This window comes from Schistocerca nitens, chromosome 1 (assembly GCF_023898315.1).
Source record: "Schistocerca nitens isolate TAMUIC-IGC-003100 chromosome 1, iqSchNite1.1, whole genome shotgun sequence".
Classification (NCBI taxonomy): domain Eukaryota; kingdom Metazoa; phylum Arthropoda; class Insecta; order Orthoptera; family Acrididae; genus Schistocerca; species Schistocerca nitens.
Genome location: NC_064614.1, coordinates 862,667,065 through 862,811,243, shown reverse-complemented (window position 1 = coordinate 862,811,243; position 144,179 = coordinate 862,667,065).

Here is a 144,179-nt window from a genome sequence, read left to right as displayed (position 1 = left end):
GCACCCGAGAGGAGCCCACAAAACTTCAGTGGACTGTTCTTCCTCATGCACCCTACAGCCCCGATCTCGCACCGTCGGATTTCCATATGTTTGGCCCAATGAAGGACGCAATCCGTGGGAGGCACTACGCGGATGATGAAGAAGTTATTGATGCAGTACGACGTTGGCTCCGACATCGACCAGTGGAATGGTACCGTGCAGGCATACAGGCCCTCATTTCAAGGTGGCGTAAGGCTGTAGCATTGAATGGAGATTACGTTGAAAAATAGTGTTGTGTAGCTAAAAGATTGGGGAATAACCTGGTGTATTTCAATGCTGAATAAAACAACACCTGTTTCAGAAAAAAAATGTGTTGCATTACTTATTGAACTGCCCTCGTATAAGCATATTAGCTAGGGCTCCTTGTGATTGCCAAACACATGGTACACAAAGTAAGCGTGTACCCCCCTGAGGATTAATGTAGTTATACCCTCAGGTATTACAGATTACACCAATCAAATGAAATGTATCACCGTGAACTTTCTTTGTATCTTTTTGATCCAAAAATCTTTAAAAATAAATGTTTTATGTACAAAATTAATCACTCAAATACGTGTACTGAAGGGCTAAACTGTGCGTCTTGTTGTAAGATAAACTCTGTCATTACTTAAGGGTAAAAAAAAATGTGCCAAGTGTCGTAATTATCGTCGTCCTTAAGCAAAATTCTGTAGAAGTCAATGTACTTACCTCGTAATAAACAAAAGTGAAATGCTTTGCGTACAGATATCGTAGTTACTACGTAAAGTACCGTGTTCAAGAAAGTACTATACTGTAATGTATTGTTGTGCTACGAAAAAGGCTGTCTCATTGTAGCTATACCAAAAAAGTTACTAATAAACATGTTTTACTTTCCAGAAGAATTCAGAAAAACTGTGCAGATATAAAACAGATACAGCGCAAGAGCAATAATGCAAATTGTGTCACACATTAGTAGCGTTGTGATATAATCGTGTAGCTGTCAAAGAAACCAGATACTAAGTCCTCTTTAATCTCACAGAAAGTACTTCAAATAAAGAACGTCTTTTCAAGTAAACCAAGATGTTGCATTAAAACCTCATTAGCAGTATATGTTCTAAGTATGTAAGCCTTATAGTCGTTACATAATCGTGCAACTAACAAGCAAGAATGTACACACACAGTAACAATGTGTCCTCTGTTCACTATAAAAATGCATTTGTAATTATTTCTCTAAATAACTTCCCTAGGTTCTTGACTGCATAGTTAACTTTAAAACATAGTTGCATGTTAACAGTTTCTAAGTGTCACAAAGAGTACTAGTAACGTGAAGTGAAAAATTTTATAGCAAAGACTAAGTTAAATAACAGATTATCTCTCAATAAACGGTTTTACATGTGAAATGTGGTGCAATCCTTTACTCTTCCTAGTACGTAGAGTTTCAACTTCATTGCAATTATCATGTGGTATACGTCAGATTCTGTAAGGTCCATTGTAAATCAGAAGGAATTTGTGACTCAATAGTTTCTTCTTATGTGACAGTGAATGAACTTTAATGAGAACTTTCTGAGCAATATATAATTTCTTTACATTTGCTTTACCGTGTAGTTTTCTCCTTTTGTCTGCTGCAGATTTTATATTTTTAATAGCGAAATCAATTATGTCTTTTACGTGTATTCGGAAAAGACACAATCTCTCTTATTCTGTTCGGTGGTTCTTCATTCTTCAGTACAAGAACAGGTGGTAAAGCAGTGGAGTCATGAGGCATTTTACTAACGTGTCCAACTTCACGTAAGAAATTTTTAACAAAGGCGTTGGATACATACTGTCCAGTGGTTTTACGTAACAGTGTGAAAGAAACAAATTTTGAAGTAAGTTCAACAGCGCCTAGAACATACGAATATCCACTCGACGTTCTGACAAGGGGTCCCAAGAGATCAACAGCAGCAAATTCTTATAATTTAGAGGGAATGATAGGAAACGACGGAGCACGATGTGAGATGGTAGATGGTTTAGCTTTTTGACAAAGTTTACAAATAGACAAGACCCTTCGAATTCTATTTTCGATATTGTTAAAATAACTTGTCGTCCGAAGAATATGATAACATTTTCTTGGACCAAAACATGCGTAGCTGAAATGAATGTACTAAATGAGCTTATCAACACAATCGACAGGATAGCAAAGTACCCATAGCTTGTCATCAACAGTGCAGCGTTTGAAGAGTATGTTGTATCTAACCAGATAGTAATGCCGAATCTGTGTGTGTGTCTTTTCATGCCATTTACTTTTGATGTCTTTCCAAATCGGATCTTTATCTTGTTCATGAGCAATGTCCTTTGAAGACGTGGTGAAGTTTTCGAAGGCGACTTTCTGAATGTAAAGAATACTGAAATTTTTCTCGAGGTTGCCTTCTGTGTTACTTTTCTCAAGCCCAGACGGTGCGCGTGACAGTGCGTCCGCAACAATGTTCTCCTTGCCGGGAATTTAGACTATTGTGAAGTGGAATTCTTGCAGAAACAATGCCCAACGTTTTAACCTGTCATGATTTAATTTTGAAGACATAAGAAATTGTAATGCACGATGATCACTGTATACTTTTACGTGCTTACCACCAAGAAAGAAACGGAATTTGTTAAATGCCCAAACGATAGCTAAAGCTTCTAATTCAATAACGGAATAATTTTTTTCAGATTTTGTTAGCACTCGGCTAGCAAAAGCAATGGTTTTCTGAACAGTAGTGTCATTTTCTATGGCTTCTTGAAATAAATGGGCACCAAGACCAACTTTAGAAGAATCCGTGCTAAGGCAGAATTCTTGTGACAGATCTGGATGAGCTAGTACTGGTGCGTTAAGTAGCGCTTCTTTCAAAGAATTGAATTCCAGCTGTGCCTGTTCGTCCCAGTCCCAATCAGTATTTTTCCCAGTGAGAGAACAAAGTTTTGGTGTAACTAGAATTTACATATACAGAAAACGACGGTGAAAATTTACGAGACCTAGAAAACTGCGGACTTGTTTTATTTGGATGGAACTGGAATGGCTCTGATTGCTTCTAACTTTTCGCGATCCGGCTGAGTGCCTTCAGAAGAAATAATATGTCCCGAAAACTTCACCTTTGTCCTACCGAATTCAGACTTTTCCAAGTTAACTGTAATTCCAGATTCTGCAAAAATATGTAACAAACTCTTGAGGATGCGATTATGTTGTTCCCATGAAGCTTCTGCTATTAGAATATAGCCCGCAAATGAATGCCGCCGAAGAAATGTTCAAACCAAAAGGAAGTTTTCGAAATTGATATCACACGCCGAAACAAAGAAAGGCTGTGTATTTTCTACATTCTGGATGAAGTTCGATCTGATAAAAGCTGGATCTGAGATCAATAGAAGACAACCCTTTTACACCATTAAAGTTTTGAAGAAGTTCATCCAAAGTTTGCAGCCTGTTGTTTCAGGAATGATGATAGTATTGATTTGTCTCGAATCTAAGACAAGCCTGATCGATCCATTTTTCGTCTCAACAACATGTAATGGATTGTTGTATGAGCTTACTGCAGGCTCAATAATGCCCTCGTCAAGCATAGATTGTATTTCTGTTCTAACACAGTCCGTATAATGTGCCGAAATTACGTATGGTCTAACACAAAATTTAGTATGCTCACGAACACTAAACTGGTATTGAAATCCCTTGATTGTTCCTGTTTTGTAAGAAAAAACTGTGGAATGTGCTTGTAAAATCTCAAAAAGGTCCTCCCTATCAGTGTCATTACAATTCTCAATTGTTTGAATTTTATTCTGAATTAACTCATTAGTATCAAATACGCCGTCGATATCGTCCCTGTCAGTACTTGCAGAGTGATTGTTAGTTTCAAGTTCTGTCGAAAATTCCGATCTGTTGTCTAACAGGAGGTAAAGCCGATTAATTTCCTCGTCATGGTTTGAGAGCCAATTTTCAAATTTCAAAGCTATTGACTTACCTTCTTTCTCTAAAATTATTTCAGCATTGTGAAAGTTTAAGATTGCTTTGTATTCATTCAAAAAGTCTACTCCCAATGTAATTTCCGTCGACAATAATGAAACAATAAGAAAGTACATAGAGAAGATGTGGCTTTGACAAAAGAATTCTAAGTTGGTTTGTTGGCGTACTTCTACACTTTTTCCAACGACTACATCTTGTAATTTAATCTTACGTAACGGAAGTGTGGGGCAATCGTTCGATTTGTTGCATTTGCTAAAGGCTGTTTCACTAATTACTGAAATCGGACTGCCAGAGTCAAGTACTGCCGTAAATTTTACGTCATTTTCTGTAATGTGAATTACAGGATATGCAATGTTGTTATGTTTTACGTCGTGTTCCTGGAGTAAGATGTCCCTAATGTCTTCCACTTTTACGTAATTACTAGCCACGGCAGCTTCATAAGTACGTTTTGTAGCTACCTGCGGTGTGAGTCATTGCCTATTGTCTCTTTGTTGGCGCGTGTCGTTATTGGGATTTGGAGATTTAACTTCTACATATTCACCTTGTCGAGAGGGCCCTGCCCTGTTTGAATCCCACCAGTTATCCTGAAATTCAGGTCTGTCGTTTTGTCGGTAGTTTACATAGTTTCTTTTTTGTCGGTCATGTGGTGGAGAATTTCTCCCGGAATCGTAACTGCACAGTGGACTGTTGCGACTGAAGTTATTCTGTCTCCCTTGATAATAATTATTTTGGTTCCCATATTGTCCGTTTCTCTGATTGTCTCTGTGATAGTCATTACCGTGGAGACGTGACCTTTCCCTGTAATTATTACTACTCTGCCGACGGTTGTCATACGGGTGGTGTCTGTTTTGGTCACGATTTACGTTGTAAGAACAGCCTTGTCGTGTCCAGTTATTATTTCTGTCATCGCGGAATTGAGACAGATGTGACCTGTAATTTTTGTGCTCCTGTTTTCGGGTTCCGCGATCGTCAGTGTCAATTTCCAATTCTTGTAACAGTCCCTGAGAAGCTTCAGTGTCGTCTTTGCAACGTCCTGCCGAAATAATATGTCGTAAATGTTCAGGCAATTTGATTAGGCAAATGCGGTTGAGTTCTGAGGGGCTGTGTGGGTTTGAAAGATACTGATTCTTATGTAACATGTCTTCGAAATATTTGACTAGACTGGAAAATTCAGATTGTTCGAAAAGTTTCATCATTATGATGCTATGTTTTACTCGGCCTTGTGTAGCTTGAGACCAATATGCTGAGAGGAAGGCATGATAAAATTCTCCTTCACTGTGACAATCGTGAATGGCCGATCGCATTCTTACAGCTGGTACAGTCTCTAAATAGCCACACATAAATTCTAATCTGTGCTCTAATGACCAGTTGGGAGGAAAACAATGAGAGAATTGATGGAGCCATGCTTGTGGATGAATGTCGTTGCCAGAATTCTTAAATGTTTTGAATTTACGTGTAGTAATGAACAGCTTATAGTCAAAATCATCATTTCGGCGAGTCGCATATCGGTCATTGTTACTTCTTTTCGGCGGTTGCATCTCAAAATTCGGTGTACCTTGCCAATTTGTTTCATAACTTCCGAAGTGACCTTTGTTATTATTTTGTGGCTGTTCCGTATTTTTATGTCCCTCTTCCCGTGTTGGAGCGCGAGTGTCCTCTGAAATATGTAATTCTTGTATTACCTGTGTCAACTGTACTTGTACTTCCTGGATTTCTCTTTTGTACTGTGTATTGATTTGATTTTGATTTTGTTTGAATTTTCTAATTTGTTCATTCTCTTCTGTGTCAGTGAAGGCTACAGGTCTTGTGTCTTTCCGTATTGGAGCGCGAGTGTCCTCTGAAATATGTAATTCTTGTATTACCTGTGTCAACTGATCTTGTACTTCCCGGATTTCTCTTTTGTACTGTGTATTGATTTGATTTTGATTTTGTTTGAATTTTCTAATTTGTTCGTACTCTTCTGTGTCAGTGAAGGCTATGGGTCTTGTGTCATTCAGATCATCATCTACCTTTGTAGATAAGTTAATGAACTGATCAGAAAGTTTGGCTACTTTTTCCGATAGTGAACTGATTTCCTCAGTGTGTTTTTCTGAACCAAGTTTCAGAGTGTCCATTTGTGTTGAAATGGTATCTACTGTGTCCTTTACGTTTTCCTTAGTTTTTGCAAGTTGCGTAACCGAATCGGTAGATGCAACTGAGTCAATTTTAGCTTGCAACGTGTCGTGATTTTCATGAACAATAGTTTGCAGTTCCTTTATGGCTGCTTTGTGATTCTGTAATGCATTATCACGACGCGAAAAAATAGGTTGGAAATGGTCACAAATTTGTGTTTTTACTTTTGACATTTCGATTCGATTTTAAGTAACTCAGCAGTTAAACCTTCACGTGTTTGTTCAGGCGTTTGTTCCATTGAGTCTAACTTTTGAAGCTGTTTCTGTGTTTGTCTCTGATTCTGTTCTATCGTGTCTAACTTTTGAAGATTTTGTTCCATTCTGTCTAACTTTTGCTGTGTTTGTCTCTGATTTTGTTCCATTGTGTCGAACTTTTGAAGATTTTGTTACATTGTGTCTAACTGTTGAAACTTTTGTCCCATTTGTTGCTTTAATTGTAATAACAATGCACTGGTGTCTGAAACATGTTCCTCGGTGCTATTCGGCAGTGCACTTGAACCGGCAATATTCACATTTTGAAAAGCAGAAAATGTGTTCAAAAATGGTTCAAATGGCTCTGAGCACTATGGGACTTAACATCTATGGTCATCAGTCCCCTAGAACTTAGAACTACTTAAACCTAACTAACCTAAGGACATCACACACATCCATGCCCGAGGCGGGATTCGAACCTGCGACCGTAGCAGTCGCGCGGCTTCGGACTGAGCGCCTAGAACCGCTAGACCACCGCGGCCGGCAGAAAATGTTTCTTGAGTTATTTGAGAAAACGGTGAGGACGCAAAACCTGAAACTACAGTATTTGCAACATTGTGTCCTCTAATTTCAGATTCCTGAGGCGAGCTGTTGCCGACCGATCGACCGATAATGCTTCTCAGTTCATCAATTTTTTCACTGTCTACACCATTATTTGACGCCCTCTCCATTTCCCTATGCACAATTACCAAATTACTGCTTTGAATGTCAGTTAATTCATTACACAGTGGTGCTGATAAGCTACGCTCGTCGTCACTATCATTTCTCAATTTACTTTGGAGCCCAGAGTTACGTTTTTCACACGCCATAATTATCACGTATTTCACACGATAACAAGAAAAGCACAATTTGAAGAGCAAAAATAAGAAAACACATTAACATAGCACTGAAAATAATATCCAGTTAATTGCAAGCGCAGCTGCGAAATACTTTGTGCAAATCTACATGCATGCCACAACTGTTTTACTGTACAACAGTGAAAAACTACAACTACAAGGAAATTCACCCAATAATTACGCGCTAGCAATAAACAACAGCTACACTCATTAAACAAACTACAAGAAAAATCAGAAGATTCCAGTTGAGGTATCCTCGGCTAAGGGTCTACATATGAAACGTCCGCTTAGAAAAGTTATAAACGACTGTACTTAAACTGATACACAATATTTTTAGCGCAACGCCATCTGACTTTCAAAAATCCCTACAAAAGAATGGCCCTGAGTAACAATAACCTATACGTTTCATGAATGACTTACCTCACAAAAATCTTCGTTACTCAAACTACTGCAATACAGCGTGCGCCAATACTGCCAGCTGAATAATAGATTCCAACTACTGATGGCACTAACCACTGATAGGCATAGTTAGCAAATGAAAGATCTTGATAGAGAACAAACAATGTATTTACCTTAATAGTGTTCAAAAGTCATAATATATATATCAGTTCATGACATCCAGTCTTACAAAATTACTCTCTCTTATGGACACAGGTCCAGATCATCCGCCTTCAGAACTCCGCCATCTCACTCCCCACTTCCACCACTGCTGGCGGCTCACCTCCAACTGCGCAACGCTACGCGCTGTTCACATCCAGGTGCCCAACACCACCGTAGCAAACAACAATGCAAACCAGCCACAGGCTGCACACAGCACAGCCAGTGATTTTCATACAGAGCGCTACGTGGCGTTACCAATATAAAAACATAAACAGCCTACTTACAGGATGACCTCACACTTTTCGTTATTTAGGGTCAACTGCTAATTTTCACAAAATTCAGACATCTTTTATAAATTGTTTTGCAATTTGTTTTGATCTTCTGATGACTTTATTAGTCGATAAATGACAGCGTCATCTGCAAACAACCTAAGACAGCTGCTCAGGTGTCTCCCAAATCATTTATATAGATAAGGAACAGAAAAGAGCCTATATCACTACCTTGGGGAGCGCCAGACATCACTTCTGTTTTATTCGATGACTTTCCGTCAATTGTTATGAAATGTGACGTCTCTGACAGGAAATCACAAATCTAGTCCCATAACTGAGACGATATTCCATAAGCAACAAATTTCACCACAAGCAGCTTGTGTGGAACAGAGTCAAAAGCCTTCCAAAAATTCATAAATACGGAATCGATCTGAAATGCCTTGTCAAAGGCACTCAATACTTCATCTGAATAAAGAGCTAGTTGTGTTTCTAAACCCATGTTGACTGTGTGTCGTTCCAAAATCCTGCTGCATATCGACGTTAACGATATGGGCCTGTAATTAAGTGGATTATTCCTACTAACTTTCTTGAATATTGGTGTGACCTGCACAATTTTCCCATCTTTGGGTACGGAGCTTTCGTCGAGCGAAAGGTTGTATATGATTGTTAAGTATGGAGCTAATGCTTCAGAATGCTCTGAAAGGAACCTAATTGGTACACAGTCTGGACTAGATGACTTGCTTTTATTGAGTGATTTAAGTTGCTTTACTACTCCGAGGATATTTACTTTGAGAGGCACCCACTTGCCTTTCTCATACTGTGGCATCAAGCAGTCAGGCCTGCAAGATGAGTGGTTTGCCAAGCGAGTGGATTCTTCCTTAATTTATCGAGCAACATGAATTCTCGTATCTTACTATTTAGTTACAAATTATCCTCCTGCATGAATAATACGCAACGGAAACACGCATCTGACTATCAGTGATTTATAGAACTCTGACTGCACACTACGCACTGGCAATACCACATTTACTTTTTGTCTTTGATTTAACGGCTTTTATATAAATTTGGGACATTATGATAACATACAATTTAATGAAAAAGGCCACCAATCTCTTTCTATTCACTATCTGATTTATTCCTAAACACACACATTCTACAACCTACAACAAAATCACATGAGAAATTCCGCCCAGTGGGCATGGCTTTACGTTAGTGAATCTCTATACTATGGTCTCGTAATCTATTTACCGCAACAGTGCACTCCCTGGATCGGATGGTGGATCTTTTATTATACCTCACACTTCGCCTCTCACAATCATCCTCACGAAACTTTCCTCCAGATCGAGCGATACAGAAGGAACAGGCATACCCACAAATCTTTCGAAACTACCTTGCTACCCCCATGCAAAACACACATACCCAAATTACATGACATATACAACACAACAATATGAAATGCAACACAAAGAACTGTTACAACATCATCACTTTCCGCTTTCCCACTTCAATCAATATCTATCCCAGTTTCACACGACACTGCCCCACTTTGTAATTCTACTTTCCTACTGTGAACTCTGGAGATAAACGCACGTCTTCCTGTGCAATGCAAGCCAAGTGGCGTTGCTGGAAAAACGGCCGACTCACCTTGATTCTCTCTCAGAGTTTAAATTTAGCGTCACACGGAATGATATTTCTTAAATACTTCAACTTATGATACACACGCTATTTCTTAAATATTTCAGCTTATTGTACACACGCTATTAATTCTTAAATATTTCAGCTTATTGTACACACGCTAGTGTCTCAACTTATAACTACACGTGGGCTCATTGTGACCGTTGGTTTACTACAATCCCCTTAAAATTACCTGCCTCACTTTGTAATTTTCCCCACAAAAGTTCCTGGGAAAGAGAAATGATTAGTTCTAACTACTCTTAAATATTCCACATCCATACCATGCCTCCACACTTTCATTACGGAGCACAACAAAAAAAAAAGGTCTTTACAGCAGAAGGTTCAGCGCCAGAGTGCCGAAACATGGCCGTATTCCGGTTCTCTCGCACCTCTGTCGAAGTGGGAGAAGCACCTTGCTACCTTATTGGTCAGCCACATTTCAGACGCTCAAAAGCTCTGGTAACTTCCATCTCTTTGATCTCACCAAAGGTAGCCAAAGGATCGACTCAAAGATGATCATATATTCCCATTCACTATCTGTGGTTAGCAGACGACCATACATTCATTCATTTCACAGATCTCACCAAACTGGATGTAGGGATTTATTTTGAGGGAGTGCACATGTGATCAATTAAATAAATAAATTGTCATTCTTTCCCACACTGGTATCCGGCTTCGCTGTATTAATTGAAATTGAGTTACTTTTACACAAAAAATGTGTTGTTCTGACAAGAATTTCGTACCTATTTTCAATGTTGGGCGGTACTGTACCCTTTCACCACCGGCTACCCATGCAGAAAAAAATGGCACGGTACTATCCTTGCAATGCGAGGGTAGTTCCGAACATTTTTTTAAGAAAACTGTATTAAAACAAACGTAGCAATTCATCAAAATAACCAGGAGGAGACCTTAGCCCCTGGTGACCTCAAATAGACGACCAAATTATTGACAGTTGTTGCATTATTGTACTCTCCACAATCCGGAGTAACGTACACATACAAATATATAACAATCCACATGACAAATAAAACATCACATCATAGAAATGAAAAAATAATATTGAGATAAAACTTTGCTTTAGTTACTGGGATCTTCGTTATTTTTATGAGTAATCCAAATTTCAATAATTCTAAAACAAATAAAAAAAATACTAATTGTACTCATGAAATTTTAAATAGCTCACCGTCCAAACACAGAGCAAGTAATCTGACATTCATAAATTGCGCTGTAAAAACCCTTACACAGCAAAGTCTAAATACAAAACAAAATCAACAAAAGAAAAAAAATTCGTACACTAGTTACACGTAGAATGTCAGGCTCCATACCATTACTCTAAAATATACGTCAAACCTACAGAGAAATAAAAACTGAGAAGAAAAACAGTGAAATATACCACAAGTTACATACTGGTTACGTAATATAGTTCGTCTAAGACATCATGTCATACCTCATTAACTATCATCACCTAAACAATTGCCACAGCTACTCGACAGTGAGTTTAACCTTATCCTATATCCATCAGTACAAATACCTGCTGCTGAGCTAGTCAGTCCATCAACTTTGATCAATACTCGCAATAAATAGTTAGCAATAAGTGCTTGAATCTACCAGTAGCTCTCTTATCTTACTCTACTGTTCATTTCTCTGTTGTCACACATATAGACGACAAGAACTTGCATTTCGACTAGCCTTCGTTACACTTTAATGTGAAATATCACCACTGTGATAATAAAAATAAGTGGCTTCAGTCAAAACACCAACAAGATTATTACTATGCACGACATCAAAATACATCAGTTAATTCCGATATTTGTTGTGCAATGCAAACTCTTGTCCCCTGTGACAATCTTACTGATCAATGCTACATGAACCGCTACGTTAGTATTACGCCACTGGCTTATAATTAAAGCATCATTGTACCAAATATTCTAATAAACATGCTACGTGAACTTGATAACCCAGAACAAACAAAAAAAACACTAACTATTCTAAACACAAATATTAATAAAATACAATTACGCTTGCTGTCCCTTCAGGAATGAAACATATAAAAAAAACATTTACACAATTACAAATACATTATTCCCTAACTTGCGAGTCACACGGAAACATTTCATTCTGTGATTTTCTTGGGGTCAAAAGGTTGCTGATAGTTTTCCTAGAACCACTGTCTCGGTGTCAAAGCTCTCCCATGGTTACCCGGACGAAAGTCTTTGAGTCACTCAATTCGGCATTTTGAACACTCACTGAACAGTAAACTGTATCTCTCATTAAACACAAATGTCATAGTCCCTCTCAGAGTACCATCCACACGAATCTGTTCGTCCAAAAAATGGCCCTACAACTACTATTACCCACGGTTCTGTCCTTTCAGTTCATGGTGTAATTAAAAGTCGTAAGTTTCAACAAACAGCACTTATTCCCGCGGCAATTCAAGAAATGTCTCCTACTACAGACGCAAATGTCAAAGTCCCACTCTAGTTTCTTGCCTTCTTACAATAATTGTTCACCATACGACAACTGTCCTCTAAGTATACCAAGTGTCCCACATGCAATTCACAAAGCACACTTAACAAGTCACTGTCAAAAGTTATGGATCCCACCATTCAGTGGTCAAGACAAAACAAAACAATCGTCCTGTCTGCTACAGACAAAATCTTTTCCCCCACTCACAACGTGGAAACACCAGTCCTTCACTTTCCACATTATGGAAAGTTGCAGTCATCTTGTTTCACGGCTCCACAGTCCAGTACTAGTTATTAGCTGCTGGTAAAAAAAATGCTCGCCGGGCTCTGCCGCGCCTCGTCCATTCTGCAGTAGCGCCGCTGCGCGCGCCGTTGAGCAGAAGAAACCACCCGCTGTTGCCTCCGCGGGATACCTTCCCCAGTCGTAAGGGTGGCGGAACTCATGAATGGCCAGTGATACGTGCGTGTCACCCCAGGCCGTTGACCTGCTGTAGCGGGCGCGTGGAGTGTACCTCGTCTGACAGTGGAGTGGGGAGTGCCGCGGCTGTGTCGCCTGTCGCCATGTCGACGTCAGCTCGGCCCGTTAGCGGTATGGGCGTTACGACACCCAATTAGCCAGATCTTCCGTGCATCTCGCAACATTACAGACAAAAGGAAATTCTTAAATTAAAATTATACACCCTAGTTTTCTACACATACAACATCAACATTTATCTCTTTTCTATAGACAGCCCACACTCGTGCTATTCATTGTACCTGTCGTCCCTCATACAAAACATGAAAGTGTAAAAAAAAAAAAAAAAAGGAATAATAAACAATCTATACTGCTCATAATTACAATATCAAATAGTAGGCTACTCTATCATCCTATCACAGTGAAAGTGTTCGAAACTGTTTATTCTAAAACTACAATATACAATGAACTTTTGTGCTTGTGACAGACTGAAATTAATACCCCTTGAAAGTGCTCTAACAAAAAATAAGAATAATCCACAAGGCTCACAATTACCTACCACATGTTATTAAATAGTAAACTACTTTAACATCCTAACACAACAAACATTTTAGAAACTGATGACTCTAAATCTACAACATACAATGCACCTTTGTGCTTGTGACTGACTGAAATTAGTGTCTTTCTATATATTTTACCTTTTTTTTATTATATATAAGAACATTTCTAGGACATGTATGAACCATCCACATGATGTCAGATCCTGACCTGCCATCGAGGTTCATCCCAATCAAACAATACATAATAATGTTTTAGTTACAGATCGGTAGCATCCCCTTTACAGGAGTGTGCGCATTGATCACACTACTCTACGACTCTCACTCACCAGACATCACATTTTCCCTCTCATTCAATCCATTAATACACTAACAGAATAGGTCTAGAAGTCAGCTAACCTTAACACCACCACACTCACGACAACATACCATACCTTTGCTCCCTTATACTCAACCACATAACACATGCAGCTGTTTCGGAGATAGCATTCCAGTCTCCGAATTCGTCCTTTCACTCTGGCATCTCTCTCCATCGGCTTACCTCTGCATTCACTTTATGCTAAATATCAACTTAGAATCGCGACATTTCATCTAAGAACAAAAATACACAAATTAATCAACCTGCAAAAAATAACTGCACACATTCTTGGTACCGTTTTGATTGGTTATACTGGTACCAGGCTTCAACAACAACAAAAAATATTATTTTTGCCCAATCGCAAATTTTATGCTAAGAATTAGATCTACACTTATATCACATCTTACGTCAGTATTCCACAACGTTCACCATCTGGGTCTCATACTCCCTTTACGTCCTTTCACATTGTGCAGTTGTCCTCGTCTCTTCATTCGTATTTCGGCTCTCCGTCCGTCCATTACTCCATCATTTCCTGGTCTTCCTTCATCATTGGCATCAATCTCTATTGCAGCATACACAGGCCTCTCTGTAACATACATCTAAGACATCTCCACATTATTCAATTCTACTCACCTTTATTTACCACTGTTTCATCACGTCGAATCTCTCTTTATTAATCACACTGCTTCACGTCGCTTTTCTCCTCATATACCACCTTTATCCACTACTATTTATCACGTCGCTTCTCTATCTACCATCTTTATTCACTCATTAATCATCACGTCGTTTCTGCTTGATCCTCATTCATATGACAAAAAATACGTACATACACCACTCTGTCGACTCCTGTTCATGACTCATTTGACCAGTCTATTCCGTCATACTTCCTGACATCCCGCCTGAAAATTCTTACGTTCGATTTGACCCTGCACAACGTTACACACCACAAATAAATACACTGACTATTTACCATAAATTGACTACTTTAGATCTATCCTTAACTTTTCCATAATTTGATGTTAGAAATGTGATGAAGCCCACGAGATTGTTTTCCTTTGATCGTCTCAATCAGTACAGCATTTTCATGGACAATCCGCCTCACTCTGAATGGTCCACTGTACACCGTAAAGAATTTGCTAGTTAGAAATCTGTGCTTCTTTGATAATCGATGAGTTTTTATTAGAACCTTGTCTCCTACTGCCAATTCGATCTTACGGATCTTTCCTTTCTGCTTCTCCTGCCTATCCTTAGCTGCTTTCTTAATTCGCTCTATCGCAACCTTAACAATTTCTGTGTGCCTCTGCTTTCCTGATCGCGGAAAATCTACCAGCTCCCTGACTCGATCTGGTGGTGGTTCATTCTTTAGCACCGTAATTGGTGATAAACCAGTTGCTCCATGTGGTAGCTCATTGAGGATGTCCTGAAAATCTTTGAGAAAAATACTCCAACTTCTGTGTTGCCTATGGCAATAGATCTTACACAACTTTCCCAGTTCTTTTACCACTCTTTCACTGGGGTTACTTGCAGCATGGTATCGGGATATGAACACCGGTTTTATCCTTCTTCTCTTCAGTGTGGTTAGCCATTGTCTGGATCTATATTGCGGTCCATTGTCAGCAATGAACTTTTCTACAGTCCCTACTTCTCGCAAAAAGTTTTTAACGATCGCTGCTGCTACTGTCCTTCCCGTCGCACGTTTCAATGCGGTAAAAGCCACATACTTTGACACCAATTCCACTGCTACTAAAACATATCTATATCCCTGCACTGACCTAGGTAGCGGGCCAAACAAATCTGTTGCTCCGAATTCCCTCAATCTACCTGGCACTATCGGAAAAAGCGGTGCTTTGCATGAGATAGTTAACGATTTTGCCTTCTGGCACAATTTGCAACTACCAAGCACATTCTTGATCCTCCTCTCCATACTAATGAAATAAACTGATTCCCTTAACTTCTTACAGCATTTCCTTGCCCCGTAATGCCCGTAACTTAGGTGCGTGTACCAGATCAACTTGTTGACTATTTCATTTGGTATACACAACACCCAGTCTTGTGTGTTCGGATTTCTACGGTAGAAAAGGACCCCGTTTTGAATTGTATAAAAGCGCGCTATATTGGCATCTAAGTTCGCTCTAACTCTGTCCTTCACCATTCTCCATGACGCGTCTTTATCCTGCTCTTTCGCGATATTTGTGAGTACCGCCCCTATGTATTTCTCGAACGGCACGCCCTGCATATACAATATATCATATCTGTTTTCGTTTACCTCCTCATCAAAGCATTGACCGTGACCTACTGGATTCCTTGACAACGCATCTGCCACTATATTCTGTGGCCCAGGAATATACATGACCGAAAACTGAAACTCCTGTAAATAGAGTGCCCACCTAGCGAGTCGTCTATGGTTAAGTTTGGCCGACATCAGAAACTGTAGTGACTTGTGGTCAGTATAGATTTTAGTATGCCTTCCATACAAATAGTATCTAAACTTACTAAAACCCCATACTATTGCCAAAGCTTCAAGCTCAGTTACCGTGTAATTTCTCTCAGCTTTGCTAAGCACTCGGCTCGCAAATGCAATAGGTTGTTGTATTACTTCTCCTCCTTGCTCTTGCTCTTGGAACAATGTTACCCCAAGTCCACTACGGGAACTGTCCGTGGCCATACAAAACTCTTTCCCTAGGTCTGGATGCCCGAGAAGAGGTGCCGATAGCAGTGCCTTCTTTAACGCCTCATACTCTTCCTGCGCGACAGGGTCCCAATTCCATACCGTTTTCTTTCCAGTCAGCTGACATAGTCTGGGTGTCGCTGCACCCCCAATCTTAATGAACCTCCTGTAAAAATTGATTAATCCTAAATAACCCCGTAGCTGACGTTTTGTTCTTGGCACCGGAAAATCTCTGATTGCTTCGAGTTTGTCTGGATTTGGTCTTATTCCCTCTGGTGTCACAATGTGACCTAGAAACTCGATTTATTTTCGTCCAAATTCTGACTTTCCCAAATTCACGGTCACCCCATGTCTCTCCAGTGCACCGAGCAATATGCCTAACGTTCTATTGTGGTCTTCCCAGTTTCTTTCGGCTATCAGGACATCATCCACGTACTGTGTTACCTTGTCTTTTATTTCATTAGGAATGACAGTATTTAGCGCTCTGATAAATGCCGCGGATGATACATTTAACCCAAATGGTAGTTTCCGGAACTGATACGATTTCCCGTAGCACAAGAAAGCAGTGTATTTTCTACACCCCCTGTCTAACTCCACCTGCCAGAAACTCATTCTCAAATCAACTGAGCTGAGAACTCTGATCCCGTGGAACTTTTGTAGCAATTCGTCAAGTGTCAGCGGCCGATCTGTCTCTGGCTCTATTATCTTATTAATCCTTCTTGCGTCCAAAACTAATCTAATTGACCCATCCTTTTTTTCAACACAAACTAAAGGACTGTTGTACGGACTGGATGCTGGTTCGATAATCCCTTGTTGTAGCATGCTTTCGATCTCGGCTTCCACTCTTTCTTTGTACACAATAGGTATCGGGTACACTTGGGCCCTAAACTGTTTATGTGGCTTGACCTTGAATCTATACACAAAATTTCTTATTGTACCCGCAGCATGTTTAAATACCTTTCTATTCTCGTATAAAATTTTCTGCAATTCCCCGTAGACCGTGGTCCCTCGTAAATGCCAGATTTTCTCCCTGATCTCCTCCTCCAAACATTTATGAATTTCCTTCTTCTCTTGTTCGAACCCCGTATTCTGTGCCTGTTTACCGGACTTTACCGCCAGACATAATGCTAAGTGTGCGTTATCTTTACCATGTAAGCAATCGCCGAATCTTAATGTAATTTCCTCCGAATCTCGTTTCAACTCCATCGAACCATTTCTCATGTTAACGACTGCTTTATATTGGTTCAAAAAATTAACGCCTAATATCCCTTCAACAGTTAGAGATGACACAATCATGAACACTGTACTAAACCTCTTCGCCTGGCACACGAAGTCTACCTGCGCTTGTAACTTCACCTCAATTCCCTTTCCTGTAATTGCCCCTCTCACAGTTGTCCTTTGCAATGGCAACGTTGGCCATGGTTTTGTAAGACTACAACACTTGAACACATCTTCCCTCAAAACACTCATTACACTGCCTGTGTCGATGACACAAGGTACGATTATATTATTTATTTCTACGCTAATTATTGGGTGGACTTCACTCCCCACATCTCCTACCTCCTCTAACAGATTCTCCCTTAGTTTTCCGTAATCGATATACCTAATATTTACATCATTAATAGTCCTGGTTTGTATCCGTCTATCAAGTAGTCACCTTCTTGTCCCTCCGTCATTGTGACAATGATTGTCCTGTCGTGAACCCAATAACTGCCTATCCTCTCTTCGCCCATCATTTTCATTTTCCCTTCTTCTTCCATCTCTGTCCCATCTTCTATTTTCCCGGTTTGCCGGTCGATATCCCCATGAATTCTGCCCCCTATTTCCTCGCCATCTTCCATTTCCGTCATTCCTCGGATTCCATGCTCTCCTGTCATTCTGATAGTTTCTACTGTTCCTATCCTCAACTCTGTCTGACCTATGAGTCATGTCGCCGTTCACAATGTTGCTCTCATTACCCAGTTCCTGTAAGAAGTGCTGAAATGACGCAGAATCGTTCAAGCCTCTGCCTGCTATCACTATATCTCTGCGCAATCTCACTGGCAACTTCGTTATACAGATCCTAATGAGCTCCCCAGTTTCGTATGGCACATCCAAATACCTGTTTCGTCTCAGCATTTCCTGATAGCACGACACTGGATCTCTTATACCACCTTCGTTACAATTTGGCATCATCAATATGCTTTGCTTAACCTGGTCCTGCTTACTTTTCGACCAGAATTCATTTAAAAATTTGTCACAAAACATCTTGTAGCTACTACAGTCTTTAATAACTTCCTGCATTTTCGCTCTAGCCTCGTCCCTCAAATGGTTACACACAAACTTCATTTTGAGGAGCGGTCCCCACGATGAAGGTAATGAATCTTGAAATTGAGACAGCCACAGGCATGGATGTTGGTAATTATCAGGATCCGGAAAACAAGTGTACGTTTGTACCGACACAAAGTGCCTCCTACATTCTTCTTCCGCACTTATGTTTTCCGACCTTGGACTATACCCAGTTGGGTTTGCCACCTGTTTTATCCGACACAATCGTTCTTCTAGCTCTCTGAGTTCGTCTTCCTCTTTCAGCCTATTTTCGTCTTTTGAATTTCTCTCACTCTCCCTCCTCAGTCTACCTGGTGGTGTTTCACCTTCGCTTCTGCACGCTAATTGCAACTGTGCTAGTTCTTCCCTATGTTTCCTATTTGTTTCTAATTGTGCCTCTTTAAACTGTAATAGTGATTGTATCTCCTCCTGGTCGGCATAAACCTCTCGCTGCGTACTGTCAGAGCCCGTTTCGCCTCTTATACTGATCTTTTCTACATCTGCGCTTATCGTATTCATTCTGACCACTACCTCCGCAACTTCATCCCTGTGTTTATTTAGCGCCATTTCCTGCCGTGTGACTTGAGCTTCCACGCTGTCTAATGCCCCTTGTTTATCTGCAAGTAAGTCCTCCACTATCTCTTTGATTCGCTCATCCGGCCACACGCCCCTATGTTCTGTAATATCGCTCTCTATTGCACTTATTCGTACCTCCAAATTATTGACTTTTCCTTTCACAGCATCACATTCTTGCTGCACCGCATCCAGATTCTTCTCCCCCTCATCTAACCGATTATTAACTGCGGACAGACGCTCATCGATAACTGTGTGTAGCTTCCTCATTGCCTCTTTATTTCCCCTATCCATTGTTTCCAATCTCTCCTTAGTCTCCCTATCTCTCTCCTTATTATCTCTATTGATTGCTTCTAATCTTTCGTTATTTGCTTCCAATCCTTTCTTAGTTGCTTCAAATCGTTCCTTATTCTCCCTATCTCTCTCCTCATTCTTCCTATCTCTCTCCTCATTATCTCTATCTAATCTTTCCTTATTCTCCCTATCTCTCTCCTCATTCTTCCTATCTCTCTCCTTATTATCTCTCACCAAACTCTGTAACAACTGTAGCATCATATCGTCATTTGCAACTTTCGACGCGCTCACCTCGTTCGCCTGTGAAACCGTAGCCTCGCTAAGAGTAGCTACACTTTCACTGCATACCTGTCCTAATCTCGGCTCGCCCGCGTCGTCGGAAAAGGCCCGCGTTTGTGGACAAAGCCCGCCGCATAAAGGATCACCCAGGAGCGGTCCAGTGAACAATTCAACCCCTTCCGAGTGTTTGTCTTTCTCGCTCGTTAACACATGGTCAACAGCTACTTCCTGCTGCACTGCTACGTTCACGCCAGAATCGCTATTCTCCATGGTGACTACACTTTTAGACTGCGACCTAGTTACTACGGACATTATGCAAAAAAAATTATACCACGATCTTCCAGCCTTGTACGATATAGCAATTAAAAAAAATAAAAGATCCTCACCAATCCAGAAAGAAATTGCAAACAAAAAAAATTTTACTTCTTAGCGCTATCACAATATATTCCATCAAAAAATAAAAAAAATCTTAACAGCAATAATCCTGGCAGGGTCGAAATTATGAGAGGCACCCACTTGCCTTTCTCATACTGTGGCATCAAGCAGTCAGGCCTGCAAGATGAGTGGTTTGCCAAGCGAGTGGATTCTTCCTTAATTTATCGAGCAACATGAATTCTCGTATCTTACTATTTAGTTACAAATTATCCTCCTGCATGAATAATACGCAACGGAAACACGCATCTGACTATCAGTGATTTATAGAACTCTGACTGCACACTACGCACTGGCAATACCACATTTACTTTTTGTCTTTGATTTAACGGCTTTTATATAAATTCGGGACATTATGACAACATGCAATTTAATGAAAAAGGCCACCAATCTCTTTCTATTCACTATCTGATTTATTCCTAAACACACAAATTCTACAACCTACAACAAAATCACATGAGAAATTCCGCCCAGTGGGCATGGCTTTACGTTAGTGAATCTCTATACTATGGTCTCGTAATCTATTTACCGCAACAGTGCACTCCCTGGATCGGATGGTGGATCTTTTATTATACCTCACACTTCGCCTCTCACAATCATCCTCACGAAACTTTCCTCCAGATCGAGCGATACAGAAGGAACAGGCATACCCACAAATCTTTCGAAACTACCTTGCTACCCCCATGCAAAACACACATACCCAAATTACATGACATACAACACAACAATATGAAATGCAACACAAAGAACTGTTACAACATCATCACTTTCCGCTTTCCCACTTCAATCAATATCTATCCCAGTTTCACACGACACTGCCCCACTTTGTAATTCTACTTTCCTACTGTGAACTCTGGAGATAAACGCACGTCTTCCTGTGCAATGCAAGCCAAGTGGCGTTGCTGGAAAAACGGCCGACTCACCTTGATTCTCTCTCAGAGTTTAAATTTAGCGTCACACGGAATGATATTTCTTAAATACTTCAACTTATGATACACACGCTATTTCTTAAATATTTCAGCTTATTGTACACACGCTATTAATTCTTAAATATTTCAGCTTATTGTACACACGCTAGTATCTCAACTTATAACTACACGTGGGCTCATTGTGACCATTGGTTTACTACAATCCCCTTAAAATTACCTGCCTCACTTTGTAATTTTCCCCACAAAAGTTCCTGGGAAAGAGAAATGATTAGTTCTAACTACTCTTAAATATTCCACATCCATACCATGCCTCCACACTTTCATTACGGAGCACAACAAAAAAACAGGTCTTTACAGCAGAAGGTTCAGCGCCAGAGTGCCGAAACATGGCCGTATTCCGGTTCTCTCGCACCTCTGTCGAAGTGGGAGAAGCACCTTGCTACCTTATTGGTCAGCCACATTTCAGACGCTCAAAAGCTCTGGTAACTTCCATCTCTTTGATCTCACCAAAGGTAGCCAAAGGATCGACTCAAAGATGATCATATATTCCCATTCACTATCTGTGGTTAGCAGACGACCATACATTCATTCATTTCACAGATCTCACCAAACTGGATGTAGGGATTTATTTTGAGGGAGTGCACATGTGATCAATTAAATAAATAAATTGTCATTCTTTCCCACACTGGTATCCGGCTTCGCTGTATTAATTGAAATTGAGTTACTTTTACACAAAAAATGTGTTGTTCTGACAAGAATTTCGTACCTATTTTCAATGTTGGGCGGTACTGTACCCTTTCAACTTTTATGTTACTCATGTTGGCAGCTGTTCTCGATTTGAATTCTGTAATATCGAGGATTTGGCATGTTAGTTTCGTTATTTCTGCAACAGTGTTCTGACCCGCTTTGTGTACCACGGAGGATCAGCTCCGTTGTTTGTTAATTTATTTGGTATAAATCTCTCAACTGCTCCCGATATTATTTCTTTGAATTCAAGCCAGATCTGGTCAGCATTTATACACTCCTGGAAATTGAAATAAGAACACCGTGAATTCATTGTCCCAGGAAGGGGAAACTTTATTGACACATTCCTGGGGTCAGATACATCACATGATCACACTGACAGAACCACAGGCACATAGACACAGGCAACAGAGCATGCACAATGTCGGCACTAGTACAGTGTATATCCACCTTTCGCAGCAATGCAGGCTGCTATTCTCCCATGGAGACGATCGTAGAGATGCTGGATGTAGTCCTGTGGAACGGCTTGCCATGCCATTTCCACCTGGCGCCTCGGTTGGACCAGCGTTCGTGCTGGACGTGCAGACCGCGTGAGACGACGCTTCATCCAGTCCCAAACATGCTCAATGGGGGACAGATCCGGAGATCTTGCTGGCCAGGGTAGTTGACTTACACCTTCTAGAGCACGTTGGGTGGCACGGGATACATGCGGACGTGCATTGTCCTGTGTCCTGTTGGAACAGCAAGTTCCCTTGCCGGTCTAGGAATGGTAGAACGATGGGTTCGATGACGGTTTGGATGTACCGTGCACTATTCAGTGTCCCCTCGACGATCACCAGTGGTGTACGGCCAGTGTAGGAGATCGCTCCCCACACCATGATGCCGGGTGTTGGCCCTGTGTGCCTCGGTCGTATGCAGTCCTGATTGTGGTGCTCACCTGCACGGCGCCAAACACGCATACGACCATCATTGGCACCAAGGCAGAAGCGACTCTCATCGCTGAAGACGACACGTCTCCATTCGTCCCTCCATTCACGCCTGTCGCGACACCACTGGAGGCGGGCTGCACGATGTTGGGGCGTGAGCGGAAGACGGCCTAACGGTGTGCAGGACCGTAGCCCAGCTTCATGGAGACGGTTGCGAATGGTCCTCGCCGATACCCCAGGAGCAACAGTGTCCCTAATTTGCTGGGAAGTGGCGGTGCGGTCCCCTACGGCACCACGTAGGATCCTACGGTCTTGGCGTGCATCCGTGCGTCGCTGCGGTCCGGTCCCAGGTCGACGGGCACGTGCACCTTCCGCCGACCACTGGCGACAACATCGATGTACTGTGGAGACCTCACGCCCCACGTGTTGAGCAATTCGGCGGTACGTCCACCCGGCCTCCCGCATGCCCACTATACGCCCTCGCTCAAAGTCCGTCAACTGCACATACGGTTCACGTCCACGCTGTCGCGGCATGCTACCAGTGTTAAAGACTGCGATGGAGCTCCGTATGCCACGGCAAACTGGCTGACACTGACGGCGGCGGTGCACAAATGCTGCGCAGCTAGCGCCATTCGACGGCCAACACCGCGGTTCCTGGTGTGTCCGCTGTGCCGTGCGTGTGATCATTGCTTGTACAGCCCTCTCGCAGTGTCCGGAGCAAGTATGGTGGGTCTGACACACCGGTGTCAATGTGTTCTTTTTTCCATTTCCAGGAGTGTATTATTAATTTGGAAGGAGTGGAGATTGTCTCTCAGGAAGGCCCAAGTGAATTTTTGTCTGCTTTATTGAATATGTATATTTTTTGTTTATTTTTGGACGATTTGGTGTTTACAATATTCAGTCTCGCTACGACAACCCTGTGTTAACTAATCCCTGTACCTGTTTCAATGCTCGTTATTAACTCAGGATTATTTGTTGCTAAGAGGTCAAATCAAACTCAAGTTTTGTTTGAACTTTTCAGCAACTGTAACATCTGAATTGGGAGGATCCAGTTATTATTACTAACTCACAAGAACTATCTACTCCAAATTAAATTTCGCGACCAGATAAACTGATTCTAACAGCAACAAACACGCCACCGCCAATCGTGTTTACCCTATCCTTCCGGAACACCGTTAGGTTCTTCGCAAAAAATCGGCTGAGCTTTCATTGCCTCTAACGATTTGAGCATCAGTGCTTTCTATTATCGCTTAGAGCTCTGGTACTTTCCCAACACAGCTACGACAATTTACAACTGCTTTACCGATGGTCCCTGTATCTACGTTCTTCCTGTGTTCGGCCTGCACCCTTTGTGACCGAAGCCCTTCTTGTGTTTTCCCGGGACCCTCTAACTTTAAAACCACCCAGTCCACGCCACAAAGCCCCTACTACCCGTGAAGCCGCTTCCTGCGTACAGTGGACACCTGACCTATTCAGCGGAACCAGAAAACCAACCACCCTTTGGCGCAAGTCGAGGAATCTGCAGCCTACACGGTGGCAGAACCATCTGAGCCTCTGATTCAGACCCTCCACTCGGCTCTGTACCAGAGGTCACCTATCGGTACTGTCGACTATGCTGCAAATGGTCAGCTCTGCTTTCAGCCTTTACCACTTCTGTTAGCTTCTCGAAACCGGAGACAATCTCTTCTGATCCAAAGTGACACACATAATTGGTACCGGCTTGAGCAACCACAAGCAGTTGGCTGCACCCTGTGCTCTTCATGGCATCGAGGAGGAACCGTTCCACATCTGGAATGACTGCACCCGGTATGCAAACGGAGTGCACATTGGTTTTCTTTCCCTTCTTGGAAGCCATGTCCATAAGGGATCTCATAACGCACCTAACGTTGGAGCTCCCAAATTTCAATAATCCCACCCTCTGTGATTGTCCGGATCTTGCAGCCTGAGACGTTTCCTCTAAAACAGGACCGTCGACAGCATGTGGCTAAGCGACAGTGTCAGCCACAGTCAGCACCTGGAGCCTGTTTGTCAGACAATCCGGAGAGGCCTTACATGCGGCCACCTGGGAAGTCTTTCACCTCCTTTTACGCCCTGGGGTGACCTCCCACTCGACCACAGGTGAGGGGTCAACCTCAGTGCGAGCAGTAACTGGGCAGGGCCCCGATGAGGGCCGATCGGAGGAGTCGGGCGTGCTGGACGTCCGTTTGATCCCCATGGCCAGCCCACAACAGTGGTGCCCATCCACTGAAGCCTCAAGCTGTGTAACCGAAGTCATGACAGCTTGAAGCTGAGAGAAAAGTGTCACCAACGCGGCTCGTATCCACGCACACCAATCGCAGTCCCTGTCCATACTGAAACCGTGGGAAGCTAAACTATCCATCATTTCTGGTTGTTGAGCCATATCACGGGCAATAGTCAGGTTGGTATTCCTCCGCCGCCCAGGACGACTCCCAACTGTCTTCGGCTGGAACTGAGCTCCAATGACCAGTGAAAGGAATTGGAAAACTTAGTGCAGTACAAGATATCGAAACATGGTTTTCTGCAAACCATGAGAGCAGCCCTTGACGGTGTTTGCACTGCAATGAGAGATTCCAGGCACCTTTCCAAACCTGAATATGTGTAATAAGATCTAAAACCATCAGAAACAGGTAATCGACTAAACTACACTGGCTCGATACGTCTCTTTACCAACGTTTCCGCAGAGTGTCACGATGGGGCTGAAGTGACAAATTATTCTGGCACCGTACGCTAAGTCCTCGCCGAGAAGAAGGTCTAGTCTGCAATTACTCAGGTTTTACGAGTCGCTGACTGGCTGCGCGTAGACTGCCGGTCGTAAAGCCGCAGCGTCGGACTCCCGCGCGCCCGCGCTGGCCGCAGACCGACCCGTCTTATTCGGATGCGGCGTCACGCTCGCGTTCCAGCTGCCGCCGGCGCTGCCGTTGTCGCCAAACCCCTGCGTAATTACGGAGTCTCCCCCAGCCGTCACCGCTGCCAAAACGCCGTGAGTAACGGACTACCGCCTTAATTAAAATCCCCGCGCATGGCGTGACGTCGCCGATTCCGCGATTCTGTGGCAAAGTTGGACCCGAATGAGCCACCCTTTGTCGTAACTGCATTTGGAACGATTACGTTCTGTCAACTCGAGCCGGACATTTACATTCCTCATTCTGGTGCCCACATTTGTTGTAACGTGGTATGTTCTAGCCACACACTAACGACACGTGGAGGTTATCTCTCATCTCATTTGTACCAAGTATATGATCACCTTCTGTGAGATGCTGAAGACGGTAAATTAGTTGTGAATGTCCTGTTGACATCGAGGTATAGAAAACACAATACCAGCTCAAACACACATAAATAAATGGAGGATTCACGTCATTCTTTAGCGAACCACTTCGCCATTCTTCAGAAAAGCTGCACGAATTTATGCATCTATATCTGCAAAAAACTGTAAAGGGTGTTGCAGAGTCAACTTCCCTTCGTACCAGTTAATAAATAAACCTTTTTCCTACTCCATTCACTTCTGGAACGGGAAAAGGTTGCTAAAACGCCTCTGCGCACGCTGCAATTCGCCTAACATTGTCTTCCGGATCTCTAAGGGAATTCTTGAAACAAACTTGCAAAGTCACATATGGTTCTCGAAACGTTGTAAGTAGACTTACTACGGTTTAGTAGTTTGGGTCCACTACATAAGTGACGTAGTAAACGGTAGGATTAGCGACAGGATAGTTTGCATGATGAATGTGTAACTGAATGTGCAAGAGAGAAACTGCGAGCCAATGATTTCTCTTTGTTATTTTGTTAGTTTGATGGTTCGTTTTGCACACAATTAGAGCCGCAGAACATTCAGTGTTAGTTCATTGCGTGTATTACACCATTATACAATATAAACTGCATTTTTTCAATAATAAAAATCAGTTGATCGCGTAACTTCTACGGTTTTATGTAAACAGAGCGATTACTTTTGATTCAAGTACAGTTTGCATACGCAAAAATAAAAAATATATATAATTCTTGTTGTTATTTTGTACACAATAGAGTGTTTTCCATCGTGTTCAAAGGCAAGGGTTTCTTGTTATTATCAATAAATGTAAAAGATGGTTGTGAATAAGAGATATTGAGTCGTGCGTGGCTTGTGTTCATGCCATCTCTTATTTAACATCTTTTTTTTTCTTTTTTTTACTATACTGTCACCTCGTTATGTTAATTTTCACTCAGTTGCTGCGTTGCCTCCCCGTGAGCGGCAGCAGCAGCGCTTATCGATATAGGCCCTGCTGTATTATCTTTGCTGGACTGCTGTTACTTCCGGGTCGTCGTGTGTTGTGAGTTAGTTCGGACCTGGCAGTGATGGAGTTGCCACGTGGCACAAGTTCAGTAAAGGCGTGGCAGCAGTGAGGTCCGCACCGCCATGACTCTCCCGATAGTTGCCGACACACATGATTTCAGTGGAAACGACTTCGGTTGGTCATCGGTCGGTCATCTTGTTGGACGATGTGTATTTGGCCGGCGATTGCTTATGGGTTGGCTGTGTGTGCCGACTCGTGATTCGTCCTTGTTATTGTACAGTCATTGCCGTTAGCATTGTCTAGTTCTTCGGGCAAGTGTTGGTTAAACTGTGTGTAGTTTGTGTGATTTTGACTGACAAGTTACTTTAAATGTTGTCTGCATACTGACTCTGAGTCGGTCGGTTGGCGTGGAGCAGCGAGGAATTCTTGGCAGGGCATAGTTTGGCTGGGCCCGCTGGCGGTCTCTACGTGGTGTCAGTGTGTGGCGCTATTCCCGTTGCTGTGAGGTCCGTACCTCACCGACTATGGACACGAAAGTTGAGTTTTGATTTAACCTACCAGCAAAAATGGTTCAAATGGCTTTGAGCACTATGGGACTTAACTTCCGAGGTCATCAGTCCCCTAGAACTTAGAACTACTTAAACCTAACTAACCTAAGGACGTAACACACATCCATGCCTACCAGCAAGACAGGACTGTTCACATTGTGTCATTTGGAGTTCGTTGTCGGTTGTTGGGATATTCCTGGGAACAACAATGTGGTTTTCAAGTTTGAAAATTCTAGCCACCCTCCGGTGGAGTTTCACTGTATTTGGTTATTTGAACTGAAGTGCACTGGCGGAATCTTCTGCCTTGTGGCCGTTAATGTTCCGGTTACCTGCCGTGGCCGTTGACGTAAATGTCAGGCAGTGTAGTTTCCTCATCGTGTTGCTGCTATCCAGCATGGTGTTTAGTTTGAAAGGTCCATGTATGATTGGTTGTGGGCGCCAATATCTTCCACATTGTTTCGTTGAACTCCCTGTTGTGGTCTGGTCGGGTGAAGTGGAAGTTATCTTGTCGGTGGGTCCGTTGACTGTCGGTCGCTTGGGTTGTCGGCGGATCGTGAATGGTTGGCCCGACTGCCTGTCTCACCTAAGCGAGCGTTAGTGTTTGAATTCCACCCCGACCCTCGAACATCTCAGCGCCCTTGGTTGTACTGCCCTATTTTTTTTAAATTTGTTCTTGTTGTTTGCACTTATGTGGCTTCTAACCGATTCTTTTAAATTAGATTTATTTTGCTCTTAAGGCCTTCAACCTAAATTAAAGAACTCTTTCACGTAAGGCTTTTGGCATTTAAAGAAAAATTTATGTTATGGAGTTTTAACTGTCATGTCTACGGCCGATTTGAATTTAACTTGTTCACTTCAGCCTAACTAAAGAACTGTTTTAAGATAAGGTTTGCCTTTTAAATTTCTGATTATGCTTGCGTTTTAAGTTATTGGCCTTCAGCCGTTTTTAAATTAAAGTGGCTTTCAGCTATTAATTAAGTCGCAAAGATTAACGCTGTGTCTTAAAAAAAATTTTTTTTTGGCCTTTGTAATGTTTGATTAAATAATAAAGTTTTGTGTTCGAGTGTAGCTACCAGCCCCTTATTTTGGCTCCTTCCCACAACTATCTGTCCTGTCCTGCAGGATTAGCAGAGCGTCTCAGATATATTATTTATATAAGTTCGACGAAGTACTGAAGTGATGTTCGATACAGTTTTGTTTTGAGGTTTTTCCTTTATTTTACCTTTATGTCAAAGAAATTTGTTTTTAGCACTGTATGATCAACCTGTATTGTTTTGTTTAGTTTTATACGACTTTCCTCTGTTTTACGTTACAAATCGACAATTTTCGAATGGAAACTGAAGTAAACATTAGCAAGTTCATTTAAGTAACAGCCCCTAGAGTAACTATATAACTAGAACACAAATGCTCTGTACCTTACGATGCCTTTTATATACAGTCACTCACTTTCTAGTCTGTTTACCGCTTCCGTTTTATAGTGAACACTAGTAAGACACTGCTCTCATACGTGAAGAAAGCAATCTTTAAGAGGTAACGACACAAGTACGCTTAAAATACAGGTAACGCCGGTAGGACCTTAACTTATCAAAGCGCTGTCCGCTTACTTATTGCGGTCTACGATAGCCTACGGTACTTTTACAAGTATAATTGTACGTTTCCATGATGTAGCTAACGTGTATTTGAAACTTCTGCTACTCCAGTTTTTGAGAATGCGAATTATTCCTCCCTCCCGTGCGTTAAGCAGAAGTGTGGCTATTTGTACTGTCCTTCTTTTACACATTCCATATCCCGTGTTAGTCCTACTTAGCACAGCTCCCACAACGTTTTTCACCAGCCTAGAACGACTCGCACGACTGTCAAGTGTGACGATTTATGCAACACGGATGTACCTGATTTTTCTTGGTACTCGCCACAAACAATATCTGTTCAAGACTCTCCTACTTAACATAATGAGTAAATTCCCAAGACAGTAGTCGCAGCACCGATCATTACACTTTGATATTCGGAGGCCAAAAGTCTGCTTTCCAAAGATCCCCTAGTAGTTATATCTTTTTGGACTTTCTGTAGATGATGAATTGAAGCTCCCTTGGAAATTTAAGTGAAAGCTTTGTCTTGAAACCGAAAGAGAAACGTTCGTTCGACGAGCGGCACATTCGTATATTAGAAGAAGGATCCAATAACACTCTGTCTCGATAGCTAATGTTTGACTAATATCTATTAAAACTCCGATCTGAGATAACAGATGTCAAAATGACAGAGTCTCGACTGACGTACTGTTGTCCGTTAAAAAGATGGTATTGGTTGGTTTGCTTGGAGAGTAAAGGGATCAAACTACAGGGTTGTCAGTACCAAGACAGTGCTCTGCAATAATTTGTACTTAAAGTGCAACCTGAATAAGCTGTTTGCAAAACTTGTGGAATTTTTATTTTTTTCTGTTAATTTGGAAGCAGTCGGAGTTGTATCAAGAGTTTCTAAATTCAGACTCGGAAGAAAATACGGTATCTTCAGTGCTTGTGCTACATAAGTATTGAATGAATTTCCTTATCTTCTAAGTTCTCTGTTTTTGAACACGTTTTCAGAAAGAAGTGTGCAGTTCAGGGATGCTAGTGTAGTGAGTAAGGGAAAAAATGAATGTGAAGCAAGAGGGAGAAATTGAGAGCTGGGTAGCAGGGCGAAAATTTCATCAGCAGCCAAACAAGTGTAATTGATTTAGTGCGAAGCGAAGCGGGTAAAATCGTTGATACCCACAAACGGAAAAATGCTATTAACGGAGCGATCGCTACTGTCGCTCATACCAGTTAGTCGTTAACAACTACCAGTCTGCAGCGCTTCGCAGACTGCTATGAGCACCATCCACGTCACTTGCGAAGTTTTAGCGGCTGCAGACAACCCGTAATCCTCTTTTTCCTAACTAATCTAACGTTGTATTACTCAAGCGCAGTGTTTCATATAGTTGAAGTATGAGATATTTTAAAACGTAGAACCCATAATTAGGTAATTAATTTCCAATCGTGTGACAGCCGATATGTCAATTAACTAATTTTTACTGCTGACACCACTCGTTTCTCGTTAATAAATTGTACATTGAACCATTTGTGTAGCTCTTACTGTGACACACTAAAGTTTTAATTTTCTCGGAAGGATGTTTCGTTTAACATAAGATAACATGCTCGTCACTTCGTGTAAATACAAGTCAGATCACCCTTAAGCCCTTCTTGTCAGTGTTTTCCACATATTTCGTTCCACTCTGATTCAGCAGAGAATCTCCTCATTCATTACCTAATCAATCCATCTTATTTTCAATATCCTTCTATAGCACCACATCTCAAACTCGTCGATTCTCTCCCTTTACCACTTGTAGTATAATCCGAATACTTTCGCTAAGCTGTAGCGCTCCAATAATGACAGACGCACAGACTGTCAGCTCCGCTACATCCAGTACCATTTCACATATAGACTCTTGCGGACATACAAAGCGGACTCTAACCGACGTTCCAAATACGTCACATGTTTTGCCCACTAGCAGAGTCGCCACAACGCAGTGAGCAAAGTGCGTTAAAGCGTTCTATGCAGGCCTTGTGAATCGGTACAAAAAGCCAGTAACAGCTGCAGTTACCTGCATTTAATTTGAGGAAGATTTCTATCCAATCGATTGCAGTGAATTCCACATACTCTGGTATAAGACCTTCATGATCGAGTAAATAGGGGGGAAATTGGAAGACTTTTGTGGGCCTAACCGAATAGGATCAATGTCTATCAGGGTTAGTCATTTCGTGCGATGAAGTGAAATTTCATTTCTCTGGAAGAAAGGACGAAGATTAGGGTGTAACATCTTACCGATGAGGAGGTCATTAGCGACGGAGCACAAACTCGATATGGGAAAAGGGTGCGGAAAGAAATCGGCCTTGTTCTTTTGAAAGAAACCAGCCTAGCTGTTGCCTCTGAAGTTTGAAAGACATTTTGGAGATCTCAATCTGGATGGCCAGATGGAGATTTGAACCGGCACCTTCCTAGAAGTCCATTGTGCTAACCAATGCCTCACCTCGATCGGTATTTCTCTGGAAAAATCAACAGGATTTTCAGGGTTTAGCATTCGTTCCCTTCCAAGATTTTCGTTCTACCCGTAAAATTCTTCTTAAGCCTGGTAGAACGGCTTGGTTAATCGTGTGATTCTTATTATACTGTTGTGGCAGAGAAAGCACATTATAATCTCTGGTGCTGTTGCAGATCTAGTCACGGGTCTCAATTTGTAAGTCACGTTACAATGTCCACACGTCAGTCCTGGAGTGTTGTATGGAATTTTTTCTTTATGGAAGATGTCCTTTGTACACCTAAGGCAGGCTATGTTTGCCAGTGAATATGAGTGAGCTGAAGGGACATTCAAGTTTGTCACCGAGCAAGGGGCACAACTGATGCATATCCAGGAGACTGGAACAATACCATTGTCGATACCCTCCTACAGATACGTAGACAGGGTGTTAGGTGTATGTGTGCGGATAATTTTACTGATTACTGAGGACAATAAATTGAACAACATTGCATCATTATTTAATCCGTTTACAGACTAATAATTACAGCTATTAAAAACAGTAGTTTTTTTCGGTTGGTTAGTACTTCCAAGAAAGCATGACTCAAACAAGCCATCAACGTTTATTTTTCCCTGGGTAGCGGGTCAGATATTGATGTGTAGACACACGGACGCGAAACAGATAATCTATACTGACAGGCTTAATCCACTTACCGGTTCATTTACGACCGTGCTGAAAACATGTAGTCGTAAATTATGTAATTTGTTTGCGGGAACACAGTTAGAATCAGAGAAAACACAACTAGCGCACTGAAGCGATTACTATGAAGGTACCAATATCAAAATATCTGGACCTATACCTCTACCACCCTGTATATACACACAACAAAAAACGTTTTGCATCACCTCGGTTCCGAGAGTTCCGGAACCTGTACAAGAAATTGGAATAGAGATCAACACAATCATCATTTCCGCCCTTTTTACTGCTCATGAGAAACTCACATTGCATGTTGTACCAGCGTACAGTGAGACCTTCAGAGGTGGTGATCCAGATTGCTGTACACACCGGTACCTGTAATATCCAGCAGCACGTCCTCGTGCATTGATGCATACCTGTATTCGTCGTGGAATGCTATCTACAAGTTCATCAAGGCACTGTGGGTCAAGATTGTCCCACTCCTCAACGGCGATTCGGAGTAGGTCCCTCAGAGTGGGTCACGTCCGCCATAAACTGCCCTTTTCAATCTATCCCAGGCTTGTTCGATAGGGTTCATGTCTGGAGAACATACTGACCACTCTAGTGGACCGTTGTCTTTATCCTGAATGAAGTCATTCATAAGATGTGCACGCTGGGAGCGCGAATTATCGTGCACGAAGACGAGTACCTCACCAACATGATACCGATAGGGTTGTACTGTCGGTCTGAGGTTGGCATTCACGTATCGTACAACCGCTATGGGGCCTTCCATGACCACCAGCGGCGTACTCGGCGCCACATAATCCCACCCAAAAACAGCAGGGAACCTCCACTTTGCTGCAGTCGCTGGACAGTGTGTCTAAAGCATTGAGCCTGACCGGTTTGCCTCCAAACACGCCTCTGACGATTGTCCGGTTGAAGGCATGTGCGACACTCATCGGTGAAGAGAACGTGATGTCAATCCTGAGCGGTCTATTCGGCATGTTGTTGGGCCCATCCGTACCGCGCTGCATGGTGTCGTGGTTGCAGAGATGGACCTCGCCATGGACGTCGGGAGTGAAGTTGCGCATCATGCAGCCTATTGCACACAGTTTGAGTCGTAACAGGACGTCCTGTGGCGGCACGAAAAGCATTATTCAACGTGGTTGAGTTGCTGTCAAGGTTCCTCTGAGCCATAATCCGTAGGTAGCGGTCATCCACTGCAGTAGTAGCCCTTGAGCGGCCTGAGCGAGGCATGTCACCGACAGTTCCTGTCTCTCTGTATCTCCTCCATGTCCCAACAACATCGCTTTGGTTCACTCCGAGACCACTGGACACTTCCCTTGTTGATAGCCCTTCCTGGCTCGAAGTACCTTGGTAGTGACCGTCGAGGCATGGTTGAGCTACAGACAACACGAGCCGTGTACCTTCTTCCTGGTGGAATGAGTGGAAATGATCGGCTGTCGGACTTTCTCGATCTAAGAGGCACTGTTCATGTATGGTTGTTTACATCTTTGTGCTGATTTAGTGACATCTCTGAACAGTCAAAGGGACTGTGTCTGTGATACAATATCCACAGTCAACATCTATGTTGAGTTCTGTGAACTGGGGTGATGCAAAACTTCTCTTGATGCGTGTATCATTGCAATACCGTTGGTGTTCTGCAAGCTTGGGAAGTTAGAAGTATGCATCGACGAAATGGGAAACCCCGGGGGGGGGGGGGGGGGGGGGCTGCGTACGTTTTTGTTCCGTTAGAGTGAGTCAGTGAATGGCGAGTTGCCATAGTGGTTGATTGAGCTGAGACCCTGAAGCGCGAATTAATGATTATCCCGAAGTAAATAGAGATTAAAAGTGAACATAGAATGTATAAATGTTGTTTCTGGGAAGATGAACATTCATGAAAGTAATTAGCTAAGTAAGAGTGATGTTGTGGGAGGTAACTGACATCTATGGCTAAGTATGCTGATTGTAATTCGAGAATCTGGAAGTATAAGGGTCAGTGAAATGGAAGCGAGACAGATGGAGGAAAGTTAATCATTTCAGTAGTAATAGCCATAATAGTGCCAGTGCGAGACATGACGGTCAATGTTCAAATGTGTGTGAAATATTATGGGACTTAACTGCTAAGGTCATCAGTCCCTAAGCTTACACACTACTTAACCTAAATTATCCTAAGGACAAACACACACACCCATGCCCGAGGGAGGACTCGAACCTCTGCCGGGACCAACCGCACAGTCCATGACTGCAGCGTCCTAGACCGCTCGGCTAGACGGTCAATGACTTCATAGAAAAATGTTTGCGGTTGAGTACGTACAATGATGATTGTACTCAGGTGTGCACCTCTTCGTCTGAAGCAAATCGACTGCCACGAAACTCTTTCCTGAGGACTCCACAAAAGGGAAAATAGATAAGGAGAAATCAGTACTGTATGGAGGATGTGTAACGGCTTCCCATCGAAACTTGTGAGTGTACTCGAAACAATCTTGAGACGTTTTCATTTTCAAAGAAGGAAAAGACAACTATAGTTTTCAAAACTGCTATTAATATACCGGTACCAATCACAGAAGTCGTCGAACGGCCTCTTTCCTCTTCAATGAAGTGTGTACACGTCATAACAACGTCACAACTGACATAAACAGGGTTCAAACAGGCGCACCCCGCATTCCACTCCTCTTTTATCAGCGGCCATTAGGCAGGGAAATGTTATGCTACCTGTGGTGGAGGTGCGGACATCGTCCGTAGCAGGTTTCCCCCATTGGCCTTTAACCAAAGAAAGATGAATGAGAACGATAACTGACCACATGTTTCTGCTGTAACTTCACACAAACCTCTTTTTTGCTTTCGGTCAATTTCAGCCACATTATTGGAGATCACTGTAGTCGAAAGTGTGTAGTGGAAACAGCAGTCTTGGTTGCAAAATTTATTTTATTGCATTATTTATTCATGACGGGCGTTTCGCCTGTTACAAGACATGTTCAGACTGACCAGTATAGTGTTGATAAGTGGGTTTTGGGTGCCACGATTACGGCACTGGCAAAAACAGACTGCCCTCGTCATATATAGTAAAATAGATCGTTACATGCATGTGCTCACGATACATGTTAAAAGCGTAACACTCGATAAATTGCAGATATGTGTAGCATAGACTAGTGTATTGAAGACGGGATCGGGCCCGTACATAGCCCGTCAGCTTTGGAGGCAACATTCTTCGTTCACCGGTCTGACTCACTATAGTGAATACAGTACATCAGACAGGTGAACAGAGAACGGTACCTCTAACAGTGACGGACTATGAACAGGCCTGATCCCACCTCTATCCACTGGTCTATGCTACTGTTTTAATATTTGATGTAAATACATACTTGCTTATTTATTTTACTATATACGATGAGAGCAGTCTATTTTTGATGATTCCATAATCATGACACCCAGAACACACTTACCGATACTGTACTGGTCAATATGAAGATGGCTTGTATTAGGCGAAACGTGCCTCATGGAGAAATAAAGCAATAAAACCAATTCTTCAAGCAAAACTGTTATTTTCACCCTGTTGCTATACCAACCATACCATGAAGTGGGTAACTTTTTGTAACCGAAAGAGTTATTTTCAAAGTAGATTTTAGCAAATTACGTTAAGTCGATGCCTTTATGGCTCATGTCACAAGATCACCACCATAATAGTCAAGCGAAACGTCTCTAAAGACCTCGATGTCAGAGAGATGTCAGTTTTGAACGTTCCGTCCTTTCCTTCAGACACTGATACAGTCTGCTAAGAATGTTCCCATCCACAGCGGTAGACGGTAGCGTCCCGCGCAAAATCTGAAATGCGCGTTATTAGCGTGGCCGCCGGGGCTGCTATTATTTTTGACGAAGTGTTCGCGTGAAGAAAGCAGGAAGCGCAGTGGATGCCGCCGGCACGCTCGTCTACACTGTAATTAAAAACGTAATCTGACCGTGAGGCGGCAGCCACCGCCAACGCTGCGTCTTTATGACTGGAGAAATGGAGATTGCTCGCCGGCCGGTCGCCGTCTAGCGACCGCGCTGAAGGTCTTAACGCCGGGGGTGGCCACCCGTGGCACAGCGCGACACCCTGCTGCCACTGACGGGCTGCCCGACGGACGAACAACACATTCGCTGCGAGGCGAGAGGCGTCCGCTGAGCTGCATAATCTTCCTCCGCGATAAATGAAAATGAGAACCGCTGAGGCAATTTCTTACGCAAAATTTTTTCCCGAGGAAGGAAGGAAGATTAGGGTTTAGTAACTAGTCTACATCGAGGTCTTGACAGACGGAACAAAGCTGAGAATGTCTGAAAGTTAGGGAAGGAGATCGGCTGTGTCTTATCAAAGAGGTCATCCCGACATTTGCCTGGAGCAGTTTTATAAAATCACGGTAAGACTAAATCTCAATGGCCGGACTCGGATTTTGATCCGTCGTCCTCCAAAACGCGAGTGCAGCGTGCTAACCACTGGACCACCTCCCTTGGTATGTATACATTTTTACTTCACGTCGCATCGGACGACATTAATAATGAATGCGTGATAAGTACACAGAAGGTTTAGTAATGTACTACAGATTAACACACAGAGTGCTCTAAGACTCCCTTTATAAACTTCTAGGACTTGTAGGCAGGACTGAGTAGGCAACATGTTGAATTGTAATCCGTGTCCAGAAACGTACATCTTCCAAGCTACAGACGACTGTAAACAAGTTTGCCAAGTAGGTATGCAACAGACAGTAATGGTGGAGGTGCGTTTACGTCGGATGGGCTGATGTGATTTGACGTCTATCCTACCTCTCCGACCTGGTTCGAGCCTCACTCACGTGTCTGTTAGTGTTAGATCAGTGGTTCCCAACAGGTGGTCCGCGGACCCCCAGGGGTCCGCGAGCTATCCCAGAGGGGTCCGCAAGATGCTGTTAGAATAAAAAATATATGAACTATATTTCGTATGATAACAGATTTTTTTTTGTTTCGGCCGCTTCCTGCATGAGCAGAGCTGCGTCTACCGTCTACCTAGAGCCAACTGACACTGGCACACTCTAGCGCAAAACTAGAATTACATAGAGGCAAATAGTTAATAACAATGATGACTAAATTGAAAAACTTTTAAGCTCAATATTTTTTCAATAATGAATATGTCAATGTTTTTTCTAAGTACCGAAAGTAGAAAAGGTATAAAAAGATTCTTCATTTGGTTGTTTTAGGTACTTGATACTGTGATATGAAGGTAACAATCATGCTCGATGAGGGGGTCTTCGAGAAAGTTTTGTTGGGAACCCCTGTCTTAGAGCAACATTGTTGTATTTACGTTTGCAGAATACACCAACATGATCCTTCTGTATGGTGAATGGTGGAAGAACTGCTCCCCTTCTTTAACAAGATCGTTACCCACAACGACCGACTCCATCGCATACCTTTTTCGCCACAATTATGCTATGGCATCGAGAAAGGGATATCTTCGCCGTCTGACTGCGTGACTGTGGTGCTCCAAGCAGACGACGCACAACGTGACTGGATGAGGCCGCACTACATAACGTCGTAAAGAACACCATCATTCGCAGGTACAATGTGTGCACCGAACTTTATGGTCGTCACATCGAAGCTTACTTGTTGTGTATCAGACGCTAAACTTCCTATGAAAAGGATATAAACGGTTTAAGTTTAACTGTAAATATCAGCGTTTGTGCCAACGGATTAAGTTTTCTTTTTGTTTCATTGGTTATTGATGAGAGGAATTATGAAACAAGGGATGTACTGAGCCAAACTTAATAAATTACTTGTAATTATCTACTCAGTCCTTTCCACAAGTTTTAGAAGTTTTTAAGGGGAACTTTAGATCACCCTGTGTGCACTTCATTGGAATGATAGCACTATTAACATAAGTTGCCAGACACGACTTCTTAACACGATTCTTGTAATGTTCTTTCATCTTGTGAACACCAAAACAGCTCTAATACTAGCTGTCCAGTCATTATTCACTGGCAGTGTCTCCATTTTCTTATGAGATCCCCTTATAATACAGTTGGTTTTTAACTAAATTGTTTGCTTTTCCTTAAAATGTTGCCTTTAAGGAATACAGAATTTAAGTCAGATAACGCAGATCAGACGTAAGGAAATATGGCGCGCAGTTGGAAATGTGCATAATCGACTCCATTTAGAACAACATGGAAAGAGTAAACATGGAAAATGAAGAACATGCACCAGCATATTATTTAGTTACACTGCGGAATATCGCACACTAGCATCGTGAATAAACTGCCAGTGCCCAGGCTTTGACCATTTAGCCGAAAAGTTACACAAACCAATGGTGCCAAAGTTGCTAACGTGTTGCATGCGTATTCTAAACTCTGTTAGAATCGTTCCCAACTCCACTGCCGGTCTCCTGAATTTATTTAACGTATGTTTAGAATCGATCTGCATTCATAATATGTGAGACCTGAGTTTTTCCTGGCGTATACAACTTTCAAATAACTTCCGGGAATTCAGCCAGGTAACGCCGATATTTCGGCGGGAGAACACCCCGCCATTTTCAAGGCAAACTGCAACGGACAGGCGGCGTACATGCAAATTTAATACCTCGGTTCTCCGACAGAAGCAGGAAAGATAACACACACACACATACACACACTGAACACTAGTGCCACCAAAGATGACTAAAGTCAGAGCTATCGATAGTGAGACTATGAATTCGCAGGTGAGGCAGCATTGACTCTGTTCCTCTGTTGTTTGACAAGGGAGAGAGCCGGATTCCAAATAGAGTTTAAACAGAAACCTCCATACCTGTTAACGAGGTTGCTCGCTAATTTAATCTCAACTGCCTCCCTAATGACACTGTCCCAATAGCTGGACGTACATGCCAATATCTCGGGGTTATTATATAACATGGGGTGACCAGTATCCAAGCAAGTGTCCCTCTTCATTCGTAAATTACTGGAGTGCCTCACTGTTTCCTTTCGTGCATCCTACTGCTCTCGACAAACCAGATCACTGAGTCTAATTCTACCCTGTTAAACTACCTATGCTCAAAACGTCTGGCCCCTGTTGTGGAAATGCAGGGGTAGAAAAGAATTAGAAACACGATAAACACAACCCATTACTTTGCCTAATTCGGTAAAGGGAAACTTCTATATTCAAACCAGCTTCCACTTGTAACTTCGGAGGCTTTCCTGGCGTAATAAGTCTTGAAAGTGTCTCCAGGTATGCTGCTGAACTCTAAAGTCATTGATTTTAGAATCCGGCAGCAAACCCGAAGAGCTTCTACTTGTCGTCGTCTCGTCAAGGTTAAAAAAAGGTCATGTGTGACTGTTAAGGGAATTTTGTACTAGTCTTCTTACAAAATAAGGGTAAGTTAAGGTAACGATGATGGACATGGATAGCAATCATGCGTCCTTCCCTCCAAAGTATACCACGAGCGCTCACTAATACCTATTGAGACCTGACGGCTATGGTGGTCAGGAGAGATGCGACGAGTTATTCTTGTGCTCACGAAACCGCCCTAGACATGCGAGCTTTTTGAACATGGACCTGTTTGCTTGGCAAACTCTGTCATGCACTTAAATGTGATTTCCAGAGTATCCATCACAACTGAGGAGCAGACGTTGTACCATAGGGAGGACGTGATCAGCTAAAATGATCTTACAATTGGTATTAATGTCACCTTGCAAAGTACACATGAAGCTCGCGGAGTACCATGATAAAGCCACCCAAATCATCACCGAACTCCTATCACGTGTCATTCTTGGGACGCAAACTCGGTTAGAAGTTAGAAAAAGTGTGATACAAGACTCTTTGGAAGAAATCACATCCTTCCATTATTCGAAAGTCCAGGTCCTATGGCTTGGGCACCAAGTTTTCCTGGTACGGGTATTTTCATCACTGATGATGGGTGTTTGAATACCAGCTCGCCCTGCATTTCCCTGTTTATAGAGCTCCCTTTGTGTTGCTTTGGTGCTGACAAGGTTGGCGAGTGTGACATTCAGATCTGCTGTGACTCCTGTAGCGATTGTTCTCTTATTTTTCGTCACAGTCCTCTTCAATGACCGATTCCCACGATCGATTAATATAGTTTCTTCCCCATTTTGTCTCAGCAGATGATGATGTTACGTTTTCCCTGTAGGCGGTATATTTCTTAGATACGGTGCCTCTTGAAACGTCAAATGCTTCGGCTATCTTAGTTCCAGGACATACTCACCATAAGAGCACCAACAATTTGTCCACGTCCGAAGTCGTTTAGCACCAACGTAACGCACTCACAACTGTACAGAACACTTCTGACCACGACTGACACTTGCAACGTACTGACAACATGGCATAGGTGCCGTTCGTAGGCAGTTACAACTGCGCAACTTGCAGACTAGACTGGCATATCTGCATTTACGTTGGTGGAAGCTTTTCTTGCAGTGTTTCCATATACCTGTACAACCTGTGTATATCGCTGTAAGCTTCGACGCGAAGTGGCACAGTGCTTAGCACACTGTAGTCGCATTCGTCGGGACGATGGTTCAAATACACGTCTGAATACCCAGATTTAGGTTTACTGTCATTTCCCTAAATCGCTCCAGGAAAATGCCGGATGGTTCGTTTGAAAGAGAACGGCTGATATCCTCTCCCATCCTTAAACAACATCCGGAGCATCTGGTCCGGCTGTAATGAACTCGATTTCGAAGGGACTTTTAACCCTAATCTTCCTTTTTCTATCTCCCTTGTCTTCCCATTAATACACTGAAGGCATGCGTATTCAAGTACAGAGATATGTTAACAGGCGGAATAAGCCTCTGCGGCCGCCAATGCTTATATAAGACAACAAATGTCTGGAGCAGTTGTTACATCGGTTACTGCTGCTATAATGGAAGGTAATCAAGATTAAAGTGAGTTTGAACGTGGTGTTATAGTCGGCGCCCGAGCGGGCATCTCCGAGGTAGCGATGAAGTGGGGATTTTCCCGTACGACCATTTCACGAATGTACCGTCAATATCAGGAATCCGGTAAAACATCAAATCTCCGACATCGCTGCGGCTGGAGAAAGAACCTGCAAGAACGGAACCAACGACGACTGAAAAGAATCGTTCAACGAGATAGAAGTGCAACCCTTCCAAAATTGCTGCAGTATTCAATGCTGGGCCGTCAATAAGTTTCAGCGTGCGGACCATTCGACGAAACATCATCGATATGGGCTTTCGGAGCCGAAGGTCCACTCGTGGACCCTTGATGACAACACGACACAAACCTTTACGCCTCACGTGGGCCTGTAAACACCAACATTGGACTGTTGATGACTGGGAACACGCTGTCTGGTCGGACGAGTCCCGTTTCAAATTGTGTCGAGCGGATGGACGTGTACGGATATGGAGACAACCTCATGAGCCCATGGATCATACATGTCAGCAGGTGTCTGTAATGGTGTGGCCGGCCGGAGTGGCCGAGCGGTTCTCGGCGCTTCAGTCTGGAACCGAGAGACCGCTGCGGTGGCAGGTTCGAATCCTGCCTCGGGCATAGATGCGTACTGTCCTTAGGTTAGTTAGGTTTAAGTAGTTCTACGTTCTAGGGCACTGATGACCTCAGATGTTAAGTCCCATAGTGCTGAGAGCCATTTTTTGTAATGGTGTGGGGCCTTGTGCAGTTGTAGTGATATGTGACCCCTGATACGTCTAGATACGACTCTGACAGGTGACAAGTTCGTAAGCATACTGTCTGATCGTCTGCATCCATTCACGTCCATTGTGCGTTCCGACGGATGTGGTCAATTTCAACAGGACAATGCGACATGTCACACGTCCAGAATTGCTACAGAATGGCTCCAGGAACACTCTTTTAAGTTTAAACACTTTAGCTGCCCACCAAACTCTCCAGACATGAATATTATTGAGCATATCGGGGATGCCTTGCTACGTGCTGTTCAGAAGAGATCTTCACACTACTTACTCCTACCGATTTATGGATAGTCGTCAAGGATTCATTGTATTAGTTTCCTCCAGCATACTTCAGACATTAGTTGAGTCCATGCCACGTCGTGTTGCAGCATTTATGAGTGCTCGCTGAGGATCTACACGCTATTACGCAGATGTACCAATTTCTTTGGCTCTTTAGTTTATATCACTAAACAAAATCTATCCAAAAGCTCGCAGTGAAATTCGCTGCCACTGATATCTTTCGTTCAGATATTAAAACGTGGTTTTCCATGTCTCCTGTCACGCTTTCCCACCTCCCACCACACCCTTACTTGCAAGCAAGCGATGTGCCACAGTGTTAAGAGGCCGCACTCGTATCCGGGAGGACGGCGGTTCAGATGTCTGTCCGAGCATCCAGAGTAAGGTTCCGCCACTTTCCTCAGTCGCTTAAAGCGTATCCAACATGGCTCCCCTCACGGTAGATGTCTCTTTGCGCCCTTCTCTACAATAATCTGAGCAGAGCTCATCCTCGCTATTAAACGATCTGGTCTGCCACTAAACACTAAATCAAAATCATTTTTCCTCACCACCGTTTCTTGAAGATATCCACCAGAAAATTTCGCCATGCCCCACATCTAGATCATCTGCTTTAATAATACCGTTGCTAGTGTTTGCTTGAAACTACATAAATTAGGGAACAGTACGAGCCCTGCTCATCCCCACCCGATTCATAATCATTCTACATATATATATTCGTCTGTAAGTCTTCATAATGTGCATGGTACCTGAAGTAGAATCATAAATATAAATTTAACGGTAAGTGGTATGGGTGCGTTGAGCTGTGAGTGATGATCATTTTAAACCCTTTATTTAAAAGCATGGATGAGGTTTTATATTACAGTTGACCTTAAGAAACCTAGCGAGTGAATGCAACAATTAGTGGCTGACTAGCAACAAGTATTCTGTACTTGGTTAATGTCCTCTGAATCAAGGCAAATTAAAATCAAAAACCAGGTACCAGGCAGCAAATATTCTAATTCTAATGAGACCTTAAAAAGAAATGGGGGAGTGCTGGACGGGAAGGCGCGACGGACGGCTACAGGAAATACTTGGAGAGTGTTGAGCAGTTTGCGCGTGGTCGCAGGAGATAGAAATATTCCGTAGTGCCGACTTTTGCAGTTGTGAGATTTCTGTGGCTTCTGCAGTGAAGACGTAGTATGCGTTTAGAAGTGAATATCTCGCGAGCTATGTTGTTGTTCATAACTAATGACGTGAAGTAGGAATCTATTGTTTCCCTGTTATTCAACTCAGATTTTATTTAATTGCTGGACCATCGACAACAATAAGTATTTTGCAGTAATAAATGGCATTCTTAAAGGTACTTCTGCTATCGTACTCATAGTTTAAAGTAGTTAAAAATGTACCTGCAGATTTTATTTAATTGCAATCTTTCATTTATAAATATCTGTGTTACATTCAAAATTTGCAATTGCCGAGCGATAGGAACCTTTGTCCATTCGATTCATGCGTATATTCATATTGTATACTGTAGACTCAGCAGTACTTGGCCTGTAATGTGGTAACTACGTATCCCAGCCTCTAGACAACGAAACCAGCCGAAGCTTTTAATATTTCAACTCTGAGTCTGAGGGTATGTAGTTGAGGGTCACTATTTCTTTTTTTTTTCCCTGCACTGTTCTCCATGAACCACAGTTTATGAAGTACCTGGTCGTAGTTGATTCCATTTGGATAGATTTTGATTTCACATTGGATTCATGCAAAGGAAGTCTGATTGCGTGGTAAAAGGGATTTATTAAGGGGTGAAGTTATAGACTTTCCACCACAATGATCGCTTTGCCAATCAAGCACCATTCCTTCCCTGTTTTACGTTTGTCATTCTTTTGTAAAATTTATCAGCTTGATTGTAGTTATAAAAGGATGAATAAAAACTTACCATTATTTTTGTAAACTTAAATACGCGACTATTATCGTTCATACTCTCCCAACCATTCACTGTGTTTGTTTTTATTGTAGTGACAGATGGATACACCAGAAATTCAGAACGTAATCGTCATAAATTAGTTAATATGACGATTAATTTTGGTTCTAAAAGTGATCGGCGACAAAGGCAACAGAAGTACTATCAGTAAATACAGTAATTTCATAAATAAAAATTAAGGGTGTCGCTCACGATTTGAAGAATGTTGAGAAGGTTGTTGTTGTTGTGGAGGTCTTCAGTCCTGAGACTGGTTTGATGCAGCTCTCCATGCTACTCTATGCTGTGCAAGCTTCTTCATCTCCCAGTACCTACTGCAACCTACATCCTTCTGAATCTGCTTAGTGTATGCATCTCTTGGTCTCCCCCTACGATTTTTACCCTCCACGCTGCCCTCCAATACTAAATTGGTGATCCCTTGATGCCTCAGAACATGTCCTACCAACCGATCCCTTCTTCTGGTCAAGTTGTGCCACAAACTCCTCTTCTCCCCAATCCTGTTCAGTACCTCCTCATTAGTTATGTGATCTACCCATCTAATCTTCAGCATCCTTCTGTAGCACCACATTTCGAAAGCTTCTATTCTCTTCTTGTCCAAACTATTTATCGTCCATGTTTCACTTCCATACATGGCTACACTCCATACAAATACTTTCAGAAACGACTTCCTGACACTTAAATCTATACTCGATGTTAACAAATTTCTCTTCTTCAGAAACGCTTTCCTTGCCATTGCCAGTCTACATTTTATATCCTCTCTACTTCGACCATCATCAGTTATTTTGCTCCCCAAATAGCAAAACTCCTTTACTACTTTAAGTGTCTCATTTCCTAATCTAATACCCTCAACATCACCCGACTTAATTCGACTACATTCCATTATCCTTGTTTTGCTTTTGTTGATGTTCATCTTATATCCTCCCTTCAAGACACCATCCATTCCATTCAACTGCTCTTCCAAGTCCTTTGCTGTCTCTGACAGAATTACAATGTCATCGGCGAACCTCAAAGTTTTTATTTCTTCTCCATGGATTTTAATACCTACTCCGAATTTTTCTTTTGTTTCCTTTACTGCTTGCTCAATATACAGATTGAATAACATCGGGGAGAGGCTACAACCCTGTCTTACTCCCTTCCCAACCACTGCTTCCCTTTCATATCCCTCGACTCTTATAACTGCCATCTGGTTTCTGTACAAATTGTAAATAGCCTTTCGCTCCCTGTATTTTACCCCTGCCACCTATAGAATTTGAAAGAGAGTATTCCAGTCAACATTGTCAAAAGCTTTCTCTAAGTCTACAAATGCTAGAAACGTAGGTTTGCCTTTCCTTAATCTTTCTTCTAAGATAAGTCGTAAGGTCAGTATTGCCTCACGTGTTCCAGTATTTCTACGGAATCCAAACTGATCTTCCCCGAGGTCGTCTTCTACTAGTTTTTCCATTCGTCTGTAAAGAATTCGTGTTAGTATTTTGCAGCTGTGGCTTATTAAACTGATTGTTCGGTAATTCTCACATCTGTCAACACCTGCTTTCTTTGGGATTGGAATTATTATATTCTTCTTGAAGTCTGAGGGTATTTCGCCTGTTTCATACATCTTGCTCACCAGATGGTAGAGTTTTGTCAGGACTGGCTCTCCCAAGGCCGTCAGTAGTTCCAATGGAATGTTGTCTACTCCGAGGGCCTTGTTTCGACTCAGGTCTTTCAGTGCTCTGTCAAACTCTTCACGCAGTATCGTATCTCCCATTTCATCTTCATCTACATCCTCTTCCATTTCCATAATATTGTCCTCAAGTACATCGCCCTTGTATAGACCCTCTATATACTCCTTCCACCTTTCTGCTTTCCCTTCTTTGCTTAGAACTGGGTTTCCATCTGAGCTCTTGATGTTCATACAAGTGGTTCTCTTATCTCCAAAGGTCTCTTTAATTTTCCTGTAGGCAGTATCTATCTTACCCCTAGTGAGATAAGCCTCTACATCCTTACATTTGTCCTCTAGCCATCCCTGCTTAGCCATTTTGCACTTCCTGTCGATCTCATTTTTGAGACGTTTGTATTCCTTTTTGCCTGCTTCATTTACTGCATTTTTATATTTTCTCCTTTCATCAATTAAATTCAATATATCTTCTGTTACCCAAGGATTTCTACTAGCCCTCGTCTTTTTACCTACTTGATCGTCTGCTGCCTTCACTACTTCATCCCTCAAAGCTACCCATTCTTCTTCTACTGTATTTCTTTCCCCCATTCCTGTCAATTGTTCCCTTATGCTCTCCCTGAAACTCTGTACAACCTCTGGTTCTTTCAGTTTGGGCCGGCCGAAGTGGCCGTGCGGTTAAAGGCGCTGCAGTCTGGAACCGCAGGACCGCTACGGTCGCAGGTTCGAATCCTGCCTCGGGCATGGATGTTTGTGATGTCCTTAGGTTAGTTAGGTTTAACTAGTTCTAAGTTCTAGGGGACTAATAACCTCAGCAGTTGAGTCCCATAGTGCTCAGAGCCATTTGAACCATCTTTCAGTTTATCCAGGTCCCATCTCCTTAAATTCCCACCTTTTTGCAGTTTCTTCAGTTTTAATCTACAGGTCATAACCAATAGATTGTGGTCAGAGTCCACATCTGCCCCTGGAAATGTCTTACAATTTAAAACCTTGTTCCTAAATCTCTGTCTTACCATTATATAATCTATCTGATACCTTTTAGTATCTCCAGGGTTCTTCCATGTGTACAACCTTCTATCATGATTCTTAAACCAAGTGTTAGCTATGATTAAATTGTGCTCTGTGCAAAATTCTACCAGGCGGCTTCCTCTTTCATTTCTTAGCCCCAATCCATATTCACCTACTACGTTTCCTTCTCTCCCTTTTCCTACACTCGAATTCCAGTCACCCATGACTATTAAATTTTCGTCTCCCTTCACAATCTGAATAATTTCTTTTATTTCATCATACATTTCTTCAATTTCTTCGTCATCTGCAGAGCTAGTTGGCATATAAACTTGTACTACTGTAGTAGGTGTGGGCTTTGTATCTATCTTGGCCACAATAATGCGTTCACTAAGCTGTTTGTAGTAGCTTACCTGCGTTCCTATTTTCCTATTCATTATTAAACCTACTCCTGCATTACCCCTATTTGACTTTGTGTTTATAACCCTGTAGTCACCTGACCAGAAGTCTTGTTCCTCCTGCCACCGAACTTCACTAATTCCCACTATATCTAACTTTAACCTGTCCATTTCCCTTTTTAAATTTTCTAACCTACCTGCCCGATTAAGGGACCTGACATTCCACGCTCCGATCCGTAGAACGCCAGTTTTCTTTCTCCTGATAACGACATCCACTTGAGTAGTCCCCGCCCGGAGATCCGAATGGGGGACTATTTTACCTCCGGAATATTTTACCCAAGAGGACGCCATCATCATTTAATCATACAGTAAAGCTGCATGCCCTCGGGAAAAATTACGGCCGTAGTTTCCCCTTGCTTTCAGCCGTTCGCAGTACCAGCACAGCAAGGCCGTTTTGGTTATTGTTACAAGGCCAGATCAGTCAGTCATCCAGACTGTTGCCCTTGCAACTACTGAAAAGGCTGCTGCCCCTCTTCAGGAACCACACGTTTGTCTGGCCTCTCAACAGATACCCCTCCGTTGTGGTTGTACCTACGGTACGGCTATCTGTATCGATGAGACACGCAAGCCTCCCCACCAACGGCAAGGTCCATGGTTCATGGGGGGGGGGGGGGGGGTTGAGAAGGTAATACTTTCTATATGTAAAGATGATAACATTTATCATCAATTAGACATACATTATGTGATCAACCGTATCCGAACACCCGCAAAAACATGCGTTTATCATATTAGATGCATTGTGCTGCCACGTACTGCCAGATACTACATATCAGCGACTTCAGCAATCAATAGACAACGTGAGAGAGCAGAATAAGGAGCTCCGTGGAACTCACGGACTTCAAACGTGGCTATCACTTGTGTCATACGTCTGTATGCGAGATTTCCACACTCCTAAACATCCCTTGGTCCACTGTTTCCGATGTGACAGTGAAGTGGAAACATGAACAGACACGCACAACACAAAAGCGTACTGGCCGACCTCGTCTGTTGACTGACAGAGACCGCCGACAGTTGAAGAGGGTCGTAATGTGTAATAAGTAGACATCTAACCAGACCTCTCACAGGAATTCCAAACTGTATCAGGATACACTGCAAGTACTATGACAGGAGAGAGGTATGAAAACTTGGATTTCTTGGTCAAGCGACTGCTTATAAGCTACACATCACGCCGATAAATGCCTAACGACGCCTCGCTTGTTGTAAGGAGCGTAAACATTGGACTATTGAACAGTGGAAAAATTTTGTGTGGAGTGACGAATCACGCTCCACAGTGTGGCGATCCGATTTCAGGGTGTGGGTATGCCGAATGCCCGGTGAACGTCATCTGCCAGCGTGTGTAGTGCCAACAGTAAATTTCGGAGGCAATGGTGTGATGGTGTGGTCGTGTTTTTCATGGACGGGGCTGGCACCGCTTGTTGTTTTACTTGGCACTATCACAGCATAGGCCTACATTGATGTTTTAAGGACCTTCTTGCTTCTCACTGTTGAAGAGCAATTCGAGGATGCAATTGCATCTTTCAACACGATCGGGCACCTACACATAATGTACGATCTGTGGCGGAGTGGTTACATGACAATAACATCCCTGTAATGGACTGGCCTGCACAGAGTCCTGACCTGTATCATATAGCACATCTTTGGGATGGTTTGGAGCGCCGACTTCGTGCCAGACCACATCGACCGACATCGATACCTCTCTCGATACCTCTCCTCAGTTCAGCACTCCGTGAAGAATGGGCTGCCATTCGCCAACAAGCCTTCCAGCAACTGATTGAACGTATGTTTGCGATGAAGCTATCACCAAGTCTAAGGGTGGGCCAGCACCATATTGAATTCCAGCAATGGAGGGCGCCACAAACTTGTAACTCATTTTCAGCCAGGTGTCCGGATAGACATAGTGTATATTTATGATAAACCATACATTTCGTATCCTATGTCTCCTTTGATATTCAACATTCTTCGAGGGTACCATATTCCAAATTCTTCTTCTTCACCTTTTCCACGGCCTATCCTACGCTTTGTACAATTCTGTGCTCTATAACTACGGCTACAGTAAGCTCTTCGTCGATTTAGCAGCATTACTTGGCGATATTTATTCATCACTATCTTGTCAGTTTGTCATTCATAACGTTGGTTGGCACTGACCTCAGTTCAATCCTCGTAGGAATAATTCGGTTTTGAATTGCACTTCTTAACTCATCGCTTTTCTGTCTTCCTACTCATAACGACGTCAATAGCTGTCACATCATCCACAAACTCTGTTGTTGTTATCCTCCCGTCACCAAGCCAGACGTCTGTTCAGTATTTACCTCACTTCTGTAACTCCTATTAAATATAACATTTTATTCTTTCCTTATCACAGTTTCCTGCCTCAGCCAATTCTACTACACAATATCGTAGAATGCTTCTTCTGACAAGGTACAGAAGTTAACAAATAAGTGTAGTTAACCCTGCATAACCCTGCATTCTTTCTGAGTTATGAGATTACACTGAATCCAAAGAACGCTATACTGAATGCCATCTGAAACAAATGTCCCCAATTCCTACTTTAAGCAGGAACATAGCGCCATTAACACTCTCCACGAAAAAATCTTTAGGAACAATACGAACTGTTACTTGGGCATATTCGCTGCCCTTCGTGGAATGTGCGGTCTGCACCTAAATACCACAATTTATTTTCCACTGAAGAATAAAAATAAATTATTTCATCTTCCAGCATATAACTTGTCAATGACCCTTGTACATGACATAAATAACGTTCAAAGTAATTGGCTAAGAATGAGAGAAGGCTTGAAACGTGTTCCGGATAATTCACACAATAAGAAAATGCTCACGGTATCAAAATACATTAATATTTATTACTAGCATAAAAATAGTTTTATCGGAGCAGAATTAGGCAATTATGTGACAGTTACTCCTCATCAATCTGACAAGAGTTCCCTTCCTGTCTTCTGTCTCCTTGCTGGAACGTTATAAGGCTGACGAAACTACTTGGCAAACATGTTCTGATGGTGACGTAAAAATACACGAACCCATTGCTTGGTACCACGTAGACCGCTATGATGAGCTATGGTGCCAAGGAGTGAGGGAGGAAACTATGGCCTCATGGGGTAGCGATAAGTGTAACAACTGAGTGTAGCATGTATGTCCGACCGCTACACAAACCATATGAATATTCAGCAGCCATTCCGATGATGAAAAGAGATTGGTAACGACGGCGTGTTATGCCCTAATCGGCAATGTTACAAGGCCACAAGATGCATATAAATTGGCAGTAGGCAAGATCGAATATCCTCGGCATGGCTGCTGAATATTCATATGGTTTTATAGGGGTCGGACATACATGCTACACTCAGGTGTTACACTTACCGATACGAAATGGCTCTCTCTCTCTCTCTCAATTTTCTCTGTCAGCGTTGTATAAATCGAGTTCATTTAACTCAGAGAGGTTCGTATGTTGTTTTTATTTTTGCTGAAAATAAGATTTGGTGTCGTCTTTGTATTGCGTATATTGCCTTTCTTAGCCAGAGGGATTAGGGGGATTTTATTCTCAACTATGGCACTTCAAGAAAGTGAACGAAATTTGATGTGATTTACATTTTTAATGGCAGGTTATTAATTTTAATTGGAACACGCAGACTTTCAGCTTATTACTTGAGAGATGAAGTCGGCAAAGTTAGTGTCACATGTAAAAAAATTGCTTCAAAGAAACTTTACCGAAGTTATGCTCTAATCTCCTTTTCTCCTCGTCAGAAGATAGGTAATTTGGTGGCATGAAACAGACGAACACGCGGACAGACGCATTTACAAAACTCACGTGGCTGACATAGGGTACCTGTTACTGCAGCCAATTAATAGTTCGCCCAACTGTCTACATTGTGGGCAGGCGTCTTCCACCCTCGACCGTTGCTGCCTCTCTCTGCCTTATCTGCGTTCCGCTCGACTCTCCCCGCCCTTTGAGTTGGCGTCTTTCCCCTTTCTTTCGCTAATTACCGCTTCTCTTATCTGTCAAATTGTTTTATGGTGTGAGACCGCCATTCAGTAGCATGCTAGTGATGGACCGGTTTTATCATCCGTTCCCATCTCCTCACTGTAATAGATTCGGTTCCCAGAAGTCATATAACTGAAGAATCTTAGAGCAGGTAACTCGTAAAGCAAAAGGCGTTGAATAGTAAAGGGAATATCTGAGGGTTCTTAAGTAAGTAATATAGAAGCAAAATTCTTCCTCTCGACTGATACAACAAAAAAGTAATTTAAATGGAAATAATTTAGACCTCTTAGCTATTAAAAGACCTTGTACAGTCGACAGTGTGAGTATGGAGGCGGGGATTCGACATCACGATCTCATCAGAGCCACGATGGTTGTCTGTCCTCTCTCTCTCTCACTCTCTCTCTCTTTCCAGTCGTAACGTCAGTTCCGACTCTCCGTGACGTCATGAACTAAAGCACTCCAGTTTCTTTTGTTCTGCACTATCTTCCGCACACTACAGGTTATACTCCATTACCTCTGTGATGTCGTCCAGTGAATCGTGTCTTCTCATGATGCGCCCAGTGTTGATCAGACCATAAAAGGAGCAATCTGAGTTGCTTTAATACTAACGTCCTCGTTCTCTTTGCGTTCCTTGGAATTCTAAGATGTTCCCTTCAACACCACAATTGGAAGGAGTCTGTTGCTACGTTAATCAGCCTTCCTTAAGTTAAATTATTCCTCGAAACATTGTCAAAGTTGGGCGTTGCATTTCTACCAAGTAAAATATAATTTAAAATTATTTTTTTTTCGCGACGCCTGGACGTCCGCTGCTGGGAACTGCAACCACGAAATGAAGAGACACATATTACTTGTTACACAGGGAATGTCCAACCCTGACAATGTTGTAAGGATATCTGAACACAGGAAATATTTCCACTGGTTCTTTTCCTATGTGCCGTGAACTGAAAGGTGTTGCTGCCATAAGTTTCGTTCTCTTGATACTCAATATTAGAGGAGCCTTTGCATTTTCTTGTCTCATCTTTAAAAAGAGGTTGATCCGTTCTTCACTTTCTGCTATCAGGGTGGTATCATCTGCATATCTAAAATTATATATATTTATTTGAGCTATTCTACTTGTAATTCCGGATTCTTCTTCATGTAACCCACATACTTCATAATTTGTGCTGCGTACTGATTGAATAAATAAGGTGACAATATACAGCCTTAACGTACTGCTTTTTGGATCTTGACCCGTTTAGCTCCTCCGTATCGGGTTCTCACGGTGGCTGCTCGGTCGAAGTACAAATTCCGTATGAGGTAAATGAAGTGATGTGGCACTTCCATGTTTTTAAGTACTTCCCATGATTTATTGTGATCGACTCAAAGTTTTTGGTGTAATCAATAAAGCAGAGATACACATCTTTATGAAATTCTCTTGCCTCCCCTATAATCCACAGAGTGTTGGCAATGAGGCCTGTGGCCTCCCTTCCCATACAAAATTCAGCTCGTTATGGGTGTAGCTCTCGGTCTATATACTAGCGAAGTCTATTTGGTCAGATGTTAAGCATGAATTTACTAGCATGTGAACGGAATGCGATTTTTCGGTGATTCAATCTTCAAAAAATTACGTTCTTTGGAATTGGGATAAGTACTAAATTTTTTCAGTCTTCCGGCCACTGTTAGGTTATCCACAACTTTGGAATTGGGGCAGTACTAAATTTTTCCAGTCTTCCGGCCACTGTTAAGTTCTCCATATTTTCTGATATATTAAGGGAAGCTCTTTCACTTTGTTCTCTCTCATGAGTTTGAATAATTGTGCTGGAATTTCACCTTGTCTTCTATACTTGTTTCTAGCAAAATTTACAAGGGCCCATTTGACTTCACTTTCTAAAATATCTGGATCTGGCCCTAAAGTCACATTAACATAATGACCAGAATGCAGTATTTCCTTATGTAGATAGTTCTTCAATATTTTCTGCCAATCTTTTTTAATATTCTCTGCTTCTTTTAGACTTTCCCACTTCTTTTATCGTTCCGATTTTCGCCTGCAATTATTTAAGGTGTCTCCAATTCTCGTCTGAAGATTCCTTGTCTTCCCGATTCTGTTATTCACGTCAAATTACTTGCAAGATTCATTTAAAAATGTATTCTTGTCTCTTCCAGCTAATTTCAGAACTCCGCATTTAATTTAAACGTTGATGATTTATCTCCTTTGCTGTTTGCTTTCCTCCCTTCTTTCGCTATTTGAAATAGTACACACGACATTTATCTGGCCTTTCCGCTGTTTTATTTTTTTTTTGTCGTCCACGACTCTTGTGGGTTTTATGTTCTGGCTCTAATGGGTTAAATCTGGTCCTGATTTATGCTGCGTAATCAGAAGCTATACTATGGTTACTAAAGTTAAATAAATATAAGTTTTTATGTTGGAATGAGCACATAGATAGTTGGTAGAATTATACTTAGACAATAAGACATTTAGTTCCAATATGATTGAATTACGGACAAAGTTTAAACTGGTTATAAATCTCGCTCTGACAGCTACATGGTGATAAAATGGGTCAGGATGGATCCATCGTGATTTAACACATAATTCGGAAAATTCAGCAAAAAAATCGAACTTAGCCTTTAAAAAACCATTCATGCAAAGGGATCGCCCAGACATTCCATCGTTTAAACGCCGCACAAACTCCCACACGGAGGACATGGGAACAGGCAACCCTGGCGTTGAGAGCGTTGAGAACCAACAGAATTTGTTAAGTCCGGTTGAGATCCCAAATAGGTTTCACGAAGGCTACTCTTCGATACTATCCTTATACTTACCTTACCTTAACTTACCTTAACATCGGATATTCTGCAGAATTCTTGAGACTATTGTACGGCAGTGTTTTTCTCCGTAAATCAGTACACAATGCATCACTCTTGTGAAACTCAATTCGCCGTTTCCTCACACGATATTCTGCGAACCATGGACGAAGGCAGATTTCAGATTCCTAGATTTCCGGACACAGTGGCGCTTTGCTGACTTAACGAAGGTTGATGTATGCGGAATAGATTCTCAGATATGTGTTTCGAACACTTTTCAAGTAACAGAACACAGTACGTTCTCCTGGAAAGCGATTATTCATCAGGGACGAGGGTATTGGCAGTACCACAGTTCCATCCACGCTTCCCCTAAAAAGGAGTTGTGTTTCTTTGGAAATAAAAATACAAAAAACCGAAATATCCTGACAAAAGAGAGACAGCAGTAGACAAGAAAGACATTCGTGGATGAGTTGTCGGGAATTTCTGCATGGTTACAACAGTGAGGGGCTGGTTCCACGCGATTTGTGCTGTGAGATACCTCACCTAGCTGTAACGCATTAGATTCCAAAAGAGTGAAAAAATAATCAAGTAAATTGGCTTTTCGACATGTTCCTGTGTCTGAGCCCATTTGTGAAGAAAATAACTTCCCTGTCAGTTAGGTCCTTTCTACCCAGATATTTGGTCTCTGCGTTTTCTTGTACGAGGTGCGGCTAGAAAAAAAAAACCGGACTGATGCTGGAAAAAACATTTATTTACAATTATTTACAATTTCAGGTTATCTCCTTCAATGTACTCTCCTCCTCGGTCTCTACACCGCTCCATACGAATTTTCCACTGTTCATAGCAATGCTGCAGATCATTTTCGGTAAGTCCATACATTACTTCCGTCGCTTTTTCTTTTACTGCTTTAACAGTCTCAAATCTAGTTCCTTTCAAAGCTGACTTGACAATAGGGAAAAGAAAAAAGTCACAGGGGGCCAAATCAGGTGAGTAGGGTGGATGATCTAAGATGGGAATGTTGTGTTTTGCCAAAAACGTCTTCACTGACAACGCACTGTGAGCTGGGGCATTGTCTTGGTGAAGGATCCATGACTTTTTTCTCCACAAATCGTTCCGTTTTCTCCGTACTCGCTCACGTAGGGTAGCCAGGACGCTAATGTAGTAATGCTGATTCACTGTTTGTCCCTCTGGTACCCAATCAATGTGCACAATCCCTCTGATGTCAAAAAAAAAAAAATCATCATTGCCTTGAATTTCGAATTTGACATTCGTGCTTTTTTTTTGTCGTGGAGAACCAAGAGTTTTCCAATGCATCGATTGGCGTTTAGTTTCGGGATCGTAAGTAAAAAACCACGATTCATCGCAAGTAATAACATTTTGTAAGAAGGTGGGATCACTTTCAATGTTTTCCAGGATGTCAGAACAAATCATTCTTCGGCGTTCCTTCTGTTCAATTGTGAGACACTTTGGAACCATTTTTGAACACACTTTGTTCATGTTGAAACTTTCATGAAGAATCTGCCTAACACTTTCCTTGTCAACTCCTGTTAATTCAGACACTGCTCTGATTGTTAAACGGCGATCTTGTCGAACAAGTTTACCGAGTTTTTCAATGTTTGCATCAGTTTTTGCTGACAATGGTCTGCCAGTGCGAGTGTCATCACTGGTGTCTTCGCGGCCATCTTTAAATCGTTTAAACCACTCAAACACTTGTTCGCGATAAACAATCATCGCCGTACACTTGTTGTAACATTACAAACGTTTCGCTTGCAGATTTTCCTAGTTTGAAACAAAATTTGATGTTAACACGCTGTTCTTTCTGTACACTCAACATTTTCCGACGCACAGACAAAACGTCAACTACTTAAAACAGACGCCACGGGCAGACTGAGTGCAGGAGGCAGATGAAACTCGAGCAGTAGGCGGAGCGAGAGTCACGTGACAGGCCACGCGACTTTCAGCCTTATTGCATTCGTTTTATTGTTTCACCAGTACTAGTCCGGTTTTTTTCTAGCCACACCTCGTAACTCGTTTTCATTACTTTCAGTCTGTAGGAGCTAAGATAGGATTTTGTTCTGCACCGTTACATGGCGCAGTAATCATAAGAGTGTTTTCTACTCGAGACGGATATTTGTACCCTGATTTGCGTTTATTTATGACTGCTCTCTTACTGAAACACCAACATTTTTACTACGTATTACTGATGACACTTGTTTGGTTTGGAATGCCTTGGAAAAGCGTGTGCGTTGAAGAAGGTGAAATTCTCGTTTGGAAAATATGAAACTTGGATAACAGTAGCACTAATAACTTTTCGATATGGTTCAGACTTACGTCACTTCACGTGCTTCAAACTTTCAGTTGAGTTGGACTGTCAAAGCACATCTTACGATGAATTCGAATAATTTTGGAATCGATTGTATGAATTAAATATCATAAATGAAACAGCCGTATGGATTATGCAATGACAAAATATCAATTAAGTGCAGTGGATTACTTAAGTATTTCATTACGTTGTGAGTAATCAGCCCCCGTCCTACGTGCACACGTATGTACGTACTTCACAAAAGAATGCTGAGTGACTGAGAGGCAAAGGCGGGGGAGGGGAGACGAAGAGGATACATTACATTGTCACACTTAACAATCCACTTCTTTATTGACACTTGTCTTATTTCAGAATCCGGGTTTCTCCTCTGCCTGTCACTTCTGCCAGAAATCAAGCGAAATGTCAGTCATTGTCTCTGTTAACTTGTTGGATCGTATTACCGCATTTACTTTTTGTGCAATTCTGTACGAACATGCGCTTGTCTGTCAAATTAATGTTAGCGTACCCAAGAGGAAAAATTTTCATTTCATTAAACAAACTTGTCGCAACACGTCGCATTAAATTTACGTCACGGCCTTAATTAAAATTTCGTAATTAAAATATTTTATATAAACAGCTTTTCCTAGATTTAATTAATCGTAGCGACACGAATTCGTTTTGTTTACATATCAGCTTTGGAGTGAGCGCTCATGGCAACAGGCCGCTCGCCGGCGGTGGCCGGCGCCGGTTTTTGCCGCTCGGCTGCGCTCACGCCGCCGACCGTATTTACAGTGCTTGCAGCTGTGCTCCAGAAGCAAATTGCCCGGTTTGTCCCCTGCGTCTATTGTCTTCTGAACAAAAAACCTCGTTCCCCGTGAGCCGAATTCTTGCTTTTTTTGCCTTTTTTTTGCCTCGTGTTGGATATGTAAACTGTTACAGGTGCGACCGCGGAGCGAATGTTGAATTCAAAATTCTGCTGAAATTTTAATCATGGCATAAACATTGCTAAAGGGGAAGAATCGCAACACCAAAAATTAATTAATGTAGAGTGATGAATTTTCGGGAATACACTTGTCTAGGTAGCGTATTTAAATGATCAACATTGCAAGATTGCAGCTTAAGGGGCTCCGGAAAGGCTCAAAAATCAGGAAAAGTTCAATTTTTACTTTTTTGCGTTTTTTGAATCTGCAGACTATTACCTTTTAATAGATATATAATTTATTCAATTCCGAAGACTACAACTATTTTTTAATTTTTTTTAAAATGTGTTCTACATGGGCGTGAGCCACTGTGGCGCTGTTAAACTGCTGTCAAATGGTGTTATTATTAACGTCCATGTTTATCAGGTACATTTTAGTGATGTGAGATAAAGTATGTGTTGTGGCTAACCTGTGATGGTTCAATATATATCGCTGGAATGGGAACAAGACTTCGGCGACTGAAAGCTTCGAACAAAAAACAAAAACTCAGTGATGGTAAAGGGTTGGATGGGAAGGGAAGGTTAACTGACAGTGTAATTGACAAAATACATAACTATTATGGAATGGCTATTAGGCAAAATACACAAAGCGTCGACGAAATGAAGAAGGCTGTTTGGGCTCTTTTTTTTCATACTTCTTCAACTGATGAAAATCCCCAACATAGCTTGTGTCCCAAAGAAGAAGACAGTTGGTGTAAATATAACAAAGGATTGCTAACTGGTGAAGTGTACACTCATAAGCATAGTCTGCCTCATGCAATAATGGAGGTGATAAAACCTATTTTCAGAGACTTAGCAGCACCTGAACTGTTGAAAAAGTGTATTCACGGAAAAACTCAAAACCCCAATGAAAGTGTAAATAGTGTTATATGGTCGAGAATCCCCAAGACTGTATTTGTTGGAATAGAAACACTTCACTTTGGTGTGTATGATGCTGTTGCGACTTTCAATGATGGCAACATTGTAAGGTGCAAGGTATTTAGAAATATGGGAATGAAGATAGTTCTAACATGGTACGAGCGATGCTTGTTTTAGACAAGGAACGCCTTCGGGCTGCAGACAGGGCTGTAAAGAGTCTAGAAATACAAGCAAGAGTAAACAGGAGGAGGAACAAGAGGAAGCTGGAGGAGGAGTTTGCAGAGGATGAAGATAATCCATCCTATGGACCTGGAATGCACTAAAAAGTTAATCCAATCTTTGTCGCTCGATTCCCAAAACTTTTATTTTCTCATACTAATTACATGTTTTCTAAGGATCTTCCAAACATATTTGTTTCAAACTTTCAGTAAATGTTACACAGTACCTTCTGCATAATTTAACACAGCCTTTTTCCAAAAAACTGTATATTTTTGAATATATAAATAAAAAATTGCAAAAAAATGTTGTGAATTTTCATTACAATTGAAAATAAATCATCTTTAATAACTGAACTAAAATTTTGTAAAATCCCTGTGTTAAGTTGTAGCCCATATTCCAATAAATAATCTGTAAAAAGTTCAACTTCCTACCTCAAATACTTTGTGAGGAAAGATGTAATTTATAAGCGTCATTTTAACATCGCAAGTATAGGGCGTTCCGGAGCCCCTTAACGTAAAAGTGAGATAAGCCATTCCAAATGTGACACGCTGGTACATTAATAACCGGTGTAACAGCCAGAATTTTGAATTCAAGCATGCAAACGTTCGTGCATTGTGTTGTACAGGTGGCGGATGTCACTTGTAGCACTTAGTAGGACACTAGAGGGACTGTTAATACTGTTTGTGGATGACGCTGAATTTGTCGTCCGGTAACGTCACTTATGTGCACTACTGGAGGCACATCTGGAGATAGAGCAGGCCAAGGCAATATGTCGACGCTCTGTAGAGCATGTTGGGTTATAACAGTATGGGCGAGCGTTATCCTTTTGGAAAACACCCCCTGGAATGCTGTTCATGAATGGCAGAACCACAAGCCGCATCAGCAGTCTGACGTACATATTTCCAGGGTGCGCGGGGTAACGACGAGAGTGCTCCTGCTGTCATACGAAATCCCACCACAGACTATGACTCCAGGTGTGGGTCCAGGGTGCCTAGCATGCAGACAGTTTGGAGCAAGCCATCAACTGGACTCCTTCTAACCAACACACAGCCATCACTAGCACCGAGGCAAAACCTGGTCGCATCAGAAAACAAAACAGACCTCTACCCTGCCCTCCAATGAGCTCTCGCTTGATACATTGAAGTCTGTGGTAGTCTGAAGTTGATGGAAACACGATAAAGGGTCTAAAACTGACATGGTGAGACCGTGTCTGTGTACAATTAATGTAGGTTAATTCTTACAAAGAAGAAAACAGCAACCAGTCACTATTAATACTGCTATTTATTTAGGTAAATAGCGTCGTTACCGGTTTCGAACTGGCAAGTTCATCATCAGACGGCTGTTCACATGATTTTCAAGATACACTTTACATTATCATCCGTTATCGATTTTTGTTATTCCACTGTGGCGAAGTATTTTCGACGGCAACACGCCAAAAATACTTCGCCACAGTGCAATAACAAAAATAAAAAACGGACGATAATGTAAAGTGGAAAATAATGTGAACAGCCGTCTGATGATGAACTTGCCGGTAACGGCGCTATTTACCAAAATAAATAGCAGTATTAATAGTTGCTGGTTGCTGTTTTCTTCTTTGTAAGAATTAACCTGCATTAACGATAAAGGACGTCTGGCTCGGAATTATGCTCGAAGTAACCGATTTGTAACGGTTCGTTGTGTCCCTATGGTGCCAACTTATGCTCAAACTGCTGCTGCAGATGCAGTACGACCTCGATAGTCTTCCCTTTAGGCAGTGTCACTAGGCTGTCTAGGGTCCAGTCTTCTTGCGACCGTACATTTTCGTTACCGCTGTTGCCAGCCATCATGTACAGTTACTAAATTTCTGCCAAATGTTTCTGCAGTATCGCCGAGGGAATATTCAGATTCTCATAGTCCTATTAAATGACCTCGCACAGCCCCAGTGAGGCGCTGGTGGTAGGGTCTTTGTCGTCTTAAGGGGAGCCGGAGGTAGTCAAATCCAAAAAATTACCTTTTTTTGCTACCGAAAATTAATTGGAACATTCCTCTTTAATGTAAACTTTGAATTATTGTTCTACTCGCCCTAGAAGTGGAGTTATTACCATTTTCCCCCACGCCTGCAGAGGAAATGGGCGGCCGCGGAATGCATCCAACACCCTCTCGTGACTTCCTGGCGAACTGCTTGGGATTTTCTCGGCCTGTTACGCATACAGCGCCTTATGTTACGCATACAGCGACTGTGCAAGGGGTTGGCTACATTGTTTTCTGTGACAAATGAAGCGCTAAGAGTACGGAACATCGTCTCTTTGCTGTTTACCGTTTCGATTTAGTTCAGTGTTGCGCCTGTTGTTGGTAGTATTATACTTCTTGTGTAATGCGTTGTTCTGGTTACGATGCCACGTTTTAGTAACCGTGTATATAAGAAGAGGAAGAACGTGGGGAAAAGAAAATTAACACTAATACCAAATTGCGATACTACAATTACTGAAACAGTGCGTTCTTCTGCTAAGCAACACATGGCCGGCCATAGCCCTGTGACATCTTCTAGCAAGAAGCTGACTGGTGGAAGTGACAGATTTCGTGAACATGTTAGTGACAGTGATGATATTAACGAAGTACTGAATATTGGATTATTATCTTCTGAGCTGAAAGAAAGTGTTCTGTGCAAAATGTGTGCAAGTGTAGGAGTGGGACTAGAGATAACAAAGCACTTTGGTTTAGCTTGTGAGATGAAGATAATCTGTGCATGTTGCAAGTATCAAGTGACTTTCTACAATTCACATGCCAGTCTCTTTGGTGAAAATGGACGATCTAGAGTGTTTGATGTGAATGTTCGACTTGTGTATGGTCTTCGATCCATTGGAAAAGGGTCTGCTGCTGGTAAACTGTTTTGTGGTATTATGAACTTCCCATCGCCTCCAAGCAAATTTCGGTACTACTGTGAACTGACAGGTTCCTCTGTTGAAGATGTGGCTTTGAAAACCATGAAGGAAGCAGTGGAGAAATCTGTAGAAATGAGCGGTGGTTCTAGGGATTTGGTAGTGGCATTAGATAGTTCCTGGCAAAAGAGGGGTCATAAATCCCTGAATGGGGTTGTAACTGCTACTTGTGGTGATAGTGCAAAAGCGATAGATGTTGCAATATTATCAAAACATTGTAGGTGCAAAAATAAAATCAAAGGAGAGCACAGTGGAACCTATGAGGCAAATTTTAGTGGATCAAGTGGAGCAATGGAAGTGGATGGAGTGAAACAAATATTTGAACATTCAGTTCCCAGATACAACGTTAGGTACAAATACTACCTTGGGGGTGGTGACTCCAAAGGTTTGGTCTAGCGGTTCTGGCGCTGCAGTCTGGAACCGCGGGACTGCTACGGTCGCAGGTTCGAATCCTGCCTCGGGCATGGGTGTGTGTGATGTCCTTAGGTTAGTTAGGTTTAAGTAGTTCTAAGTTCTAGGGGACTTATGACCTAAGATGTTGAGTCCCATAGTGCTCAGAGCCATTTGAACCATTTTTTTGAACTCCAAAGGTTTCAAGACTATAGAGGAACTGACACTATATGGAAATGAATTTGTAGTTGAAAAGTTGGAATGCATTGGGCATGTGCAAAAGCGTATGGGAGCACGGCTTCGAAGGCTCAAACAAACTTTGGGCTCAAGTAAGCTCAGCGATGGAAAGACAATAGGAGGGAGAGGCAGGCTTACTGATGAGGTGATTGAACGTCTACAGGGATACTATGGGTATGCTATAAGGCAAAATATTAGTAATGTTAGTGACATGCGAAAAGCAGTGTGGGCATTGTTCCTTCATACTGCCTCTTCCAATGAATACCCTCAACACAGCCTATGCCCTAAAGATTCCTGGTGCAAATATAATGCAGAAAAGGACTATGATCACAAACATGGTTTGCCAGCAGCTGTGATAAATGCAATAAAACCAATTTTTCATGACTTAGGACAGCCAGAATTGTTACACAAATGTCTACACGGAAAGACGCAGACTCCTAATGAGAGCGTAAACAATTTCATTTGGAAAGTGATTCCTAAAAGGGTGTTTCCAAGCATAAAAACACTGCACTTTGGCTTTTATGATGCAATAGCAACCTACAACCAAGGGAACAGTGTGAAGTTCTGAAGGCATTAGGATTTACAGCTGGGGTGAACACTGTATGAGCACTAAGAAATATTGACAGAGAAAGGATAAGAGGAGCAGAAAGAAGAGAAAGGCATATGAAGTATGATGGAACAACATGCCAGAAAAGAAGACAGAAGAGGAAGCTTTTGGAAGATGAAGAAAAAGACCCTGATAATCCATCCCATAGTGCAGGAATGTATTGAGAAACTGTGATAGCCATTTCCCGTAAATTAGATTTTTTCGAATATAAGGAATATTTTCTCAAAATCCACTCAAGCTAGAGAGATGAAATTTTTATACAGCACTCCTAGTGGTCAAACTTACATTGTAACACAGCCATTTGGTAATATGTTCAGTAGTTTCATTTCAGTTTAATTATAAAGCAATTATTTGTAAAAAAATTTGGGTCATTAATAAAAAAATAATTGGAAGCAAACTAGAAAAGATACTCCAAAATCCCTCTGTCATAACTGCAATACTAAACCACTCTATATGTAAAAAAAATTCAAATTTTTCTATTTGGTAGTTTATTCATAAATGTTCCTCAAACTTAGTGATTTTAACATGGGCAGCATAGGCACCTCCGGCTCCCCTTAAAGGCATTCTTTACGGACATCAAATCATCACGTCCAATCTCAAAAGTAACTTCACGAGCATTACGGCGAGAATTTAAAGTAAAACTGAATTGCGTCCTCATGGTGGTGCTACTAGCGCCTCCTTTATGCGACTAGAACGAAATTTGAATAGACATCATCTTTTAGATGAAGAAACACGCATACCAGCTTTCGTTTATGTCACACAACTCATTGGTGTTCCAATGTGTGTGCTTATCGGGCCACTTTTGACTACAAATCTTTGGTAAAGAGTAAACTGTATGAGCTTACGATTGTGAGCTGTTCCGTCACCATCACAAATTCGTCTGATACTCAATAGAATCTGACTGTACATCGTTAATTTCGTAATGTATGGCGTTTTTAGATAGAATGTGATTAACAAAGGAAAATTCTTATGAAATTATAAAATACCGTTGTTGATTTTCTTCACTGCCTAGAGAAGCGGCGAGGCTGTTTAAACAGGGACTAGGAGAAATCAGTGAATCATTGGTTTCTGCGGTAGCAGTTACAGATGAAATTAATATTTTCCATCATATATAAAGGACAGAATTATTTCCCAAGTGATCGAACTGCGTATGTTTTTATCAACACACAGTTTCAAACTCTTTTCGATCCCTGAAGCACCAAAAATTCTTTGCCAAGTTCTCACCGTCGATGCGTTATTAAATGACAGATATGCTTCTAAATTTTAGCACTTCTCAAGATTAATTAAGGTTTTGATGTGGACTTAGCCAGGATATTAGAATCTGATAATAGACACAGCTGAAATTATTTTCTTCTTTGCTGTACAAAGTGGTATGCGTTATTCAATGAACGTAATTATTTTTCATGAAACACATCCAAGTTTTCCTTTTTCGCCAACGATTTCCAAATTTAGAGTACACAACAGAATATCTTGATTGATTCTGTAAAATTGAGCATGATTCGAGAGACGCCAAGAGGAAAATAAACAAAGTTTAAAGGATGTACATAAAATTGAACACCGATTCATTTATTTCATCGTAAGAGCATAATCGCAGCTATCTTCAAGCGTCTTGTAGCAGAGGAGAGCCATTGACTACATGGTTACTGTAAGCAGCGACGTGATAAGAACTTTATAAAGCGTAATTTCTGTATCTCTGCAAGGTATAGTCAGGCTTGATGGTCTACTGGCAATCTGCATTAGGCAGTCGTAATGAGCGATCACGTGTAACAGGTCACTGTTTGTTCGGCAGATGCGAAAACACCAGCCAGTCGCCAAGAAGGTTGTCAGACCTAGAGAGAATGCACAAGTGCAAAGCAAGTTGTAATCTTTCAGAAAGCGAGAAACTTACAGAATACCCTTTAGAAAAGATGAGTCCGTGACGGCCGGAGAGAAATATGATGCATCAAGATTGAGTGAAGACCGTTGGGGGATCGAAGGTGGCCACAGGTACAGATGCTTAGATTTCTGAAGGAAACCCACGATTGGTTCGTAGCATGAGCCGCATTTGTATACGTCATGATGAGGGGACCACGAAGTTATTTGTGAAACTGATTCCTTCTGAACTAATTCATAGCCAACTAGCTATATTCTACATGCGCTTGGGCGAAAGAACTTTTGCTTGTTCGTTCCTTTCTGGGTCTTTTCTTTAGCCAACCAACTTATTCAGCAATTATTGAGGAATTTTAGTGTTTAACATTTATACGTACCCTATCATTCTATCTCAAACACATAAACCTGTGCCTAGGTCCTCCATACATTTTTTCATCCTCATGCCTATTTGTAACTATTTGTATTCTACATTCAGTAATCAGAACCGCATAAATTTATCTATCAGTAAATCTGATTGTGCTAGTGACTTTTATTTTCATTTAGTACCTTGATGGAAACCCTATCAGTATTTCTATGTGGACTGTGCTATCCATACTTCATGTTCAATTTGGCGAGCACGCTTTAGTTCAGATAGACGACAACTAGTGTTCCTTAGTGAGACTTCAATTCTTCGTTGCACATGATCTGAAGGGGAGTGATCGGTTCTCGGTTCTCTGTATAGAATGCCGCGTTCCGATCTCTTAGCATATCAGCGGTATCCTGAATGCTGATCCGACACCTTACAATACCACAAACGTTACAGGAATCCCAGCTTTGGGAATTCACTTTTTGTATGAAATTGTTACGTAGACTACCTGATATTAGCCCATTTTCATTGCAGCTGAGTACCAAATAAGTAGGAAATCGGTTTTGGCCGGCCGCTATGGTGGAGCGGTTCTAGGCGCGCTTCAGTCCGGAACCGTACTGCTTCTACGGTCGCAGATTCGAATCCTGCCTCGGGAATGGATGTGTGTGATGTCCTCAGGTTAGTTCGGTTCAAGTAGTTCTACGTTCTAGGGGACTGATGACCTCAGAAGTTAAGTACCATAGTGCTTAGACCATTTGAACCATTTATATATTATAAAATGTTTGATAGGTGATAATTTGGTTAACTCTACGCATGAATAGATTGAGGGGTCATTAGAGAAACTGGACAACTCCAAAACTGGATATTTTGAACTAACACTGCCTTATTCTTCTCTGTCACCATATCTATTTCATGGAGGAATTTATTCTGGCAAAAGCCATATGAATCCAAATAAAAATTCACTTGAAAATCTCGTTCTTTTACAAAAAGCCGACTAGTCCCTTGTAATTTCTACAAAAGGCGGAGAAGTATAGGATTCGTAGTTTCTAATTTCATCTGGCAGCACTGATTACTGTGCATCACATTGAGAGGAAGTGTCCTACGACTGCAGACGAAGAATGACGTCATAATCGTGCTGCTTAATTTTTCCTACAAGTTGAAAATAGAAGTTAGGGATATTCCAATTTGTAACGTAGCATTCCTTTTTTTGTTTCAAGGAATAACCAGACACAGACTGTACAGAATCCGGAGTAGTGTTGGAATGTGCGAGTTGTCGCTAAAAGATAAAAGTTCTCATAAGAACGGCCCAAAAAAGATACCAAGCCGATTGTTCAGTTGACTGAGTGTCCTAGAAAGTCCTTCAAATCAAGCCAGTTACACTGTTATTTCCGTGATAACCTGAATCGAAATTACTTGCCACAATATTTGACACAAGTGATATGGGTCTTGAACTTATATACAAGTACCATATAAGTAATCCTAATAAAAGCTAGTGAACAGTGCATCTTTAAGAGACAACTGAGACGTCTTGCAGAAGCAGTCCAAGAACAGCGACCAGGAAGACTGCATGAAGTGATGCTACTCCTTGATAACAGCGAAAGCATTCTGCTAGACTGACAGAAAATAGAATACAGGAGTTGGGTTGGGAAGTCATTCCTTATCCATTAGCTGATCTTGAGCCCTCAGATTTTCATCTTTTACGCTCCCTATCGAACAACCTTCAATGAACTTTCTTTCGGGATGAAAATGAACTTCGAACGTTGCTCGACGTTTTATTTGCCCCAAACTAAATGATTTCTACAGTCACGGAATCGAAACGCTAAAAATGGTTCAAATGGCTCTAAGCACTATGGGACTTAAAATCTGAGGTCATCAGTCCCCTAGACTTAGAACTACTTAAACCTAACTAACTGAAGGACATCACACACATCCATGTCCGAGGCAAGATTCGGATCTGCGACCGTAGCAGCATCGCGGTTCCGGACTGAAGCGCCTAGAACCTCTCGGCCACACCGGCCGGCATCGAAAGATTACCCCGGTGTTGGGAGACTGTGGTAAATAGTGACGGGGAATATGTTACATACGACTTAAGTCCCTGTTATGTGTATCTGTTGTGAGAGAAACGCTACGAACGTACGCACTAACCTAATATGTCGGGCAAAACGCCAACTGTCATGTATGCAACGAGTCAGAGCATCTTCGAGAAAACGGTCCATAGGCTGTGTTCTCTGATCAAGATTAGAGACATAGGAAATGACCCCTCAAGTAACTGAGAGGCGTACATCGAAAACACTCTCAAGGAATCCACCGAACAATTCCTTACTTTTTTTGAAGTAGTCTCTTAAATAAGCAACCAAAAAAAATGTATCACGCGAGGAATCAGCCAACAATGAAAGGGATGAACCCAATAAAGGCCACCCGGAAACTACTTCGCAGAAAAACAATTGCGGAGTGCATGAAATGTGATCTCATCGGCAAGATAACGAAATAGAAGTGAGAAGTGAAAATCCAGTTCCAAAGAAATGACGAAAGCAAGAAATGTCCGTTAAAAGATGAGGAGAGCAATCTCTGATGCAGCGGCAGAGGCAGAAGAGAAATCGACACAGATCCCAGGCAAAAAATGTCCGACACCGCTGCAGCACTAAAGGGTGAATACTAGCAGGAAAGTGCAAATCACACAGAAACAGCCTTCCACACATCCGGCAACCAGCCGTGCCGAGTCTCCTGACTCGTTAAGGGCATAAAAGTAAACGTCAAGCGCTAAAGGTAGAAACATGCCAGATAACAAAATGTAAACAGTTTAGTGAAACTACTACAGCTCTTATTGGGGCATGTAAACAGGGAAACAGAGTGGAAGAGGGTACGGAAACATCTTGCAATGTCGTTCGCCTCGACAGCTGCGTGGTCAATGCGGCGTATTACCAACTGAAGGAGCTCGACTTCTATTCCCCACCTGGTCGAATAATTTCTCCCCTATAGGACTGTGTGTTGTGTTCTCCACACATTAGTATAGTCATAATTCACATTCCAGTATTGAGATGGCTTTGGGGCAATATAATCAATCAGTGGACTAAGGAGAAACATGAAAACTGAGTAACAGCTTGCAAGGGACAATGCGAGAGTGCTAATTCTCGCTAAATATCAGTGGAATAACAAGGAAAAAGAAGATGAGAACTTTGTGAAAGTTTTTAAGAACGAATGTTGTCAATGTCGCTTTTCTTGCGAAGAGATGAACCTGCAACAGCAATTGAAAGCGTACAACAGTGTTGGCTATAGCGGTAGGGATTGCTGCATCTTAACCAGAAAGGGACTGTTAAATGCAGAGGAGAGAGAAGAAAGGTTGAAGACGTACATTGAAGGCCTCTATGACGAGGAATATTTGTCTGATGTGATAGAAGGAGAACCAGGAGTAGATTTACAAGACATTGGGGATCCACTATCAGAACCAGAATTTAAGAGAGCTTTGGAAGACTTAAGATCACATAAGGAAGAAGGGACAGATAAAATTCCATCAGAGTCTGTAAAATCTTTGGGAGAATTCCCAACAAAGCGTCTATCCATGTTGGTGTGTGGAACGTATTAGTCCGGGGACATACAATTTGGCTTTCGAAAAAATATCATTCACTTAAAAAAGTAAGCAGGTGGACGCTTTATTAAAGCCAAACTGAGATAAATATTTTGAACGTGCATGGCCCATCAGGGTCATGTAGCAGAACCAATACAGAAAACTTTTCTACTGAGACGGTCCTGTATTTTCTAAGTGAACACTATAACGAAAGGAGAGTTTAATTCTGTTGCAAAATCGGTAGACACAACTAGATCAACTCTTAACTGTGGCGCCTTACTCAGCATGATTGGAGGACTAAGCTGGAGGACTAAACTAAACGGCAGACCGACTAGCCATCATGCGTGCCCACTACACGTAGGTTTCTGCACTGTCGGTATAGAGACTGGGAAGATTTTGTACCGCAAGGGAAATAGATCTACAGCACTATAAAGTAATCAACATCGGCTTCTCGCACCTCCAACCAGATATAGCTAATATCAAAGATCTACCCCAAGCAATATACACACACACCCGAAACAATTTTGCATCACCTCGGTTCCGCGAGTCCTGAACCTGTACAGAAAAATTGGAATATATATCAACATAAAGATCACTTGCGCCCTTTTCATTGCTCATTAAAACACAAATTGCATGTTATACCACCATACAGCCAGACCTTCAGAGGTGGTAGTCTACATTGCTGTACACACCGGTATATCTAATACCCAGTAGGACGTCCTCTAGCATTGATGCATGCCTGTATTCGTCGTGGAATACTATCCGTAAGTTCATCAAGGCACTGGTGATACAGATTGTCCCACTCCTCAACGGCGATTCGGCGTAGATCCCTTAGAGTGGTTGGTGGGTCACGTCGTCCATAAACAGAGCTTTTCAATCAATCCCAGGCATGTTCGATAGTGTTCATCTCTGGAGAACATGCTGGCCACTCTAGTCGAGTGATTTCGTTGTACTGAAGGGTCATTCACAAGATGTGCACGATGGGGCACTAATTGTTGTCCATAAAGACGAATGCCTCGTCAATGTGCGGCCAATATGGTTGCCCTATCGATCGGAGGATGGCATTCACGTATCGTACAGCCGTTACGCCGCTTTATATTACCACCAGCGGCGTACGTCGGCCCACATAATGACACCCCGAAACATCATGGGACCTCCACCTTGCTGCACTTGCTGGACAGTGTGTCTAAGGCATTGCCTCCAAACACGTCTCCGACGATTGTCTGGTTGAAGGCATATGCGACAGTCAGGGGTGAAGAGAACGTGATGCCAATCCTGAGCGGTCCATTCGGCATGTTGTTGGGCCTAGCTGTACCGCGCTGCATGGTGTCGTAGTTGCAAAGATGGACCTCGACATGGACGTCAGCAGTGAAGTTGCGCATCAGGCAGCCTACTGCGCACAGTTTGAGTCGTAACACAACGTCATGTGGCTGCACGAAAAGCATTATTCAACGTGATGGCGCTGCCGTCAGGGTTCCCCCGTAGTTAGCGGTCACCCACTGCAGTAGCCCTTGGGCGGTCTGACGGTTCCCGTTTCTCTATATGTCCTACATGTCCGAACAACATCGATTTCGTTCACTCCGAGACGCCTGGACACTTCCCTTGTTGGTAGTCTAGAAATGGTTGACCAGGTAACACGAACAGTGTACCTTCTTCCTGGTGGAATGCCGGGAACTGACTGGCTGTCGGCCCCCTCCGTCTAATAGGCGCAGGGTTTAGTGACATCTCTGAACAGTCATAGGGACTGTGTCTGTGATACAATATCCACAGTCAACCTCTATCTTCTTGAGTTCTGGGAACTAGGGTGATGCAAAACCTTTTTTTGATGTGTGTATCATTGAAATACCGTTTGTGTTCTGCAAGTTTGGGAAATTAGAAGTACGCATCGACGAAATGGGAAACACCGGGGGGCTGCGTACGTTTTTGTTTCGTGAGAGTGAATCAGTGAATGGCGGATTTCCAAAGTGGTTGATTGGGCTGAGACCCTGAAGCGCGAATTAATGATTATCCAGAAGTAAATAGAGACTAAAAGTGAAAATACATGTAATACTGAAAGTTTTTTTTCTGTTTTTGAGTCATCATTCTACTAACTGGTTTGATGCGGCCCGTCGCGAATTTCTCTTCTGTGCCAACCTCTTCATCTCAGAGTCGCATTCGCATCCTATGTACACAACTATTTGCTGCATGTGTTCAAATCTCTGTCTTCCTCTGAAGTTTTTGCCCTGTACAACTCCATCTAGTACCATGAAAATCATTCCCTGATGCGTTAACATAATTCCAGTCATTCTTTTCCTTCTTCTTGTCAACGTTTTCCCCATATTCCTTCTTCATTTCTTACCCTATCAGTCCACCTTACTAACAACATTCGTCTGTCGCATTACAACTCAAATTCTTCGATTCTCTTCTGTTCCTGTTTTCCCACAGTCCATGTTTCACTGTCATACAATGCTGTGCTCCAAACGTTCATTCCCAAAAAAGTTTTCCCCAAATTAAAGGCCTATGTTTGATACTAACAGACTTCTCTTGGCCAGGAATGCCCTTTTTGCCAGTGGTAGTCCGCTTTTTATGTCCTTATTGCTTCCACCGCAATGTGTAATTTCGCTGCCTATGTAGAAGAATTCCTTAACTTTATGTGTTTCGTGATCACCAATCCTGACTTTAAGTTTGTCGCTGTTCTCATTTCTGCTACTTCTCATTACTTTCGACTCTCTTCGATTTACTTTCAGCCCATATTCTGTATTCATTAGTCTGTTCATTCCATTCAGGACATCATGTCATTCTTCTTCACTGTCACTCAGGATGGCAATGTCATTTGTGAATCGTATCACTGATATCCTTTTACCTCGAATTTTAATCCCACTCCTGAACTTCTCTTTATTTCCATCATTGCTTCTTCTTGTTCAGATTGAGCAGCAGGGGCGAAAGCCTGCACCCCTGTCTTACGCCGTTTTTGCATATTGTATATCACCAATCACTCCCGGTAGCTTACCCATGTTTTTATGAGAATTTCGAACCTCTTGCACCACTTTGCATTGTCGAACTCTTTTTGTGGGTCAACAAATCCTGTGAACGTGTCTTGATTTTTGTGTAATCTTGCCTCCATCATTAAATGCACCGTCAGAATTGCCTCTCTGGTCCCTTACCTTTCCTAATGCCAAACTGACGACCATTTAACGCATCCTCAATTTTCTTTTCCATTTATCTGTATATTATGGTTATCAGCTACTTGGTTGTATGAGTTGTTGAGCTGTTGGTGCGATGCTTCTAGGACTTGTCGGCTCATGCAGTCTTCGGTGTTGTGTGGATGATACTTTTCAGAAATTCAGATGGTATGTCGCTGGACTCATACATTCTACACACCAACGTGGATAGCCGCTTTTTCTGCCATTTCTCCCAATCTGCCATTTCTCCCAATGATTTTACAAATTCAGATGGAGTTTTATCTGTGCCTTCTTCCTTATTTGGTCTTAAGTCTTCCAAAGGTCTCTTAAATTCTGATTCTAATACTGGATCCCCTATATCCTGTTTCTGCTTCTATTACATCACACAAATATTCCCCTCATAGAGCCCATCAATGTACTCTTGCGACCTGCCCGGTCTCTCCTCTTTATTTAAGAGTGGAATTCCCGTTGCCCTCTTAATGTTACCACTCTTCCTTTTGATTTCGTCGAAAGTTGTTCAGACTTTTCTATATGCCGCCTTTTTGTCTTAACTTCCCTCCACTTCTTATTTATTTCATTCCTCAGAGACTTGTATTGCTTTATTCCCGAATTTCTCTGAACATTTTGGTAGTTCCTTCTTTATTTATTTATTTTTATTTATTTATTTATTGTTCCGTGGGACCAAATTAAGGAGAAGTCTCCATGGTCATGGAACGAGTCAATACATGAAATTGTAACATGATATTAGAAACAGATAAAATGAAATATAAAAAAAAACATATTCAGGTGACAAGTCGTAAGTTTAAATAAAGAAAATCAACAATGTAACACTGGAATTTGCTTAATATTTTAGCTCTTCCAGGAGCTTCTCAACAGAATAGAAGGAGTGAGCCATGAGGAAACTCTTCAGTTTAGACTTAAAAGAGTTTGGGCTACGGATATGATTTTTGAGTGGTTGTGGTAGCTTATTGAAAATGGATGCAGCAGAATACTGCACTCCCTTCTGCACAAGAGTCAAGGAAGTGCATTCCACATGCAGATTGGATTTCTGCCTAGTATTAACTGAGTGAAAGCTGCTAACTCTTGGGAATAGGCTAATATTGCTAACAACAAACGACATTAAAGAAAATATATACTGTGAGGGCAATGTCAGAATTCCCAGACTACTGAATAGGGGTCGACAAGAGGTTCTCGAACTTACACCACATATAGCTCGAACAGCCCGTTTTTGAGCCAAAAATACCCTTTTTGAATCAGAAGAATTACCCCAAAAAATAATACCATACGACAATGAAAATATGCGAAGTAGACTACTTTTCGTGTTGAAGTGTCACTTATTTCAGATACTGTTCTAATGGTAAATAAAGCAGCATTTAGTTTCCGAACAAGATCCTGGACATGGGCTTTCCACAACAGCTTACTAACTATCCGAACGCCTAGGAACTTGAACTGTTCCGTCTCGCTTATAATATGCCCATTCTGTCTGATCAAAATGTCGGTTCTTGTTGAATTGTGAGTTAGAAACTGTAAAAACTGAGTCTTACTGTGATTTAGCATCAAATTATTTTCCACAAGCCACAAACTCATTTCATGAATTACATTATTTGATACTGTTTCAATATTACAAGCAAGATCGTTCACTACCAAATTGGTGTCATCAGCAAACAGAAATATTTTTGAATCACCTGTAATACTAGAAGGCATATCATTTATATAAATAAGAAACAGCAGTGGCCCCAGCACCGACCCTTGGGGAACGCCCCATTTAACAGTGCCCCATTGGGATTGAACATCACTACCACTCTCAATATTGCGGAAAATTACCTTCTGCTTTCTGTTCTTAAAGTAAGAGGCGAACCAATTGTATGCTACTCCCCTTACTCCATAATGGTCCAACTTCTGCAGTAATATTTTGTGGTCAACACAGTCAAAAGTCTTCGTTAAATCAAAGAAAACACCTAGCGTTCGCAACCTTTTATTTAATCTGTCTAAAACCTCCCAGAGAAAAGAGAATATAGCATTTTCAGTTGTTAAACAATTTCTAAAACCAAACTGAACATTTGACAGCAAATTATGTGAATTTAAATGCTCCAGTAACCTTGTATATACAATCTTCTCGATAACTTTAGCAAACACCGATGGCATAGAAATAGGTCTAAAATTGTCAACATTATCAATGTCTCCCTTTCTATAATGTAGCTTCACTACCGAGTACTTTAATCGGTCAGGAAACCGACCACTCCTAAAGGAAAAGTTACAGATATGGCTAACAAGGGAACCTCCCCATCGCACCCCCCTCAGATTCAGTTATAAGTTGGCACAGTGGATATGCCTTGAAAAACTGAACACAGATCAATCGAGAAAACAGGAAGAAGTTGTGTGGAACAATGAAAAAAAATAAGCGAAATATGCAAACTGAGTAGTTCATGTTGTAGATAGCCAACATTATGGAAACTGTGCGCGCAGGAGCGCCGTGGTCCCATGGTTAGCGTGAGCAGATGCGGAACGAGAGGTCCTTGGTTGAAGTCTTCCCTCGAGTGAAAATTTCATTTTCTTTATTTTCGCAAAGTTATGATCTGTCCGTTCGTTCATTGACGTCTGTGTTCACCGTAATATGTTTAGTGTCTGTGTTGTGCAACCGCACCGCAAAACCGTGCGATTAGTAGAGAGGCATTGGAGAGGCACGTCCTTTCGTCTACTAATCGCACGGTTTTGCGGTGCGGTCGCAAAACACAGACACCAAACTTGTTACAGTGAACACAGACGTCAATGAACGAACGGACAGATCATAACTTTGCGAAAACAAAGAAAGTAAAATTTTCACTCGAGGGAAGACTAGAACCAAGGACCTCTCGTTTCGGAGTTGCTCACGCTAACCACGGGACCACGACGCACGTGATTTCAAATTGTCATTGATGTTGCCTATCTTGCGCATGGACTGCTCAGTTTGTATATTTCGCTTATTTTTTTCATAGTCCCATACAACTTCTTCCTGTTTTCTCGATTGATCTGTGTTCAGTTTTTCAAGGCCTATCCACTGTGCCAACTTATAACTAAATCTGAGGGGGGTGCGATGGGGAGGTTCCCTTGTAAGTACTGGGCTAACATACATAGAACAATACTTCTATTCTGCTAGATACCCCGTCATATCCATGAGAGTTCTTGATCTTTAGTGATTTAATTATTAACTCAATCTCCCTCTTGTCAGTATCATGGAGGAGAATTTCAGGTAACAGTCTCGGAACACTTTTTTCTAAGAGCGCTGTATGATTCCCTGTTGGGACTAGGTTTCTATTTAGTTCACCTGCTATATTCAGAAAGTGATTATTAAATACTGTACATATATGCAACTTATCAGTAACACGGACATTCCCACTACGCACTGATTCTATATCCTCGAGCTGTCTCTGCAGACCAGCCACTTCCTTTACGACTGACCATATGGTTTTAATTTTATCCTGAGACTTAGCTATTCTATCTACATTCCAAATACTTTTTGCCTTCCTAATAACATTTTTAAGCACCTTACAATACTGTTTGTAATGGGCTGGTGCATTTAGATTTTGACTGTTTCTAACGTTTTGATATAATTGCCACTTTGTTCTACAAGATATTCTTATCCCTCTAGTCAGCCACCCAGGCTGCCTGTTTGTGCTAGTACCCTGTTTTGAACGTTCTAACGGAAAGCAACTTTCAAAGAGCACGAGAAAAGTCTTGAGAAACGCATTATATTTATCGTCTACTATATCAGCGCTATAAACATCTTGCCAATCTTGTTCCTTGATAAGGTTTACAAAGGTCTCTACAGCAAATGGATCAGCTTTCCTAAACAGCTGATGACTATATTTAACACGTGTCGCAGCACAAAAATCTTTTACAGTTAAAATTTATGCATCATGATCTGAAAGGCCATTCACCTTTTTGCTAACAGAATGCCCTTCTTGTAATGAGGAATGAACAAAAATGTTGTCTATGGTTGTTCTAATGTTCCCTTGCACTCTCGTTGGAAAGAATACGGTTTGCATAAGATTATATGAATTAAAGAGGTCTACCAGCATCCTCTTCCTTGCACAATCACTTATACAATTAATATTGAAGTCACCACATATAACTAACTTTTTGTATTTCCTATAAAGTGAACCAAGAACCTCCTCTAGCTTTAGCAAAAATGTTGTGAAATCGGAGTCTGGGGATCTATAAATAACAACAGTTAGAAATTTAGCTCCATTAAATTTAACCACACCTGCACAACATTCAAACACCTTTTCAGTGCAGTACTTTGAAACATCAATTGACTCAAATGGGATGCCGTTTTTCACATACATGACTACTCGCATACACCGCAAAGAGCTCCTCGAACAGCTGCTAGCCAACCTGTATCCTGGTAAAGGAAGCCTCTGAATTATCTCCTTATCTAAGAAGTGTTCAGATATACCAATAATTTCAAAGTCAATATCTATAAGCAGTTCACTAACTTTATCTCTAATACTTTGTATATTTTGATGAAATATACTAATTCTCTCATTACTCGGATACCTAAGCTTTGTCAAAAGTGGTTCCTTTGTTAGAGAGACTTCCCTTAAGCAGGAATACCTATCAGCTGACTTCAATCTAAAAAAGGTGCAGTTCTAACACCCACTACTGCAGAAATTTTCCCATGAGTGATCCCACCAACCCCACCTATGCTGTCACCTATAAGCTTTGCCAACCTCCCCTTCCCATACCTGTTGAGGTGCAGGCCATGTCGATCAGTTAAAGTATTTCTTCTGTTACTCGTGCTTTCTTCCCAGTTATTCTTCGTACGTATGTTTTTCCTTCCACCTTCCGTGATTTCCCTCTTTAGAGATGTCCATTCAGCTGTACTGCCTACTGAGCTATTCCTTATTGCTGTATCTCTGTTCTCAGAGAACTTCAATCATATGTCGTCATTCCTTATTACTTCCGTATCCCACTTCTTTACATGTTGATTCTTCGTGACTAATCTCTCAAACTTCAGCCTACACTTGAACACTACTACATTGTGATCTGAGTCTATGCCTGCTCCTTGATACGCCTTACATCCAAAACCTGATTTCGGAAGGGGGCTGGAAGTTCAACTGCATCTCCAAGATGGGTGGGGAAAAACAGAGTTCCCTGTGTGTTATCGAACGTGGGTTAACCGGAGGCGGTTCTTTGGTAGCTTACTTGAAGCGTGGAGTAAACCGGTGAAACATGGCGTCCGGAAAATATTCAGAAACGCAGCGTGCAGGGTGAGTGAGAATCGATTAACCCTTGTATACTAAAGGGGGGAAAATGTTACATTGCTGCTAAACCATATCACGGTTTACTACTTCACATTTCACTGGAAGGAAGTCATAATTTAGAGATTATGCATTAGTTAATTACAGTTATTAGATTTCCTGTGTTATGTTAAATACCAAATCAAGTACAAAATGATCTGTTTTATACCCTACTGCAGTTGTAAATTTGACGAGGGTTTAGTAATCTAGGGTTAAAAAGACTGGTCGAAATCTCCCAGAAAAATGTAAAGGAGAAGATCGATCTATAGAACTGAAGAACTTTAAAAACAGGATCTTATAACCGTAGAAAAAACTACTCAAGACAAACTTACCACTTGTAAAGATAGCGGACACGCTAGAGACGATAATGGACCATCTACCACCTTAATAGAAAACGGAGACAGTGCAGACCGACATTTGCTGGGAATACGACGTCTTGTGACCGTAACGACGAAGATAAAATGGGAGACCACTTCCAGAGGCTGTACAGAGAAAACCATTAGATTCTACCAAGACAGCAAGCTCACTTCAAAACCACACGACTTACCTCACCAACGAAAATTTAGCTATATATACAGAGCCGATATCCAAAGAATAAAAGAGATTATAAAGCACTTACCATGAAATAGGGGCCCGGGGATTGATGACGTACCATATGAATATTATAAGTCTTCTGGTCGATTATCAAAAATAAGTTAATTAAAGAGAAAAAATGAATGGACCACATCTATTAAAGAAACAAAGAAGATTAACTGATTACTGGCCAATAACTTAGTATTAAGACTGAGAAATAATGGTTCGCATAATAGCAGCAAGACTAAAAGAGACTCTTAGACATAATCGGGGCTGGAAAAATATAAAGTGTTCCCAGCAGCCAACAGGAAAATCATTGTAGGACACTGACCTCTGAGAGACAGGACCTCCTTCTCATCAACTGGCCACAACTGATCTACTGCTATCAGCCCCTATTTGTCTCAAAAATACAAATGAGAGAACGGGAGAATTTTCAGTTTAGAGTTTAGTCTTGACATTATCTTTAATTTTCACGGAACCAGTGATCCACTCAGTCATCAACCTTATCTCTGGATTACGGTGGTTGCACAAAGATTCACTATTAACGCTTACACAGACGATATAATAAATCTAAATACGTAGCGTCAAGACATTGGGAAGATATCAGAAATAATGGATACTTACAACGTAATAGCAAGAGTAAAGAAAAACAACAAAAAGTCCGGACTCCTGTGCTTGAGCGAAAGTTCACGACACACGCCACGTTCCTTCACAGAATGTGACTAATTGGAAGTGACAGCCCTTAAACTGAAGAAAAACATGAGCGAATTGAGAGATGGTAATTCAAAATTGATGGGAAGGAAAGTGTTAACAGGAAATTAAACGTTATTCAAGAATCCAATACGTCAACATGCTAGACGTTTCAAAATCGTGATATACAGCACAAATAATACCCATAAAGCGAAAATATGTTACCCAAATCAAGAAGAACATCAGATAGTTTCTCCGGAAAGGCGTGTTACTCCGTATTGCCAGAGATCAGTTAAAGAAACCGTAAGATGAAGACTGATTAGGTCTAATAGATTTTGAGAAAAAATGTACAGCTCTCATTGTTAAGAACCTCATAAAATCCTTGGAATAATCAGCAAATCAGTCGTGTTCATTGAGGACCGCTTGGGGAGTTATCACGAGAGCAGACGGACATCTCCATGTATGACTCGCCCTCTACAAAGCACAACGGTAAATTTGGAACAACTGCCAGAAGGCGAGGAAGAATCTAAGGTTGAGGGGGGTGTTAGTGGGTTTTCGGTGTTTCCAAAATCGGGTCAAATTTGCAAAGAACTGGGGAATATGACTTCACTTGTCAACATGACGCTGTACCCCAACTGGCCTAGATGCGTGCACTGATTTGGTTTGAAAGAGTGTCATAAGGCCATTGTATCCTCTAATGAGGCCATTTGACGCATAATTATTGTAATTGATTTTTGAGAAACTCGGTACTCGCACTATGACAAAGTTCACCATTTTTCAAACTCCCCCTCTGTTGCTTCTAAAAATTCTCAATTATTCACGTGCAATACTTACGCATAATAACACTTAATAACACTAATACTGTCCAGCCATTTAAAGCGAGAAGTAAGTTCCAAATAATACTTTAAAGTAAATAAAAATACTCATCTGGTTCTCGTGGCTTGTTAAAATCATGTTCACTCAAAACAATAATTGTCAAGGCACTACGATCGGTTTTGCTTTTAAACTTTGTACCGTGGTGGTTTCTGTTTCTTCATCATTCCTTTTATTTTTATCACGTTATACTTCATTACAATATTACAAATCATGAAAATTTCTCGGGTATTCAGCCAGGTAGCGTCGTCCAAAAGGCGCGATATTTCGGCAAGCCGACTTCTTGCCATCTTCAGGCGTTCTTAGTGTCTGCTTGATCTCTGATCACCACCCAGCGCCGCCCTTCACCCACCACCGGCCGCGGACCGCTCGGAAGCGCCCAGACGGAGGCTGCGGTAGAGGGGTAGAAATTATATAAAGTCGGCATCCATCAGAGAACAATCAGACACTAAGAACGCCTGAGAATGGCACGATGTCGGCTTGCCGAAATATTGCGCCTTTTGGACGACTCTACCTGGCTGAATACCCGAGAAATTTTCAATATTTCTGTACGCCGGGAACACCCACACATTACAAATTCTGTTTCATTCTGAAATGATCAAGTCATTGGAATACTCCTCCGTAACACAAATGTTATTCTGGGTCAGATGCTTAACAACTACTGATTCGAAGAAGTAAAAAGAAACAAGAAGTTGTAGTTCAGTGGTTTTATAAAGTATCGATCTTTTATGTACAAAGAGTTTAATACAGAAATAAATACTTTTATTGTAGGCCGGCCGCTGTGACCGAGCGGATCTAGGCGCTTCAGTCCCGAACTACGCAGCTACTACGCTCGCAGGTTCGAATTCTGCCATGGGCACGGATCTGTGTGATGTCCTTAGGCCAGTTGGATTTAAGTAGTTCTAAGTCTAGAGGACTGATGACCATATATGTTAAGTCCCATAGTGCTTCGAGCCATTTGAACCAATTTTTTTGTAAGTATCTTAAGAGTAAATTATAAAAATAGGAATAGCGACAGTAGTTACAATCACAGTTTCAAATCAAATTGCAAATATGAAAAATAATTACGTATTGTGAACAGCAAATCTCATGTCAATTTTATGCTTTATTTCTGTTTGAAAAAATATGGTATTACTTATAACTATTCTATTTTGAATTACAGTAATTACAGCGTTACTATTTTGCTTCTAAAGGATCGTATCATCAATTTAATGCTAGTATAGGATTTCACATTATATGGCAGAAACAGGTACACTGACCAGTTCCATTACAACGTCCAAGATGGTCCGACACATGTTCTACAGGAAACAGATCTGTGGAATCTCATAATCATGTGAGTACCTCAGTATTGCGTAGACAGTTCACAGAGCCGTGTATGGACAAGCATTGTCCTGTTGAAAAATGGTACCACGATACCGTCACGTGAGAGGTAACACATCAAGACGTAGGAGGGTCGTGAAGTATCGTTGTGCCGTCAGAGTTCCACTAATCACTACCAGCCGTGACCCGATGTGAGACACGATGGCTCCTGACACCATGACGTTAGTAGTAACACCGCTGTGCCTCTCCAGAACATTGAGAGAATGAGACCTCTCCCAAAGTCGCCACCGTAATGGGCGACTATGGTCGTCTGACATAGTGCAGAACTGCAATTCATCACTGCGCACAATGCGATATCATTCATCAACAGTTCACGCTTCCCAATCACGGCACCCCTTCAAGCGGAGCCGTTTGTTTTGTGGTGTTACTGACATCCTACGTGTGGGACGGTAATTATCTAGTCCGACTGCTGTTAGGCTCCGACCAATGGTGCGATATGCCGCAGAATGTTGCCGGGAGTCCTTTACTTGTTGTCGGATGACGGAAGTGAATGGGTTACGACGTGCTTGGTGCATATCTCGGCAACCCTGGCTTCTAGTCGTCAGGCGTGGTCGACTGGAACGTCGACGACGAGTATGCTTACTACCACGTTTCCATGTCGTCCAACATCGACCCACTGTCACATTCGAATGCTCCGCCAATCGGGATATCACACGGTTCGATCAGCAGACCGAATGGACCCACGTACTGGGTCTTCTTTCATGTTCTCATGTGCTGACAACGCTGTCTCACACGATAACTTGTCATCTCCGTTTCTTTCAAAGCGGTTATTTGACACATCATGTAGTTCACGTCCCTTATATACCCTACCAAACCTGAATAATAAGATTAAACACTAGCAACACTCACGAACTGCTCTACTGTCACAAAGAATGGCAATCATAGTCATTCACATACACTCCTGGAAATTGAAATAAGAACACCGTGAATTCAATGTCCCAGGAAGGGGAAACTTTATTGACACATTCCTGGGGTCAGATACATCACATGATCACACTGACAGAACCACAGGCACATAGACACAGGCAACAGAGCATGCACAATGTCGGCACTAGTACAGTGTATATCCACCTTTCGCAGCAATGCAGGCTGCTATTCTCCCATGGAGACGATCGTAGAGATGCTGGATGTAGTCCTGTGGAACGGCTTGCCATGTCATTTCCACCTGGCGCCTCAGTTGGACCAGCGTTCGTGCTGGACGTGCAGACCGCGTGAGACGACGCTTCATCCAGTCCCAAACATGCTCAATGGGGGACAGATCCGGAGATCTTGCTGGCCAGGGTAGTTGACTTACACCTTCTAGAGCACGTTGGGTGGCACGGGATACATGCGGACGTGCATTGTCCTGTTGGAACAGCAAGTTCCCTTGCCGGTCTAGGAATGGTAGAACGATGGGTTCGATGACGGTTTGGATGTACCGTGCACTATTCAGTGTCCCCTCGACGATCACCAGTGGTGTACGGCCAGTGTAGGAGATCGCTCCCCACACCATGATGCCGGGTGTTGGCCCTGTGTGCCTCGGTCGTATGCAGTCCTGATTGTGGCGCTCACCTGCACGGCGCCAAACACGCCTACGACCATCATTGGCACCAAGGCAGAAGCGACTCTCATCGCTGAAGACGACACGTCTCCATTCGTCCCTCCATTCACGCCTGTCGCGACACCACTGGAGGCGGGCTGCACGATGTTGGGGCGTGAGCGGAAGACGGCCTAACGGTGTGCGGGACCGTAGCCCAGCTTCATGGAGACGGTTGCGAATGGTCCTCGCCGATACCCCAGGAGCAACAGTGTCCCTAATTTGCTGGGAAGTGGCGGTGCGGTCCCCTACGGCACTGCGTAGGATCCTACGGTCTTGGCGTGCATCCGTGCGTCGCTGCGGTCCGGTCCCAGGTCGACGGGCACGTGCACCTTCCGCCGACCACTGGCGACAACATCGACCTCACGCCCCACGTGTTGAGCAATTCGGCGGTACGTCCACCCGGCCTCCCGCATGCCCACTATACGCCCTCGCTCAAAGTCCGTCAACTGCACATACGGTTCACGTCCACGCTGTCGCGGCATGCTACCAGTGTTAAAGACTACGATGGAGCTCCGTATGCCACGGCAAACTGGCTGACACTGACGGCGGCGGTGCACAAATGCTGCGCAGCTAGCGCCATTCGACGGCCAACACCGCGGTTCCTGGTGTGTCCGCTGTGCCGTGCGTGTGATCATTGCTTGTACAGCCCTCTCGCAGTGTCCGGAGCAAGTATGGTGGGTCTGACACACCGGTGTCAATGTGTTCTTTTTTCCATTTCCAGGAGTGTAGTTCCGATGCTGTGCACGTGTGCGAAATCCGAGACCCGATCATGTCTTCTGAGTGCTTTCGCTTTTTTTTTTGTTTTTTTTTTTTTTGTTTTCTTTTTAAAATTCACGCAGTGGATAAGGAACACTACACTGGTGCAATAATATGAAGTTACGTGGTTGCGAGGTCGGATGGAGGAAACCTTTTACTGTATGGAAATATGAAATCCAAGCTGAACTAGAAGGAGATAATGTTCACAATTACCGTACATGAAAGATAATGCCATGTGGGTGTTTACAATTGGTTTCATACCCAACACAAAATCATGGCCGGCCGCGGTGGTCTCGCGGCTCTAGGCGCGCAGTCCGGAACCGTGCGACTGCTACGGTCGCAGGTTCGAATCCTGCCTCGGGCATGGATGAATGTAATGTCCTTAGGTTAGTTAGGTATAAGTAGTTCTAAGTTCTAGGGGACTGATGACCACAGCAGTTGAGTCCCTTAGTGCTCAGAGCCATTTGAACCATTTTTTTAACAAAATCATGAAAAGTGTCTACATCTCACACGAGCGAAACACTGCAGACGTTGCCCTGCCTGTGTGTATTTAATTATCTCTGCATATACAAAAAATGATGATCTGTATGTAATCTAGAATGAGTAATTCGTTGTAGAACAATGTTGAGAAAGGAAAGATAGTTCACAGCTCCGGGTAATCTGTTTCGACAGTATTACAGCTGTTACTTCAGGGGACGTTGGAGCACTGAAGCGTCTTTCATGCTCATCCAACGGCGTTTTGTCTGTCCTGACAATTACTTAAGTCATTCGCTCTTACATCCTCTAATTCACCTTTGACATTTCCGACAAAAAATTGTGGTTTTGGAGTAATGCTCGTAATTCAGCAATAATTTTTTGATCTCTTCCTTCATGTTGTTGTGGTCTTCAGTCCTGAGACTGGTTTGATGCAGCTCTCCATGCTACTCTATCCTGTGCAAGCTTCTTCATCTCCCAGTACCTACTACAACCTCCGTCCTTCTGAGTCTGCTTAGTGTATTCATCTCTTGGTCTCCCTCTACGATTTTTACCCTCCACGCTGCCCTCCAATGCTAAATTGGTGATCCCTTGATGCCTCAAAACATGTCCTACCAACCGATCCCTTCTTCTAGTCAAGTTGTGCCACAAACTTCTCTTCTCCCCAATTCTATTCAATATCTCCTCATTAGTTACGTGATCTACCCACCTTATCTCCAGCATTCTTCTGTAGCACCACATTTCGAAAGCTTCTATTCTCTTCTTGTCCAAACTAGTTATCGTCCATGTTTCACTTCCATACATGGCTACACTCAATACAAATACTTTCAGAAACGACTTCCTGACACTTAAATCTATACTCGACGTTAACAAATTTCTCTTCTTCAGAAACGATTTCCTTGCCATTGCCAGTCTACATTTTATATCCTCTCTACTTCGACCATCATCAGTTATTTTACTCCCTAAATAGCAAAACTCCTTTACTACTTTAAGTGTCTCATTTCCTAATTTAATTCCCTCAGCATCACCCGATTTAATTTGACTACATTCCATTATCCTCGTTTTGCTTTTGTTGATGTTCGTCTTATATCCCCCTTTCAAGACACTGTCCATTCCGTTCAACTGCTCTTGCAAGTCCTTTGCTGTCTCTGACAGAATTACAATGTCATCGGCGAACCTCAAAGTTTTTACTTCTTCTCCATGAATTTTAATACCTACTCCAAATTTTTCTTTTGTTTCCTTTACTGCTTGCTCAGTATACTGATTGAATAACATCGGGGAGAGGCTACAACCCTGTCTCACTCCTTTCCCTACCACTGCTTCCGTTTCATGGCCCTCGATTCTTATAACTGCCACTTGGTTTCTGTACAAATTGTAAATAGCCTTTCGCTCCCTGTATTTTACCCCTGCCACCTTCAGAATTTGAAAGAGAGTATTCCAGTTAACATTGTCAAAAGCTTTCTCTAAGTCTACAAATGCTAGAAACGTAGGTTTGCCTTTTCTTAATCTTTCTTCTAAGATAAGTCGTAAGGTTAGTATTGCCTCACGTGTTCCAACATTTCTACGGAATCCGAACTGATCTTCCCCGAGGTCGGCTTCTACCAGTTTTTCCATTCGTCTGTAAAGAATTCGCGTTAGTATTTTGCAGCCATGACTTATTAAACTGATAGTTCGGTAATTTTCACATCTGTCAACACCTGCTTTCTTTGGGATTGGAATTATTATATTCTTCTTGAAGTCTGAGGCTATTTCGCCTGTCTCATACATCTTGCTCACCAGATGGTAGAGTTTTGTCATGACTGGCTCTCCCAAGGCCACCAGTAGTTCTAATGGAATGTTGTCTACTCCTGGGGCCTTGTTTCGACTCAGGTCTTTCAGTGCTCTGTCAAACTCTTCACGCAGTATCTTATCTCCCATTTCATCTTCATCTACATCCTCTTCCATTTCCATAATATTGTCCTCAAGTACATCGCCTTGTATAAACCCTCTATATACTCCTTCCACCTTTCTGCCTTCCCTTCTTTGCTTAGAACTGGGTTGCCATCTGAGCTCTTGATATTCATACAAGTGGTTCTCTTCTCTCCAAAGGTCTCTTTAATTTTCCTGTAGGCAGTATCTATCTTACCCCTAGCGAGACAAGCCTCTACATCCTTATATTTGTCCTCTAGCCATCCCTGCTTAGCCATTTTGCACTTCCTGTCAATCTCATTTTTGAGACGTTTGTATTCCTTTTTGCCTGCTTCATTTACTGCATTTTTATATTTTCTCCTTTCATCAATTAAATTCAATATTTCTTCTGTTACCCAAGGATTTCTATTAGCCCTCGTCTCTTTACCTACTTCGTCTGCTGCCTTCACTACTTCATCCCACAGAGCTACCCATTCTTCTTCTACTGTATTTCTTTCCCCCATTCCTGTCACTTCTTCCCTTATGGTCTTCCTGAAACTCTCTACAACCTCTGGTTCATTCAGTTTATCCAGGTCCCATCTCCTTAAATTCCCACCTTTTTGCAGTTTCTTCAGTTGTAATCTGCAGTTCATAACCAATAGATTGTGGTTAGAGTCCACACCTGCCACTGGAAATGTCTTACAATTTAAAACCTGGTTCCTAAATCTCTGCCTTACCATTATATAATCTATCTGATACCTTTTAGTATCTCCAGGGTTCTTCCATGTATACAACCTTCTATCATGATTCTTAAACCAAGTGTTAGCTATGACTAAGTTGTGCTCTGTGCAAAATTCTACCAGGCGGCTTCCTCTTTCATTTCTCAGCCCCAATCCATATTCACCTACTACGTTTCCTTCTCTCCCTTTTCCTACACTCGAATTCCAGTCACCCATGACTATTAAATTTTCGTCTCCCTTCCCTATCTGAATAATTTCTTTTATTTCATCATACATTTCTTCAATTTCTTCGTCATCTGCAGAGCTAGTTGGCATATAAACTTGTACTACTGTAGTAGGTGTGGGCTTCGTATCTATCTTGGCCACAATAATGCGTTCACTATGCTGTTTGTAGTAGCTTACCCGCGTTCCTATTTTCCTATTCATTAATAAACCTACTCCTGCATTACCCCTATTTGACTTTGTGTTTATAACCCTGTAGTCACTTGACCAGAAGTCTTGTTCCTCCTGCCACCGAACTTCACTAATTCCCACTATATCTAACTTTAACCTATCCATTTCCCTTTTTAAATTTTCTAACCTACCTGCCCGATTAAGGGATCTGACATTCCACGCTCCGATCCGTAGAACGCCAGTTTTCTTTCTCCTGATAACGACATCCACTTGAGTAGTCCCTGCCCGGAGATCCGAATGGGGGACTATTTTACCTCCGGAATATTTTACCCAAGAGGACGCCATCATCATTTAATCATACAGTAAAGCTGCATGCCCTCGGGAAAAATTACGGCCGTAGTTTCCCCTTGCTTTCAGCCGTTCGCAGTACCAGCACAGCAAGGCCGTTTTGGTTATTGTTACAAGGCCAGATCAGTCAATCATCCAGACTGTTGCCCTTGCAACTACTGAAAAGGCTGCTGCCCCTCTTCAGGAACCACACGTTTGTCTGGCCTCTCAACAGATACCCCTCCGTTGTGGTTGTACCTACGGTACGGCTATCTGTATCGCTGAGGCACGCAAGCCTCCCCACCAACGGCAAGGTCCATGGTTCATGGGGGGGGATCTCAGTCTTACCATTATATAATTTATCTGAAACCTGTCAGTATCTCCAGGCTTCTTGCATGTATACAACCTTCTTTTATGATTCTTAAACCAAGTGTTAGCTATGATTAAGTTGTGCTCTGTGCAAAATTCTACAAGGCGGCTTCCTCTTTCATTTCTTCCCCCCAATCCATATTCACCTACTATGTTTCCTTCTCTCCCTTTTCGTACTGACGAATTCCAGTCACCCATGACTATTAAATTTTCGGCTCCCTTCACTACCTGAATAATTTCTTTTATCTCGTCATACATTTCATCAATTTCTTCATCATCTGCAGAGCTAGTTGGCATATAAACTTGTACTACTGTTGTAGGCATGGGCTGTGTGTCTATCTTGGCCACAATAATGCGTTCAGTATGCTGTATGTAGTAGCTAACCCGCACTCCTATTTTTTTATTCATTATTAAACCTACTCCTCCATTACCCCTATTTGATTTTGTTTTTATAACCCTGTATTCACCTGACCAAAAGTCTTGTTCCTCCTGCCACCGAACTTCACTAATTCCCACTATATCTAACTTTAACCTATCCATTTCCCTTTTTAAATTTTCTAACCTACCTGCCCGATTAAGGGATCTGACATTCCACGCTCCGATCCGTAGAACGCCAGTTTTCTTTCTCCTGATAACAACGTCCTCTTGAGTACTCCCCGCCCGGAGATCCGCATGGGGGACTATTTTACCTCCGGAATATTTTACCCAAGAGGACGCCATCATCATTTAATCATACAGTAAAGCTGCATGTCCTCGGGAAAAATTACGGCTGTAGTTTCCCCTTGCTTTCAGCCGTTCGCAGTACCAGCACAGCAAGGCCGTTTTGGTTAATGTTACAAGGCCAGATCAGTCAATCATCCAGACTGTTGCCCCTGCAACTACTGAAAAGGCTGCTGCCCCTCTTCAGGAACCACATGTTTGTCTGGCCCTCCGTTGTGGTTGCACCTACGGTACGGCCATCTGTATCGCTGAGGCACGCAAGCCTCCCCACCAACGGCAAGGTCCATGGTTCATGGAGGGTCTTGCTTCGTATTGTCTATGAAATAAATTGGAAAGGCTGAGGATATTCTTCTGGTATTGGCTCAAAAATGGCTCTGAGCACTATGGGACTCAACTGCTGAGGTTATTAGTCCCCTAGAACTTAGAACTAGTTAAACCTAACCAACCTAAGGACATCACAAACATCCATGCCCGAGGCAGGATTCGAACCTGCGACCGTAGCGGTCTTGCGGTTCCAGACTGCAGCGCCTTTAACCGCACGGCCACTTCGGCCGGCTTCTGGTATTGAAGAAGTGAACCAACTAATGCTACACTTGACCTTGATCATTGAATGTGGGCATGAAATTACCATATATCACTATATTCGTCGCTCCTAACGCCGTCATTTAAAAGCATGAGCTAAGTTCCCGAATATTCTTTAGATAGTGTTTCTACTTGCGAGTATCTCCAGCCACATAAGTTAAAGGTGGGATTGAGGGCTCAGCCAGTGATAGAAAATTGATTTCGCTATTGGATCAAACACAGGCCAGGCGTCTCTTTTCGAAAGTTAAAGATAACGATGAAAGCACAAATTAGTCATTGAACCAATGAAAACATCGCGATTCATTCTGCAATCGGCCTTTCTCGTTACTAAATGCCGCTTTCTTGAGATCGATTCTCACTCTTGATCGAGTCTGTCGTAAGTGTTGAGCTTCATGTTGTGAGTCTTGCTCTTTGCATGTTGCTGCGGCTCCTGAAATAGAACCTCTGACTCGCAGGTTTCACGCTTGCGTCTCGCTCTTAAGATGTTTCAGTAGCTCTCATTGAGGTATATAGGCTCTCATACGCACTGATTCCCGTCGTGCGTCTCGCTCTTTATATGTTCACCGACTATACTGGCTGACAGTTGCCGCGCATGCCAGAATGATCTTCTGCTATTTGATTTTTTGGCTGACATTTCAAATAATTTACAACACTTAATGTTTCCTGACAGGACAGACGTTCAAAGGCAGTTTAGTTGCATGTGACGCAAAACAAAAGAAGAATGGAATGTCCGTCACCCATAAACAAAATAATGATAGCTATTCACATTGACGTCCATAACAAAACAAAATGTAAATGGTATTCCATTTAAAACTCTTTCACCCATTACTAACCATAGTCACGATCACTATTTGTTATTTTTAAGGACTGAGGCGTAGTGTCGAGTTACAACAAAATGGATAGCATTGGCATCTGGTGGCGAGTTAAGGCAATGTGGATGGCATAAAAAACTTCTCAGTGAAAACGTACGTACGTACATGTGCCAGCTTTCGTGGTGATCGGTCAAACTGTGTCGACGTCTATCAATCTCCAAAAGATATACCAATATCCATTTTTATGTTTGTAGATGACCAAAAATGTTGTAATAAAATCATTCCTCATTTCATTAGTCACCACCGGTGCTCAGGAATGTGACTTTCCTTGATGGGTAACAACCTACTGGGCCACGTGGTTCTGACCTCATCACTAAACCGCGCGGGGTAGCCGCGCGGTCTTACGCCTTGTCACGGTCCGCGCGGCTCCCTTCGTCGGAGCTTCGAGTCCTCCCTCGGGCATGAGTGTGTGTGTGTGTGTGTGTGTGTGTGTGTGTTGCCCTTAGAATAAGTTAGTTTAAGTTAGATTAAACTGTGCGTAAGCTTAGGGACCGATGACCTCAGCAATGTGGTCCCATAAGACCTTACCACAAGTTTCCAAAATTTTCATCACAAAGCAACGCAAGTTTTCATCATAATTTGAACAACTGTGCCTCATGATAATTTATTCTGTTTAAACGTGACTCAGAAGTATCAAGATCTGCAAGAAGCGAAAGTGATACACGTGAAATGCACCGATTAATCAGAAAGCAAGTCGCGACCTCATCCAGCGGGTTGAACTCGCAGATCTGGATAGTCCGTCTGCAGAATCTAATCAGTAATCAGACCGTCCTCACCACACGAAAGCTGTCCCCAGAGCGCCTTCGTATCACGTTCACTCAATCTGAATTTAGCGGCATAGCATCTGACTGGCTCGTGCAGAACTTTTAATTTCACTATCCACACAACACACTGCTGCATGACAGGCTACGCTAGTTTGGTACAAAATTAGAAGGCAACCACACAGTGTACTGTCACTTTTCATTGAAAGAACCCGTCGTGAACAGTCGAGGCTTTGATTTTTGAACAAAAATATTTTATTTCGAACTATTTGACTTACATACTTATTATTATTATTTTGATAGATACTTTGTACATATGAAATATATGTCATGAATGGAACATTTTCTCCACACATTTTTTTGTAATTTCAGTTTCAGTTTTTGGATAGCCTACCTATAGTTTACGAGGTAATACGTTATTTGTGTGTTTTACTGGTGAATTCTCAAAGTTTTGTACTATTTTGATCTTTCCTTGAATGCATAAAATTTTAAGTAATGTGATCTATGGTAGACCATTATTTATTGTTCACTATCGCAGATTATTTTCATTACTTTTTCAGTCGTTCACATTTCATTGCTAAATATCCTTACCTTGTGATAAGCAATAGAATGTTTACTACAGAATATAGACGGAAAAATAAACCAGATAACTATAGATAAAACTGTGTGCAGTTCCCTGATTCCACCAACAAATCTTTGAAGTTATTCGAAGAGGATAATTCTTTGACAGTTTTGATTTTTTACCACTTCTTTATTGGAATCTTTATTTCAGAAAATTTCCATTTCGATAAATGCTCACTCACTTACTGTACCGATACCAGGACAAGTCTTAGCAGGTTGTAGGTATATCAGCTGGCGCTGACATCACAGTCGTCCTTTTCAGAAATATTTATTATTTTTCTGCGAATATGTTGTGATGTTCAAGAGTCCACTCACATACGGGAGAATTTAGTGTCACTCCTGGACTATTGTGTCGACTGCTGTGGAGTCTCGTGCTCGCAGGCTCGACTAACCTAACCCGTGAGAGAAACAAATGCAACCCACCCTCGCTCCTATGGCGATGGACATGTTATGGTGTGATGTCGTGTGTAGTGTAGTTCGGAGACGTCTGAGCGTCACATGTTCACATAGTCGTCTTATTTTTGGAAACATCCATGTTACAACTGCGAAAGTAACTCTGTTATGTTTTCACGACTAAACCGCTGAACCGATTTTCAAGAAATTTAATATTGAGATTGCTTGAAACCTAGGAAAGAATTGAGTGAGTTGGTTTTCAACCTCCTTTCAAGTGAACACGGGTGCTTAGGGTACTTCCATGAAATGTACAACGTTCACTATGTGATCAAAAGTATCCGGATAACTAGCTGAAAATAATTTACAAGTTCGTGGCGCCCTCCATCGGTAATGCTGGAATTCAATATGGTGTCGGCGCACTCTAAGCCTTGATGACAGCTTCCACTCTCGCAGGCATACGTTCAGTCAGGTGGGGAAGGTTTCTTGGGAAATGGCAGCCCATTCTTCACGGAGTGCTGCACTGAGGAGAGATATCGATGTCGGTCGGTGTGTACTCGCACGAAGTCGGCGTTCCAAAACATCGCAAAGACGTTCTATAGGATTCAGATGAGGACTCTGTGTAGGCCAGTCTATTACAGCGATGTTGGTGTTGTGTAACCACTCCGCCACAGGCCGTGCATTATGAACAGGTGCTCGAGCGTTTCGTAAGATGCAGTCACCATCCCCCAGTTGTTACTCAACAGTGGAAAGCAAGAAGGCCTGTACTGTGATAATGCCACGCAAAACAAGAAGGGGTGCAAGCCCCCTCCATGAAAATTACGACCACACCATAACACCACCGCCTCCGAATTTTACTGTTGGCACTACACACGCTGGTAGATGACGATCGCCGGGCATTCACCATATCCACACCCTGCCATCTGATCGCCACATTGTGTACCGTGATTCGTCACTACACAAAACGTTATTCCACTGTTCAATCGTCCAATGCTTATGCTCCTTACACCAAGCGAGGCGTCCTTTGGCATTTACCAACGTGATGTGCGGCTTATAAGCAGCCACTCGACTATGAAATCCAGGTTTTCTCACCTCCCGCCTAACTGTAATAGTACTTGAGCCGTGCGTGGCTCATGTTCGTGCCACCATTATTTGACATCCTATTTTTACCGTACGGCCTCCTCGTCATTTTAATTTCAATCACTGGTGTCACTGAATTGCTGTCTTGTCTAGCCGTGAGCGGCATTAGCAGCGTGTATCGATAAGTGCACTGTCGTGCTATCTTTGGGCGACCGACAGTATTTCAGGGTCGTCGTGTGTCTGGCAGTCAGTTGGACCTCGGACCTGGAGCAGTTGGAGTTGGAACGCAGCAGAAGTGCAGTCGAGACCTAGCAGCAGGCAGGGATGGAGCCCCAGTGAGGTCCGCACAGCCAGTACCAGCGGCGACGACCGTTGGTTGTTCGTTCGGTCGGTCGTCCCATCGACGACGTGTAATTGGGTCGGGTCCTTCCTGTGCAGAGATGTCGGTTATGTTCCCTCTGCATGGTTGGGTTCGAGGCAGTGTCTCCGGGACGTCGTCCGTCTGAAGGAAGTCGGTGAGTGGGAGACGCACCAGCAGGGCAGCCGCGACGGAGCAGCAGTCGCGGACGGACCAGCAGTCCGGTAGGTCCGTTGGTGTGGAGCAGTAAGCAAGCCCCCGTCGCGTGAAGTCGGGTTGGAGCCGCTGGTGGCGTGCGCGTGCGGTTGGAGTCTGAGGTGCTATTTGCGAGTGCTACGAAGTTCCTCGCCCACCGATCTTGTACATGAAAGTTGAGTCCTCAATTAAGTTACTACCGAGCCTCAACTGTTTACATTTCTTCATTTGATCCTGGTTGTCGCTTTTGGGACATTCCCGCGAGCAAAAACGTGTGTATATTTAAGCCGGCTATTATTCCAGCCGTCTTCCTGTGAAAATTAATTTATTCCCTGTTATGGAAGCTCACCAGCGATATCTTCTGCCTTGTGGCCGTTGACGTTCCGTTTACCTGCCCTGGCCGTTGACGTAATTTTATGCAATGTATGGTCTTCGTCGTGTTGTTGCTGTCCAGCGTGGCATGTAGTTCAACAGCTGAGGTGTTGTTGGTCGTCGTGGGCTCCAGTATTCTGTGTGTCGTGTATTGAAGTCTTGTGGTCGTTTTGCTGGTTCCGTGGAGCGGAACTGATTTGGTTGATTTGCTCGGTCGGCTGCCTGTCTGTTGGGTTACCTACAGATTAAGAAGTCGTTGGACAGGCTGCCTGTCTCACCTAAACCGGCGTTAGTGTTACAATCCCAGGCCGACCCCTCTGAGCGCCGTTCCTCGTGTGTTATGTAGTAATTTCCCTGTTTGGATTTTAGTTATTTGGTTGATGTATGGCTTTCAGCCGAGTATCAATATCTCTGAAATAAATCTTCTTGCCCTTAAGGCATGAGATTGTTATATTTTTATATGGGGCCTTCAGCCGAATTTTACTGGAAAGGTTTTAAGATCAGGCCTTCTGCCTTTTAGATTGAAACTATTTCTAGGCCTTAAGCCGTTAAACCACATTTTATTGATATGTGGCCTTTTGATGATTATTAATATCTCTTAAATTAATGTATATGTCTTAACTTAAGTCATAAGATTGTTATTCTTTATTTTGTATGAAATATTTTGATATACGGCCTTCTGCTCTATAAAGCTGAAACTCTTTCTAGGGCTAAGGCCGTTAAATTATTTGTTGCTGAGAGGCCTTTAGCCGAGTTTTAATATCTCTTAAATTAATCTTCTTGTCTTGCCCTTAAGGCATAAGATTGTTATGCTTCTGAATGGGGCCTTCAGCCCAGTTTGCATGAAATGTCTTAAGAGAAGGCCTTCTGACTTTTGATTGAAACTCCTCTTATTGCTTGATATGCGACCTCCAGCCCAGTTCGATTAAAATTAAATTGCTAAGGCCTTCAGCCGATTAGATTGAAGATTTAGAAAATATTCTTGGGTGAAACCTCCAGAAGAACCTTGTATTTCAATTTTGCTTAATCCTTGTGTCTTGGATTTTGAATGTGGCCTTCAGCCGATATAAAGTTAATCAAAGGATGTCGATTAAGGTTTGGAGTGTTTTGCATCCTTGTTGTAATATTGTGTGTTGATAAATAAAGTTTGTATGTTGGCTGCAACTAAAAGGAACTAATTTTGGCCCCTTTCCACAACCTAACCCACTCTGGCCTGCTACCCCAGGCATTTCAGTACTTGCAGTGGATTCTGATGCAATTTGGAATTCCTGTTGATGGTCTGGATAGATTTATGTCTATTACACATTACTACCCTCTTCAACAGTCGGCGGTCTCTGTCAGTCAACAGACGAGGTAGGCCTGTACGCTTTTGTGCTGTACGTGTCCCTTCACGTTTCCACTTGACTATCACATCGTAAACCGTGGACCTAGGGATGTTTAAAAGTGTGGAAATCTCACGTACAGATGTATGACGCAAGTGACACCCAATCACCTGACCACGTTCGAAGTCCGTGAGTTCCGCGGAGCGCCCCATTCTTCTCTGTCACGATGTCTAATGACTACTGACTGATAAGGGAACCTCCCCATCGCACCCCCCTAAGATTTAGTTATAAGTTGGCTCAGTAGATAGGCCCTGAAAAACTGAACACAGTTAAATCGAGAAAACAGGAAGAAGTGGTGTGGAAACATGAAAAAATAAGCAAAATATACAAACTGAGTAGTCCATGGGCATCATAAGCAACATTTAGGAGAACGTGAGCTCAGGAGCGCCGTGGTCCCGTGGTTAGCGTGAGCAGCTGTGGAGCGAGAGGTCCTTAGTTGAAGACTTCCCTCGAGCGAAAAGTTTAAATTTTTATTTTCAGACAGTTATCAGAGTTCAGGCACTCACACATAATCAACTTCGCTCTCCAAAATTCCAGGACATGTTCAGATTTGCTTGGACATATGCAGAATTTGGCGGCCTACACACGAAAAAATTTGAAAACTTTAAATACATATGTTTTGACAGAGCACAGAGAAAACTGTGCGACTGTGAAACTGTTGCATTCATTTGTTGCAATTTATGTGACACACTCTTATGTTTTCATCACTTTTTGGGAGTGATTATCACATCCACAAATAAACCTAAATCGGACAAGGTAGAAGAATCTTTTTACCCATTCGCCAAGTGTGCAAGTTAGGTGCATCGACAACATATTCCTGTAACGTGACGCACACGCCGTCACCAGTGTCGTATAGAATATATTAGACGTGTTTTCCTGTGGAGGAATCGGTTGACCTTGCGATCAAATGTTTTCAGTTCCCATTGGAGAGGCACGTCCTTTCGTCTACTAATCGCACGGTTTTGCGCTGCGGTCGCAAAACACAAACACTAAACTTATTGCAGTGAATAGAGACATCAATGAACGAACGGACATATCATAACTTTGCAAAAATAAAGTAAGAAAATTTTTCCCTCGAGGGAAGACTTGAACCAAGGACCTCTCGCTCTGCAGCTGCTCACGCTAACCACAGGACCACGACGCTCTAGTGCTTGCGTCATCCTTGATGTTGCCTATTTTGCCCTTGGGCTACTCAGTTTGTATATTTTGCTTATTTTTTCATAGTTTCACACAACTTCTTCCTGTTTTCTCGATTGATCTGTGTTCAGTTTTTCAAGGCCTATCCACTGTGCCAAATTATAACTAAATCTGAGAGGGGTGCGATGGGGTGGTTCCCTTGTGAGGTCGCTGATACGGAGTACCTGGCAGTAGGTGGCAGCACAAAGCACCTAATATGAAAAACGTATGTTTTTGGGGGTTTCCCTCTCGTTTTGATCATAAAATAGTGTAGGTCGGTGTCGGACCACCGCCGCTCGTAGAGTTTCATTGTCATTTGTTGAACTGCGGTGGCCAACTCCTGGCAATGAGTGGACTGTTTACGATAAGGGTAAGAGTAAATTAACATAGTCAGTAGTGAAACGTGTACCGAGCGAGGTGGCGCAGTGGTTAGCACACTGGACTCGCATTCGGGAGGACGACGGTTCAATCCCGTCTCCGGCCATCCTGATTTAGGTTTTCCGTGATTTCACTAAATCGTTTCAGGCAAATGCCGGGATGGTTCCTTTGAAAGGGCACGGCCGATTTCCTTCCCAATCCTTCCCTAACCCGAGCTTGCGCTCCGTCTCTAATGACCTCGTTGTCGACGGGACGTTAAACACTAACCACCACCACAAGTAGTGGAACGTGCCGTAATAAGTTAACTCTTTTATGCTCACAGTGACCGAAAAACACCTAGTGTCTTTTTAGTTTGTGCTAATGCTACGTTAGGTAAGAATTAAGGAAATTTTACTGTCGCGACTTGCATTCTTTTTGTTCTGTTATAGTGAGCTAAAGACCTTGGCAGTACTCTGAAATTTACAAGTATTACTCAATTTTGTTCTGTTGGCTATGATAAAGTTTTTAAAACCACTGAAGACTAGTTCAGTAGATTCGACGATTTTTTGCCTGTTTCTTTTTCCATGTGAATATGATATTCGTGCCCTCCACCGCATACAATCAAAGACATGGAATCGGTGCAAGTAAACGATACCACTCTTTAAAATAAAATAAATACAATAAAATATCTTGGTTTGGATTTAAAATGGAACATATAGTAAAATACCTGTGATTTTCAAATCACTGATGACATCATAAAGAAATGAAACCCATACCGAAAGAGAAAACACATTTAATAACTGCAAAGAGAGAATCATCATTAATAATGTCTTACACGGTAACTATGGATACTATCGGCACAAATAAAAAAAAATTAAAAAAACTCAGAAGTAAAAATTGGTTCAGGCTTTCTATTAAATTTGTCATGAATCTGGCGAATAATTTTTAGTTGGAAGTGATACTTCAGAACTAGATTTGGTACAACCTAAAAGGAAAAACATGGAAGGTGGACCCACATATTTTGTCATCTGTTGTTTCTTATATAAAGGAATCAGGACTCTGACAACTCAAATGGTTTAAAAACACTACAACAATTGCAGCATTAAGAGCAGGACATGGAAACCGAACGTACAGAATTCCCAAAGGAGAAAAGTCACATCAACTAGGCGCATTTGCAGGCAAATTCCATAAACAGTTTTATAAACCAAACGAACTACAATAACAGCCGTTAAATGAACTAACGATTGCTCAAATCAATTTAAAAGAACGACTTTAACAATTATACCATTAAGAGAAGGACTCTAAAATCGGAAGTACTGAGTGCCCAAAATAAAGTAACGTTTCATCGACTGAGCGAGACTGCAAGCAGATTCAACAAACAATTTTATCAACCAAATGCATTCCAATAACAGCTGTTATATGTACTAAGAAACTGCAAGGTTAGGTAACTGTTACACAATCGGACAACATTCACCCAAGTATGGGAATGATAGCTAGACAAGCCACTGATAGCAGCTGTTGGAGCGCCGCTTCTCAATGCATAACCCTTAATGAGAAAAATCCTTAAGCAATAAAATACTCAGTCCCTCGCACAGATGAAAACTGAAGGTATAAAATTTAAACATAAATGCCCACACGTACATTGCAACCCAATATTAATAACAAACTTTAATACTATAAAATTGCCCAAACTTTACAATAAGTTGAAGTACATGCAATTCAAATGTACTTCAGCTGGTACACACCAACAGAAACCTTGTCACAAACTTTAATAACTATACAGCTGCCCTAATTTCGAAGTAAAGGCACTCATTTCCTAACGCGTTAACAGATATCCTATCATCCTGCCCATTCTCCTGTCAGTGTTTTCCACACATTTGTTTCCTCTCCAATTCTGCGCCGAACCTCTTCATTCCTTACCTTAACAGTCCACTCAATTTTCAACATTCGTCTGAAGTACCACATTTCAGTTCTCAATTCTCTTCTCTTCCTGTTTTCCCACGGTCCATGTTTCACTAACACACAACGCAGACATACATTCTCAAAAGTTTCTTTCTCAAATTAAGGCCTGTGTTTGGTACTAATAGACTTTTCTTGACTAGGAATGCCCTTTTGCAGTGCTAGTATACTTTTGATGCCTTCTTTGCGCCTTCCGTCATTGGTTATTTTCCTGCGTAGAAAGTAGAACTACATAACTTCGTCTGCTTTGACGATCAGTTCTGACGTTAAGTTTGTCGCTGTTCTCATTTCTGATACTTCTCTTTACTCTACTCTTTCTTCGATTTACTCTTAGCCCATATTATATACTCATTAGACTGTTCATTCTATTCAACAGGTCATGTAATTCCAGGTCACTTTAACTCAGGATAGCAATGTCATCAGCGAATCGTATAAGTGATCTTTTCACCCTGAATTTTAAATCCGCTACTGAATCTTTCTTTTACTCCCATAATTCTTTCTTCACTGTCAGATTTAACAGTATGAACGAAAGACTACATCCCTGTGTTACACTATTTTTAATCAGAGCTCTTTGTTCTTGATCGTCCACTCTTACTATTTCCTTTTGCCTGTTGTACATATACCGTCTCTCCCTACAGCTTACCCCTACTTTTCTTCTGAGAATTTCGAACATAGTGCACCATTTGACATCATCGAACGCTTTTTCCAGGTCGACAATTACTATGAACGTGTCTTGAATTTTCTTTGGTCTTGCTTCCATTATCCACCGAAGCGTCAGAATTGCCTCTCTGGTGCCTTTACCTTTCCTGTGGCAAACTGATCGTCATCTACTATATCCTCATTTTTTTCCATTATTCTGTATATTACTCTTGTCAGCAACTTGTGGGCATGAACTGGTAATCTGATCATGCGATAATTCTCGCACTTGTCAGTTCTTGCAGTGTTCGGGTTTCTGTGGATGATATTTTTCGGAAAGTCAGATGGTGTGTCACGAGATTCATACATTCTACACACCAATGTGAAGAGTCGTTTTGCTGCCACTTCTCCCAACGACTTTAGAAATTCTGATGAAATTTTATCTATTCCATTTGCCTTATTTGATCTTAAGTCCTCCAAAGCTCTCTTAAATTCTCATTTTTATACTGGGTCCCCTATATCTTTTAAATGGACTCCTGTTTCTTCTTCTACCACATCAGACAAATTTCCCCTCATAGAAGCATTTAATGTACACTTTCCATCTACCTGCTCTCCCCTCTGCATTTAACAATGGAATTCCCTTTACACTCTTCATGTTATCACCCTTGCTTTCCATTTCACCGAAGGTTATTTTCAGTTTCCTGTATGCTGAATCATCCCTTCCGACAGTCATTTGTTTTTCGAATTACTCACATTTTTTATGCAGCCATTTCGTCTTAGGTTTCCTGCACTTTATTTCATTCCTCATCGACTCGTATTTCTGTATTCATGAATTTGCATGAAAAGTTTTGTACTTCCTTCTTTCATCGATCATCTGAAGTATTTCTTTTGTTACCTATGGTTTCTTCGTAGTTACCTTCTTTGTACATGTTTTTCTTTCCAACTTCTGTGGCTGTCCTTTGTGGAAAATTTCCATTCCTCTTCAACTGTTCTGCCTGCTAAGCTACTCCTTATTGCTATGTCGATAACCTTAGAGAACGTCAAGCGTATCTCGTGATTCCTTAGTACTTTGTATCCCACTTCTTTGGATACTAATTGTTCCTGACTAATCTCTTAAACTTCCGCCTACTCTTTATCACTTCTTCATTATGATCTGAGACTGTATCTGCTCCAGTATCTGATCCACAATACAGTATGTGATTTCGGAGTCTTTCTGACCATGACTTAATCTAACTGAAATCTTCCAGTACCACTCGGCCTTTTCCAAATACATCCTCCTCTTGTGATTATTGAGCAGAGTATTCACTATTACTAGCAGAATTATATTAAAGACACAGTGTTTCTTATCTGTCATTCCTTGTCCCAAGTCCGTATTCTCCTATAGCCTTTTCTTCTACTCCTTCCCCTACGACTGCATTCCAGTCCTCCATGGCTATTACATATCCATCTCCCTTTACGTACTCTATTACCCTATCAGTATTCTCATTTACTTTACTCGGCAAATAGGACTTAACCCCTGAGCTCTTTCAATTCTTCAAACAAATCCAACAACTGGTTTCCGTATAAAGGGTGACACTCCGCCTTGGCACCCATGAAACGATCACCTTAACTTGAGCCACCATGACGCGCCTGGTAGGGGCCGCAGACTGCCGGTCAACTCGGACGCCGTGCGACAACGGGAGAGCCACCGCGAAAACAAACACGCCTCCGCTCCGGGCCCAGGAAACAGGAACCCGTCGTTTGCCGACGAAGGTGCCCTGCCAACACACATGAAAAGCGAACAGCAATATTGAGTCACAAAAGAATGGCCAGGATGCTAAAAGAACGAAAATTATAGACAAAGCGGGTACCTAAACGGTTAAACTTAACACTCCTTGAAAATTACTAGTCGGCCGCTGTGACCGAGCGGCTCTAGGCGCTTCAGTCCGGAACCGCGCTGCTGCTACGGTCGCAGGTTGGAATCCTACCTCGGGCTTGGATATGTATGATGTCCTTAGGTTAGTTACGTTTAAATAGTCCTAAGTATAGCGGACTGATGACCTCAGATGTTAAGTCCCATAGCACTTAGAGCCATTATACAATTTTTTGAAAGTTACCAGTTTTCATGAGATATCATATGAGCGCCTGGTGATACAATAACAGAAACATGCACGTGTACCACCTTTCCTCTCACAAAGATGAAGCCACAGTTTATTCCCTTTACGAAACCTATCACAGAGAATACTTTTACACTTGTACAAGAAATGGCCTAGAAAACAAATTAAAATTAGTAATACTGACCAATGGTGATGCGCTCAAACACTGGTAGGCGCATTGATATAACAGGTCCGATTCCATATAACAAAGGTATGGCCTTACAATGTCAAGTACTCAAAATAAGGAAGCAACACTTAACTGCACTTAGGGGAGACGGAGCACCGTCTTGCAGGATTCCAGCCGGACCGTTATTGTCCCCAACCCACACAAGCAACCGCAAACTTAAATTTGTAGAGTAAGCCGGGACCGAGCGAGGTGGCGCAGTGGTTAGCACACTGGACTCGCATTCGGAGGACGACGGTTCAATCCCGTCTCCAGCCATCCTAATTTAGGTTTTCCGTGATTTCCCTAAATCGTTTCAGGCAAATGCCGGGATGGTTCCTTTGAAAGGGCACGGCCGATTTCCTTCCGAATCCTTCCCTAACCCGAGCTTGCGCTCTGTCTCTAATGACCTCGTTGTCGACCGGACGTTAAACAATAACAACCACCAGTAAGCCGGGAACTTATCCATCAGGTTGCACGCGACGTCCGTCAGTCTTCGCGCCGACCACCACTACCAATTGATTAGTTAAAAAAAAATGGCTCTGAGCACTATCGGACTCAACTGCTGTGGTCATAAGTCCCCTAGAACTTAAAACTACTTAAACCTAACTAACCTAAGGACATCACACACATCCATGCCCGAGGCAGGATTCGAACCTGCGACCGTAGCAGTCGCACGGTTCCCGACTGCGCGCCTAGAACCGCGAGACAACCGCGGCCGGCTATTGATTAGTGAGCCAGCTGGACTTGCCATCGACAGATTTAACCTTACGCTGTTCCTCGATACCCGTACCGGACACCTTGAATCTCACAAAAGCCAAAACTTGCCAGCCACGTGCTCCAAGCCAACTGATTTCTCCAGGCCTCACCAAACGTAAAACACACACACACTTCGACCAAAGACCTTAGCTCGATATACACGATAGACTCGATATTGACAACCTAAGTAGTTAGTGGCACCAATGGAATGCCATACCGCCAATATCAGACACGCCACCGCTAAGGAAGAGGTACGTAAAAGTATTTCAAAATCCAATTACGTTACAGAGATCGACTGTTTATTTTCTTCCGAGTATTAACATCCCACATGTATACCATTAAGAATCATCTTTCTTTACCCTGACATTTATTCCTCCTAGTACTGGGTTCAGTTTTTCACAATTTGAGGAACATTAATTCATAATTTGACTTTGTGACCAGATTCCTTTACTGATGCCGTGACCTAATAAATTACACTGTATGCTCCTCAGTGGATGCGTAATAGAATAGTTCCCCATACACGCCTCTTAAATTAGTCAACTCTATGCACTCGCCGCTTGTGGTGAATTTCACCACGAAATTCATACGCCAGTCTAGTCTACGACGAGCCATAACAATTGCAGGTATCACAAACACGGAAATATAGTCGACACTCTGGTCCAGAACTGGCCCAGATATAATTACATTTCCATTCCTTGTAACATTACCGCCAATCTGTCAGCGATACGACGACTTTTCTGGCTAAGGTGGGGTTTGGCAAGCACGAAGTCAAGAAGAAACTATCGCCGTGTGTGGGTGGGCGTTTCTTGTTGAAATGTAAGTACAAGCTGGCATGCCATGAAAGGCAGTGAGCGAGATGGTGCAGTGCTTAGCACACTGGACTCGCATTCGGAAGGACTATGGCTCAAACCGGCGTCCAGCCATCCTGATTTATGTTTTCTGTGATTTACCTAAATTGCTTTAGACAAATGCCGGTGTGGTTCCTTTGAAGGGACACAGCCTTCCCTAATCCGACGGGATCGATAACCACCAACCATGAAGGGTAACCATACGGGGCGTAGACTATAGTCAACGTACTGCTGTGTCGCGAATGAAAACCAAAGGTATCCTTCTATAAAAATAAAGCTCCCAGGTGTTGGAAGTACTGCGCACGACATTCAGATTGATATCCCACAGCTGTCCGAGCGTCTCCAGACATGTTTTAGGCTTGGAATATGATTGACTGGAGTAGAATCTTTATTGAAGTGTCCTACTTCGAAATGAGCCACGACGACCAGCAAAGAGGCATCCCAGACAACGGTGGGATACCAACCAGACTGTCAGCCACCATTCAGCCCGACAGTCGGGCGTGATGGTCTGGGGTGCCACTTCTTTTCATAGCAGGACCCCTTTGGTTGTCATCCACAGCACCATTACTGCATAGTGATTCGTCGATGGTGTTATATGCCCCGTTTAGTTGCCCTCCTTGACAAGCCATCTTGTGCTAACATTTCATATGGCTCTAAGCTCTATGTGACTTAACATCTGAGGTCTTCAGTCCCTTAGACTTAGAACTACTTAAACCTAACCTAAGAACATTACACACATCCATGCCCGAGGCAGGATTCGAACCTGCGACCGTAGCAGCAGCCCGGTTCCGGACTGAAGGCTAACATTTCAAAAAGAATGCCCTCCCCCATACAGCAAGAATTTCTACTACTTGTCTTCGTGCTTGCCAAACACTACCTTGGGGGTACGGTCACTGAATCTGTCCCAAGTCGAGTACGTTTCGAACATTATGGACAGGACCGGTAACCTACCTCGCTGCTACGGTCGCAGGTTCGAATCCTGCCTCGGGCATGGATGTGTGTGATGTCGTTAGGTTAGTTAGGTTGAAGTAATTCTAAGTCTAGAGACGGATGACCTCAGATGTTAAGTCCCATAGTGCTTAGAGCCATTTTAAACATTTTTGTAACCTCCGTCTTCCTGATCGGCTTACTGGATTGCGATATAACCGCGGCGGCAGGAGCGCCCAATAAACACTTCCACACTCTTTCAGGACTCCAACTGCTGTGCCTCCTCTCTGCTCGGAACGCAATAGAAACTCTCCATACGCAAAGATAAACAACGACACAGCTATTACCGTTTTGTCGTTGCTGTCGACACATTTCAATACAGTTTCTTTGGCTGTTACCGAGCAATTTACAATATTTTCATTATAATTACAATCAATTATCATCAGTAAGAAATAAATCTACTAGTACATCGATTACGTATTAAATATAGTTTCTGTATTACAGCTTACAGCGTCAGAGTCAAAAGTACGGTGCAGGTCATCAACGTGTATTAAACGGCGAAAATTTTGGATAGTGCAGAAGGTATTTTAACTGCGTTTTCGGGGTGACACTTGCCCCAATTACACGAGTTTTTTCCTGAACGGAAACAAAATAAGGCAATGTCCGAAGAAATGCAGGTGGTAATGCAGTTGCACAACTGCGTTAAGTTTTGTCCCCATAAAATTCGGTAATCACTGATTACGCTTATCATTGATTACAATAATTATGTGTACCATAACATATTTTAAACAACAAAATTACAATTTTCTAGGAGCCATTACGTTTGAAATGAAAAGTTCATGTCAGTGCTGCAGAAGAAACAACACAGTTAAAGGTATCCAAAAATGAGTAAAAGTGTAAGAAGCGAGATAAGAAATCACTAGTTACAATGTTTACAATGTTACAATGTTTACAATGTTACAATCATTAACAGATTCCATGTCTCATGAGAGTTTGTGCGTTTCAAGGATGCGTCCCGATAGTACTTAAATGTTTCCAACAACGCTTTACCCTGGTTGTGCTCAAACGAAAAACGCCACTTCCACACCTGTATTGGCAAAGGACACCGTAGCGTTCTAGGAGCCAGCAGCTGCTTAGTCAAGACATGGTATTGATGATTGTGCCACAGTGGCACGCTTATTCTCTCTGTTTGTGTTGTGGCATTCCAAAACGTCCACCTGCCTTACATGCTTCGAAAACTCACTCCCGAGTAATCTCAAGGAGTCTTTATGTTTCTATCAAAGTGACAGCTCAACACTGCCCACATTCGCAGGCATACACAACCTGAAACTTTTACATTATCTGGGTGCATCGGTGTTCACTTACGTAATACATAGTATAAAATTTTTTTACTATGTATTATTTACAAAATTACAAATATACGTGTACCAGAGTGACATTTATACTCATTGGTCGTGGCTTGGGTTTTCCTTTCAATTCAATTGCTTTTAGAATATCTACTCCGTAAGATAAATTTCTCGTTATACCTTTCGCAAATTCGTTGATGAGAGTCTTGTCCAAGAAATAAATTTGGAATAAATTATTAAAATAGCACTAGTAATTAAGTCTTTACTGGAAATTCTATCTCAGATCAATCAGTTCTTGTCAAGTCGACAATAACTAACAGATTGTCCGAATTAGGAAAAACAGTAAGGGTTATTGTGAGGAATACTGACTATCTTAAATGGTCCGTTACAAATGAATTTAAATTTTGAAATTAAATTATCAATCTCGCTTGATTTCTTGTTTGCTTTAAGGAGAAAGAGGTCGCCAATTGCAAATTTAGAGAACCGCGCTTTCGCGTCATGATTTATGCCGTATTCGCGCCTCAGTTTTCTTTTTCGTTACCTTTTGTAAACGTTCTTCCTTCACCTCAATGTCAATACTAACTCGCCGAGGGAATTTAGCTATCTATTCCACCAAACTCTTAGACTTCTAGTCTAATAGGATTTCTTAAGAAGTGAATCCTTCAAATTGGTGTTTCACAGCATTCATAATCTTATCAAAATCGTTTATACACTCCTGGAAATGGAAAAAAGAACACATTGACACCGGTGTGTCAGACCCACCATACTTGCTCCGGACACTGCGAGAGGGCTGTACAAGCAATGATCACACGCACGGCACAGCGGACACACCAGGAACCGCGGCGTTGGCCGTCGAATGGCGCTAGCTGCGCAGCATTTGTGCACCGCCGCCGTCAGTGTCAGCCAGTTTGCCGTGGCATACGGAGCTCCATCGCAGTCTTTAACACTGGTAGCATGCCGCGACAGCGTGGACGTGAACCGTATGTGCAGTTGACGGACTTTGAGCGAGGGCGTATAGTGGGCATGCGGGAGGCCGGGTGGACGTACCGCCGAATTGCTCAACACGTGGGGCGTGAGGTCTCCACAGTACATCGATGTTGTCGCCAGTGGTCGGCGGAAGGTGCAGCACGTGCCCGTCGACCTGGGACCGGACCGCAGCGACGCACGGATACACGCCAAGACCGTAGCATCCTACGCAGTGCCGTAGGGGACCGCACCGCCACTTCCCAGCAAATTAGGGACACTGTTGCTCCTGGGGTATCGGCGAGGACCATTCGCAACCGTCTCCATGAAGCTGGGCTACGGTCCCGCACACCGTTAGGCCGTCTTCCGCTCACGCCCCAACATCGTGCAGCCCGCCTCCAGTGGTGTCGCGACAGGCGTGAATGGAGGGACGAATGGAGACGTGTCGTCTTCAGCGATGAGAGTCGCTTCTGCCTTGGTGCCAATGATGGTCGTATGCGTGTTTGGCGCCGTGCAGGTGAGCGCCACAATCAGGACTGCATACGACCGAGGCACACAGAGCCAACACCTGGCATCATGGTGTGGGGAGCGATCTCCTACACTGGCCGTACACCACTGGTGATCGTCGAGGGGACACTGAATAGTGCACGGTACATCCAAACCGTCATCGAACCCATCGTTCTACCATTCCTAGACCGGCAAGGGAACTTGCTGTTCCAACAGGACAATGCACGTCCGCATGTATCCCGTGCCACCCAACGTGCTCTAGAAGGTGTAAGTCAACTACCCTGGCCAGCAAGATCTCCGGATCTGTCCCCCATTGAGCATGTTTGGGACTGGATGAAGCGTCGTCTCACGCGGTCTGCACGTCCAGCACGAACGCTGGTCCAACTGAGGCGCCAGGTGGAAATGGCATGGCAAGCCGTTCCACAGGACTACATCCAGCATCTCTACGATCGTCTCCATGGGAGAATAGCAGCCTGCATTGCTGCGAAAGGTGGATATACACTGTACTAGTGCCGACATTGTGCATGCTCTGTTGCCTGTGTCTATGTGCCTGTGGTTCTGTCAGTGTGATCATGTGATGTATCTGACCCCAGGAATGTGTCAATAAAGTTTCCCCTTCCTGGGACAATGAATTCACGGTGTTCTTATTTCAATTTCCGGGAGTGTATATATATGCCTCACGTTCTGTGATTGTGGTGGCAGTACGTTCTGCACAGTCATCCCAGCTCGCACGTGTATCGTTCCGCTGGATTTCTGGCCAGACAATAGGCCCATTGCTTTCCATACCTTCATTCCGTAATTTGGAAGTAAACAGCGCCCTATCATCGGACAAAATCGCTTTTGGTTTGCCGACATGTACAAAGTAATTGTTTGCAAGTTTGTTATAAACCGTTTTAGCTGTTGCCTCTCTTATCGAATATAACTTAATGAACTTCGCAAAAACTTCCAGGACTACTTATGTAGGCGAAATTAACTGAGGTTTTAGACAGATTGCCATACACATTAACTCTAGTAAAATTGAAACGGCTCTGAGCCATATGGGACTTAACATCTGAGGTCATCAGTCCCCTAGGACTTATAGGACTTAGAACTACTTAAACCTAACTAACCTAAGGACCACACACATCCATGCCCGAGGCAGGATTCGAACCTGCGACGGTAGCGGTCGCTCGGTTCGAGACTGAAGCGCCTAGAACCGCTCGGCCACAACGGCCGGCTAACTCTAGTGCATCGTCATGTCTTATGCTGTGCGTAGAGCCACGATTTGTGTAATTGGCCACATTCACCGTCTGTCACTTATCGCAAGTCTTTATCCTATCGGTTATTCTCTTGAATATGTTGTTAAAATTCACAGCCTCAGCCATTTTCTCTAACGCTTCTTTGGTCTACAATGACCATAGGCAAAGTGATAATAGTCTACTATTTCGGGCCGGCCGAAGTGGCCGTGCGGTTACAGGCGCTGCAGTCTGGAACCGCAAGACCGCTACGGTCGCAGGTTCGAATCCTGCCTCGGGCATGGATGTTTGTGATGTCCTTAGGTTAGTTAGGTTTAACTAGTTCTAAGTTCTAGGGGACTAATGACCTCAGCAGTTGAGTCCCATAGTGCTCAGAGCCATTTGAACAATTTTTTACTATTTCGCTGATGTACTTGGTTGGTCAACGCACCCGCCAAGTGTCGCTATTTTCATCTTTGCGTATGTACATGATATTGTTGTACATTCTGTAATACTTTCTCAACTTTTCTCCGCCTTTATTCTTTTCGTCATACTTGGTTTTCAAGCATTTGTCCCTGCTTTGATGACGTTGCATATTTTTACAAATTCTCTCTGTCTTCTTTAGTCTTTCCACATCTTGAAAGTAGAACAATTTCAGTACACCTTCGGATTAGTTTTTGAGCAGACGGCTATTATATTCCAAATTGCTTGGAGAAATGTGCTCTGTTTCAGCTTCTAATTCTTCTCCCGAGCTCACGCAACCCATACCATTCCCGACTGACTATATGACGTCAGCCTTAACCTCGTAATTGTCGTAATAATTTTGCGCCATTTTTTCTGTGGTTGCCGAGGTTATATGCTTTCGGATAGGGAGCTTCTTTGGTTTCCTCTAGCATAGTTTATACAAACCAGGCCGACATGACCTTCAGGTTTGTTGCAGTTTATGGGATCCATAGAAGTGTATTAAAATAGTATCCAATAAACGGCGCTGAGGCGACACTTCAACAACGCGACCAGGACTATCAGGGCTATTCAGTCACCCTCCAACCACTCAAACCGAAATTTCGCTCTTAACTCCGTCTATTCCTTAACAATGGTTTTAAGAGCAACGTTACGCAGCCTTTCATCCAAAGTTATACCTATATGATACTTTTCTTACGGCATCTTAGCTTAGACAATGGATCTACAGTTGCATGAGACCTGGTCCATATCCTACTCTCGCTATCCTAACCAAAATTGTTTATAGTTTCTCTGAATGACTCGAAGTGAACAATTGGACAATTCCAACACAAGACTACAGTGTACTGTGTAAATCATCCACATCGAAGTAAGTTTGTTGAGTGTATGTAACATGTAACATTAGCATTTTACTAACTTAATCATTGATTTTTTTGGTGCTCCAAGATAGGAGTTGAGTTTACACAAGTCTTCGCAAACTGCTTACCATAAAAGTGATGCTAGTATAAGTAATAAGCTGTTAATCCTGATGATTGAACTAGCGGTATCAAAGACCATTTAGCTAGCAAATACTGGACATATAACACTGATATGACGCCATTCTTTAGTGAAAACTGTGCAGTCACTGGTTAGAACTTGGAAATCAGGTAAAACCGGCCATTATTCGTCACCTACGGAAGATAATTTTGAATCTAGTTTGCGGTTCCCACATTTCTGAAACAGAAATGCTTGCAAGGTGTACATTAAGGCATTTATGCAGTTTATGGAGACAATAAGGAGTAACAGATATGAGATTAGCGATAAACTTTAGTTCAAGATTGGCGACCGCGAAGTTGACAAATTGAAGAATTTCGTCTTGCTTGACGGGAAGCAAGACATGATAAGCAGACTACTACAGACAAGGAGGAAATTCCTGGCTGAAAGAGCTCTACTAATATGAAACATCGGCCTTAATTTGAGGATGATTCTAGAATGTACGAACGGAGCACCCTATAGTACAGAAGTAAATCGTGGACTGTGTCCAAAACAGCAAAAAAATTCGAAGCGTTTGAGATGTGGTGCTATAGAAGGGCAAACCGATTATGTAAGAAATGAGTTTCTCCACAGAATAGTGTGTGGTAGATATTAACAAGAAGAAGAGACCGAATGACAGAACATTTGTTTAAACATTGACGAATAACTTCACTGGTACTAGGGGGAGCCTTAGGGGGTAAAAGTTGAAGGGGACGTCAGAGATTGAAATACAGCCAACAAATAACTGATGATGGTGGACAGGAGAGGAATTTGTGGCATGCCGCGTCAAACCAGTCAGAAGACTGATGGGAAAGAAAGGGATCTTAATAGAGTATTAACTTAGCCAAAAAAGTAATCAATTCCGTCTTCAGAAGAAGCAGGGGTGTTAATTCCTTACGTTGTTAGTCTCCTGCCGTGGTTTCATCAGTCTTTTATGGATGTCAGAGGTGAGCTCTGGCACGTAGTGAGGATGTTTAAATTCACCGCTCTAAAATATATTCTCACTGCTTGTTTCTCCTGGACAGCGACGGGAATCGAATTTTATTGGAATCCTTCGTCATTACGTTCCAGTTGAACGGAGCGTCATTCAAATGCTAATGTCTCTCCTGGTCCGTAAACATGCAAATCTGGATCTGCATATTTAGCTGCACTAATAATTTAAACTCCGATATGGAGCGCACGTCGTATATTGTTCAACTTGCTTTCGGGAAGAATGTAACATTCGGCATAACGTGCAGATAATGGAAATAAGAACAAAACGCCGTTATCATTTGAAATTCGACGCAAGGCACCTGTAAACATATCAACTGCGATACACTGCAACGGAAATCAGGATGGATATTATAAAAAGTATGAACGATCTTCCGCATAGCACCCGACTGTTTACTTCAGACTGTACTTATTGAGTCGATATATTGCAGTGAGTGCTCTGTTCTGAATTAATTATATTATTAAACGCATGGCCAGAGCTATGTCTCGAACTACTTTGTTTTCGGTTAGGCCTCTCATCATCCTCCGAGGTCGAGAGGCCTAACGCACGCAACTGAACTGGCAAACGACCGAGATTAGCAGTTACGGAAAAATTTTTCAGTAGGCAATTACGAGGGTTATTCGGAAAGTACGGAACGATCGGTCGCGAAATGGAAACCACAGTGAAAATCCGATGTTTTGCACGGGTGTGTTGGGCAGTGTCTCTAGTATTCCCGTCGATCTCATTACGTCGTTCTTTTTAGTTCTGAGCACACAGGGAGCACATAAAGATACCTAGCACAATAGTGTCTCCCGCCAATTACGAGGGCTGGTGAAGAATTACACCTGAAGCGATGCAGCCAACATTACATAACTGTCATTCGTTTTCTTCTCCAAAACAATGCTCAGCCGCATTCTGCAGGGGCAATGAAGATGCTCCTGCATCGTTTTCAATTGTAAATGTTTGATTACCCACAATACAGCCTGCAATTTTCTCCCTCTGAGTTTCATCTCTGATTACATGAACCGCTGGCTATGAAGACAACTTTTTGGCACAGACAACGAGCTGTAGGCCAGCGTACAGAATTGGCTTCAAAGCACTGGTGGCTGTCTTCTATAACGAGGGTATTTGAAAGTTGGTACAACGCTACGACAAACGTCTAAGTCGGATCGGCGACTATGGAGATAAGTAGCTGGAAGTTGTAGCTAACTGTTGGAAATAAAACAGTTTTTATTTTCACTGTGCTTTCCATTTTGCCATGGCTAGTCTGCTTTTGAAGTCCTCCTTGCTCCGTCCGTCAGTGGTTATTTTGCTATCTAGCTGGCAGAGTTCCTTAACTTCATCTACTTCGTGAACATCAATCCTGATGTTAAGTTTCTCGCTGTTCTTATTTCTGCTACTTCTCATTACTTTAATCTTTCTTCGATTTACTCTAAATTCATATTCTGTACTCATTAGACTGTTCATCACACTCAGCAGACCATGTAATTCTTTTACACTTTCACTCAAGATAGCAGTATCATCAGCTAATCGTATCACTGGTACCCTTTCACCTTGGATTTTAATTCCACTCCTGAACCTTTCTTTTATTACCATAACTGCTTCTTCAATGTACAATTGAACAATAGGAGTGAATATTAGACATCTCTCTGTATAGCTTACCCCTATTTTTCTGATAATTGGGAATATCTTGCACCATTTTACATTGTCGAACGCTTTTCCCAGGTCGACAAATCCTATGAAGATATTTTGATTTTTCATTAGTCTTGTTCCCATTATCAACTGCATCAGAATTGTCTCTCTGGTGCCTTTACCTTTCCAAAAGCCAAACTGATCGTCAGATAGCACATCCTCAATTTTCTTTTCCATTCTTTTGTATATTATTTTTGTCAGCAACTTGGATACATGAGTTGTTAAGCTGACTGTGCGATAATTCTCATACTCGCCAGCTCTTGCAATCTACGGGATTGTGTGGATAATATTTATTCGAATGTCAGATGGTTTGTCGTGAGACTCATACTTTCTACACACCAACGTCAACAGTCGTTTTCTTGATACAGCGTTGGTTAGACTGCCAGTGAGGGAGAACTTCGAGTTCTAGCTGCTCTTTTCGGTCTGCAAGGGCTGGGCATTCACAGAGTTTAGGTTTGCTGGTAGTTGGTAGCTCCAGCATTAGGCACGTAATGGGGTCCTTAGGAACATGGCTGCCAAGGAGGGGAAGGAAGCCATTGTGCACTCTGTGTGCAAACTGGGGGGGAGTCATTCCAGATGTGAAAAGGGTGCCTCTGGATGCCATGAAGAGTACTGAGTGCAGCCAACTACAGGTGGTGGCTCATGTCGGTATCAACAGCGTGTGTCTCTTTGGATCAGAGGAGATTCTCTTTGGTTTGGAGCGGCTAACGGAATTGGTACAGACTGCTAGTCTTGCTTGCGAGATTAAAGTTGAGCTCACCACCTGCAGCATCGTAGATACAGCCGACTGTGTTCCTTTGGTGCAGAGCCGAGTGGAGGGTCTGAATCAGAGGCTCAAGCGGTTCTGTGACCGTGTAGGCTGCAGATTCCTTGACTTGCGCCATCGGGTGATGGGTTTACGAATTCTGTTTAATAGGTCATTAGTCCACTACACATAGCAAGCGGCTACACGGGTAGCGGGAGCTGTGTGTAAGGGACTGGGCGGGTTTTTAGATTAGAGGGTCTCAGAGAACCACATGAGTCCGTCTAGAAGGAGGCAAGTGAAACACAGTAAGGTAGCTGTAGAAACGATCGGTACTGTAGTTGTAAATTTTTGTATCTGTGTCGTAAAAGAACCAGAGCTCCAAGCCCTAATAGAAAGCACTGAAGCTCGAATAGTTATAGTATTTATTGCTCTCGGGTAGTTTGCCTTATAGTGGCACTGTAGTAGATGGTTCCTGCGAAATAGTAAGAGCAGAGATCACACTTGACAATCGGACTAAACTATTAACTGGATCGTTTTACCGACAGCCCCAACTCAGAAGATATAGTTTATAAACAGTTCAAAGAAATCTTGGGTCTCATTTCAAATAGGTTTCCCACACATACAGCTATAGTTGGTGGTGACTTCAATCTACCCTCGATACTCTGGAGAAATTATAGGTTTAAAGCAGGCGGCAGGCATAAAGCGTCATCTGAAATTGTACAGAATGTTTTGTCAGAAAATTATTTTGTTCAGTTAGTTAATGAGCCCACTCGAAGCGTAAATGTTTGCTAAAGAATACTTGACCTCTTAGCAACAAATAATCTTGGACAAATAGGAATTAGCGACCACAAGGCAGTTGCTGCTAGGCTGAATACCGTAACACCCACAACCAGCAAAAAGAAATGCAAAATATATCTGTTTAAAAAAAGGTGATAAAAAAGCTCTTTACGCTTTTTTAGAGACAGTCTTCATTCCTTCCGATCTGATCATGTAAGCGTGATAAGTATGTGAAATAATTTGAAAGAGATAGTATTGACGACAGTTCAAAGATATATACCACATAAATTAATAAGTGATGGTACTGATCCCCCATGGTATGCAAAACGGGTCATTTCGCTGTTGCAGAAGCAACGAAAAAAGCACGCTAAATTTAAAAGAAAGCAAAATCCTCAAGATTGCCAAAGTTTTACAAAAGTTCGAAATATAGCGCGTACTTCAATGCGAGATGCTTTTAATAATATCCACGACACAAATCTGTCTCGGAATCTGGCAGAAAACCCAAAGGGATTCTGGTCATACACAAAGCACACCAGTTGCAAGACGCAACCAACACCTTCACTGCACTATAACAACGGTGAAGTCACTGATGACATTGTCACTAAAGCAACGCCGGCCGCGGTGGTCTCGCGGTTCTAGGCGCGCAGTCCGGAACCGTGCGACTGCTACGGTCGCAGGTTCGAATCCTGCCTCGGGCATGGATGTGTGTGATGTCCTTAGGTTAGTTAGGTTTAAGTAGTTCTAAGTTCTAGGGGACTAATGACCACGCAGTTGAGTCCCATAGTGCTCAGAGCCATTTTTGAACTAAAGCAACGTTAATAAATTGGGTTTTCCTAAACTCCTTCACCAAACAAGACGAAATAAATATTCCTGAATTCCAATCAAGAATAACTGCCAAAATGAGAAACATACGGTGTGGCCGAGCGGTTCTACAGTCGGAACCGCGCGTCCGCTACGGTCCCAGGTTCGAATCTTGACTCGGGAATGGATGTGTGTGATGTCCTTAGGTTGGTTAAGTTTAAGTAGTTCTAAGTTCTAGGGTACTGATGACCTCAGCAGTTAAGTCCCATAGTGTTCCGGGCCATTTTTATTTTTTTTTTGTGGAACATAGATATCCTGGATGTAGCAGATCAGCTTAAATCACTTAATAATAGCTCCATATTTAGCAATTATATACAACCACTCGCTCACAGAAAGATCGGTACCTAAGGACTGGAAAATTGCTCAAGTCAATACCCAAAAAGGGAAATATGAGTAATCCGCTAAATTACAGGCCCATATCACTAACGTCGATATGCAGAAGGGTTTTGGATCATATAGTAGGTTGGAACACTAAGAATTACCTCGAAGAAAATGATTTATTGACACATAGTCAGCATGGATTCACAAAATATCGTTCTTGTGAAACACACCTAGCTCTTTATCCGCATGAAGTAATGAGTGCTATCGACAGGGGATGTCGAATTGATTCATGGAATGAATTAGATTTCCAGAAGGCTTTCGAAACCGTTCCTCACGAGCGTCTTCTAACGAAACTGCGTGCGTGTGGAATAGTGCCTCAGTTTAGAGACTGGATTCGTGACTTCCTGTCAGAAAGGTCACAGTTCGTAGCAATGGACAGAAAGTCATCCAGTAAAACAAAAGTAATATCCGGCGTTACCCAAGGAAGTGTTGAAGGACCTATATTGTTCCTGATCTATGTTAACGACATAGGAGACAATCTGAGTAGCCATCTCACAGGAGACAATCTGAGTAGCCTTCTTAAGATTGTTTACAGATGACGCTGTCATTTACCGTCTGTAAAGTCATCAGATGACCAAAACTAATTGCAAAATGGTTTAGATAAGACATCTGTATAGTGCGAAGAGTGGCAATTGACTCTGAATAAAGAGAAGTGTGAAGAACTAAAAGAAATTCGCTCAATTTCGATTACGCGATAAATTACACAAATCTGAAGGCTATAAATTCAACTAAGTTCTTAGGGATTACAATTACAAATAATCTAAATTGAAATGATCATATAGATAATGTCGTGGATAGAGCAGAACAAAGACTGCGATTCATTGGCAGAATTCTTAGAAGGTACAAAAGGTCTACTATAGAACCTGCTTACACCATGCCTGTCCGCCATATTCTGGAATATTGCTGTGCGGTGCGGAGTCCGCATCAGGTGGGACTGACGGATGAAATCGAAAAGTTCAAAAAAGTCCAGCTCGTTTTGTATTATTTAGAAATTAAGGAGATAGATCCCCAGACTTCATGCGTGGATTGGAGAGGTAATCACTATAACAAAGGCGTTTTTCGTTGCGACGGAATCTACTCATGAAATTTCAATCACCAGTTTTCTCCTTCGATTGCGAAAATAATCTTTTGGAACCAACCTATACTGGAGAAATGATCATGCAGATAAAATAAGAGAAATCAGGGCTTGCAGAGGAAAATTTAAGTGCTCGCTTTTCCCGCGCGCCGTTCGAGTATGGAACGGTAAAATGACTGCTTGAAGGTGGTTCATTGAACCCTCTGTCAGACACTTTATTGTGAATAGCAGACTACTCACGAAGATGTAGATGTAGATGCTTCCCCCAATGATTTTAGAAATTTGGATGGAATGTTATCTATCCATTCTGCATTATTCGATCTTAAATCCTCCAAAGATCTCTTAAATTTTGATTCTAATATTTGATCCCCTATTTCTTGTAAACAGACTCCTATCACGGACTTCTATCACATTAGACAAATCTTCTCCCTCAAAGAGGCCTTCAGTGTACTCTTTCCGCCTATCCTCTCCCGCCTCTGTATTTAACAGTGAATATTCCCCTGCACTCTTAATTTTACCACCCTTGCTCTCCATTTCACCGCAGGTTGTTTTGGGTTTCCTATATACTGAGTCAGCCCTTCCGACTGTCATTTCTTTTTAGATTTCTTCACATTTTTCATGCAGTCATTTCGTCTTAGTTTCCCTGTATTTCCAATTTATTTCATTCCTCAGCGACCTGTATTTCTGTATTCCTGATATCCCTGAACATATTTGTACTTCCTTCTTTCATCGATCAAGTGAAGTATTTCTGCTCTTACCCATTTTTTCTTAGAAGTTACCTTCTTTGTACGTATGTTTTCCCTTCAACTTCTGTGATTGTCCTTTTGGGAAATGTCCATTCCTCTTCTGCTGTACTGCCTGATAATCTTTTACTTATTGCTGTATCTATAGCCTTAGAGAACTTCAAGCATATCTCTTCATTCCTTAGTACTTCCATATCCCACTTCTTTGCATACTGATTCTTCCTGACTAATCTCTTTAAACTTCAGGCCAATCTTCATCACTACTACAATGTGATCTGAGTCTATCTCTGCTCCTAGGTACGCCTTAAAATCCAGTATCTGATTTCGGAATATCTGTCTGACCATGATGTAATCTGACTGAAATCTTCCCGTATTACCAGGCTTTTTCCAAGTGTACCTCCTTCTCTTGTGATAATTGAACCAGCATCTGATATTACTGGCCGAAATTTATTACAGAACTCAATTAGTCTTTCTCCTTTCTCATTCCTTGTACCAAGCCCAGATCCTCCTATAAACTTTCCTTCTACTCCTTGCCCTACAACTACAATCCACTCCGCCATGTCTATTAGATTTCTATCTCCCTTTACTTACTATATTACCCTTTCACTATCCTCATTTACTTGCTTTATCTCTTCCTTTTCAGCTTACGATGTCGGTATATATACCTGATCTATCGTTGTCAGTTTGGTGTGCTGTCTATTTTTATAAGAACAACCATTTCATTTGTAAATTATAGCTTGAAGCGATCAGTGCTCCTTTTAAAATTTTATTGTGCAGAACTAGGTTTCGGCTAGAAGCTAGCCATTCTCAATGCACTATTATTTTCGCTCAATGCATGTAATGCAATTACATGCTTTGAGTGAAAATAATAGTGCATTTAGAATGGCTAACAGACATAACGTACATTGAGCGAAAATAATAGAGCATTGTGAATGGCTAGCTTCTAGCCGAAATGTAGATCTGCACAATAAAATTTTAAAAGGACGACTGATCGCTGCAGTCTATAGTCAATATAACAGTCGCTGGGTGCAACAGCTTTCTGAATGGAAGGTAACCTGACAACCCTATCACTGAACTGTTCACAGTAACACACTCTCTGCCCTCCCTTCCCGTTTATATCGAATCCGACTTCCGTTATAGCACCTTCTGCTGCTGTTGATCATACCCTATACTCATCTGACCAGAAATCCTTGTCTTCTATCCATTTCACTTATATATATAGTTTGAACCTCGGCATTTTATCAGCTTTTATAGCTTCCCTACCACGTTCAAACTTCTGACATTCCCCGCCCCTGGTCATAAAACGTTACGTTTTAGTTGGTTATTGAATCTTTTTCTTATGGTCACTCCCCCTTTGGCAGTAACCACCAGGAGACCCGAATGGGGGACAATTCGCGAATCTTTTTGCCAATGGAGAGATCATTATGATACTTCTTCAGTTACAGGCCACATGTCCTGTCCTGTGGATACACGTTATGTGTCTTTAATGCCGTGGAATCCATTGCCTTCTGCATCCTCATGCCGTTGATCATTCCTGATGTTTCCGCGTTCAGGGGCAGTTTCCCATCCCAAGTCAAAACAGTGCTCTGAACTACTGTCCGCTCCTCCCCTCTCTTTAACAAGGCAGTTGGCATAATGAGGCAGTTGGAAGTCATCGCCTGCCAACCCTGATTCTGAATCAAATCTTTAGTGGTGACGAGTTTCGAATCGGGGACCGCGGACGTTATGATTGCTAATCATTATTCAAAGACGCTGCTTCTTCTTTTTTTCGCATTCGTTGGATTTGGTGGTAGCGGACATGACATCCGTTGAAGTTCGTTGTTGATCCTTTCACTCAGTTTGTACAGAGACCAGCCAGCTCTCTGACCGAACACGCTAAGCTACAGTGCCGGCTTCATTTGTGTTAATTTTATTACTAGGTAATTTCGCCAATGACGATGTTTTCCTCTTTGTGTTAGTTGATATGAGCTTACCAAATACAGGTGTAAACAGAACCACTGGAGAGTTAGATGGTAAAATTTGAAATTTCAAAATCATGTCGTCTGTTTAATTATATGTGTTGAAGATCTCATATTTCCTAGAGAGATGTTAAGGAATGAAGTACACACAAGGTATTCATGAATAAATTACTTTACGGAAAAGATGTTACTTGATTGTTTACCCGGCGCCTTAGCGCTCCCAGCTCCTCGCTAGCCACATTATTTCAAACATATTTAACCTGTTTCTCTAACAGATGAGCACGCATGTAAGGGCAGGTCCTAAGAAAATAATGACAATAGCATAACGATGGTGCTGTCTAGTGTAATACTCTAAAGAATAAGACATGAAGAACAGTAACCGCTGCTGTGATGAAATATGTTTGGGCACTGAGGGGCTGTTTGCATAATAGCCGGACCTGAATTCCCATAATTCAGTCTGCAAACATGACTGCCATTAGAGCTTCACAACGAAACGGCCGGTGTTTGGCACGTTTGTGATCTACTCTTGCTGAATTATTTAACGAGCATTTGCAGCATTTTTGTCACTCTTCTGAAGCCTTCCACATAGCTCTACAACAGCACGGAAACCGTCGCCACGACATGACGTCGTCACACGGAACTGTTTGGGGCCCTCCTCGACAGCTCGCAGCCCGCAGCTGAAGACCTCTAGACACGGGATCTTTATAGACTACGGCAATATTGTGCTGTGTGTCCACGTTGCGTATCATATGGTACAAGGCATCAGCACCTGCACAAATAAAAATACAATAATAAAGATGAATACAAATGTGCAACAAGACCGTAAAAAATATCACATAACGAACACTTAGAATTAATATGTGTAGCATGCGAGACAAGTGGCTAACTACATTTCGATGTCCACTTCTTTTAACCACTTCATAGCGTAAGGTGTGGGTTTTATAAATTCTCAGCTGATTTATGATACTTTTTTAGAGCACACTTTTAATATATTTTCCAAAATCTGCTTAGGTGGTCCACAATCACAATTTCGGCCGTCCACAAGGACACATTTGTAACGGATGACCTTGCGCTGCGTGGCTTACGTGGCTGCGTCGGATACGGTTTAGTTTGTCGGGAAGTAAACACCTTGGAATATTTTTGATGAATCAGTTTTGAGTTGATGATTACAGTTGAGTTCTGTCAGTCCATCTTCCACGTGTCTCTTAAGGTAAATGTCTTCAGCCTTTTTACGCAGCTGTTGTTCCACACAGGTTTCCGTGATTTCAAGCGTACATTTGGTACATTCATTACTACACCTTGAATAGATATACTTCTTCGTTGTCTACATTTAGGATTTTTACAGTTCTTTAGAAGGCATTTTTTGTCGTTTTTGCTTTGCTGGTGAACCCAGGAGATGAACTTAATTGATGAGAAAATATAAAAGTGTAGAATGAAGCAGGCGACAAGGAATCAAAACATCTAAAAAATGAGTTTCGCAGAAAGTGCAAAATAGCTAAGCAGGAATGGGTGAAGGACGAATGTAAGGATTTTAAAGGCTAATTCACTAGGAGAAAGATAGATACCGCCTACAGGCAAATTAAAGACGCCTTTGGAAAGAAGAGACGCAGCTGTATGTACACTCCTGGAAATTGAAATAAGAACACCGTGAATTCATTGTCCCAGGAAGGGGAAACTTTATTGACACATTCCTGGGGTCAGACAGAACCACAGGCACATAGACACAGGCAACAGAGCATGCACAATGTCGGCACTAGTACAGTGTATATCCACCTTTCGCAGCAATGCTGGCTGCTATTCTCCCATGGAGACGATCGTAGAGATTCTGGATGTAGTCCTGTGGAACGGCTTGCCATGCCATTTCCACCTGGCGCCTCAGTTGGACCAGCGTTCGTGCTGGACGTGCAGACCGCGTGAGACGACGCTTCATCCAGTCCCAAACATGCTCAATGGGGGACAGATCCGGAGATCTTGCTGGCCAGGGTAGTTGACTTACACCTTCTAGAGCACGTTGGGTAGCACGGGATACATGCGGACGTGCATTGTCCTGTTGGAACAGCAAGTTCCCTTGCCGGTCTAGGAATGGTAGAACGATGGGTTCGATGACGGTTTGGATGTACCGTGCACTATTCAGTGTCCCCTCGACGATCACCAGTGGTGTACGGCCAGTGTAGGAGATCGCTCCCCACACCATGATGCTGGGTGTTGGCCCTGTGTGCCTCGGTCGTATGCAGTCCTGATTGTGGCGCTCACCTGCACGGCGCCAAACACGCATACGACCATCATTGGCACCAAGGCAGAAGCGACTCTCATCGCTGAAGACGACACGTCTCCATTCGTCCCTCCATTCACGCCTGTCGCGACACCACTGGAGGCGGGCTGCACGATGTTGGGGCGTGAGCGGAAGACGGCCTAACGGTGTGCGGGACCGTAGCCCAGCTTCATGGAGACGGTTGCGAATGGTCCTCGCCGATACCCCAGGAGCAACAGTGTCCCTAATTTGCTGGGAAGTGGCGGTGCGGTCCCCTACGGCACTGCGTAGGATCCTACGGTCTTGGCGTGCATCCGTGCGTCGCTGCGGTCCGGTCCCAGGTCGACGGGCACGTGCACCTTCCGCCGACCACTGGCGACAACATCGATGTACTGTGGAGACCTCACGCCCCACGTGTTGAGCAATTCGGCGGTACGTCCACCCGGCCTCCCGCATGCCCACTATACGCCCTCGCTCAAAGTCCGTCAACTGCACATACGGTTCACGTCCACGCTGTCGCGGCATGCTACCAGTGTTAAAGACTGCGATGGAGCTCCGTATGCCACGGCAAACTGGCTGACACTGACGGCGGCGGTGCACAAATGCTGCGCAGCTAGCGCCATTCGACGGCCAACACCGCGGTTCCTGGTGTGTCCGCTGTGCCGTGCGTGTGATCATTGCTTGTACAGCCCTCTCGCAGTGTCCGGAGCAAGTGTGGTGGGTCTGACACACCGGTGTCAATGTGTTCTTTTTTCCATTTCCAGGAGTGTATATCAAGAGCTCAGATGGAAAAGCAGTCGTAAGCAAAAAAGAGAAAGGTGGAAGGATAATACAGAGAGTCTATACAAGGAAGATGATCTTGAAGGTAATATTATAATAAGGGAAGAGGACTTAGATGATGACGAGATGGGAGATATGATACTACATGAAGAATTTGGTAGAACACTGAAAGATATTCGAAAGAAGGCCCCTGGAGTCGACGACTTCCGTCAGATCTAGTGACAGCCTTGGGAGATTCGGCGATGACAAAACTATTCCATCTGGTATGCAACATGTATGAGACCGGCGGAATACCCTCAGACATAGAGAAGAATATGACGATTGCAATCCCAAATAAAGCAGCTCTTGACAGTTCTGAATATTACCCAACCATCAGTTTAACAAGTCGTGACTGAAAATACTAGCACGAATTCTCTACAGAAGAATGGAAAAGCAGGTAGAAGTGAACCTCGGGGAACGTCTGTTAGGATTCGAGAGAAATGTAGGAACACGCGAGGTAGTACTGACCCTATGACTTGTTAAAGGATAGGTTAACGAAAGGCAAACCTATTTTGGAGACTTAGAGAAAGCATTTGACATTGTTGACCGGAATACTCTCTTTGAAATTCTGAAGGCATCAGGGTTAAAAGACAGGGAGCGAAAGTCTGTTTACAGCGTGTGCATAAACCAGAAGGCCGTTGTAAGAGTCAAGGGGCACGAAAGGGATACAGTGGTTGAGAAGAAGTATGGGAAACTAAAGAAACATTTGGAGTAGGAACTGAGGTTCATTGATAAGAAATAAAAACTTTGAGTTTAGCCAATGACACTGTAACTGGAAGAACCGTTTAATCTAAAGGACAGTGTCTAGAAAAGAGGATTATGATGAATGTCAATAAAAGCAAAACAATCGTAATGGAATGCAGCCGAATTAATTCAGGTGATGCTGAGGGAATTAAATTAGGAAACGAGACACTGAAAGTAGTGGATACGTTCAGCTATTTGGGTATCAAGTGGTGATGGCCGAAGTACAGAGGATATAAAATGTAGGTTAACAATGACAAAAGAGCGTTTCTGAAGAAAAGAAATTGGCTAACATCGAATATAGATTTAAGTATTAGGAAGTCTTTTCTGAAGGTATTTGTGTGGAATATAGCCATGTTTGGAAGTGAAACGTGGACGATAAAGAGTTTAGACAAGAAGAGCATAGAAGCTTTTGAAATACGGTGGTGCAGAAGAATGCTGAAGATTATCTGGATAGATAACGTAGGAAGTTCTACGTAGAACTGCGGAGAAAAGAAATTTGTGTCATAACCTGACTATAAAAACAGATCGGTTGATAGGACACATTCTGAGACATAAAGGGATCGTCAATGCAGTATTGGAGGGAAGAGTGTGTGTGTGTGTGGGGGGGGGGGGGGGGGGGATGGTAGAGGGGGATCAAGAGATGAATACAGTAAGCATATTCAGAAGGGTATATGTTTCGGTAGTTATTCGCAGATGAAGAGGCTGCAGAGGATAAATTAGCATAGAGAGCTGCATCAAACGAGTCTTCAGACGCAAGACCACAACAGCAGCAACCTTCGTGCGGCCATGTTACTGATGATGCAGAGCCGCGCTATCAGAGTAGATCTTAATCCACCGGTGATATGCCTGGCTTCGTGAAGCTGCAGGCCTACTCTATTGCTTTGGTGGCTTTCTTCCCAGACACTGGCACAGTTTTCTGCAATGGTGGAGAGTGCTGACGTTGCTGCTGTTCTCAGTGTGAATACGTCTGAACTCCATGTGCTATCAGCCAATTTTCTTGTAATATTATATAGTGTCCTTAGTTTATCACTGACGGTTGTATGGGGTACTTTATCGCAACGACCTAGTCAGCTTAATGACCAAATATTTGGGACGGAAGTTGTGTTTCACTCTCTATTGGTTAAATACTGGTAACACTTCAGTTGTTTATCAGCTATATTTCTGTTGAAGTGAAACTTAAGTCTTAGGTGTCTATGGACGCAAACTAAGCAAGTTTATGCATATAGACAATGCATATTAACGTTATCCGTCAAGTCCGTTGATGTTATGCGAAGACATTTTTCAACTGTAAGAAATCGCACGATGAGGACTTGCAGAAGGCTGTCTGCGACCTGGACGGTAGGAAGACTGTTTCCTTGAGAATTCTACGAAGTCTTCCGACGGCTACGGCAGAGAGGACGGTAAATACGTAGCGGGAACACCGGACGCAAGAAGAAGCTCACTGCATTAGTTGGGCACCGGAAGAAAAAAAAACGTAGCAGTGAGACTGTGGGCGGTATTGTTTCCCGCCCTCGCGGGAAGACGTACGGTAACAGTGCGTCGGTCGTACGTTCCCGGGTGGGCGGTTGCGGTAACTGGAGCAGCCAGCGGCCAGTAATTGCGTTGCTGTCGCTGAGTCACGAGAGCACCCAGACTTAACAGCGTTAGCAGGAAGGACGCGGCGTGGCACAGGGCAGAGCGAAGGGGTCCGTGAGTCACGGAGGGAGAGCCGGGCCGCCCAACACGTCAGTGAACACGTGTCACGCAGAAACGTGGCAGAAGGCGGCCGCTGACGGACAACCGCGGGGCGCTGCTCTTCCAGAGCTTACAAATACGCCTGCCTCTTGTCTACAGCGCTGAAGAGGAAACGGGACACAGGCTCACACGGACGTCATTGTGGAAAAACCCTCTCGGCTGCATCTAAAGAATCTATATGAAGAGTCATTGTGATCACTGTCCGTTCTTTCATATGCAATTATGAAGTCAAAAATGCATCGAAATACTTTTTTAAAATTTTCATCTACATATACTCCCATTTAAGTGTGGAAATGCATAGAAATATTTTTTTTTAAATTTTCATCTACATATACTACCATTTAAGTGTGGAAAATTATATCAGGCATTTTCCCATCTTCAATATTTCGGCAGGCAGTTACTCAGTGTATGAAGTTCGTGAGACGTCTCTGTTGATGTCGTTGACGACGCGGTAAATATCTACCTTTTCTTGGAGAACTCTTTGTGGTTTGTTCTCTTAGACCTTAGACTTCACATAGCCCAATAAACAGAAGCCACATGGAATAACGTCACATGGTCTGGGAGACCATTCTAAGTCGCCACGAAGTGAAATCATAGATCGAGAGAAGTTTTCATGAAGTAGGGCTATTGTCTTGCGGGACTCGTCCTGCTGAAACCACATATCGGCTGTATCAACTTTACTGAGGGCAGGCCAGAAGCTGTTTCCAACCATTCCACGATAACGTTCACCGTTGTTACTGCATTACCGTCGACATCTCCAAAGAAGAAGGAGCCGATCACACCACATACCCATAAGCCATACCAAATTGTGGTTCGCAGTGGCTCTGTTGGATCACCCTAGGATTTTTTTGGGCCAAATAGGGTAATTCCATTGATTACCGAAGCCACGCGGATGAAACTCATCACTGAAGATTATTCCTTTTCCCAAATTTTTGTCCTCTTCTCATTTTGTAAGAATCAACTACGGCTAAATTTCTCCAATTATCTGTGGGTTTAAGATACTGCGTCAGCTGATTATTGTATGGTTGCATATAAAGATACTTTTTCAGAATTCTTTGCAAAGAGTCTTCGAAACTCCCAGTGGTTGAAAACGACGATGAAGCCACTTGTGAATGCTCACATCTACATTATCCTGCACCAATCCAATGTTTTGTTCCGTAACAACTTTACGGATTCGTCTGGGCGATTTTACGATTGCAACGGATAAAGAAACAAACAAAACACCATCCCAACAGGCCTTGAATGCTTAACGGTAGCGACAAGTCACCGTGTCATCTTCACACCGCAGGCATCGCCAGATGCAGATGCCGAGAGACATGTGGTAAGCACACCGCTCCCCCGTTTATCGTCAGGTTTCGTGACCAGAGTTGCTACTTTTCAGTCAAGTATCTCCTCAATTACCTCACAACGGCTAAGTGCACACCGCTTGCCAACAGCACTCGGCAGACCCGGATGGTGACCCATCCAGGCCCGGCAATACTAAACTTCGGTGATCTGACGGGAACCGGTATCACCACTGTGGCAAGGCCACTGGCTGCAACGGATCCGGTTTCATTTAATTTCTTTATCAACCGCAGGACTGTAGGTGCTGTAGGAGCATTATTACCTCTGAAGATCCCGCGAAGTCTACGAACATGCTCTGCATATCACTCGCCAGTTCCTCCTTTATGAACCGCTCCATATCTGTTGATGTCGTTGACGACGCGGTAAATATCTACCTTTTCTTGGAGAACTCTTTGTGGTTTGTTCTCTTAGACCTTAGACTTCACATAGCCGGAATGACAACCGATAATGAACAGTAATAAATACAGTACTGTTTACTTGAAAACACGCAGTTTGGAAATGATGTATTATATGAAAGACCCTGTAGTACCACGTGTCGATGCCGGTATTTTGTACTCACTCAATCAGCCATAGAAGGCGACGGTAGCTTTGTACCTAAATGGATCGGCCAGAAACCGAAAATGGCGGTATACAGTAAAGTGTCTGCAAAGCAAATCGCATATGAGACGCTGCTTCATCCAGTCCAAGAATATTCTTCTAGGACTTGTAATCATTATCAATTAGGCATCACAACACAAGCGTAACGAATGAGCAGAGACTTTTCCGGGATAGTAAAGGATCAGCATTGCCCATATGAAAGTGCACGGATAACTTACATGAGAATCCTTGCACGAAGGGCGATGTGGTTCTTACGAAAACACTGTTCGGAGAAATTACAAGTACTGTATTGGATAGAGACTGCACGACCATTAAGCCACTTCCATCGTATATGTTCGTGCAGTTATCATGAGAATAAACTGAGAGAGATTAGGTGCATAGAGAGGCATATAGAAGGCAATTGTTTTCCTATGCTCGATAAGTGGATTCAGTGAGCCGCAATATCAACAATATTGGCACGATGTACCCAAAGTCATCTAAAGAAACGAAGTTTATAGCTGGGGGTCCCCTCTAATGTTCTTAATCCTTATAAACAAATTAGGATACGATCTTAGGAGCACTATTTGCACGTCTGAAGTATATGCCGTAATTAAACGTCTGCTAAGGTAATTAGAAAAGTAAAACTAATTACAGTCTGATTTAGACGGGACACCTGCAGGGTGCGAAGTGGCGGTTGACGTTCAGTAGTAAAAAGTTTGAGGTCTCCATGTGAGTAATACGAAAATCCGTCGAATTTCGGTAGGATGGGGACTTCGAGACTTTCAGTATAGCGGTTTATGACGCCCTCCCTCAACTACATTATATGATCAAAAGTATCTGGACACTCGCAAAAACATATGTTTTTCATATTAGGTGCATTGTGTAGCCACATCCTACCAGATACGCCATATCAGCGACCTCAGTAGTCATTAGACTCCATGAGACAGAAGAATGGGGAGCTCTGTGGTACTCACGGACGTTGAACGTGGTCAGGTGATTGGGTGTGACTCGTATCATACGTCTGTGAGCGAGATTTCCACACTCCTTAACGTCCCTAAGTCCACTGTTTCCGATGTGATAGTGAAGTGGAAACGTGAAGGGACACGTACAGCTCAAAAGTGTACAGGCCGGCCACGTCTGTTGACTGACAGACAGCACCGACAGTTAAAGAGGGTCGTAGTGTGTAATAGGCGGACATCTATCCAGATCATCACACACGAATTCCAAACGGCATCAGTATCCACTGCAAGTCTTATGACAGGCGAGAGGAGAGAAAACTTTGATTTCACGGTCGAGCAGCTGCTCATAAGCCACACATCACGCCGGTAAATGCCAAACGACGCTTCACTTGGTATAAGGAGGACGATTGAACAGTGGAAAAACTTTGTGTAGAGTGACGAATCACGGTACACAATGTGACGATCCGATGGCAGGTTGTGGGTATGGTGAATGCCCAGTGAAAGTCATCTGCCAGCAGATGTAGTGCCAACGGTAAAATTCGGAGGCGGTGGTGTTATGGTGTAGTCGTGTTTTTCATGAAAGAGGCTTGCACACCTTGTGTTTTACGTGGCGCTATCACAGCACTCGCCTCCATTGATGTGTAAGAACCTTCTCGCTTCCCACTGTTGAAGAGAAATTCGGGGATGGTGACTGCATCTTTCAACACGATCGAGCACTTATTCATAATGCATGGGCTGTGGCGGAGTTGTTACACGACAATAACATCCCTGTAATGGACTGGCCTGCACGGAGTCCTGACATGAATCCTATAGAACGCCTTTGGGATGTTTTGGTACGCCGAATTCGTTCCAGGCCTCACCGACCGACCTCGATACCTTTCTCGATACCTCTCCTCAGTGTAGCACTCCTTGAAGAATGGACTGCCATTTCCCAAGAAACCTTCGAGCACCTGATTGACCGCCTGCCTACGACAGTGAAAGCTATCATTAAGGCTGAGGGTGGGCCAACACCATATTGAATTCCTGCATTACTCATTTTCAAGCAGGTGTCCGAATGCTTGATCACATAGTGTATCACCCCCAAGATCATTCCTTCCCCACCCCTCTCTCACCACCTGTTTGTTGTGTAGCCTGTATGGAGGCCATTTATTTAGAATCCAATTTATCACCTAACTGATAATCCTTATCTCTATAACTTATGACCTACTTACGTTGGACAGTTTTCCTATTGGTTGGAAAAAGAAATTTATTTAGGGTAAAATTCACTACCCACTTTATTATACTTACCCCTATAATTTATTGTCCAGTTAATATATTTCTGACCCAAGATGGTGTCTTAAGTGGCAGCCACAATCAAACGTGGTAATCCAACATGGTGGAAGTTCAAAGGATCATCAAGAAGTCAGACATCGTCAAGGATTTTTCCCCACTCATATGTGATAACCTTGAACATAACCCATTATTAGCAGCAACCCATTACAAGCAGCAAATTAGAGGAAAAATACAAGTGAGATAGCATTCCTGACTTTTTTAAACAACTGCTTAATGTATGGCCTATTTTTTAAACATTTAGTAACGTTTCAGAACCCTTTAGACATAATTGTATAAGTATTACGTTAAAAAACACATTGCAGCTCACCGACTCTGTTGTAAGTGTAAAATGGTGCAATACCTTGTTTACATGTTGTAAATATTTTTGAGTGTTTGTAAAGCGTTTCACCTTGTAAGGGATATTGCCATATTTAATTACTGGGAAGTCTGTAGTTCGCAAAAGTTTTTATTGTTACGTTTTTAATGCGGTCACACTCATTTCTTTCAGGAGTGCTAGTTCTGCAATGTTCGCAGGAGAGCTTCTGTGAAGTTCGGAAGGTAGGAGACGAGATACTGGCAGAAGTAAAGCTGTGAGTACCGGGCGTGAGTCGTGCTTCGGTAGCTCAGATGGTAGAGCACTTGCCCGCGAAAGGCAAAGGTCCCGAGTTCGAGTCTCGGTCGGGCACACAGTTTTAATCTGCCAGGAAGTTTCATATCAGCGCACACTCCGCTGCAGAGTGAAAATCTCATTCAGGTCCTGTAAAGTTTCTTGGGGAATGGCAGCCCTTTCTTCACGGAGCACTGACCTGAGGAGAGGTATCGATGTCGGCCAATGAGGCTTGGCACGAAGTCGGCGTTCCAAAACATCCCTGAGGTGTTCTATAGGATTCAGGTTAGGACTCTGTGCAGGCCAGTCCATTACAGGGATATTATTGTCGTGTAACTACTACGCCACAGGCCGTGCATTATGAACAGATGCTCGATCGTCTTGAAAGATGCTATCGCCATCCCCGAATTGCTCTTCAACAGTGACAAGCAAGAAGGAGCTTAAAACATCAATGTAGCGCCACAGAAAACAACAAGGGCTGCAAGCCTCTCCACGAAAAACGCCACCACACCATAACACCACCGCCTCCGAATTTTACTACTCACGTTCGCAGAAGACATTCACCGGGTATTCGCCATACCAACAACCTGCCATCGGATCGCCACATTGTGTACCGTGATTAGTCACTCCACACTGTTTTTCCACTGTTGAATCGTCCTCCTTATACCAAGTGAGGCGATGTTTGGCATTTACGGGCCTGATGTGTGGCTTATGAGCAGCCACTCGACCATGAAGTTTTCACTCTTTTCGCCTGTTATAGTACTTGCTGTGATTCCTAATGCAGTTTGTCATTCCTGTGTGATGGTGTGGATAGATGTCTGCCTATTACACACTACGACCCTCTTCAACTCTCGGCATTGTCTGTCAGTCAACAGACGAGGTCGGCCTGTACGCTTTTGTGCTGTATGTGCCCCTTCACGTTTCCACTTCACTATCACATCGGTAGCAGTGGACCAAGGGATGTTTAGGAGTGTGGAAATCTCGCGTACAGACGTACGACACAAGTGACACCCAATCACCTGGCCACGTTCGAAATCCGTGAGAGCCGCGTAGCGCCCAATCCTGCGCTCTCACGATGTCGAATGACTACTGAGGTCGCTGATAAGGAGTAACTGGCAGTGGGTGTCAGCGCAATGCACCTAATAAGAAAAACGTCTGGTTTTGGGAGTTTCCAAATATTTTTGATCACATAGTGTTGTTGGGAGAGCGTCACGGATATATCAGCGAGTTGCGGTGGCAACAGTCAAAAGAAAGGCTTTTTTGACTGAGGCGAGATCTTTTCACAGAAGTGCAATCACCAGTTTTCAATGCCAAAGTACACATATTTTGTTGGCGTATGAGTTAAGAGGTACCTCCCCGTAAGATGCTAAATTAACTCCATTCAGTGTTGCAGCGTATTGATTGTTTCATGCTGGAGAAATGAGCGAAACCTATTACCAGTCAATAAAGTTGGCAGTTTTTTAAAATTTATCTCATAAATCGTCTAAAAATGTGTGAGTGCAATAAACACAAAATAATACATACTGAAAACCGTGAAATAACCATAGCGAATACCTATGTTGGATGAGTAACGTCTGTAAACTGCACGTTTCTCAGATCACCTCGTACATCGTTTATTGTTGACACCCATCAAGATTGTTCGGGGTTAAATGAGAAGTGCTCAAGAAGCTGACGTAGCAAAATATTATCACAGGATCTCTCCCAACATCCCGGAGAGATTGGTCATTGTTACCGCTGTCAGTACTACAAATATCTGTGTCAAAAGTCTAAATGTTTATTTCTTACTTCATTTACTTTTCACCTTCAGTTACCTTTCCTTACCTTATCACTAACCTAATTTCATCATTCGTCTGTAGCACCATATTTCAAATGCTTCGATTCCCTTCAATGTTTCACTACCATACAGTGCTGTGCTCCAAACGCACATTTTCAGAAATTGCTTCCTCAAATTACGGCTTATGTTCTGTACCAGTAGACTTCTCCAGGCCATTCTTTTTGCCAGTATTAGTCGGCTTTGTTCTCGCCCCTTTCCGTCATTGGTTATTTTGTTGCCCAGATGGCAGAATTCCTTAATTTCATCTAGTTCGTGACCATCTCACGTGATATTAAGTTTCTCGCTGTTGTCATTTGTGCTACTTCTCATTACTTTCATCTTTCTCCGATTTACTCTCAGTCTATATTTTGTACACATGTAATTCATCTTCGCTTACACTCAGGATAGCAGTGTCATCAGCGAATCGTGTCATTGATATCCTTTCACCATGCATTTTAATTCTACTCTAGAATCTTCCTTTTATTTCCATCATTGCTTCTTCGGTGCACAGATTGAAGAATAGGAGTGAAAGACTACATCCCTGCCATGCACACGTTTTATTCCCAGCACTTTGTTCTTGGTCGCTTACTCTTATTATTCCCACTTGGCTCTTATACACATTGTATATCGCCCGTCTCTCCCTATAGCTTACCCCTATTTTTCTGAGAATTTAGAACATTTTGCACCGTTTTTCATTGTCGAACGCTTTTCCGATATCGACGAATCCTAAGACGGTATCTTGATTTTTCTGTAGTCTTGATTCCATTATCAACCGCGTCAGAATTGCCTCTCTTGTGCCTTTACCTTTCCTAAAGATAAACTGAGCGTCATCTAACACATCCTAAGTTTTCTTTTCCATACTTCTGTGTATTATTGTTGTCAGCAACTTGGATGTATGTGCTGTTAAGATGATTGTGCGATAATTCTCGCACTAGTCAGACCTTGGAGTCTTCGGCATTGTGCGGATGATGTTTTTCGAAACTTGATGATATATCGCCTGACCCACAGCAACGTGTATGGTCGTTTTGTTGCAAATTTTATAGAATTCTGCTGGAATGTTACCTATCCGTTCTCCCTAATTCTGTCTTAACTCTTCCAAAGCTCTTTTAATTTTTTTTTGTAATAGTTGATCCCCTATATCTTCTAAATCGCTTTCTGTTTCTTTTTCTATAACGTCAGACAAATCTTCCACATCACAGAGGCCTTCAGTCTACTCGCTTCACCTATCCGCTCTCTCCTATGCACTGAAGAGTGGGTTTTTCCGATCTACTCTTAGTGTTACAACTCTTGCTTTTAATTATCACAAGGTTGTTTTGACTTTCCTATATATTGGGTCATTCCTTCCGACAATCATTTATTTTTCAATTTCTTCATATTTTTCGTGCACCCATTTCGTCTTAGTGACCCTGAACTTTCTATTTACTTCATTCCTCAGCGACTTGTATTTTTGTATTCTGAAGTCTCTTGTACCTCCTTCTATCATCGATCAGCTGAAGCATTTATTACGTTACCCGTGGATTCTTTGCAGTCAGCTTCTTTGTACGTACATTTTTCTTTCTAACTTCCGTGACTGCCATTTTCAGAGATATCCATTCCTCTTGAACTGTGCTGCTGTGTCTATAGACAGAGAACTTCAAGCGCATCTCGTCACTCCTTGGTACTTCCGCATCCCACTTCTTAGAGAATTGATTCTTCCTGACTCATCTTTTAAACTTCAGTCTACTCTTCATCACTACTACATTGTAATCTGAGTCTTTACCTGCTCCTGGATACGCCTTACAATCCTGTGTCTGACTTTTGGATCTGTATCTGAATATGATTTACTTGTCCCAAGTCCATATCCTCCTGTTACCTTGTCTTCTACTTGTTCCTCTACAGCTGCATTCCACTCCCCCATGACTAATAGGTTTTCATTTCCCTTTACGTATTATATTAGCGTTTCAATATCCTCATACACTTTCTCTGTATCTCCAGCTTCAGCTTGCGACGTTGACATGTATACCTGACGTATAGCCGTCGGTGTTTGTTTCTGAGAAGAACAACCCTATCATTGAACTGTTCACAGTAACACACTCTCTTCCTTACCTTCCTATTCGGAACCAAACGTGGTTGGTGGGTCACGTCGTCCATAAATGGCCATTGACGATCTATCCCAGGCATGTTATCATGAAGGAAGTCATTCACATGACGTGCACGATGGGGGCGCGAATTGTCGTCCATGAAGACGAATGCCTCGCCAATATGCTATCGATACGGTTGCACTATCGGTCGGAGGATGGCATTCACTTATCGTACAGCCGTTCCACGACCACCAGTGGCGTACGTCGGCCCCGCATAATGCCACCCCAAAACAGCAGGGAAACTCCACCTTGGTGCACTCGTTGTACAGGGTGCCTAAGGCGTTCAGCCTGATCGGGTTGAATCCAAACACGTCTCCAACGATTGTCTACTTGAAGGCACATGCGACAATCATCGGAGAAGAGAACGTGATGCCAATACTGAGCGGTGCTTTCGGCATGTTGTTTGGCCCATCTGTACCCCGCTGCATGGTGTCGTGGTTGCAAAGATGGACGTCGCCATGGACGTCGGGAGTGACGTTGCGCATCAAGCAGCCTATTGCACACACTTTGAGTCGTAAAACGACTTCCTGTGGCTGCACAAGAAGCATTATTCAGGGTGGTGGCGTTGCTATTCGGGTTCCTCCGAGCCATGATCTGTAGGTTGCGGTCATCCACTGCGGTAGTAGCCCTTGCGCGGTCTGAGTGAGACATGTCATCGACCGTTCCTGTCTCTCTGTATCTTCCCCATGTCCGAACAACATCGCTTTGGTTCACTAGAAGACGCCTGGACACTTCCCTTGTTGAGAGCCATTCGTTGCACAAAGTAACAATGCGGTCGTGATCGGACCGCAGTATTGACCATTTAGCAATGGTTGAACAACCGACAACAGGAAACGTGTACCTCCTTCCTGGTGGAATGAATGGAACTGATCGGCTGTCGGACCCCGTCCGTTTAATAGGCACTGCTCATGCATGGTTGTTTACATCTTTGGATGTGTTTAGTGACATCTCTGAACAATCAAAAAGACTGTGTCTTTGATACAATATCCACAGTCAACGTCTGTCTTCAGGAGTTCTGGGAACTGGGGTGACGCAAATTTTTTTTTGATATGTCTGTATCTAGACTGAGTTTGTGCAATTCCTCAATATTATAGCATCCCTACCACGCTCAAGCTCTGACATTCCACACCCCGACCTGTAGAACGTTTTCCTTTCGTTTGTTATTCAGTCTTTTTCTCATCGTCACCTCCCCTTTGGCAGCCCCTTCCCGGAGAACGGAATGGATGACTATTCCCGTATCTTTTACCAGCGGAGAGATCATTGTGAAGCTTTTCCAATTACGGGCCCCATGTCCTGTGGATACGTGTCTTCAATGCAGTGGTTTCCATTTTCTCCTGCACCATTATGCCCTTGATCATTGGTGATTCTTTCGCCTTTAGAGACAGTTTTGCCACGACGACAAGAGAGTGCCCTGAACCTCCGTCCGCTCCTCCGCCGTATTTGACAAGGCCATTGGCAGAATAAGAGTGACTTCTTATACCGGAAGTCTTCGGGCGCCAATGCTGATTGGTAATCACTCTTGTGATATAACGCACAATTATTTATAGCAGAATACTAGAACAGATTGTAAGCTCAAAACTTATGTTCCACGTGCAACACATTTTCCTGTATGGAAGTCTGGACAAAAGTAAGTCGTCCTCTTCACACTTGATGTCCTCAGTGTCGCTGATAGAGGACACAAGGATGATCCGGTATATATAGTGTGGTGTCACCGCCAGACACCACACTTGCTAGGTGGTAGCCTTTAAATCGGCCGCGGTCCATTAGTATACGTCGGACCCGCGTGTCGCCACTGTCAGTGATCGCAGACCGAGCGCCGCCACACGGCAGGTCTAGAGAGACTTACTAGCACTCGCCCCAGTTGTACAGCCGACGTTCATAGCAGTGGTTCACTGACAAATTACGCCGAGACGATAGTTAGCATAGCCTTCAGCTACGTCATTTGCTACGACCTAGCAAGGCACCGTATTCAATTGATATTTATCTTGAAGCATGTACAGTCAAGAGAGATGTACACCACTTATGGATTAAAGTTAAGTATTACATCAACTACGTACTTTATTTGCTACTATTAATTCCCTTAACTGTTCCAGACCTCACGCCAGTCTGCGTGAGATTAAACGCGTGTATTTCGGCCTCCTCTAGCAACACGGTGTTGGCTCTTCTGCCAACGCTACCTATAGACTTCCGTAAAGTCTTGCAGTCAGTATCCGATCGATACAGTATAAGGAAAATATATTCTTGTATCTAACCAGATACGTACAACCAGATTCTCAACTAGATCGAAAATTTCCTAGCATGTAGAATGCAGCACTTTATTCTTTACAGAGAATCATATATACAATCGTCAGTCAAAAAGCGAATGCCTCCTTTTTTAAATTTTTACTTTATAGGAAAAGTAAATGTTGTATAAAAAGGATAATAGCTACAAAATTCTCAACTGATCTGTCACTTTCCAGTGTAATAGCCGCCTTCCTTCACAGTTTCTTTCCACCTTGGAACAAGAAAATGTGTACCTGTGCAGTAAAAGCCATATCCTCTCGGTCAGGCGCTAAGAATTTTCTCATCCAGATGCAAAGTATTTTTCAGAGTCTTCGTATCTTCAGAGTGATGACCCGGATGAGGTCTGAGTGGTCCGAGCATATTAAGCTCTGGTGGTCCAAGGTCATGGCTGTGTGGCGGGTGAGACTGATCTTCCCAGCTTCTTGTATTCCAGTTCTTCAATAATGGCTCCGACTTAGACATCTGCCGTAGTTTTGTACAACTTTCCATTACCTTCGTCATACAAGGCAGCCAACTATGCGCTCCACCACTTCTCTACGCTGGTCTACAGTTCATTGTCTGTGCCAAAATGCTGTCGTCATATCCAGCGGTTCATGTGAGCAGGGATGAACATCAGAGGGAGCGAAGTCCGGTCTGTTCGGTGGGTGAGCAAACACTTCCCATCGAAAACACTGCCTCGTTGCTCTTGCGGTGTGCGACAGAGAATTGGCACCAAGTAGAAAATTCATGACAGGTACGTAATGTGCGGTTGCATCAAATCAGGTGAAACTTCGAAGCAGGCATCCTTACTTGGAGGAGGACTCTATTGTTCTACGCATCTTCAGATGCTCGCTGTGTGCTTAGTACAGAGAAAAGTGACGTGACGCGATCAACAGTCATACAAGAAACACTGCCCAACACGTCTGTACTAAGCTTCATCGGATTTTCACTGTCTTTTCCATTTCGCGACTTATTACTCTCCGAATTGACTTCGTGATTACTACGTTCCCAACTCAAAAAGAAAAAAGAAAACAGGAGGCGTTACTTTCTGACTGATCTGCGTAGTCACTGAAGTAGTATTTGCATCTACATGCAAGCATCTACATTCAAACTATGCGAGCGACCATATGATGCACCGTCAGGCTACCTTTTAGCACTGCTACTCATTTCCTTTCCTGTTCCACTCACAAATAGAGCGAAGGAAAAACGCCTATCGATATGCCTCCGCACGAATCCTGCTTTCTGTCTTCGTGATCATTACGCGACATGAGCGTTAGCGGCAGTAGAATACTCACGTAGTTAGCTCCTTATGTCGGTTCTCTAAATGTCCACGGTAGTGTTCTGCGGAAAAAATGTCGTTTTCCCTCCAAGGACGCCCATCAGAGTTCACAAAGCGCCTCAGCAAGACTCGCGCGGTGATCGAACCTGGCGGTAACAAATCTAGAAACGCTCTTCTGAATTACTTCGACGTCTTCCTGTAATCCGACGGGATAGTGGTCCTTAACACTCGAGCAATAGTCAGGAATGGGTCGCACTATGGGCAGAAAATGGTATAACGGGATTAGGTTTGTTATGAAGTGATAGGGTTGTTCTCATCAGCATTGACGGAAAACCAACGCCAGCAACGAGAGTTCAGGTACATACACAGACGTCGCAAACCGAAGAAGAAGGAGAAAGTGAAGTTCATCAGTATGTAAATGGAAATGAAAATCTCATAGTCGCGGAGGATTGGAATGTGGTTGCAGGGAAACAAGTAGAAGAAAGGGTTGCAGAAGTATATGGGCTTGGTAGGAATGACAGAGACTAATCGAGTTCTGCAATAGATTTCAGCTAGTAATAGCGAATACTCTGTTCAAGAATTACAAGAGGAGGAGGTATACTAAGAATATGCCGGAAGAAGATTTCAGTTATGTAGATTACGTCGCGGTTAGGGAGAGATTCCGAAATGACATACTGCTTTGTAAGATGTACCCCGCAGCTGATACACACTCAGATCACAGTTCAATAGTATTGAAGTATAGGCTGAATTTTAAGAGACTAGTCATGGAGAATCAGTGCGTAAAGAAGTGGGGTGCGCAAATACTACGGAATGAAGAGATACTCTTGAAGTTCTCTGATGCTATATATATATTGCGATAGAGAATAGTTCAGTACACTGTTCAGTTAAAGAGGAATAGACATCTCTCCAGAAAAAAAAACCATGGATGGAGAGAAGGTAAGTGAGAAGAAACCGTGGTTATCAGAAGAAAGACATCAGTTGACCGATGAAAGAAGGAAGTACAAAAAATGTTCAGGAAAATTCAGGAATATAGAAATACAAGTCCTTAGAAATTAAACAACAGGAAGTGCTGGGGAGCTAAGGCGAATTGGCTGCATGAAAATGTGATGAAAATGAAAACGAAACAATTCTCCTGAGGACTAACTCAACATATGGAAATGAAGTCCCATGCTTCTTGACAGAGAGTAAGGGACCAATACGAGAGACCCGCACCGCCGTACTAGGCAAGGTCCTAATGGAGCGGGTTTGCCGTTGCCTTCCTCCGACCGTAATGGGGATGAATGATGATGATGAGGAAGACGACACAACACCCAGTCATCTCGGAGAAGGTGAAAAATCCCTGACAACCCTGGGAATCGAAGCCGGTACCCCGTGCACGGTAAGCGAGAACGCTACCGCGAGACCACGAACTGCGCGCTAAACATATAGAAAAGTCGAAAGAACCTTCGCTGAAATTAAAGGCAAGGGTGGTAGGCGGTAAGATTAAGAGTCCTACAGGAATTTGTGAAAAACAGAGGAGAGAGACCTCTGTGAGGGGGAAGACGTGTCACAGGACGTGGTAGAAGAAGAAACAGGAGTAGAAATAGAAGAGATACGGCATCCACTGTTAGAATAAAAATTTAAAAGAGCTTTGGAAGAGTTAAGATGGAATAAAGGAGAAGGGATGGAGAACATTCCACCAGAATTCCTAAAAGTATTTGGAGCAGTGGCAACAAAACGACTATTCACGTTGGTGTGTTGAATGTATGTGTCAGACTTCGGAAATCCACACAGTACGGATTATAGCAAGAGCCGACAAGTGCGAGAATTATTGCACACCAGCTTACCAGCTCATGCATCCGGGTTGCTGACAACAATAATATACAGAAGAATAGGAATGAAAATTGACGGAATGTTAGACGACGATCGGTTTAACTTTAGGAAACATAAACCCATCAGTGAGGCAGTACTGACGTTGTAATCGATAATCGAACCAAGACTAAAGGAAAATCATGAGACATTCATAAAATTTGTCGATCTGAAAAAAGCGTTCGACAACGGCAAATGGTACAATATGTTCGAAATTCTGATAAAAATAGAGGTAGGCTACAGGGAAAGAGAGGTGTGTACAAGAAACCTGACCGAACAATAAGAGCGGAAGACCAAAAACGAAGCGCTCGGATTAAAAAGAGTGTAAGACAGGGAAGTAGTCTTTCGCCTCTGCTGCTCAATGTGTGCATCGAAGAAGCAATGAAGGAAATAACAGAAATGTTCAGGAACAGAATAAAAATTCAAGCTAGAAAATGACGAGAATTCTTCCGGGTTGTATGGCCGTGGTCCATGGAACTCTTCTATCCCTGACGTTTCGTCCAAAGCTACGTTGGACATCGTCGGAGGTGCTCCTGGTTGTGCTGAGTCTTGACGACTGACGAGTCGGACGTAGGAGAACAGCCTAAATACCTTGGAAAGTGGGCAAGACTCGACACAACCAGGAGCACCTCCGATGATGTCCAACGTCGTTTTGGACAAAACGTCGGGGATAGAAGTGTTCGATGGACCACGGCCATACAACCAAGAAGAATTCTGGGCAGCTGAATCAACCAGTCGTGAAAGCCTTCATTGTATGATTAAAAAATTGTCAATGATGCAATTCATGAAGATGACATTGGTATACTGAGTGAAAGAGAAGAAGAATTTCATGATCTGCCGAATGGAATGAACAGTCTAATGAGTACCGAACATGGATTGAGAGTAAATCGAGGAAACTCGAAAGTAATGAGAAGCAGCAGAAATGAGAACCGTGAGAAATTTAACATCAGAACTGTTGTCACGAAGTTAATTAATTCTGTTACAAAGGCCGCAAAATATACAATGACGGACAGAACAAGGAGGATATCAAAAGCAGATTAGCACTGGCAGAAAGGGCATCTGCGGTTGTTGACTCAAAAGAATCCGAGAACATCTAACTGCGAATGGAACTTAGGGCCATGGAGGTGGACGAATGCATAGCTCAGACCTATACGTTAAGTTCCAGCTTGTATACCACGGAATAAATAAATCAGCTTGATTTACGTATTTGGATACTGGAAACAGTGTGAGCAATTGCAATTTTAAAGACTTGGTGGGAAGATACAGACAATATACTATAAACACAAATGGTAAGCACGAGAGAAGTTTATGCATGTACAATAGCCTTAAAATGACTGTTACGTTCTTCCAAAAGAAAGATGTCCTTTAAAACACGTAGGCTAACAGAGGAACTAGATCAATTATGTGTATATAGTAGCGAATAATAAGTGTGCTTCATTAGTGCAAAACATTAAAATTTTCAGATAATGATATATATTTTCATCGACCATTGTTTCGCTATAGCCGAATTAGTACTACGAACCCTTTGGAAGAAACTCATGGACCCATTACCCACATAAAGAGAAACTTCAAACAATTTCAATGCAGTTTTGTTAAAAAGGCCTTCAAAAAATGATTTCTAGCAACAAAGATTGAAATATTATTTAAAAAACACCTTCATACAATGATGTGAAATTAGAACAAAAAAAAAAATCAAATACCGTACAATTAAAGCCGCAATTGAATCCCTAGGAAACCACTCTAAATGATAAAGGAAAATGGGTTTAAAATTTGGAATGAAGAAACTGAAGAAATTAAGAGACAAAAAGAGAATATCAATGTTTTCAGCAATCTTCCAATGAGCAAGGGAGAGAAAACTACAGACTAATGACAAATAATGAAAAATCACTGAGAATAAACACTCATCGAGATAGCAGTGATAAATTTCTGTCAGAGATAAGAACATGATGCATATTAAAGACAAGACTAAGCTTTTAAAATATTTATACAAATAAACAAATCTGGAAAGATGTAGCGCCAATAAGTGTAATAAGTGAGGACCGTGAAAATATAACTGATTATGTTAACACAGATCCAATAACTTCACAAGGAATAGAGGAGGTAATTAAAAACAAAAGTGGAAGAAATAGCCGAGACCTGACTGGATTAATATAAAGTTGATCATTTGGCAAAACAGACAATTCCAGAATATTGGATTATAGCAAAAGTGTTGTCGCTAAAAGTGAAATCAGAGCAGAACTCCAAATTGCAAAGGTATCATTATGTTAAACATCACCTAGAAAACAAGTCTGTATGCATTAAATAATGCATTAACGAGAGTTAAAGAAGCGTTACTTCCAGAAGAACTATTCGTAAGAGGGAGGTCATGTAGCAATAACCACTTACTGTGTGTCAAATAATACAAAAGAACAAGAGAATTTAAGTTACCTACCTGCATCCTACATGTGTTTCGTAGATCTTGCAAAATCGTTTGATAGGATGACAGACACAGTTTGAGGGAAATAACCGCAAAAATTGGATACTCAAATTTCTTAACAAGTTGCACCAAGAGTCGTGTAACGGAACTTGTATTATACTTGAAGTCTTCAAACGTTCAGGTAAACGATTTCAATAAACCGAGAGTTCACATTACGCCCAGTCTTTTTAATATTTGTATAGGCGATGCCTTCCGAAAATGGAAAGAAAGAGCACCAGAAGGGGTCCATACTAACAAGAATAAATATATTAACATACATATACATACATATATTAACGTATTGTCAGAAGCTGACGACATTTTGTTAAGGGAAAATCAATCCATCTCTTAAACTTCTGTGGAAAATATCATAATTTTAAAATATCACTAACTAAAACTAAGGCAACGCCATTCCTGCGGTAACAGCCCAGTACGAAACTAAACTGCGATTGAAGATCAGATTTTGAAACAACTTTAGCACTTCAGTTACCTTGGGAGCTGTATTACTTTTGCGAAGACAAGGATGTAGAAATTAAATTACAGAGATATCAGAGTATATATGGCACTATAAGCATAACATTAAAAAGATACACACGAAGAGAGACAAAATACAATTCTACGAGGCGATAGCTACACCTATTCTACTGCTTGGCAGTGGAACCTGGTTTATGAAGAGAGAAGATTGCTTCCTCTTTCAGGCGGCTGAAGTGAAATTATTACGAGAAGTGAAAGGTTGTACTTAGTTGGACAGGTGTCCTAATGAAAACATTAGACAACAATATTTTTCGCAGAAAATGACAAAAGAGAAGAATATGAGCGAAACGGGAAGAAACATCTCGAACGAACTGAAGAAACAAAGATTCTAAAGATGACCTTACGATACAAACAGAAAGGGAAGTTTCACGTAGGACGGCCAGTTCATACATGAAAATGAGACCAGGTCGACAGGCTTGATTTGTGATGAGGACAAGAAGAGGAAAGTTGTTATTAAATCCTTTAAAGGCAGCGTCCGCAGTGACGCAACAGCGTCGACATTTACGGAGAGCCTCTTCTCGCAGGAGTACCGACCATTCTGGCGCGGCAGTGCAGGCACGACATATAGTTAGGGGAAGGGGAGAATTCTAAGTCTTGTCCTGCTACGCAAATTTGGGATTTCGTTGGTTACTTTAAATGGCTTAAAGAAAATGCAAGAATGGTTGTTTTGAAACCAGTGTGGCAACCCCAGAAGCCACTGAGGCATGCTGGAAGATCTGTGGAGGTGCGGCAACTAGTGCATGGACTGGCAGTTGACTCTCGATGTAAACAAATATAGCGTAGTATGCACACTCAGGAGAAGAGACGTTTTACCGTTCAATTAGACTGTTAATGAAAGGCCGCTGGAAACGCTAACAATCGTAGAATAACTAGAGTTATCGTGAGAAGCTACCTAAAGTGGAGTGACCTTATAAAAGTAGGAAAACCAGATGCCAGGCTGAGAATCAGGGGATGAAATTTAAGGAAACGTAGCTCATCCATGAAAGAAGTAGCTCACAAATACTCTCCTAAGACTGGAAATACTCATTTTAACCATGAGCTGTTTTTTTATGCACCTAAATATCTGCTGGTTTCGGTTGTGGACCGTCTTCACAGGATATAAACCAAAAAAAGACCAGGTGTCTTATATCCTATGAAAGTGGCCCACGACCGAAACCGGCTGATATTGAGGTTCATATAAAAACAGCTGATGGTTAAAATGCGTTTTTACAGTTACTTAACGGATGTTGAATATCACCTAACCAAAACACTGAACTCTTCTAAGAGTTGTCATGTGAGTTTTTTTTCTGTTGTTTCGGCGCATATTTTTTAATTTCCTTTCTACTATATGTAGTGGAAGTTAAACCTACAACGAATGCTGCTCATCATGTATTTCAACCAAGACCTAGTGTCGACGGAAACGGTCGGTTTGTATCCCGTTGGAAATAAAGTGACTTTTCAAGCGGAATTTTACGTACCCATTCGATATAGCGGTTCGAAATTAGTCTAGTGCCATATTCGTTTGATCGATATGTGTGTATCAGTCTGGACCTATACAGAATTGGATTAATACGAAGGTTGAATGAAAAGTAATGCCTCCACCTTCGTTAACTGGGTTTCTATGGGAATATTTTAATAAATCAAGCGCAGAAATAATCCACAGAATTTGATCTTTAATTACCAATATTTACTTTTCCACAGAGTCACCAGCCAATTGGATACATTTCTGCCAACGATCAACATGTTTTCTGAAGCCGTCACGAAAGAAGTCGACACTCTGTTCCCGTAACCACACTCTCAAAGTTCACTCAGCGTCTTCATCAGAAGCATAATGATGTCTCCTCTCACAATTGAATGGAGAAAGGCGTCACCTTCATTCTCGTAACACTAGAGGAGTTCCTGGCAAATTTCAAGTCTGTGCGCTTTCATTTCAGGAGTCAGCATCTGGGGTACTCATCGTGCTCTGATCTTCCGATAGCCAAGCAAAGCAATAATGTGGCCCAAACGGTCTTGTGAAATGCCGATTGTGCTTTCAATTTCTCTCTGAGCGATACGATGTCGTCCTGAATCAATCTGTCAACATTTTGCTTGTGAAACTCGGTGATTGCTGCCACGGGACGTCCAACTCCTTGTTTGTGACGCAGGTCAGATGAACCCCCCTCTACATCTTTAAACATATTCGCCCAACGACGCACACTACTCACATCAACACAATCATCATAAACTGCTTTAATTATCTGATGAATCTCCTTTGGGGTGACACCTTCTGGCCGGCCGGAATGGCCGTGGGTTCTAGGCGCTACAGTCTGGAGCCGAGCGACCGCTACGGCTGCAGGTTCGAATACTGCCTCGGGCATGGATGTGTGTGATGTCCTTCGGCTAGTTAGGTTTAATTAGTTCTAAGTGCTAGGTGACTGATGACTTCAGACGTTAAGTCGCATAGTGCTCAGAGCCATTTGTAGCATTTAACACCTTCTGCTGTCAAGAATTCAATACTGCATGTTGCTTAAATCGCATTGACCGACAGTCTGCGCAACACAACCGTTCAATGCTAAGTCTTCCCGCGAACTGGAGATGTAGAGAAGAGGCTACGGAACAAGGCCGTACTTGTCACATACCAGTGCTGCCAACTGTTAAAGAGGTACGAAGGTTGAGGCTTTACTTTTCACACAATCCTCGTACAAGTGAAGGAACAATCGGTACGTTTCGCCACACTATCGTCATACGTTGGTTATCCCTCCTAAGAGTCTTCGGGTGCGTTTTGTCTGGTCTTTCGGTGGATAATTTTAATTTAGTATTTTGCAATATGAAATGAATAGTCTGATAAGTATATTGAAGAAAGATGGAAGCAATGAGAAATAGCAGAAATGAGAACAGCGAGAAACTTTACATCACGATTGGTGATCCTGAAGTAAATGAAGTTAAGGAATTCAGCTACCAAGGCAGCAAAATAACTCATGACGGACGGAGAAAGGACATGAAAAGCAGACTAGTAATGGTAAAAAGAGCTTTCGTGGACAAGAAAAGTGTACTAGAACTTATGTCTTCATTTGAGGAAGAAATTTCTGAGAAAGTACGTTTGGAGTACAACTTTGTGGGGTAGTGAGACATGGGCTGTGTGGAAATATGAACAGAAGGGACTCGAAGCATTTGAGATGTGCTGCTATAGAAGAATGCTGAAAATTAGGTGGACTGACGAGGTAAGGAATGAGTAGGTTGTCTGTAGAATCACCGAGAAAGAGCATATATGGAAAACTCTGACAAGAAGAAAGAGAAGGGTGATAGGAAATTTGTTAATACGTCAGAGAATAACATCTATGTTACTAGAGGGAGCTGTAGAAGGTAATAATCATAAGGGAAGACAGAGGCTCGAATACATCCAGCAAGTAACTGAAGACATAAGTTGCCAGTGTTTCTCTGAGATGAAAGGTTGCACAGCAGAAAAATTTGTGACGGGTCGGGTCAAACCAATCAGAAGAACGATGAGTAAAAAAGTATTTGGATTTAGCCCAAAGGAATACTGCTCACCATGTATCTCATGCGACGAACAGTGTCGACGAAAAGCGTGGATTTCTTACCCGTTACAAACAAATTAGTGTAGTGTGATATTCGTTTCATTGATCTGTATCAACAGGGACAGTAAAACAAAGAAAAAAAAAAGAGTAGCCAGTACTCCAGCTGCGGCTGAGAAGCGCTGTTGCATGGAGGTAG